This window comes from Enoplosus armatus, chromosome 13, assembly GCF_043641665.1.
Source record: "Enoplosus armatus isolate fEnoArm2 chromosome 13, fEnoArm2.hap1, whole genome shotgun sequence".
Taxonomy (NCBI): domain Eukaryota; kingdom Metazoa; phylum Chordata; class Actinopteri; order Centrarchiformes; family Enoplosidae; genus Enoplosus; species Enoplosus armatus.
In genome coordinates this window covers 7,701,272-7,836,394 of record NC_092192.1, presented here as the reverse complement: position 1 = coordinate 7,836,394, position 135,123 = coordinate 7,701,272, and the positions used below count along the sequence as shown (strand labels likewise).

Below are 135,123 nucleotides of genomic sequence, written 5' to 3'. Positions count from 1 at the left end.
AGAGAGAGAAACCTTTGCCTCGTGGAAAGAGTTCTGCTTCTCTCTCATCTATAAACATTCAGTCCCCTTTAAAGATAAACACAAGAGCTCACTTTGCTCTGCAGACTGCAGACTGCAGCACTGACTAAGTAGTTTCCCTTAACTTACTTCTAAATCCACCAATCAAGCTAACCAGGGTAAGATTACTTGGCCTGCATGGAGAAATGAATGGGTTAGTTGTATCGCTTGTTTTCTCTGATTAATCAGATACATGATTTATCATGCACAAACAACCACACCCTCTTGGCTGTTTACATGCATGTGTTATCTTGTAAGCTGTCAGTAACAAAAAGGAATGCAAATTTGACTAGGGTATAAAAAAAGATCATGATAAACATCACTTGGCCAGGGGTGCAACTAAAGAACACCACAAGTTTGCAGACACGTTCAATTCAATAGTTTCATACAGTGCAAAAATACCTTGTGAACATTTATATAAGGAATCCTCATAAGTAAAAGATGTATCTTCATTTAGACAAGTCAGATTGAGCCAATATAACTTTATACATATACTATACTTTCAGAGTTCTCCTTTAATCCATCTCCAATTAGAGAGCCTTTTATACAAAAGCTTGTTCCTTCTCTTTGGTAATAATGCTGACACTGTGTGTGCTGCTCCAGGGCTCCAGCTCTTTCTGCTGATATAGCTAACCATCATGTGAGGATTTACCGCTCAAGTTGTCATTTCTCATTCTCATCACTTTCTCTCCCACTTTATCTTTATCTGTCATTCAGCCACCTCCTGTCTTCTGCCCCACTGACCTTCTGTGCATCTTTCTTGCAATTAACCATGAATTTATATCACAATGATACTCACCAACAGACTGGTCTGTTTGCAAATCAAAAATACCTGATCTCTCTATTTTCTCTCTTTCATCTGTGCACCTCCTATCCTCATGGAGCTTCATACTGTTCATTCCTGATGTCTGGGCCCATACGGTACCAACCTGTTGTCTGTGACAGATGATTTGTAGAGTCTTGCTGGATGAGTGCTGGCTATATCTTGGTATAAGAGTACTTAACATACTGCAGAGCAGCATTCTAGCCATTCCTTCTCAGATATAAATTGAAGACATACACCATAAATCAGAAGACACATAGTATATAAGCAACACACAAAACTTTAATTTATAACAGTAAAGGTTCTTATAGGGTATAATATGGAGCTCTGTTAGAGGAGTGTTTGGTCGATGATGAAAGAGTCTGGAGATAATCTTCAGTTTAGCTTCATAACAACACTGGCAGTTTAGTGTATATTAAAGGGCCGACAGCTTTGTAACCGAGTTCCACTCTAATGGCTGCGGCGTAACTGAAGGAGCAATGCAAGCTATTTTGTTTTTTATGACCTCACGTTACAAAACATTACTCTGCCTGTAGTGCACAGCAGGAGGGAACCAATGAACGAAGTGTGAGTGTAGCGCCTCTCCAATAGGGAGTGTGTAATGTTGCTGTGTTCGTCTATCTGTTATTAAAGTTCAATGTTGACTCCCTTCAAATGTGACAAGACTTTTACAGATAGAGACACAATGCTTGCACATTATTTGGTACAACTAGGCGACACATTAGAACATTTGTCTTATTTTGATGGCCATCCAATTTCTTGTTGTTTTTACAAAATGCTTTGTTGTGCTTGAGTTTGTGTAGCCTGCAGATGTTTTTGAAACCTACTGCTTCAAAATGAGTTTTGTGATGAAAAAGTGGCCTTTAAAGCATCATTTCATTGCCCATCATGTTTGGTTCTCTTTTAGTCATACTTGAACCATGTAGAATGGAAATGTTACCAGGTCCTACATAGGCAGATTGAAAGAGCGATTTATGTGGAAAAATGACTCCAGATTCTTTCATTCAAAAATTGGCAGAGCTTTTATGGACTTAAGTCTGAAGGGGGTTGTGTTTTGTCTTTATTTATGGATGCACATGTGTGTGTATTCTTGTATTTCCTCAATGAAGACAAAATCTACACACAAGGATGAAAAGGTGCACAGTTTGTGTATACAGTACCCTCATGGTTTGTTTGCAAGTACTTTCATGTATATCACTGGAAGTCCCTTGATCCTCCTGATGTTTTGGTTGGCCTTGTGAAGGGATTAAGCTTTGATTAAGCTTTGCTTTGATTCTCATTAGAAGGGGATTTAGGAGGAGACAGTCACTGATGTTGAGACACCCACAGGATGACCTCAGAGTTGCTCAGCTCTCAGACGAGCAATAAATTCTTGTGAGGAAAATGAGCAGGTGGTCCTAAATAGAAAATGGCACTGAGAGGTTTGCTGTAGCTGTTGCTATGTAAACATGTGCAGAATCAGTACAATGTGCAAGAAATAAAGTTTTCCCAAATGGATAATGTGAAAGTGGATCTAACTAGGGGTCTGACTGGCAGAATATATTTATATAATATCTGTGGTGACCCAAACTGATTTCTCACCCATTGCCAACACAACACATTCAGCCGTGTTTTCAGTTGCTTTTGTTTAGCTTGTTAGCTTGTTTAGTAGCTGATTTAACTGGAGCTAGTTTCATGTTCACAGAGGAGTTATATTTTCAGTCCCAATAGTTATTAATATCTTAAAATTGTGTTGACAGATTTGTGGTGGAATGTAAGATCGTGGGTCAAGGAACAAGTAATTCACTTTTAAACACTTTTGTTATTTTCTCATGAACTAACTCGTATGACAAACAAACTGGCACATCTATCTCATGTGTGTCTATCACTGTTCTGATGCTAAGATTAAACATATCAAAATATTTCCTACTATTAAAAAACAGCAATGACACATTTATGCACGAAACACGAAAACAGTACAAAATGGCAAGTCCATTAATAATAATGCATTTACGTTTTGAAGTGTGGGCCAATTTGATCAGACTGTGACAGAATCCACACTGCCAAAGATACACAAGCAACAAATGACTTAAGTAAGCTGACGTTGGAAGAGAGTTACAAAGTCAGTCTGGCAGGAGACTCATTTTATGAGTCATGTAATGCAGAGAAAGAATCCCCTCTGAGGTCTTTTGTTTATTCTGAAGAGTCTAAATGGCCAAAGTGGCCATCATCCGGTCACCAAGAAGAGCTTGCTACAGTATCTATTGGTTTTCAGACACATGCAGCACATCTCTGCTCTCTCAAGTGAGTTTAAATAAAAGTGTATATAAAAACCAAACAGATGGCTCGTGTTTTAGAGGCATGTCTGCTCTCACCAAAACCTGGCTCTGGATGAGGTAAATTGAACTGAAAGTGCTGACAGATCGATTTTGATAAAGGAAATAGAATGAAAATAGATGGATTTGATAGAGAACAGATTTTGATATAAACTATGTAACAATAGAATTTCCTAAAAGAGACTTTGCTCGTTTAACCGATTTTATTTCAAATATCAGGATTACTTCTGATCTTTGTGTCTATAAATATAATAAATGACTAAAGCATGCTTCCTGAACTTTGTAATATAAATGGATACAAGTCAATTCAGAATTAGAAATAAAACAGGCACATATGTGTTTCTTTGATGAAAAAGCATGCTGTAACAGAATTTAAAAGGAAATGATGGTGTAAGGACTCGATACTCTCAACGCCATTTCTAAGCATGGAGGTGATAGACATTAATTGTTTACATTAACAATATTCACTCTCACAGTGGTTTGCCCGCTGCTGCTCTTTGTCAACATTACGCAAAAAAATATTGACGGTTGTCAGCCTTCAACAATACCTCCTTAAATTATGGATTAGATTGACCTCCCCTCCAGTGAGAATGGAGGAAATCCAAATCCAAAGAAATCCAGTTCTGGTCAGGGCTCTTAATTTGGGACATTTCGGCAAAGTTAGAAAGAGAGGGACAGGAAACAGGAAACCCCAGTTAAACTGAACCAATCACAACAAGCCAGCCAAAACAGTAGAATGTAAACAGACCAACTCCTCTTGTCTTTTTTCTGTCTCCCTGTCCATCAGTCAGTCTTTCCCTTTTCTCTTTCAGTGGACATTCTCCTTTATACTTCCTTTGCTTCTCTTCTCTTCTTCTCTTTTTAATGGCACAGCTGAAGCCCTCACATTCCCACACACTTTTCTTTACATACCCCCTCTCTACCCCGACAATGCCCTAACAAGTAGCTACGTGTTTCAGCGGGCACCATAGTGACTGTATGAAAAGTTCCACTCTGGTTGGCACTATAGGACAAACACTGCAAGATACAAGTGCCAGCTCTCTCTCCCTCTCTCTTTATTTCTCTTTCTCCCCCCCCCCCTTTGTGTCCTTCATCCTTCCCAGACATCTTTAACTGAGTGAAAAAGGCCTTTATTTCCCTAAACATCTCAGTCTGGACCTCATGAAGCAGACGGACAGGAGATACAATCGTCTGAGGGTCTAAGTATAGAGCAAAGAAAGCCATAATTCTATCAGGGAGACAGAGAGAGGTGGGTCCAGCATGTCTGCTGTTATTTGTATGGCTGGCTTTGGCAACACTATGAATCACCCAAACACTGACAGCTAGGACAGTATTCATCTCTTAACTTGAACAGTTAAAAGTAAATAAATAGTAAAACTCCTGCGTAATTGCTGTGTTGTTAGGAAATTACTTTTTTTTTAATGTTTTGATCAATTCCATTGCCATCTTACAGTGTCACTATGCTATTTGTTTTCTCTTCATATCCCTTCATATCCATTTCAGCAAGAGGTCAGAACATAAGGGCAGCCAGAAGCCTGAGACCATTTGGGATATGGATCGGTGTCTCCAACTAACAGGCAGCCAAAATCAAAACAGGTTTTTGACCAAATAAAACACAGTCATTTTATAAAAACATAAATACTCATGCCACGAAACTATTCATACTGTTCTGGGGTGGCGCTCCCTTCTACATCTTATAGTGTCAGCAGAGAATGACAGCAGATCCTCAAGCCCATAGATGAGTCTAGACCAAAATTTTATTTATTTATTAAGTTTTCACTGAGGCTTCAGAGGCAGTTATATGGATTGGTTCCACCTTAAAACTCCAAGATCAGACAGGCTGGCAGCAATTGCAGGTGGAAGAAGTTCAAGCACAAAAGCAAAACCAGATGCAGTATTACAAAGGACCAACACATAATTCATGTGTCATATATACTTTTTCTTTCTGAGAATGTAACACCACTGCTGCCATTCTCAAGGATTAAGAGTGTTTGTGGAGAGTTGGACTCCTGCTGTCCAGCTGTCAACAAGGGGCCTATGTAAACAGAAACAATATTAAACTACAAAGAATACAGTATCAACAGAGGAATAAGATATCACGAGATCAACCTTATAGGAAACAATGCTCTTATATTCATGTCACTTCAGCATTTAGCAGCTTAAGAGCCAGATATTTCCCTGAGGAGTTGGTAGAGACCAAAAACAGAGGTACAAGAAAATGAATATTTGAAGTGAATATTACATTCACCAGGTGGCCAGAAACATGACTCGAAATGAATAACAATGATGTGTAAATAAGTCACTGTTTGCTAATGTGTTCGCCATATCAACTTAAAAAGTGATATGTTCTGTTCACAACCTGTGGCCAAAAAAAAATCAGTTATTGCAGGTTTTAAAAAAATGAAGGTCCCAGTACAGAAAGAAATGTCTCCACGTGTTACTGATAAAGAGTAATAAACCATGCTTTTTGTGTAATTGTAATTCTAATTGTGTAATTTCCCCCCAGGGATTAAAAAAGTATTTCTGATTCTGATTCTGATTTTCATCATATTTAACTGACTTTATTTCTACAGGATGGATTTACACCAGAGGCAGAAAGTTGTGCAAAATAAGTCCACAAAACCTGATAAAAAGTGTGGTTTTCAAAGTCACAAACCACAATATGAACAGTTCATAAAAAGAAGTACGCTGAGAACACCAAAACCATCCGCTCACACACAGAGTTTACAGTAATCCACCCCTGTGTAAATGACAGGGATTGTATAATTATAGTTGTGTTAATATGACATAATTTTCGATCCATCCACAGATGTGCGGGGGTTTTCTACAGACCGCCCAGATGAAACCATGTCGCTAGCAAACATGAGCTCATCTCCTCTTTCAGATTTATGACTCAAACTTGGAGATTAAAAGCTGCTTCATGCGCATTCAAGAGTGAAGATTTCATGTTTTTCCTCCAAATCGGCACATTAAATTGAGATTTGCAGCGGGGAAACGCCATTAACCTATTTGGAGTAAAAAATAGATGAGGCTCACTGCATCATGAAGCCCGGATTGTGTCAGACGTGAAGAAGTGTATCAAGTTAACTTTAAAGTGCTTTCTCATCATGTTATAATCTGAAACAATTACAAAGAGCTATTTGGAAATGTTTTTGACCCATGTGTGCTACCTTTGGGTAAAGAGACACAGGTTTTTTATGAGTGAAACGGTGAAGCTCAATTTTTCCAAGTATCATTGAGTTGCCATTGCAGGCCCTGCCCTGAGGAACTGGCAGCCACCCAGCCAACAGAATTTCGTTAATATTGAAGGGCAGAGGTTTAACGTTACCTCATCGTAATGTTATTTCAGAGGCAATCCCACTCCACCAAGAAAAATATCTTGAAGGAAACACAGCACTTGAAATTTGAATTTTAATGTTGTCTTTTGTTTCTCTGGCAAAATTGCTCAAAGGTACCGACAGGCTCAATGTTGAAATCAGGTTGAAAGGGGGTTCATAATGATGAGAAATGACTGCAAATGTCAAACTGTGAGTCTTGTCAAAACTTGGCTAAGATAAAAGGATCGGATAAAGAGCAGTGTAACAGGTTAGGCATTAACTAAGGTTAACAAGTAATGGGGTCAGAAGTCAATGCAACTTTATCTTCTTTATCTTTTGGTGAAATGAAAACACCAAACAAACCTCACAAAGGGACGGAGACTGTAAAAGCTATTTGTTGTCCAAAAATAAAAAAAGACATTGGACATATTATAACAATTTACATGATAATACTTCCATATTTATACAACACAGTATGCACATCACGCTGGTGTGAACTTTCATTTTCAGACCAGCTAGACCCTTGGCAATAAATCTAGGTGAAGGAGAGCAGGATCTGTAGTCCAGATGCACCGACTCACTGTGCTGCTGACTGATGTGTGTTTCTCCCTCAAGTCATATTCACTTCAAAAGGTGATTTATTGTCAAAATACAGCACTTTACAATACCAACGGGAAGATGATATTCATGGGATCTCTTGAATTAATTTATCACTTGAATAAAGTGCTATCCATTAAGCAGATGAGAACAAAAGTGGATGGCAAGGTCTGGGACCAGGCTAGCAGAGGAGCAGTATTGCAAGACATCTCAGTGACAAAGCAGTAATATTACAATTCCTTGCATTTTCACATGCATGGACATAAACTGATTTTAAGATTGGTATTGGACCTGAAAGAGGCCTCCGTTCACCTGCTGGTTCAGGTGTTCATCTCTCCTCAGTGCAGCTACTGATGGCTCAGGTTTATAAATTCTGCTTTCTGTCATCACACTGCTCTGCCACACGGACACACTATCTCTTACCAAGCTAGAGCTTGCTCAGGATTGAAACATGATGATGATGATGATGTGACTGTGAACTGAAAGCAGAACTGAAAATTACTTTTTATGATATTTTTCCTTTAAAAAAATGAAACAAAGACACAAATTCCAATGTGGCTTCTGCAGTGCCTATACAGTATCAGTGTAAGTCTTAACTCTCATGCAAGGATACAACTCTCACAGAGAGAGAAACAACAAATGACTCAAACTTTGGCCCTTTGATCATCTTCATGTTTATCTTCATGTGCAGAGCAACTTGTGTAATTATATTCTAGGAGCCAACGGTAAAGGTCAGATCCAAAATTCTGGAGGGTTAAAATACAGAAGGTTTTTTGTCTTACAGCTTCATCTGGCTTACCACAGAGAACAATCCCTTGAATAAACCCACTGAACCCTGCTTGGGTTATTGAGAATAACTAAGCAATTGTATAGAATTTAAATTCAAGCGTGTTCTTTTGAAATGAGGAGTCGGTGCAAAAAGAAAAAAGGTGTGGACTTTACTTGGTTGCTTTAACTTAAGCCACTAAGAGGTTTCCATATGTAGCGGTAAGGTCATCAAATCAAGAGAAGTAAAAAAGTCATTTTTAGTCATTTTCAGTTTACTAAAAGCCACTGACATTGGTCCAATTACTGAAAATTAGAGTGTAGTTGTTATACCATCACATTTTTCATTCTCAATCATGAAGTTAAGCTGCCTAAACTATGAGAAAATAAGTCAAACAGGAATGTAAAAACAGTCCTCTGTGTTGTTTTGGCCATCGAAAGGCAGAGCATTTTCCACAGCTAAAACCAAACAATCAGAACAACAACTTGAGGTCCATAATGGGGTAGAAAAATGCTACAAATAGCCCAAAAATTAATGCTACCATTCTTTAACACAAGCCAAGTATCTTGGTCTGCGGTATTATATAGTACGTGAGCACATTGTTAGTTAAAATTAGACAACACAGCATGAAAATAGCTCTATTGAAGCCAGTGGCTGATGTTAGAAGCAACACAGTGGTGCGTGGATTTGAGTGATCAAATCCATCCAAAACTAAAATTTGAAGCCAATGTAGCTCCTCCTCCAAGTTAGAGGCCAAAAATCCTTAAATTGTATCCCTGACTTTATTTGTATATTCATTTATAAGCTTATGACCAAAATGCAAAACAGCTTACCACCACAGTTCACCAACAAGTAAACAACAAGTTGGTTGTTGGTAATTTAACTTACATGCACATAAACTAAAGTATATCTGGGGCAAATATATCCATGTCGGTTACCTCACCACCCTTACTGTTGTTTAATGGTTGAGTCAGGCCTGTATAGTGTCCCATCATAAACCTGACACAGCAGCTTGGTACAGTAGCTCCCATAAACAGAAGCCGACGAGCTGCCTGCCAAATGAGAACACTTGTTTGCTTGGCATATCCATGGTTTCCATGGCCAGGGGCTTAAAAGAGGCGTATGTGTGTGGGTGAGAGAGAGTGACTGCCTGTAAGAGAACATGTTTTTCTTCAAAATTCTGCACGTGTTTGTATTTACTCACATGAGCATGTCATGCATATATTTGGGCATGTGTGTTTGTGCATACATGCTCACGTGTGTGCATGCACTTTCAAACTTGTGTGGGCTTGTCTAAATGACTATCCCATTTGGCCTTCTGAGCTACATCAGGTCTCATTCCTCACATGCATCACGAGACCATTCGGGACGTGAATTCATTCACTGGCTCGTTACTCTGAAATCCCAATGACACAATACTTTCCGGCAGGTTCTGTTTGTTCATCAAAGTGGTTCCCTTTCTGGACAGAGACTACACTGGACCCATTGTGTTCTACACTGACATGAATGCTTACTTGACCATTTTATTCATTTGCGATTCTGGCTGGGTACTGACCATGAACAGTTATAATGGGTGGCAAAGCTTTGAAGCTGCTTGTAGAGACATTTAAAAAGCATGTTAGATTATAAAACAGTGTTTCTGAAAAAGCAAATTAATGTTTTTTTTCAGGATTAATTTCTAATTTACGGGCAATGGTTATATTAAGTACTTACAGGCATTTCCCAGTGCCTCTTAGCTGGGTGTGTCAGGGTGTTCACCTACTTCACTGACCAAGGAGCCTTTGTTGGGAGATAAGAGTTTTCATTGTCTGAGTGACCCTGAGAATTTGACTGAGACCAAGCCGGCTACTGTTCATTCCAAAAGTGAATAACGCCACATTAATTACAATGTTCACAGACCTTGACCCCCCTCCTTTATCTTCTTTCCAGCTGAGAAGAAACTAACAGCTACTATGTTCCAAGTGGAGGCTTGGGAGAGGTGTGGCCTGTTTTGATTGGTGGAGAAGTTTCCTATAGGGAAGACAGATGGCGTGAGGAAACTTTTTGCCACAACCTTGGCTCATGAAGTACACATTGTTGGAGGAGAGGTGTGCACAAAGAATCTGATGGTATCTGCTGACCAATTGAGGCACCTTGACCTCTGATGTCATTAACAGGCAGGGATTGTTGAGAGGCTGCCATGAAAACAAAACAAGGATGACCCTGAGAAGTATCATCGTGCTTTAAAAGCAGGAAGGTTAAGCAGTGCATCCACTATTGTTTCAAGAGCCTGAAAATATGTCGTTGGACATTTCTCCCTGTCATCTAGGCACTATTATAAATGCAGTATAATAGATTTAATCTTTCTAGGACCATCATACCAGAAATATTATGACGTGTCTGAGCAACAACCAGTTCATCAGGTTTCATTGCAGAGCCACAGCTCAGATACAGTTCACTTTGCCTTTCTCTTCTTCAAATCCATCATCTTCCACCATCTCATTCAAATGAGTGTTTTCCTTTTATACTTTTCCGTGCAAACTACGGCATACATGGTCATTATTATTATTATTATTATTATTATAAGTGACGTATAAATGAGCACTTTAAAGGTTGGTTGTGGTACAGCTACAAGCAATATTTAATATTCTCGCGAGATTTCGAGGGTTGCCCAGCGACGCGCCGCTGAACTTCACCTGTCGTACAGTGTCTGTTCTGTGTTTACTAAGTCGTGTAATATACTCTCCTTTCAGAATATCAAGATCCAAAAAGTTTATTGGTGATATGTTGGTGGAAATAGTCGAACAATGTGTGCGTGGTGTCTAGTCTTTGGGGCTAATCCATCAACGGTTATTTTAGCGCCGGTGACCGCACGCAGCACCCCTGAAGTACCATCCTCACAGCTTCCGTCTTTGGGCAAAACCCAGGTGATTCCAGGATGAAATGGCGGTTAGGTAGCCAGCTAAGAAGACACTCCTCTTCCCCCTGCCAACACATGCTAACACGGACCAACGCTAGACCGATCCGTCTAATGAACACAGAGACGCAATTGATGTCGGTCCTCTCACCCAACTAGCTAACGTTACCGGTAAGACATGTTGGAGTAACTGACCGTTACTGGGATTAGTAACTGAAATGTGACTACTGAATTTGAAATTCCTTGTGCTACTTTTTGCTGTAAACACTAATTATATGTTACTAACGTAAGTAGGTTAGCATGTTGCTGTCTAAATTAACTGGCAAACATTAGCTAACATTAATTGTCCCAATTGCATACTAGTTAATCCAAACCATGTTTTGAGTGTGATGTTCATGCTGACAAATGGGCCTACTTTTAAAATGGCAACATGTATATTAAAATCACTTCTACGTGTAGTGTTGTGTTTGTGGATTCCTTTAACACAGCAGGGAAAGCACAGGTGGAATTAATTACATTAATAAAGTCAGCAAGCCATTAAGGTAGGGCCCTTTTGCGCATGGTTCTCTGGCAGGGCTTACTGAGCGTCATTAACGTTATTGGATACACCTGTGCGTTTCTTGTTAAGGCAAAACGTCTATTAAAAAAGGTATTTTGTAAATGCACAAAATACGCAATGAAAATTAAGATGCTACTGACAGCTGACAAAAAGACTAGACTAGTGCTACAGCTCAGAAATTGAGAAATAAAGTTATAAGTATTTGACACGTTTGTGTAGCTCTGTATGAAGTTTTCAAATTGGAAATCGGCCGTAGTCCTCCAGAGTTGCAGTATGACTGATTATCACTGCACTGTAAAGTCTTCTTATTACAAAGGGACTTAACTGTCATGTACATTAAAATGCTACCAGTGTATTTTCACAAGTTTGAAAACCTGTGTTCTAGGTTCTTCCACATATACACAATATTATGTACACAACTGACAATATATACACAAGCTTGCAGCAAGTTACCACACATCAGCGGCATCTTATCTGTCAAAGTATTGCACTTTCTAGATGTGTACACTGTACTATTTATATTATGGAATTGAGACAGGATATGGCCTTTATCCACAAAGGCTAACAAAGTGACCAAGATTTTAATCTCTTCATAGTGTCTTTTAGTTAAAGAATAAAAACCTTTAAAAATTCCAAGATTTTACCTTAACATACATTTTTAACCCTACGATAAGAAAGGGGACCATACTATTTTCTTGTCTTATCCACTGAATGTGGTTAGTATTTTAATGCTCGGATTGTGTTCCACTCTCTCATCTGGCTGTCTGCCAGGCCTATACAGTAAAATCCTGAGCCTGAATGGAGGATAAAAGCTGCAGCTGTGGAAGCAGCAGGCAGTCAGACAAAAGTAAATGGAGTCATTCTCCAAATCAAGGGCAACTCATTGGACTGCTGCAGTTGTAGCCCAATTATTCCCAAGCCACATGTTCTCAAAGCCGGGGCGTCAGGCAGAGGGGGAAGCCCTCCTTCTTTCTCCTGCAGTCACCCCATAAAAACACAGGGGGAGAGAGGGAGGGTGGCAAGGAGAGAAAGTAGGGAAAGTCAGTGTTATTCCATATGACCTAAGTGTAAAGTCAATTTTAAATGTTGTGACTTTGGGTGAGGGTTGGCATATATTGTAGGATGGTAATTATGGAAAGACAGATGAGAGAGAGGTTGTATTAATGAAAGATAATAGTCCAAGTCTGCTGGTTTATGTTGTTTATTTTAGAATATTTTATTCCATGTAAGAATTTGACAACTGTTAACAAGAATTTCAAAACCTTAGTAACACACTCTTTTCATTAAGGACACTTATAAGGTAGGCTAAGTTCATGTAAAAGCATTGATGGATGATGTGATGTGGATTGTGCAAAAAGGTTGCCCACTTAGCATATTCTGTGTGTAATTGTAATGAATAGTAAGGTATTAAAAAGCACATTTGGAGAGACAGTGCAGAAGAAACCATCTCAATGAACCAGTGAAAGTGATTATGTTCAGTCTGCTATATTCATCTGGAGCTGCTATGCTCCAGAGAAGTCGAAGGATGTGGTTTGCACTACAGTGTATTGTGAGGAGTAATTAATGATGTGAGAGTGAGTAGTAGTTACAGGGCACCACACACAGAGTTAACAACCCTTAACCATTACACTTTGTTAAACCTCCCTCATCCTCTCCCCCTCTCTTCCCCAGTTGCCCCTTTTGCCCAAAAGTGACAGACACTTTCATCCATGAAACTGAAGGAATAAGGGATTTCTTGACTGTACAAATGTGATGAGTTGGTTATTTTAGTGATAACTAAGTGGCCTGTCATTGTTGTCTGACATGATAAAGAAAGCTGACCAAGAAAGTGATGCAGGAAACCTGTCTTTGCACCTTGGGCAAGACACTGAACCCCAAATTGTTAATGATGGTCAGGCCAGCACCGTGCATGGTATCCATCTCTTTGTCTGTGTGTGTGAGTGGGGCGAATGAGAGTCAAAAATTGTAAAGTACTTTGGATGAAAGCGCTTTCTAATTGTCAACAAAGAACTACCAACAATACAGCACACCTCTGTGTGATATACACACACAGATGTATTGTTCAGCCTACCTCTAAAGTACATATATATATATTTCCACATTAAGAAAGCACAAACGGAACGGACTATCTGCAAATTGACAGATGATAACTGTTTAAAAGTACTGTGTCTCTCAAAAACTTTAATCCATACACACATAACACAACTTAAAATGTTGGCAAAAAACAAATTAACCTTCTACATAGTCTGCATAATGGTTTGAACAAAAGAGTGTGTTGCTATAGTTGTTTCAGAGAGTCAGTCACAATCCATATTTGAGCTTGTGTAGTGGGCTTCGCCAAAGACTTAATTTATCCAAATGTATTGAGGACCATGCAATCATTCAGATCAGGAAAGCATAATGACAGCAGTGGTTCATGTTGCCACCCTGTGGTCAAAATAGGGAAGAAATATGTCTATCTGTCTATATCTTATCAATTGATTACTAGTACATGCCTATTTGACAAAGCAGAAATGAGAAAAATGTGTCTTTTAAAACATTCTTTAAAGTCCCACTGCTCGATTGGTGTACATTACCCTTTCTATTGCAGTTATTATGACCATATGATCTGCAATTTATTGTTCAAGTTCATCATTTGTCTTTGCAGCCTATGTGGTTAAGTGGACCTTACCATGATTTGACAGTTAGGGTGAAAACAATACTCTGCTGATTTAAAGTTAATAGCCATACTAAAATTAAGAGGAAGTTACCCAAGATAGATTGCTTATAGTGATTTCCTTTCCTGACAACTATGTGGTTATGGCCCCATCCTGTGGTCAGTAATGATCACTACATTACTTGCAACTCAAACTTGAGTAACTGCAAAAACAGTCGCTACCAGAGATTCCAAATACTTAAATTTTTAATTCCAATACTTCATATTGCCACACACAATTACAAAACAAATCACTGAATTTAAAGCATTAATAAAAAAGCTGTTTGAAACCTCATGCGTAAATGCTTAAACAAAGTAGGCCATTTTAAAATTGTAGTTCATGAATCAAAAAGAAAATAAGTATTCTGTTCACTGTCAATATTTGTCCCAGTATGGACAGGATTTTTACACACACTTGATGGACAGGGTGACAGACGTGAGGCAAAGATGCTGCATGAGGTGAAAGGGACATGTGTTCTAAACACAACAGGAAGTTAGTTATTGTAGATTGGCTCGCTGATTGGCCTGCCTATCAACACGGTTAGTTGTAGCAGCAGCAGCGACTGTGACACACACCTCAACTAAGGTGCTTTAAAACCCAAAGCAATGTAAACACATTTTGGCTATGTAGGAGGAAACCCCTTGAAAACCCCTGGTTTGGTAGGCAAAGTTAGGGTTTATGCCAAGGCCAGGTCATGAATAATGTTTTAGGAGAAAATTAATTTTGCATTGCATTTTGGTGTGGGTCGGGTCTGGTTTTCCTTGTATGCTTCATCACTCTTACATCTGAGTAGACAATTTCATCTTCAGCATTATCTGAAAGAAATGAGGAAAACAAATTAATATTGTGTGGTTAAGCTTCTGAGACTTGTCAAATCAGTCCATGTTTTCAACTATGCTACCACATAATGGTAATGTAACTTAGATAACACTGGGGAACACAATTTTTGTTGAGTTAGGTCTGACAGCTGTTTTTAACTAATTTTTGGGTGCAGAATCCAAAACTGATGTCAGTTTTTCTCTATCATGTCAAGTTTTTGAACTATAGGATCCCCGTTTTCTTAAAAAATGTGAAAAATACTGTACTTAACAGATATGTGTGTGATATTACTGACCTATTGGGAGCTGCACACACCTCTCACTGCACTGTCTCAATTGTGACTGCGCAAACAAGTTGCCACGTAGCTGTAGATGAGTCCAATCGTAATCAGCTGGCAAGTCTTACTACAGCTAATCAGTGGAATTTTGCTTATCTGGAGGGTAAGCTGTGGAGAAAAAACTTGACGTGCTAGAAAAAAACTGACTGCAATTTTGGAATCAGCATGCCGATTTTAGTTTTAATCAGCATAAATATCTAACTCAACAGAAATTTTCTTTCAAATTGTTCCCCAGTGTAATCATAATAGACACTTTGGATGCAAGCATTTCAGGTATTTCCATATTGATTTTCATGGTACACTTGAATGTAGTGCCAGAGCTACCTCAAAAAAATACTTTCAAATATCTATAAAACTACAGTAATACTATACGTTGTACATGTTTTACATACTAATTTGGCAAACGTTTGTATAGATATCAGTACAGTCCTCAGTGAGACAGAGTAGATGAAGACATGAGAATTAAGAGAACATATTTCTCACCTTCATTAGCAGTCATGGGTCTTGTTTTCTTATTTAAATATTTGATACCAAGAAACAGAGCCAAAAGGAGAAGTAGAGTAGCAACACTTGCTATCACAGCCACAGTCACAGTCACATGAGAAATGAAACCTATAAAATACAAACATCAACCTAATTTTAGATATCAAATCTAAATTAGATATTGAGGTGACTGGATATGAGATTATGCCATATGGCTACTCTACGTATGCATCAGGCTTTATGTATCTATAAAACCTGTCCCATACAGCTGGAAAATTTTTGTTTTGTTTTTTTTCCTTTTGATAAATCTATTAAAAAATTGTGAAATGGCAGTGAGATTATATTAATCAAATGAATTCGTTATTAATTAGTAATTAAAGTAGTATAGTAAATGAATAATAGTAAGTAAATAAATAAAAATAGAATTTAATTGTACCTTGAAATACACTGCCTTTACAGCTTGTAAGGCGGATAACTGTTTCTTCTCTGCTGACATTGTTTCGAACATTACACATGAAGTTTCCTGTCAGTTGACCGTGTAAGCTGATGGCAACATTTGAAACGCTGGGTTCATGTTGTTTATCTGTACTCCCAGCCAGTGACCGTGTGTCCGCTGTCGAGCTGCTCGGGGACTGACTGTGGCCTCTGGTCTGCATCAGTAAATGACTGTCCAAAGTCAAAATGAACTCTACTTCATCTCCCTCAGAGGAGCAGCTGATCTTCATCTCTTCTGGTGACAAACACGTCTGAGACACAGATGGCTTTGTAACAGGAGCTGGAAGACAAACAAACATATAATCACATGTGTGTGTATGTGTGTATATCTATCGATGTGTGATTTTGCTGCTTATCCTTTTAATTACTTTAATAATTTTAATGTATTTTGAATAATGTTGAGGTTGTTGAGGTGAGGTGTACCATGAAAATCTATCTATCGATAGATAGATTCTAGAAAAACATCTTGAGGCCTAAAACATTTAAAAGTTATTAAAACGTTTTCATCAGAAAGACAACTGAGCTGGTAAGAATTGGCAGATACCCGTAATTGTTGCAATGCTTGAGGGCTTTTTAATGATTCTAAAGATTTCAAATGAAAAGAACGTACAGAACTTACCACTTCCACTATATAATAATACAAGTGGTAAAAAATATTTAATATATTAAAGTGATTGGTTTGTAAAAAATCTGAAAATAATGAGAGATGCTGTCACAATTGTGACCTTCACAATGCCTGTTTTGTCTAACCAACTGTCCAAACCTCAACATTATTCAAAATACATAAAAATGATTAAAGTAATTAAAAGGAAAAGCAGCAAAATCACACATTTGTGTAGCTGGGACCATTAAATTATGATATGATATTTAAAAAATAATTTGATGAAGGGCCGTACAGAAAATTGCTGTTTAAGTAACCAGGTTTTAAGATTTGATATAGATGTGTTTTTTTCATTTTGTAATTAAATCTCATAACTAATAAGTCCCACATTTTAATAATATAGTTGTTAATGTTAGTCTTTTAACCCTTTTTTGGACATTTTTCATCTCCATTGGTATTGACCACAGTTTCTATTTTGGAGAAGCATTTCCACAACTTGTTACTTTTTTGAACATCCTACCTTGTATTTCTAGATGCATGTTGATTACATGCATACATTTACCATCAGGTCCATGTATTTGCAGCTGGTAATGTCCAGAATCTGTCTTTCGTGCATTATGCAGCTTGAACGTTCCATTGGTGAAGTATGCAGAGTGATTGATGTATGTCTCATGTACTTTCACTGCCTTATGTACTGTTAAAATCTTTACCCTGGATACCCCAATCTTTGTCAACTCTAATCTTTCTGTATTTTTTGGCAGGTGAAAAATCAATGGCTCCCCAAGTGCTCCAGAACACTTCTGAGCTCCGGTAGGTCCAGAAAAATTGCATCCCAAAGACCCTGATAGAAACAAGAACAACATAAAACTTCAAATATTTTTTAAACAATGCCACGTACCAATTAGCATTTCATTTCAGGAGGTAAAAGAAAAGCATACCTGACCATTGTAATGAAAATAAATATCATACATCCATACATACATTTTTTCCTGTGCTGTTGACTGGCAACAATTCAGAGTCATAGATTTAATGTGAATGTTTTTAACCTATTTCTAATATCAGTCAATGTTGTACATTTATCATGTAGTTAATAGCATAATTAGCATTAAATATTTGATGAGGGTTTCAGTCATTTGCAAATGAACAAAATACTAGAAAATGAATTATGAAATGTATAATGTGATATTGTAGCTGCTTTAAATGACCTAAAATATTGCATGAATGAGTTGTTTGGGTCAACACACCAATAATAACCACACAGTTATACTGAAGTGTACCTTTTGCCAGAGCCGTTGGCATCAGAGCTGTGATGATCATGTAGATGGAAATCATTTTTCTGTTATTACACAATCCAGTCATCTTTAAAACATGGTGAGGCAAAACAATCAACAAATTAAACGATGTTCCAGTTTCATGATTTTAAGTTTAAATTAAGAATACACTTTGATAAACATTATGCTTGGACAACGTGGATGCCATGTGTAGATTATCTGCATAATTAGAAGACAGTTTTAGTCATCAGAATTAATGTCTTAGAAATTCTAAAAATCATGCAATGAGTAATAAATTATTACCCATTTTCAACACACTTGAAACTCATCTAACTGGCTCGAAATCAAGCAAATTTCACTCACCGCTTTTACAGTAGGATGTCTTCTTTGTGGCTTATTGAATGGAGTGTGAATTTCGCACTGACATGGGGCTGTGTCTTTCTGGTCTTCTGTTGTGTAGAGAGAATTGAGGAAGAGGTTATTTATACTCAGCAAAGTACTACTGAAACATTTGGCTGCTTTTCCTTTTTGTAGTTACATGTACTCAGTTTAATGACAAAGTTACTGACCTTGTAGTATTCAGAAAAAGACTGCTAACACTTAAACCATTGAATAGAGTCTTCTTTTATTTTAGTTGCCAGGATGTCCCAATGTATTAAGTCCATTAGTAAAGACACACATCACGCAGGCTGGTGGATGTCAGAAAAGATGCCATACAGTGGACATGAAACACACAGTGGAGGACAAAGTGAAAATAAACTTGCCTTGCTTTGTGGAATAAAGAAGCAGAATGTAGGGAGAGGATGGGTATATTTAGTGTAGACAAGTCTGTAATTTGTAGTTGTTGGGGCAGAGTTTTAAATGAATGTGAAATGTAGCTTCTACATTTCATAAGTTTATCATTGACTGCAGACCAGGGATATTTACCTGTACAGGGTTTCCCCCAGAAAAGTTGTTAGGCCTGGTGGCAAGTATATAAGGGCCCGGCCTCCAGGTGCGGGAGACTCGAAAATAGGACTAAGTAATGTGTTGTTAGAAATCAGTAATTTATTCAACACACATTTAATCAACAACTATAACAGGGTCTTACAAAGAATTTGACAATATACAATATTAAAGAAAATAATATGAAAGTTCAAACTGATCACTTCAAGGCCTTGGGAAGAATCAGCACTGGACTGGACTGGAGTAAAAAAAAAACATTGGTTAAGTGTAAGCAAGCAAAGTAGTCTTGCTACCGTTCTGCTTGAAGTAACACTTACGTTATCGATATTCGGCTGTTCTTGTTCTAGTGGCGTTACCAGCTATGGGGTGCTCGACTCCACCGTTCACGTGTTAACCAACAGATGTCGCTTGTGAGCTTTCCGACCGTTATATCAATGTTTCCAACCAAGCTGCCCCGCTGTAACTATAGTTTAAAAATTATGCTCATTTTGCATATGTGCCCATGTCTTCTAATAAAACTGTAGTGTGCACTCCATGTGGGTGTTATGGCATCACACTACAATTCAGCTGCTCAGCGATACCGGGTTATAGTGTACATGAGTTATCACCAACATAATTTCTTTACCTCTATAAAGCCTACAGTACCTGAAGTGTACTCACAGTGGAAGATTAGTGACAGGGAAAGAAAAGAGGAGATTATCCTGCTGACTCTGAGTTGTCACTTCCCCATTTTGTAATCAAATCTCTGAATGGTTCCTCCACCCATGTGTAGAAATCTGTTATGTTTTTATTATTCATTCAACGAGATGGCAAGCATATTATTTTTGCAAAAGATAATACAAAGAAATAAGCACTTCCTGCCTCTTAACATGTAACTACATGATATTTATTTCCAAACCATTTACCTTACATTATTCACAATAGTTCGCATTACCAATACTAAAAGGAAGTAACACCTTAGACATGATAAACTTGTGTCTCGGGTTGTCAACACAACGGAAAAAGGTGTGGGCCACAACTTTTTCCGTTCTCAGTCTCTGCTTCAGTCACTGACACACCAGTATTTATATTTTTAATTACAAAGAACACCAAACGGTAGAAAACTGAAACAGTTACGGGCAACATTGTGTTTCCTTTCCATATTTGCTGTTGCAAATCAATAGGATATAAATATAATTTCAAAGGGACTGGGTTGGTTTGCAGGCCTGACTAAAAACTCGCATCATGTGGTAGTGTGTCAGTTAAAAACCACAGCTTTTTTCTTTTCAGTGTGGCTCAGGCATAGGGACTGTCTGTGTTTGACTGCAAAGAACGAATAAGAGGTAAAAAAGAACGGCAGAGAGATATGTGGTCATGGTGTGGTAAACTGATGTGTCTGGTAGGAGAATTAACACAGTTGAGACTAACAAATCAAGCTTTCACTTTAGCCATGGCTTGATTTATGTCTTTATGTATCATTAGGTCTAATTATCAATAATGTTTCATATAAAACTGCTCAGACTTCCTTGTCTGGCATAGCTCAGTTTACAGCACATAACAATCAGCAAAATTGCACAAGGTACAGTTAGCAGCACTATATGTACATGAAGCATGAAAAAACAATATGATTGTAGAAATTAATCACTAAAGCAATGGCCCTCTGATATGTGGCCCATGTTGACTGTAAGCGCATGTTCAGACTGAAAATAGTACTGCATTAGAAAAGGGGCTGTGTTGGTATGTGGCTACAGGCACCGTTTGATCTATGACTTATCACATGCCATAACACACACAGCGGTTTGTAATTATATGAGTTGAAATAGGCTGTTAATGTTTAAATAAAATGTATGCAAAGTATGATTGCGTTGCAGCAAAGGTTTAATCTTTTTTTTCTGTGTTGGCACCCCTGCTGCAAAGCAATTGTGTTACTGAAATTAATAATGGGGATGAATTATGAGTTGGGTGACTCTGACATGATGTGACATGATGGAAACAGTGCTGTGCACAAATCCAGTATGTATAAAATGGAAAGAAAATATTACAGATTAAGTGTGTATTGTTTCATGACCACAATGTAGTGACATGGAATTGGGGCTCCATCTTGTGGTAAAAAATGATCACTACATTGCTTGCAGCTTGTACTTCCTTCTGTTTGTAACTGCAAGAACAGTGTGTATCCTCCAAATTTCACTCACGAATTACACTTTTTATTGTTAGATTAGTAACCAATGACTAATTACAAGTTCATTATGAAGCAAAATACTACATGTTTTTGTCACTGCATGGAAACCTTAAAACAGTTAAGAAGTTAGTTAGTTACTTATTTTCATTCTGGTAGACCTTAGTTTGATAGTGTATATAAACCCCACCCCCCCAGAAGAAATCATCAGTATTATTAATGTATTAATTACTTATTTATTTGTATTTGAAAAATACACGTAAATAATACAAAGCACTTCGAAAAATGTCTCATAAATTGTCTACAGTGCCACACAATTACAAGGCAAATAACAGAAAATAAAATAACATAAAAGCATGGTTATTTTTGAGAAGCAAATGCATGAATGCTTCAAAAAGAACTTTAATATGGTTGCTCAAAAATCAAGAGAAAAGAAAACTATTGTTTACTGTGAAAATAGTGCATAGTGCCGTGTAGTAGGTCTGGTAACAAGTATCCTAATCACACAATTTTTTTTCACCTTTTTTCTTTTCAAGCCTCAAAGACAATGATTCCTGATCACATTTTATTTATCTCAAGGGTTCGATAAGATTTCCAGCAAGGTGTTCAAAATGGGTCAGGGTTAATTGTTAATCATTTATTGCCATTTAACAATATGTTAGGATAAAATTATCTTGCATTCTGATGTGAGTTGGGTCTGGTTTTCCTTGTAGTTTGTATCACTTTAACATCTGTGTAGATAATTTCTTCTGAGTTACCTGGAAAAATTCAAAACAGATGTGAAATGTGTGGTAACCTATCACAGACGACAACTTGTCGTCTGTTTAACCTTTTTTCAAGGAAGTCTTTATGAAATTATTTTCATTGTATTAAATGAATGTAATGCAATAGCTATCTGAAATGTGGAAAATCTTAAACTTAATGTCAGTATGGTCCTTATTGAGACCGTTGAAGACATGGAAGAACATCTTTTACTTACCCGCATTAACAGTCGTGGGTCTTGGTTTTTTATTATATATTATACCAAGATACAGAGCTACAAGGAGAGTGACAACACCAGCTATCACAGCCACTGTCACAACAGGAAAGGAAGGAGAGGAAACATCTAGAAAACACAAACAAATATCAAACCAAATTAGATGATGACGTTGACATGTCAATTTCAAAGCTACCAAGAAGTTTCTTATATATTTCTTGTCCATTATTTTGTTTTCCATCAGGTGTTCTACATGTATAAGATAAAAAATCTGAGACTAATACTTCTAAAAGCTAAGCAGCCAGAAAATAAATGAGTGAAGCTAATTGATTAATACTTGAAAATTTGGAATAAAGAATGTGAAATAGTTGTGAAGAGCTGATATTTACAACAGAAAGCAAGGGTCTTTTAAAAGCTGTACCTTTGCAGCTTTTTAGGTAAATAACTGTTTCATCTCTGCTGACATTGTTCCGAACATGACACGTCAAGTTTCCTGTCAGTTGACCATGTAAGCTGATAGTAACATTTGAAACACTGGGTTTGTCTTGTTCAGTCATGTTTGCTGTCCAGCTGCTCGGGGACTGACTGTGGCCTCTGGTCTGCATCAGTAAATGACCATCCAAAGTCAAAATGAACTCTACTTCATCTCCCTCAGATGAGCAGCTGATCTTCATCTGTTCTGGTGACAAACACATCTGAGACACAGCTGGCTTCGACACAGCAGCTGGAAAACAAACATGTAGTCACATATACAGTATACACAGTAGTCAATGCAAAGTGAAAACCACCAATTCTGAAAATTATGGAGCCTTTATCAATTCCAATTTCTAGTTCAACTGTAGAAAAAAACTTTTTCGCACAATTCAGACTTATGTATTCAAATATTTTCAATGCTCCATCAGAAAGAACACCGAGATAGTTTCAGTTATTAGATAATTCTCACTGCATGTTTTAGAGGGGTATCAATGTAACTGAGAATATGGAATGAAACAATGGTGACAACACATTTTCATCATCTGTTGTTTACGATATGTAATGGTAGCTTAACACACTGTAGGTCAGAGGTAGATGATGATGATGAAATAATGATGTATCATAAAATAATTAAACTTTAGCTGGTGCATCAGCTTGCCACTATCGCATGTTTTACATCAGACAGTTTAAGAAAATAAATCCAATCATGATTTTTCTTTCTGGTTACTTCTGGTAGTCCAGTGGCCTCACAAGACTCACATCAGCCTTGACCTTTGTTGCATGTACTTTCCCTCTCCCGCTGCATGTTTCCTGTTTCTCTCTCCTGTGCCGTCTAATAATCGATTAATCGCAAAATGCTCCCAAAAAAATTTAAATAATGAAATGTAAAGTTTGATCAAATATTTTTTTCCAAATGTAAATATAATAAATGTAAGAAATGTTAACAAATTAATTTTACATGTTATATTTACAATATTTAAACATGAAATTAAATGCACTGCATAAGCTATAAAAGATGAAATAATTAAAATAAATAATAATAGAAATAGTTTTTATTCCTGATTAGATTTTATATTTACTGCTGCAATTTGTAATACTGACAGAAGAGTCTCATCTTTAAGCTGCAGATATTTTTTAAGAGTGGATAGAAAATATATAGGCATAAATGCATTTAACAGTCTTTTTGATTAGCACTAATATTTAATAAGCTTCTTCATCCAAAACTGGTATTGAACACAAATTTTGTTTTGGAAAAGATATTTCTACAATTTTAACCTTTTTTTTTTTTTTTTTACCTACCTTGTATTTCTAGATGCACATTGAGTTTTTTCAGTAAAGTACCATTAGATCCAAATTCTTCCAACAGGTAATCTCCAGAATGTGTCTTCATTGCATTACCCAGTTTGATTGTTCCATTAGTGAAGAGTTCAGGCTGATTCGCATAATCCTCATGCAGAGTCACTATTTTATTTTTGACTATTTTGAAAATTAGATGTTCATTATCCTTTTTTAACTTAATCTCTGAATTTGCTGTGTTTGGCAGATGAAAAATCAACAGCTGTCCCACAGCTCCACAACGCTGCCGGATTCCTGTAGGTTCGGAGAAACTGTATTCAATAGACCCTAAAAAACAAACAAAAAACAATAAAATGTTTATGTTTTGTACTAAATTGATTTTACACCATACTGTTAACTGCAGTAACATACGTTTACACGTAAATGTACCTTTTGCCAGAGCTGTTGTTGCCAGGGCGGTGATAATCATGTAGCTGGAAATCATTGTTTTTCTGTTAGAACACATACATCAAATGTAATTTTAAATGGTATGTTTTATTTATATACTGTACAATTACTAAATTCAAGGATTGTTAGTTTGAAATTAAAGTCAATTTTGATATAAAAAAAAATCAACAATGTGAGTCATATCATAGTTTTTATATCTTTTATAAACTATAAAATCATGACAAAACTCACTAAAACTCAACTAAAACCAGCATATGTAGATTCAAATTCAAAACTGTCACTCACCGCATTCACAATGGTGCGGTGCCTTCTTTGTAGCTGTTGAACACTGACCTGTGAATTTTCTACTGACTGAAGGCTGGTTTATGCTCCTCTTGTCTTTTTGTTGTCTTGTTATAAGAATCAAGGAAGCGGTTACTGTGTTGTCACCCACAACTTGTCAGTGAACAGAGTATTCAGATTCACCTTCCTGTAACTATTTCTAAATGAACTTACCATAAAATAAATTTTTACTATGGGCCTTAACCTCTGCTCCTGGTGTATGTCTACAGAGGGGCCTAAACACCAACCAAAAGACTTTTTAAATGCTCTAATAAGTATGCTGTACCAGCTGTTATAACATACAATTCTGCAGGTCTGGTAATTATGGGCCATAGCCTTGGTTTGACGTTAGACGTGTTAAACATATAATTGAATTAAGCATTGAGGTCAGTATATTGAGAGGTGTTCCTAATTTCTTCCCCCCTCGTGTGTAAATAGTGAGGACAAAACATGAGGAACAGCTCTCAGTATAATGTAGTCCAGTCCAACACCACCTTTAACTATGACCTCATTAATAAACATGTAATTTAATTTATATATTTCAACAATGTCACCAAAACTCAACAGTATAAAATTTAAGGTAGAAGTTATGGCAGAGCTGTTATATTGAATTGCATTAGATTGCAGCTCTGTGAAACTGTGTTATAGTTTATGTGAGTTATAAGGTCAGCACCTTATTCCCTTTACCAAAAGTATAATTTGCACTTAATGGATGATTAGTTAAGGGCTGGGGATCATACACTTGACAAAATAACAGATTGTCATACTGATGTCTTGAACATTAACTATGTGACTTTCATGTAAGATTCATTTGAGAACCTCTATCAGTTTTTACATTCAGCAATATAGTAATTCATGTGTGTGGGACTGCCTTAATACACTGGCTTCCTCATCATTTTATTTTAAAAAAATGTTTTGTTTGTTAATACACAGAAGAATGAAAATATTTTCTGTAAAACAGCGTCAAGTCACAAACAAGTTTTCAAAAGCCATTTAGAAGTACTCCCCGTTGACATCAGTGCTCTCTCTTTTATAACTGCAGAGCACTTTAAGGTGAGGTGTGAGTTTCCATTTTAGCTGCAACTGCACAAAAAGCTATCAGCTGTAAATGCACCATCCTTTAGCTATAACTATACTGTATACATTTTAAGGGGTAATATTACCAGTATTATATTGCTAAAGGAAACAGCTTATAGCACCACTTCTAATATAAGTATTTAAATGCTGATCATTTGTTTATTAAGGCATGGATAAGGAACTACAATTGATGGGAGAAGAAGTTGCCCTCCATTTTAAAAACCAAATGGCTCCAACACCCACATGTGGTGTAGTATTTCTGCAAAGGACACATGAAGAAAAAACACGTCCTGATTCTCAGTGTGCTGTTTAGCCAAGCTTTTTATTTAAAAACCATATACTTCATGTTACTCAGAAACATATGCATCACAAAACTTGCTCACAGGCAAATCAGGTAATGCGAAATTAAACAATGTGTGAGACTGACAGTTAAAAACCACAGCTTTTTTTGCTTCTCTGTCACTTCCTCAGCCAGTGCCTCATTTGAAACTCTGAGATGCACCTCGTATCTGCTGTTAACACAGATGAACTAACAGGAGGTGTTGCATTCAACAATGCAATAAAGCAGACTAGCAACAACTTGATTTGTCAAAAGTTTTATTCGCTCATATAAATCAGTAAAGAACATTAGGTGCAAAAAGAAATCACCATTGATTGTTTTGCATTTGATACTGTTAATCAGAGGCAGCAACAACATGGTATCAGGCATTCATTAACAGCAGGAATAATGAGCAAAAGTTTTAGCGTACTTCTTTCAACATAGAGTTATTTAATTTTGAGAAAAACATTCCTATAAGTTAAACAACAAAGCAGTGTTGTATATTATATAACTGTACCCTTAACATTGGTGTTCAAATTGTGCAAGAGGAAGTGCTCTTTCATAGGAGGCATACAAAGAATGATAATTTTCTTCCAACACAATACATTTTATTGCAGCGGGGAAGCTAAGTAATTCAAATTTGAATTTTGACAGGAACTTCCTTTTGCATCCAAGTGGTGCCTTTTTCCTATATCTGGATAACCAAATCATCCAAATTTGTCTGTTGATAGTTGGTTGCAAAGGCATACCTGGACATGGCTCCTATATGGCTCTTAAACCATGTATATTTACTTGTTTAATGGATAATTGATTTAATAGATGGTAAGTGAACTCTATCCATTTCCGGTTGTGGACTGTAGTTCTAGCAAATGCACAATTTCACAAGCTTTTCTAAATTAACATACCCATGAACACATGCACACAAATATACACCTTTAGTAGACAAAGTACTATTCTTCAAACTTATCTCTTTCTCTAGCTTGCAACAATGGTGTTCCAGTTTTGGAGCCCATGATGATAAGAGTGGCTGACTGAACATCCAGTGCTGTGCAGAAAGACGTAGAGATTTGTTATAGTCATGTAGTTCACTTTTTTTTAGTATTTAAGTGTAGGTAAGAAGAGACGAGACTGACTATAATGGAGGTGGAGGTGAAGGACCTTTTGCATTACACTGTCACCAGTATCCCCACCATCAGCCCTGCCACTGGGCTAGACATTGGGAATGTGAATGGAATAGTGATTATTAATTTGGTTATTATTTATAGTGATAATGACTGTATATGTCAGCAGCAGCAGTAGTAGATGTAAAAGTAATGGTAACTCAAGTAGTGGTAGTGGTAATAATGGTGTATACCTATAAATCATAAGTGATTTTGGAGTACACACCGTAATAACTACATAATAATCCTGAAGTGTTACCTTTTGCCAGAGCTGCTGTTGTCAGAGTGGTGATGATCATGGAGATGTAAATCATTTTCTGTTGTAACACAATCAATTTATCTTTAAAACTAAATTTCAGATTTATCAGACATTTTAGGAACTAGATATTCATATCTGTGAAAAAAAAGTTTGCTAACTAATATCAGCATTAGTGGACTCAAATGTAAAACACTAACAGTCTTCACAATGGTTACAAGTTTCTTTCAGTGACTGGCCTGTGAATGTTCCCATGACAGTAGGCTGGTTTAATTCTGGTCTTGTTGTGTGGGTAGAATAGAGTAAGTGGTTAATTGTACTGAAGTACTGGTCTGCTGATAATGTTTTGAAAATTATAAACGTACTGAGCTTCTTGTAGTATTCAGATTAAGACTGCTGACAAACTATAACATCATAGTTTCTAAACCTTAAACCAGTGGACACTGGCAGAGGACACACCAGAGTACTTTGAAATCTTAACCACTTTAAAAAAACTCACACACACAACGATGACACTTTTGCCTCATTTGGTCATATTGTTGGAACAGGAAAAGATACTATTTCACTTTTGTATGACTGCAGTGGTATGCATGGAGTCGGCAGGATACAAGGGTCCACTTTTACTTTGACACAATATAGGAATATGTCTTCACAAAAGATTTGAGTCCGTTGTTAAAGACACACGTGTTTTAATATGATCACCACTATAGTCCCTCCACAGTTTCTTTTTAAAAAACCTACAATACAGTATGTTCACAGTTGATGATTAGTTTAGGACAAGGGGTCATACTATGCTAAAATGAAAAGATGATAATACAGATTAAGTGTGTATTGTTTCATTACCATAACGTAATGACATGTTAGGGATTGTGGCTCCATCTTGTGGTAAAAAATGATCACTACATTGCTTGTACTTCCTTCTCCCTGTTGCAATTACATTATGATGGAATAATCACTGATGAATCATAAAATACAGTACTTTGACCAGTGGAAGTGTATAACTGAAGTTATAGAATAAACAAACTTGCTTTTATCATATTTTGGATCAGCATGTTTAATAAAATCTAGTCAATATATTTCTTTCCTTGGGCTTTCTGGAAGAACTTGACTTGTGGTCCAGTACAAGTCTATACCTCTGTGTTTGTAGAGGTAGAGTTTCAACCATGGGATGATGTGGCTGTGACTTTTCCTAACATTATCAGTGACTGTTGATCGGGGAAATTAACCTGTAAACCCCCTGAACTGTTTTGTGACTTTAAGTAGATATTGTTTTTAACTCTATGATTATGTAAATTAACCTTTTTTGTAAATATAATGTGAACTTTAAATGTTGAATTTGGCCTTTGGACCTTTGGGTTCATGTAGTAGTTGTCATCTTAGCATCTTGGTAAACTTTAACAGTTTGGGTTTTGAAGTTTTCAGCACCATGTTCTCTTCACAGAAACTTAAAAAAAAACTACAGTATGAATTTTAATGGATGGGAATGGGGGATCACACAGTTGGAGACACAGATTATCCTCCTGTCTTTATAAACAACATAACATTATAAATGTGAGTACCTTTACACCAAGAGGAATGTGAACACCAAACAACCAAACAATTATGTGAACCTGTTGTAAAGGTTTTTATAGTTTTAGCACTGACCATGTTTTACCTATACATTCATTCAAGTAAGGCAGGACTTATGGACACACTGTGCTGAGATTAAAATTGGTGTTATTGTACACTCTTTGTTGGAAAAATGAGTCTCACTATGCTTGGGGTTCTTCACCATTTACTATTTATTGTTGTTTTATCATTCACTATGTTGTGGGGGCATCCTAAACCTGCAGGAGGATGAGACATGTTTCTGCAAAGGACACATGACATACTGTAACAACATACTGTTTAGTTAAAAGAAAAAAATCTTTCTCACAGACAACACAGGTAATGCAAAATTAAACCATGTGTGACACTGTGCTTTGTTAAATACACTGAGATCAATGTGAGACTTCTTCAGTAAGTGCCAAGTCACAAGCTAATTTTTAATAGCCATGTAGAAATAACCTCTGCTCACACCAGTTCTTTACTCTGAGGTTTGAGTTTCCATTTCAGCTGCAGATGCAACTACGGCCCAAAACTATAGTTTATTTGCCTTTTATTATATCTGAATACATTTTAAGGTGCACATAGTTCTAGTTTCTCTGAGAAATAGTATTTTAAGGACACTACTCACAAAAAGTTAGGGATATTCGACTTTCGGATGAAATTTATGGAAAATGTAAAAAGTTCATGCTACAATGATATTATATCATGACAGTAGGTCATTTAAGTAGAAGCATGCAATGGTAATTTCTTCATCTCAAACAATTTATTGAAACAAAAGCTAACAACAGTGGTGGGTATACCACAACAAAAAATGTCAATGTCTCAATAACTTGTCATGTGTCCTTGAGCATCAATTACAGCTTGACAACGACGTCTCATGCTGTTCACAAGTCGACTTATTGTCTGCTGAGGCATGGCATTCCACTCTTCTTGAAGGGCTGCCCTCAGGTCATTGAGGTTCTGGGGTGTGGGGTTACGACCCTCTACACGACGACTCAGCTGATCCCATAGCTTTTCTATGGGATTCAGGTCTGGAGAAAGTGCAGGCCATTCTATTTGAGGTACCCCAGCCTCCAGCAGCCGTTCCCTGATGATGCGACATCGATGAGCTGGGGTATTGTCGTCCATGAAGATGAAATCAGGCCTGTGTTGCTCATGCAGAAGCACAATGACTGGATTAATGATGTTATTCAGGTAGTATCGGCTTGTCACAGTACCATTTACAAGGTGTAGGGCAGGTCTGTATTGACAAGACAAACCTGCCCAGACTGCAACACCACCACCTCCAAAGGCTCATCTGGTGACAACAGTGGCTGATGCATAGCGTTCTCCTTGACGTCTCCAACAGCGTTGGCGGCCATCATTTCTGCTCAATGTGAATCGACTGTCATCAGAGAACAGCACTGAGGCCCACTGGTTCCTCGTCCAGCGCAAGTGCGACCTGGCCCATGCAAGACGATGACGCCTGTGCCTGGTGGTGGGGTCAGGTACCCTTGCAGGTCGTCTAGCACGCAGACCATGCTGATGTAAGCGGTTTCGAATGGTCTGACGTGACACTCTGGTGCCTCTCACCTCCCTTAAACGTGCCTGGAGTTGAGTGGCATTCACCATCCGGTTCCGCAGGGCACTGTTCACAATGAAGTGGTCATCAGCATGGGATGTGGCCGAAGGACGTCCACGTCTATGCCTTTCTGTGACTCTTCCAGTCTCTCTGTGTCTCTGTTGCAACCTGCTGATGACACTCTGTGACACTCTAAGCTCAGTGGCAACTTCCCTCTGAGAACATCCCGTTTGAAGCCTCGCAATGACCAGGTACTGCTGATTGATTGTTAGGTGTCGTCTTGGTCTCATGATGTCAAAATGTGAACAGCATGATGAAGAGGACTGTTTAAATACAAATGTCGTCGATTCATGGATCAGACACTTGTTGTGATTTTTGCGGTTAATCACCTTGTTAGAGAACAGCATCTTATGCAATAAGTACTGAAACATTGAACAGTTGGACATGTGCATTCAAAGGTTTAGAGAAGGTCAAACTAAGTTCACCTGTAAAGGTTATAGTTCATTTTAGGTGCATTCTGAAATTTCATCCGAAAGCCGAATATCCCTAACTTTTTGTGAGTAATGTATATATGTATACATACATACAGTGCATCCGGAAAGTATTCACGGCGCTTCACTTTTTCCACATTTTGTTATGTTACACCCTTATTCCAAAATGGATTAAATTAATTTTTTTCCTCAAAATTCTACACACAACACCCCATAATGACAATGTGAAAAAAGTTTTTTTGAAATTTTTGCAAATTTATTAAAAATAAAAAACTAAGAAATCACATGTACATAAGTATTCACAGCCTTTGCCATGAAGCTCAAAATTGAGCTCAGGTGCATCCTGTTTCCACTGATCATCCTTGAGATGTTTCTGCAGCTTAATTGGAGTCCACCTGTGGTAAATTCAGTTGATTGGACATGATTTGGAAAGGCACACACCTGTCTATATAAGGTCCCACAGTTGACAGTGCATGTCAGAGCACAAACCAAGCATGAAGTCAAAGGAATTGTCTGTAGACCTCCGAGACAGGATTGTCTCGAGGCACAAATCTGGGGAAGGTTACAGAAAAATTTCTGCTGCTTTGAAGGTCCCAATGAGCACAGTGGCCTCCATCATCCGTAAGTGGAAGAAGTTCGGAACCACCAGGACTCTTCCTAGAGCTGGCCGGCCATCTAAACTGAGTAATCGGGGGAGAAGGGCCTTAGTCAGGGAGGTGACCAAGAACCCGATGGTCACTCTGTCAGAGCTCCAGAGTTCCTCTGTGGAGAGAGGAGAACCTTCCAGAAGGACAACCATCTCTGCAGCAATCCACCAATCAGGCCTGTATGGTAGAGTGGCCAGACGGAAGCCACTCCTTAGTAAAAGGCACATAGCAGCCCGCCTGGAGTTTGCCAAAAGGCACCTGAAGGACTCTCAGACCATGAGAAACAAAATTCTCTGGTCTGATGAGACAAAGATTGAACTCTTTGGTGTGAATGCCAGGCGTCACGTTTGGAGGAAACCAGGCACCGCTCATCACCAGGCCAATACCATCCCTACAGTGAAGCATGGTGGTGGCAGCATCATGCTGTGGGGATGTTTTTCAGCGGCAGGAACTGGGAGACTAATCAGGATAGAGGGAAAGATGAATGCAGCAAAGTACAGAGACATCCTGGATGAAAACCTGCTCCAGAGCGCTCTTGACCTCAGACTGGGGCGACGGTTTATCTTTCAGCAGGACAACGACCCTAAGCACACAGCCAAGATATCAAAGGAGTGGCTTCAGGACAACTCTGTGAATGTCTTTGAGTGGCCCAGCCAGAGCCCAGACTTGAATCTGATTGAACATCTCTGGAGAGATCTGAAAATGGCTGTGCACCGACGCTTCCCATCCAACCTGATGGAGCTTGAGAGGTGCTGCAAAGAGGAATGGGTGAAACTGCCCAAAGATAGGTGTGCCAAGCTTGTGGCATCATATTCAAAAAGACTTGAGGCTGTAATTGCTGCCAAAGGTGCATCAACAAAGTATTGAGCAAAGGCTGTGAATACTTATGTACATGTGATTTCTCAGGTTTTTTATTTTTAATAAATTTGCAAAAATCTCAAACTTTTTTCACGTTGTCACTATGGGGTGTTGTGTGTAGAATTTTGAGGAAAAAAATGAATTTAATCCATTTTGGTATAAGGCTGCAACATAACAAAATGTGGAAAAAGTGAAGCGCTGTGAATACTTTCCGGATGCACTGTATATGTGTGTATATATATGTGTGTGTGTGTGTATATGTATACATGTATATATGTATGTATGTATATACGTATATATACATACATAATTTGTGTAAGCTTTTAGTCTTTACTTTGTTTGATTCAAACTATCAACTGCATTAGATTGATTCAAACTGTGGAGTTGTCAAAACAATTTCCTGTTGGCTGATATGTTTTTGTTTGAAGCCATAAAATGATCTACTGAGATTACTGGCACAGTACAAAGGGCATAGTCAACTTGTGCGTTCACGGACTGTAGGTAAGACAGCTTTGCAGGAAGACACCATAGAAGACAGTAGGAGAAGAGACAAGAGATTTCTGGTATTATGAATGATTATGATGAAACCACAGCCTTCCTGGGTCACTGGGGACGTTTCCAGCAGATGGTCTTCTTCTTGCTCTGTGCCACAACTATCCCCAATGGAACCGGCATTTTATCCATCATCTTTGTGGCTGACATTCCCAGTCACCACTGCATGGTTCCTGAGGTCAACCTGACCCAAGACTGGCTCAGTGTTATCATCCCAAGAAAGGTAAATCAATGCGCAACTGTCAAACTGTTTAATAGATTGGTTACTTACAGTGAAAGTTCACCAGTCTGACCAAGAAATCATTACAATATTGCAAAAGAATTTGCAAATGCATTTGTAGTTTGTTGAGTATTATCTCTTATGCTTACTGTTAACTTCTAAATCAGCTCTACATAAAAAGTGGTATGGCCACATACCTTTAAGTTTCTTTATACATCAAAGAGCCAATGTGAAAACCATGTCACATGTTGGGCTGTTGTCTACAGCTGTGTCATATTTACATTTTGTCCAACAGGTGGTGAATGGTAAACAGGAGCTGAGCAGGTGCAGCAGGTACAGGCTGGATGTGGTCAGAAATCTCTCCGCTCAGGGATTTATTCCTGGCAGGGACGTCAACCTCGCTGACCTGGAGCAGGAGGGCTGTGTGGACGGGTGGAGCAACAGCAGAGACATCTACCAATCCACCATAGTCTCTGAGGTGAGACTGTGTGTGTGGACATGAATTACATGTTACATACCATAACATACCATATAACGTGTTGTGGGGGCATAAATCTGTTTGCACTGGCAAATTGTAGGGGTTTGCCTTCCTCATGGGGACAAAAACGCAAGTTATATAAATCATTACATTTTAGGGGTGAACTTGGTTTAAGGTTAACTGCAAAGAGAGGTGGTCTAGGGTAAGGGTTGGGGTAAGTCTCCAGGAAATTAATGTAAGTCAATGTAAAACACGATTGTGTGTGTGGGTGTGCAATAGTTTTAATTAAGGATCATACCATGAGCACAGATCCCTCTCATCAATGTATTTAATTTTTCCCAATATTTCTTTGAGTTTTGAGAATTGTGACTGCTTTGTGCTTTTATTTTCCCTAAATGTCTCTAAATGCATGGCTATTCTAGTTTGACCTGGTGTGCAATGAACAGTGGAAGCAGCCGTTCACCTCTACAATTTACTTCCTAGGAGTTCTTGTTGGATCCTTCTTCTCAGGACAGCTCTCAGACAGGTACAAAGAACAAAAGCACATATAGCTATTGGTTACTATGTGAAAACATGCTTTTGAAATCTTGTTGCCAAAATGGTGATTTGTTTTCATCTAATTTGATCAAACGCCATGCCTAATAATATTCTGTTGGAATGATTTAATTCTGAAAAAGGGCAAAGAACAACCTTTTTTTCCCCTGAATTAGAAACATGTCTTTCACTGTCATTTAATTTAACAAAGTGCTCAAGAAGCATTGTGAGCCATCACACCCTTCCACTTACCATTTGGAGGTCTTAAGATTGTTTTTTGATGTTCCGTATTTATTCTGTTTTACGGTTATTTTTTAAAAATCTGTGTTAATAATGAGGAAGCAAATGCCTTTTACTTTAAGCATATTTGCACTTAAATACATAACATTTTAAATCTGATATGAACACAGACAGGTAGAAATATGTTCTAAAGAGATAATTTAGGTAACCTTTTAAGCAAAAATGGCAAATGTTTTCTGGTTCATGCTTCTCAAATATCAAATGTCTTGGGTTTTTTCCTTGCTCCTATTTAATTGTTGTTCTCAATACAGATATGGAAGGAAGCCTGTACTTTTTGCCACCATGGCAATTCAGATGTTTTTTACCTTTGCTCAAGTCTTCTCCCCTTCATGGATGGTGTTCTCCATCCTCTACTTCTTCAGTGGTTTGGGACAGATTGCCAACTACATGGCTGCTTTCGTGCTGGGTACATATAAACACCTCCTGCTGTAACTATTATTATATTGGCTCTACATTAAATTTATCAGATAAACCGTTGATACAGTCATGTCCTTTGAATCTGCAGGAACAGAGATCTTGACTGGCAATGTACGTGTTCTGTTCTCATCACTGGGTGTGTGTCTGTTTTATGCTGTTGGCTACATGATGCTGCCACTCTTTGCTTACTTATTAAGGGACTGGAGATCCCTCCTGTTGGCTATTTCTCTGCCTGGCCTGCTCTACATCCCTCTCTGGTGGTGGGTTGTACTCATCACATCACATTAAAAAAGATTCACATTTCTCATGGTGGAGTTTTATCTACAGTAGCATCTTGTTAAAGATAATCCTTTATTAATCCCTCAGTGGGTAAATTTGCATTGTTACAGCAGCATACAGGATAGTGCAATAGAAAAATGAAGATATAATCAGTCAGTCTTTATTTTTGTGAAACTGTCAAACTTTATTTGACTAATCTAAAAATAAAAATAAGACAGACTTAACACTACAGACCAGTCTAAAGTATCTTTGTGAAACCAGCCCCTGAATCTGTCTGTGTTGAATACTGAGGCAGGTTCATCCCCGAGTCTCCCCGCTGGTTGCTCTCTCAGGGAAGAGTGGAGGAGGCTGAGGCCATAGTGAGAAATGCTGCTAAGAAAAACAAAGTTGAGGCCCCACAGATCATCTTTCAAGATTACAGTGTAAGTTGGACTTAAAGCATGCAGGACCAAACAAAAAAGCACAAAAACTGTAGATGTTTTCGGAAGGACAACTTCACATTTTTTCACAAGGTACTGATATGTACATTGAAATAGGTTTTGCTTGCTGTAGGCATTCCTCCTGTTCATACTGGCAATTACAAGATCCCTTCCTAATGTGCTTTCAATGTAAGTGTTGGGGGACAAAATCCACAGTTCTTGTTCTGTGTAAAAATCACACTAAAGTTTATCTGAGGCTAATATGAGGCTTCAGCAGTCAGAGTTAGACAAATCCAGTTGTCATAAGTTAGTCTTGTTAGTACCTTAACTGCAGCAAGAAAACATGTTAGGAAGCGATCTTTCAATGGCCAGTATGAACAGGAGGAACTGATTACGCCAAGCAGAATCTGTTTAAATGTTCATATGGGCACCTGACTATTGTTTTACGACAGACTTTGAAAACATGCTAACCTATCCTCCTTTAACATTAGATTCCTTCATCCAAAGTTTTGTATCTTGCAGGTTGATAAGAAAAAGAGACTGTCTAAAAATGAGGAACCCCACACTGTCTTTGATCTGATAAGAACCAGCAACATCAGAGCTACAACAGCCATTCTCTGCATGGTGTGGTGAGTCTGAGAACTTATTACACTTTTACACACACTATTGTGTGTAGGACAGAATTAAGTACACGATGCTGTAAGGCCAAAACCATGTGGACATACTCGCACATTACACCCATATGTGGTTGCTGACCATCTCTTTCCTAAACCATGGGCCTTAATCTGCTGCTAAAACAGCCTCCACTCCTCTGGGAAGGCTTTCCACAAGATTTTGGAACCTGGCTGTAAGGATGTGCTCCTGTGTAGCCACAAGAGCATTAGTGAGGTTGGCCACTGACATCAGGTGAAACGGCCTGGCTCTCAGTCGGTGTCCCACTTCATTCCAAAGGTGTTTGATGTGGATGATAATTTTCACACCAAATTGGGAAGAATATTTCTTAATTCTTTATCGATTGGTCAGTCAACAGAAAATTAGAGATAGTAATCTGAATATTATTATTTGAAGATGTCACCTTGGGCTTTGTGAAATCGTGATGGGCATTTTTCACCTTTTGGACATTTTACAGACACGACTAATCGATTAATCAAGAAAATAATCAACTTGAATCGATAATGAAAATAATTGCTAGTTGCAACTTTAATCTTTCTCAAATGTCGTACTGAAAAGCACAAAGTTAACTTGATGACTAAAAGCCCATCCATATCACAATACATCCATCAATCTGTCCATCTTTCTACTGTAGCGGTCTCCAACTATAATGTATGTCATATAAAAGTAAAAAGTGGAAGAACTAAGCAGTGACATCAGTTGTTGTGTTTCAGAGGACTGAACTTATATACACATGGCTCTCAGTACCACATGGTTGTCAACCACTGATCTGCTGTATCTGACTTATGTCCCATCCTCAATATCTCTGCTGTCTGTATTTGTGTCTTGCTTAGGTTCACTCTCACCACTGGCTATTATGGTCTGTCCCTGAACACACTGCAACTCAGTGCTGACCCCTACATCAGCTGTTTCATCTCAGCAGCTGTAGAGGTGCCTGCATACATTTCCAGCTGGCTGGCCCTGCGATACTTGCCACGACGACCGTCATTTAGTTGTACAATGCTCATGGGAGGACTGTCCCTGTACTTCATCCAGCTAGTGCCTCAAAGTAAGTATTGAGAATGAGACACTCACAATTATAAGAGGCTGGGGCTAAATATATCTTCTGTCTGGCAGAGTTGGGAGAAACTCCTACAAATAAGACGCGCTAAAACTAGCTCCTACTGTAAGTCCGAGATAAGTCAGAGGCAGTCCAGAGCTGCTGCAGTTAATGAGACTCTTTGTGTTCGTGATTTAAAAAAAACAATAACAAACTTTTATTAAGATGGTGGTCGAATTAGTAAGGATTCAATCAGCTCACCAACAAATTGAAACAAAACACCAGAGATGATGGTTTGCACAACTTTCCACTACGGGGACACTGGACTAATGCAGTTTGCAGCACTGATTAAGTTGGAACATCTCAGCCAACAGTGTCAGAATTGTTCATCAAACCAAAGTTGCCTTTCAGACTGTACATTAAATAATAACCAAGTGCAATAAATAAATAAATCTGATTTCATTGCCATGGCGGGATTACCTGGAGGAATTGGTGCTATATGTAGAATTATCGCATCAAACCATGAAGATTTGCCCAACCAACTGTTAAAAATAACACTATATCTACAGGCTGATTGTATTTGATGCCAAAAAAAAAAGCCAATGCCAAATTTTGTCATATTTTGGAGAAAATAGGAGCCTTTGGAACAAACTGAGCCTGTGGAAAGACGGTAGAGTAGTGGATTATATGCAGTTGTGGTTTGAGAAGTTTCATTACATTCACCTTTTTCACCATGAAACCGTGTATCCAAGCTGACCACAGCTGCTGTCCTCTATAAGGCAGAAAGTTCCAAATCTTTCAGAACCACCTTGCAAGCCCACAGAGGTTGAGTGTATGATACTCAAAACATAGACTCATACAGTCTCATTTGAGCTTCCCATTGTACAAATCGCACTGTGACCTTGCTAACTTTTTTAATTCAAATGCACAAATCCTCCCACTCTATTTTTAAGATAAACTATTTTCCATCTCCTCCAGGTTTACCAGAGGTGTCCATTGCGCTGGATATGCTGGGTAAATTTGGCTTTGCCACCGGTACAGCCCTGATGTTTGTCTACACAGTAGAGCTTTACCCGACAGTGCTCAGGAACACAGCAACAGGGACGTGCTCCATGTTTTCCAGATTGGGCAGCTGCACGGCACCTTTTTTGTTGCAGCTGAGTGAGTAAACTGGTCTGACCCCCCCCCCCCCCCCACACACACACACACACACACAAACACAAGTTATACGTTATATTAACGTACACCGCCCTGTCCCCCCTGCGTTACATTAACGCACGCACCCCCTACTGGACAATACTGGACACTTTACCTGGACACTTTATTTTGGTCACTGCACTGTTTGTTATTTATCTTATCTTATTCTTTTACCTTTATATTTTTACATGCTTGTTGTCTGTCAGATTATATGTTATATGTTAAAAAAATGTAGCACCATCAGACCTCGGCAAATTCTTTGTAATGTAGGTTACTTGGCAATAAACAGTTTCTGATTCTGATTCTGATTAAACTTTAAACTCACTAGTTTTTGTTTTAACCTGCCTGGAACACTAATGAGGTGAGGTCTTTCCACGTTTGCACAGTTTCCTGACATACAGTATCATACATACAGTACAGGCACGCCAGAGAGGGTCGGGGCCTCTCTCCTATCCTAATTTTCCCTTCCCCTCCTACAGATGTGTACTTTAAGTACCTGCCTTATATTACACTCGGGACTCTGGCTGTTGTGTCTGCCTTTGCCACTCTCTTCATATCAGAGACTTTTGGACGAGCTCTACCTGAAACTATTCAACAGATGCTTAAGAGAGAAAGGTGAGATGCTAAGGGGATGAAGCTACTACTGCGAAGCAACAATCTTCTTAACGACTGACTAATGATGCATTTAAGTTTTAGTAAAACAATAACAGAATGTGTTATTTAAGCTGTGAAGTAATTACGTACTTTATAAATGTAGTTATTGTATTATCCTCATCATCCTTTTGAGTACAAGTGGATGTGATAATGGTCACAACAGTCATTGCCTGCGATTGTGATAATGAAGTTGATAGTAGTGAGGCTGTGAGGTTGCCCCGCAGTCTGCAGAACACTAAATCAAATAACATTTTGTTTGTCTTTTTCCTCTGTAACAGAGTGAAGTGTCCTTGCATCACTCGAAAAGAAACAGCAGAACCTGTGGTGGTTTTAGAAAGTCAACTGTGATTCATTAATATAAAACTGTTGTTTTTTTAAAATCTTTAAACAGAAACTAGCTGGTTGTTTTTCCTACTTAATACATTTGGTAACGTTACTCCTCTGTAAGATATCTGGATATGAAAATAAAGCACAAATAAGCGCACAAACCATTCAACACAAAGATCTCTACTGGTACATCCTATAATTATTATAATATAGAGGATCATTTTAACCAGAATTAAAGGTAAAAGACAAAATGGCAGCACACATTTCAGCACTTGACAATATCAATTTGTCATTTCAATGCAATATCCAGTTTCCTTTTTGCCTTTGAACATTTAATTATGGCCTGATTATCCTGAGTACTAAAAAATGATAATACTTTATTTGCCATTTTCACTTTTAATTCTGGGATAAATCCTCCATACTATAATCTCTAATCTATAACCTAACAACAACAACAATAAAAAACAGGTTATCCTGACACTTTGGCTTGCTTACACTTAGCAGGTATTCAAATTGCAACAAGATAATGTAAAAAGGCACTGATAGTTTGTTAACCATTAACAGATTTTTAATTTCTAAATTATTAAATTTTTTTTCTTGATGTTTTATTATTGTATTTATTCTCAGGATTGGATGTATTGTAGACATTTGCTGATTTCTTACTATTTTGCTTGTTCTATTTTAAGGAAGGCAGTAGAAGAATTGTTTGGTTGTTTTTCTCCTGGAGCAGAGAGGCATGAACTCTTTCTTCTTTGGTTGTTTGCCAATTGAGAAATAAAACCACACGAGAAAGCAAATGCCTTCATGGACAATTTAAAATGTTTTTGCCTGAGCACAATATATCCTCAGGGGAATCAGATGACCTTTTGATTTCTAGTTTGATTGATTTTGATTATGGAAATATATCCAATACAGTTGGTGCCCTTGTCTTACCTGGCACAGGGCGGTGGCAGGCAGGCGGGCGGGGAGGCATGTCCCAGCAAAAATTTAACTCCTCGTACACTGTAAGAAGCAAAACATGGTGTAGCGTTTGCGATATAGGAAGACGGTGGATAGACCAGTAGTCCTAAAGAAGAGGATCCTTTGACTATGAAGGATTATGCCGACTCCATCGCTTTCCTGGGTCAGTGGGGACGTTTTCAGCAAGTCGTCTTCTTCCTGCTCTGTGCCAGCATCATGCCCAATGGATTTGGTGCTTTCACGCTCGTCTTCCTGGCTGACATACCGAGTCACCAGTGCGCTGTTCCTGACGTCAACCTGACCGAAGACTGGCGTAAAACCATCATCCCAATAAAGGTGAGACTCCCGAAAGATGGGAGGCTTTACAATAACATCATGTTGGCACAATTGAATTAACTTTATAGACAAATGCAGAGCCAAACCGACAAATGAATGACTGCTGTCGTCATTCAGAAATCAGTTGTATGAGTTTCCTTAGAATAATTAAATGTATTAAAATCCTACACAACGTATTTGTTGCTGCGGTGATATTTGCATGTAGTTCATAAGCTGAAATACTAAAGGCTATCTAAATAATGTGAGTAAGGGTTAATGTAGGGAAAAAAGGAAGCCAAATCAAGAGTTCCGAGCAAAATGTGCCTAAGAAAGACCACGCTCACCGAAATATTCTTCTTCACATGCAGAACATGGTCTGCTCAATACAGTGAGACTTGTGAAGCCTATGTTTAGCTCCTGGTCTGTATAGGTCATTACAGTTTGGAGGAGTGCCTACAGCGTTGTTGTATAAAATCGATATAGCAGCCAGTGAGGTGGTGCATTTCAGGATAATGGTTCGTATAATAGCCGCTGTAGATTTGCAGAACGTGAGCATATTAAAACATGGTCAGGTACAAATGAAATCACAAGGTCCACAAAGGATTTGAAAGGTGTTTTTTTTTTTTGTCTTATTACTACAGTTTTGCCAGAATAGATATTTTGATGATCAAATTTGTAGTTTATGTATTTATCCTGCATCTGTTGAATAGAGTAGACACCTCACACAGAGGCCGATGAAAGTGTTATACACAGTTTGGCACCATACACTGAAAAAGAAATGTTACTAACAACACTAATAATGTTTATGTCATGACTGTGAGGTGGTAAATGGGAAACAGGAGCTGAGCAGGTGCAGCAGGTACAGGCTGGATGTAGTCAGAAATCTCTCCGCTCAGGGATTCATTCCTGGCAGAGACGTCAACCTCACTGACCTGCAGCAGGAGGGCTGTGTGGACGGGTGGAGCTACAGCAGAGACATCTATCAGTCCACCATAGTCTCTGAGGTGAGAGTGTGTGTATGTGTGTCCAAGACTGAATGAGCTTGCTGTCGTCTTCTCAGTCTCCCTCCACTCCCTCAGTCCTTATTCCCAATCTCCCTAGTCTCTGTATGTGCGCCACATCAGCCCCCTTCCTGCCTGTGTCTGTGTTTTATTTGCCTTTCTGCAGTGTGTTTATTTAAGATGGGGCTTTTTCCCGGCAGCCCTTGTATGTGTCTCAAACTATTGTTCAGTACTTAGTGAAATGTAAAGTGGGGTCACTGATTTTCTAGCATCCTCAAATGCCGTAATCCTGCCAGTGCACCACACACAGCACTGTGAACACCTACAGTCAGTCAGCACACCTGGTCAATGCTTGCTCATTGTCCTATCTATGAAAAGAATCCCATCACAAGCAAATGTAAGCATTGTTATAGCTTTATGTTTAACAGTTTGTTCTTATCTATTTTACTTTTTACATTATGGACTACCTAACTCGGGATATTATTTGATATCATGCGTGTGCTGCCTTCACATTGCAAGGCTAGTTATTGGCTAACAGTGTGCCAATGTCTTTAAGGCCAACTTGCTGTGTAGGGATTTAGTTCTAGCACAACAAAGGACACACACCCTTTTGACAATTTGTTTTTTTTGCTGCAGCTTGTCTTTTTAATCTATTCTGCTTTTCCTGCCTGGCCAGTCAGGCTTTTTTGTGTCCATTATTGTTTCTGTTTCGGGCACGTGATTTGTGCGTGCTTGGGCTTGAGAAAACGCTTTGGAATGTGGTCCTGGTTTCTCTGTTGTCAGTTTAGGTGTTTACATCCACTATATCAGACATGCAAGACAACACAAAAGCTCCGCAGATGTTTCCAGGATTTGTAAACAACACAAAATATATTAAATGATGCCAGCCTCATCATTGAAACATGATCAGACCAGACCAGGTACACCTGAAGAGAAATGGCGTTTGAATTTGAACAGCGGAGAGTGCATAACAAATGCATTAAATCAGTAAATAATCATAATTTCCTCGTTAATGTATTTCATTGTTTAATTGTTATTGTATGGCTATTCCAGTTTGACCTGGTGTGCAGCGAGCAGTGGAAGCAGCCGCTCACCTCCACAGTTTTCTTCGTGGGAGTACTTTTTGGATCCTTCTTCTCAGGACAGCTCTCAGACAAGTAGTGAAAACACCAGCTCCATGTGATATATACAGTACATCGAATATATGCAGTGCTTTTAAAGCTATATTTAGGTTTTTAAATACCCTATATACTGTACAGTAGTTACTGACGCTGCACTTATCCCTAAAATAGTCAAAACTGGAATGGCTATTATTCTTTTGAGGAGATGTTGGCATTAAATTACACAGTCATTGTGTTGCCTTTGGTGTTGTCTAACCCATTCCTTGCCAGATTATATAACAGACCTATTCCATTGTGAGCTTATGTAGCGCTACATAATGTGGTGTTATTATGGAATGTTACATTAAGTGGTGTTGTGTTGCATCTTTGTTAGTGCTATATAATATAATACCCAGTGGTGGGAAGTAACTTAATACATTAACTCAAATACTTGAGGTTTGTATTATACTTAAATATTTCCAAGTTGTGTTACTTTATAGACTTAAGTTATACGTCAAATTTTGAATGCAGGACTTGTACCTTTAATTTTACATTGTGATATATACATATATATATATATATACACATATATATATATACTTTGTATGCCTTAGACTACTGTATGACATTTGGTGGACATTTTTACCCAAATAATAAAAAAACGTGCATTCCATATGTTTGTGTTGAGCAGTATGGACTTTGGTAAAGATTTTTTCAAATTTTTACTTGGTTTATTCAACTTCTCTCTATAGATTTGGAAGGAAACCTGTTCTTTTTGCCACCATGGCAGTTCAGACGGTTTTTACCTTTATTCAAGTCTTCTCTACCTCGTGGACTATGTTCACCATCCTCCTCTTCATCAATGGTTTGGGACAGATGTCCAACTTTGTAGCTGCTTTAGTGCTGGGTACATATGAACATCACATTCTGTAAATACTGTCACAATAGTTTTACACATTTGTCAGATTTGGAATAAATGTTGATAAACATATGTCCATAAACAATACTGTACATATCTACTTGCCTTTCACTTGTTCACACACATCCCTCTCTTTTTATTTCTGTATCTCTGTGTGCAGGAGCTGAGACCTTGACTGGCAAAGTGCGAGTCCTTTACTCATCCATGGGCACATGTTTAGGTTTTGCTGCTGGCTACATGATGCTGCCTCTGATGGCTTACCTTTTAAGGGACTGGAAATCTCTCCTGCTGGCTTTGTCTGTGCCTGGCCTGGCCTACATCCCCCTCTGGTGGTGGGTTGCACTCACTACAGGAAAAGTTACCATGAATTACACTAAATGTCATGGGGTTTTTTTTTTTTTTGTTGTCTCCTACCAGGGGAGAGTTTAGTTTATTTGTCGTGATGAAAAATCAAAAAGCTAACCACCAAAGACTAAATCCTTGGCTGTGTTAAGAATGGTAGACTGACTTGCAGACTTGATAAATAATTGGCCAACACTATGTTTTCCTAAAGAAATTACTGACTGCATGGCCCTGTAATCTGCATCCACATCTAAGACATATTAAGACTTGATTATATGATTTAAGATTGTCATTCTGTAGAAGGACACATTGTGATCATTATTATCTTGTTCCCAAGAGAAGTATTATAACTTATATTCACCTTCTTTATTGCTTTAATGAGGCAGGTTCATCCCAGAGTCTCCTCGGTGGCTACTCGCTCAGGGAAGAGTGGAGGAGGCCGAGGCCATAGTGAGAAAGGCTGCTAAGTGGAACAAAGTTCAGGCTCCAGGGGTCATATTTCAAGATTACAGTGTAAGTTTGATTTAAATCATGCAGGATTAAACACAGGAGCTCAAGCCCCTCAAAGACACACAGTGGGCAATGAGTCTGGAATAATATGAAAAATAATTCAATAAGACCTAAATATAAAGTTAACACTGAGAAAAATATATCGATTAAGGAGATTATTCCTGTATTTTGTCTATGAAGATTGATTGTCAACCCTGTAATTTGACCTCAGATGAGAGAACATCAGAATATTTTGGACACATTTTTATTTATGTCTGAAAATCACTTGTTTGTTGGTATTTTCATTTTTCAAAAACATTCCTTGTATATCAGGCTGCTGAGAGAAAAAACATAACAGAGGGTGAGACTTACGTTTTTGTGTCTTGCAGATTAATAAGACAAAGACACACTCTAAAGAACACCACAATGTCTTCGACCTGCTGAGGAACAGCAACATCAGAATCACAACGCTCATTCTCTGCTTGGTGTCGTGAGTAAACACAGTTAATCATCATCGCACTAGAACTTAACACTAAAACAATTACATGAAGATGCTTATCTGACTCTCTTCTCACACGGTTCTGTTTAGTTTCTTGACACACACAATGACGCATATTTAGTATGTCCTCAGTTAAAAATTTAAACACAAATGCATACATATGATACATTTTTGTATGCCCATGGAACAAGGAAACAAGAAGTGGCTGATGAATTTTAATTGATTCTGAAAAGATATCACATGCACACAGTGATTCTCTCACTCCTAAGCTATCGCCTCACAAACTCTTGCTATACAAAAGTCAATTCACACGCTTCATAAACAAACACCTGAAACACCTCACTATCACCAAAGATATAATTTTTTGCACAATGGAAAGCTTTAGGCTGTACATGTACTTGTGTGTTACATTTAAACACTTGTGCATGGGATGGCTCCTCCTCTGAGCCAGTTTCATGGACACCACCTCCAGGAAAAGTGATTGCATTGTCACATTCAGACGCAGTAAAATTCGATCAGCCTTTCTGCGAGAGCAGTAAACCTACCTATATGACTCTTTTTTTGATAGGAGTGAAGGTCCAATGGTCATGATTTGCCACGGCAGTATGTGTCATTAAATGCTATTTCTATGCAGACTCCTATGTAGACATCTCTGCTGTGTGTCTGTATCTTTGCTCAGGTTCACTATGACTATTGGATACTATAGCCTGTCCTTCAACACATCCCACCTCCATGTTGACCCCTACATCAGTTGTTTCATCTCGGCAGCTATAGAGATTCCAGCATATATTTCCAGCTGGCTGGCTCTGCGATACCTTCCACGACGACTGTCTGTCATTGGTACTTTACTCATTGGAGCAGTGTCACTGTACCTCATTCAACTGGTACCTCAAAGTAAGCAGGAAAAAATGAATGAATTAATGAAATTCAGAGAAATCATATTCAATTTTCAAAGAACCAAAACAAGTATGAAAATGAAGCTATTCCCCAAGCATCTTGGTTTGAACTGTTACATTAGGAATGAACTAATCACATAAACTCATAGTGATGTGATCTTTTCTTAATGGTGAGCAACAGGAATTAATGATACCCTAACCCATTAATGCATTAAATCAACATGAGTCAAGCATTAGATATGTTTTGTAACCTCATCATAAAGTTTTACAAGAGGAGATAGTTAGCTGCATGTAAAAATCATGTTAATTCATGTATGCATGTTAATCAAGTGTTGCAGACTTGACAGAGAGCAGACAGAGTTTGTATGCGTTTCTATTCTGTTATATTTAAGAGCAAACTATTTCCTTATCCTTTAGGCCTCACAAATCTTGCTGTTGCACTGGAGATGCTGGGTAAGTTTGGTATTACCACTGGTTCCTCCCTGATGTTTGCCTACTCTGCAGAGCTTTACCCAACAGTGCTCAGGAACACAGCAACAGGGATATGCACCACAGTTTCCAGACTGGGAAGCTGCATTACACCATTTTTGTTGAAGCTGAGTGAGTAAACTGGGTTAAAGATAATTATTACCATTAGTTGCCACTCACACCAATACGCTGACATACCCACCAAGCTCAATCTGGGCCGTTAAATCTTATTTCACCAAGTTTGGAAGCCACGCACACACTCTTAAATTCACACATACTGTAAATGCACACACACACAGACCCCAGATTTTTCTTCCATCTAAACTTGCCCCTCTCCTTTTTTAGGTGTGTACTTCAAGTACCTTCCTTATATTACTCTGGGGACTCTGGCTGTTGTGTCTGCCTTTGCTGCTCTCTTCCTACCAGAGAGTTTTGGACGACCTCTACCTGAAACTATTCAACAGATGCATAAGAGAGAAAGGTGAGCTGCTTAAGAAATACACATTTTTTATGAAGCTTCTCCTGAGCCAAACTCGTTAATATGAATTAAGTTATAATAGATGGTAGATCACACAGTATAAAGGGCCTGAGTTTGAATCACACACCTGGTCCTGTCACTATAGTGAGTGCAGCTGCTTGTGGTGATGATAATGAGGTTGATAGCAGCAAAGAAATATTTTTTTCTCTTCCTTACTACAGCAAATTACAGTTTTGTTTGTTTGTCTTTTCTCCTTATAACAGGATAAAGTGTCCATGCATCACTGGAAGAGAAACCCAGATACCTGTGGGACTCCTGGACAGTCCGCTATGATTATCTAGTACTTTACTGATGTAGGTGATATGTTGATATTGCTATTGAGTATAAGTACTACTGTTTACTTTTCTTAATATTTGAGTTTTTGTTTTATTAAAGTTAGTAATAAAACCCTAACCCTAACCCTAACTGAACTTGTAGTTTTTACTACATTTTAAAACACAACCAGTCTCTAACACACCAGAATGTGAAATTGAAAGTGGAAAAGAAAACACCTTAAACCCAAAATTAAAGCAACACCTGAACAAATGAAGAAAAACACTACTGATCACAATCGGGGTTCTCTTTCCTTATTCTTGTTATTTTGTTCCCAAGTTATACATGTGGTGTTTGAAGTGATGTTTTTTTGTCTTGCTCTTTTTTTTGTCTCATTTACACATTTGCATATGCACATATGTGTTATCTTAAATGGTGAAGATGAACACAGAATATTCAATAAAAGTTGTTCATTAAAGTTTTAAGGGCAAATCTCACATCCCAAATAACCATGTTGTATTGTAAAATGTAGTATCTTTTAATCACATTCATGCATGCATATCAAGGCTAAAAGTATGTTATCCTCAATGAAAAAGAACACCCACAAAATGCTCACTCAAGCAGAAATTGCAAGGTTCATGTTTGTTGCTGAAGCCCAACACAAGTGACCGGTTTTTGCATCCAGGAACTGTAGCTTTTTATTACCTTTGTAATCTATCACCTGACATGGTAAAAAAACAAAAAAAAACAATAGCAATTTGGCTTTGAGTCAAGTTATTTTCTGGCATTTGTCTGGACAGAGACACGTGTCTCTATTATAACTAGCATGAGGGTGATTTCTTTACTGTTAATACATTTTTGCAGCTGCAGTGTGGCTATAATATTGGAGATTAGTGTTTATATTCCTAGTTCACGGTAGTAAACAGCCAAGTGGCCTAACAAGAATTGCCAATGAGTAATAGAACACTGTAACCTTCCCTTTTAACTTGTTTTACATGCATGTTTTATCTCATACAGGGCGTGACTAACAGGCGGGGGGGGGCGGGGGCGTCAGGCTAGTCTGTTTTCTCTTCTGTAGTAGAGAAAGTAGATAAGACTGTGGAGGGCACAGTTAGGATTGTGAGACTATGAATGATTATGATGACACTACAGCGTTCCTGGGTCAGTGGGGAAGTTTCCAGCAGATCGTCTTCTTCCTGCTCTGTGCCAGCATCTTTCCCAACGGATTTGGTGCTTTCTCTGTCGTCTTCGTGACCGACATTCCCAGTCACCGTTGCCTGGTTCCTGAGGTAAACCTGTCCCAAGACTGGCGAAATGCCATCATCCCGAAAGAGGTAATTAAGTTTTTGCACACAGCTCCTACAAAAAGGTAGAGTGTAGCAGTTTTGCCATCTTGTTTTCTCTGTTTGAGAGTTGCACTCATTTTCAATTCCAAAAGAGAGCCAAGCAGAAAAAGAAATCACAATCTTACTCTAATGTTCCCAAAGGTATTTTGTTTATTTTATGTGTACAGTATTGCAAAGGATACATATTTTGTATTTGTAGGCTAATTCTAAAATTGATCAAAATTAAACAGACCTTTTTCATAAAACAATAAATGTTAAAGAGACATTTTTCTATTCATTTTTAATTAATTTTTATTAGGATTATTAAGATACTGTTTTACCTCAGCATCAAACATTCTGCACTGATGTGGGCTCACTACAGTTAGAACTAAATCTATGTGAGTTCAGACCTCAAGCATATAATACACTCAGATTTATAATAAAAGCATAATTATGATTTCTGTAATATGCCTGGTCATGATCCAACAGCTCAACTGAAGAAATCTCAAGGTTTGCAAAGATGTGAAAGTTGGTTTGTGATATTATTATTATTGGTTATTATATTACATTATTTTAATGAAATTTGTAGCTCTGGAGTTCATGTATTTTATTCTGCATCTGCTGTATAAAGTCAACTGCTCACACAGAGGCTGATAAAGCCATTTGGCTACTTTCCAGGGTTATATTTGAAGGTATAGACCGTTGTCAACAGGTTATTGTTGCGTCACAGTTTCAACACATATCCCTACACAGTATGGCACCATATGCAAGTTTAAGTTCACAGAAAAACAAAAGTTAGTAAAGTTTGTGTTGTCATGACTGTGAGGTGGTGAATGGGAAACAGGAGCTGAGCAGGTGCAGCAGGTACAGGCTGGATGTGGTCAGAAATCTCTCCGCTCAGGGATTCATTCCTGGCAGAGACGTCAACCTCACTGACCTGCAGCAGGAGGGCTGTGTGGACGGGTGGAGCTACAGCAGAGACATCTACCAATCCACCATAGTCTCTGAGGTCAGTGTGTGTATGTGTGTCCAGCTGTAGTACAGAGGTAGCATCAGTTATACAAGTAGTTGTAGAAACAGCATTATTGCAGTACTGGTAGTTGTTTAATTTTATTCAACCCTTTTTATACAAGGCTGTTTCAATACTATAATTAGTCCTTAAACGTGAGGGGAACTCATTTAGAATTATCACATTAAAAGTGAAAATAGCTATGAATCATTTCTTGCTTAAACAAAAACATCCTCCCAGTTTGCACTGCTTAAAAGATACGTACCCTGAAGCACATATTCCTCAACATTCACTCCTCATCCCACCATACTGTATTCAGCTGTTTCTGCCAAAAAGAAACGCATTCAAACAGCAGGAAAACAATGTTACCAAGTGGCTGCTGAACATAAACATCAAGCAGCAAAAGATCCACAGATTTTATCTCAGAAGTTAAGACCAACCAGGCTCAATGCTAAATGAATATTAGACTTATATTTATGAGGTGGCCAGAAACACAGAAAGTCCAAATGAATTCTAATCTTGCTGGATGTGTAAGTACAGTAGGCAGACATGTTAACCATCACCCACCATCAACTCAATAAACAGGTACTGTATTTATAAAGAGTGTGGCTTTGACCTGCTCTATATGTAAAGTGTCATGAAATAACGTTTGGCATGATTTGGCACTATAAATAAAATAAAAAAAATTGAATTGAGTTATGGGATGGTAGCCTTGTTTTTCTGCCCTCCCCAGTGGCCAGGAATTAATTACTGCGACTTTAAATCAATTCATGATGGTCTCATCGACATGGACTCCCTCTGGTCCATGTATTTAATTGTTCAATTGTTCATGCATGGATATTCCAGTTTGACCTGGTGTGCAGTGAGCAGTGGAAGCAGCCGTTCACCTCCACAGTTTATTTCCTGGGAGTTCTTTTTGGATCCTTCTTCTCAGGACAGCTCTCAGACAGGTAGTGAAGACACTACCTTTTTTATCTTGATTAACTTGTTAGTCTTTAATTATAGTTCTTTAAGTGAACAGTGTAGAATATTATTTTTAAAATGTATTTTCTTAAAAACGTTTAAATTCTTTCTGTAGATGTCCTGCTCTACTCAAAATTTAAGCAACCTTTCCTGTAAACTTTCATTTTCTAAAATCTTCATTGTATGTAACAGGCCTTTTCCTCAGTATTGCGTTACACTGTTTTGTAGTGTGTTTTGTTATGTGATGCTGCATTGCATATTGTTAGGTACACAGTAGATGAAAAGCTAAAAAATAATCTTATTTTTTATTTGTTATTTCATTGTTTGGCTTCTCACTCTAGGTTTGGAAGAAAGCCTGTTCTCTTTGTAACCATGGCAGTTCAGACCATTTTTACCTTTGCTGAAATCTTTTCACCTTCTTGGACGGTGTTCTCAATCCTCCTCTTCATCAGTGGTTTGGGACAGATTTCCAACTACCAATCAGCTTTTGTGCTGGGTAAATGTGAACATTTCATGCTCGAGTAACAATAAATAATACTTTATACAGTAGTCATTGATTTTGCCTATCAACTACTACTCCTATCACTTTATTATCAGTCTTTATCACTATAAATGATTGATGGCTTATTGACTGCACTTTCTCTCATTTTGCGCAGGCACTGAGATCTTGACTGGCAATGTGCGGGTCCTGTTCTCTTCAATGGGTGTATGTCTGAGCTTTGCCTTCGGCTACATGATGCTGCCTCTCTTTGCTTACTTTTTAAGAGACTGGAAATCTCTCCTGTTGGCTTTGTCTGTGCCTGGCCTGCTCTATCTCCCCCTCTGGTGGTAGGTTGTATTCATAAAAAGGGAAATGTATTCATGGTGAGTTTACCTAACCGTGCCACATAAATGTCATGATTTTGCTCTTGTCAGGAGACTAGAGAAATATTATAAGTGTATTCACCTTCCTTGTTATTTTGTCTTTTAAGCCCCTCTGATCCAACCTGAACATTTCGGTTTCTGTGCTGTATACTGAGGCAGGTTAATCCCAGAGTCTCCTCGCTGGTTGCTCTCTCAGGGACGAGTGGAGGAGGCAGAGGCCATAGTGAGAAATGCTGCTAAGAAGAACAAAGTTGAGGCTCCACAGGTCATCTTTGACGATTACAGTGCACATGTAAGTCTGCTTTGACTTAAATAACGTAGGGCTACACAGAGAAGTCAATACGTGTGCTTGAAGACACTCATTGTTTGTACAATTCACCTTGAGATATTTCATTCTGGACCAAAGTGGTGGACCGACAGACTGACAGACTAAAGCACAACAAACTGCTGGTGAGACTGAGGTTTTGTGTCTTGCAGGCTGATGAGACAAAGACACACCCTAAGGAACATCACAATGTCTTAAGTCTGCTGAGGGGAAGTAACATCAGAAACACAACTTTCATTCTGTGCCTGCTGTGGTGAGTATCCAGTCTGAGCATGTCGGTCATCGAACACAAACAATTTGACTTTCTGATCTTTTCAGACACTTGTTTTAGTTTGTATCCTAGAAAATCCAATTATTAAAATGTCCATTGAGACTCACTAACTAATCACTGCTTTTGCTCTTACTCATATCTTGCATGCTAAGCTGTTCTGTCTTGATGGCAGTGAAGTGTGAATAGAAGATGGTCTTGGATTGCTAAGTGTTATTAAATGACATTTCTATGCAGGTTTCCATTCAAACATCTATGCTGTCTGTCTTGCCAGGTTCACTCTGAGTACTGGCTACTTTGGCCTGTCCCTGAACACATCCAGACTTCATGCTAACCCCTATATCAGCTGCTTCATCTCAGCAGCTGTAGAGGTACCAGCATACATTTCCAGCTGGCTGGCACTGCAATACCTTCCACGTCGACTGTCTGTCATCTGTATCTTGCTCCTGGGAGGAGTGTCACTGTACTTCATTCAACTGGTGCCTCAAAGTAAGCAGTATGACAATATGGTTCAGATTTGGTGTGTTATGCCAGCTAATAATGTAGCCTCGAGCTGCTAGCCTCAAGCAGAGCTGAGGAGCGGCCTGCAGAGGTCTGGTAAGCTCACTTCTTTCTGACTCCACACACAGATTTTTTTCCTTTTTAAACTTTATACAACTTTTTTCACATATGCAGTAGTACTCCTCAAAATCCCTGTACACAGATGTATGTTCCCCTTTAAGACAGCTTCTAAATTTTAAGAATTGTTAAGCATAGGAGGCGACACTGGTGGTCTCGAGAAAAAAAACAAACAATGCAAATGTATTTATTTTTTTCCATCCCTGCCCCTCAGACAGCCTGAGTCCAGCCACTGGGAGGAGGACTTAAATAAAGCAAAGGGGTTTCTTCAGCAGAAGAGAAAATGGCTGCTTGAAGTGAAGGCAGGGTTAAAAATCTCCATTCTGTTCTTAGACAAAACATTTCTCACCTTTCAGGTTTATCAAATCTATCTGTTGCTCTGGAAATGCTAGGTAAATTTGGTATTACCACCGGTATGGCCTTGATGTATGTCTACACAGCAGAGCTTTACCCAACAGTGCTCAGGAGCACGGCGACAGGGACATGCACTACTGTTTCCAGAGTGGGCAGCTGCATTGCACCTTTTTTGTTACAGCTGAGTGAGTAAACTGGTCTTGAATAGCATCTGATTTCACCCTTATGTAGATCAGATGCTCTGTACACACTGATGAATTCACATACTTTAAATGCTTACAGTGAACAAAGGACCCAGGACTCTAACTCATAGTAATTTCCCCTTCTCCTTATACAGGTGTGTACTTTAAGTACCTGCCTTATATTACACTGGGGACTCTGGCTGTTGTGTCTGTCTTTGCCACTCTCTTGCTTCCAGAGAGTTTTGGACGACATCTACCTGAAACGATTCAACAGATGCAGAACAGAGAAAGGTGGGTGCCTTAAGGGATGCATACATCTTAACCTCCTCTATCGATATTATTATTATTATTATTATTATTATTATTATTATTATATTATAATAAAATAATAATAATATACAAATGATTAGAAATTATTAGTTGATGTATTTAAAGCCCCTATGTGTGGATTTGAAACTTTCTGACTTCACTGTCACAAAAAACAAAACAAACATTTAAACTTTTCACTCAAATTCAATTACGGTCAATATCAGCCACCAAAAAGTAAATAATTATTCAGTTGTCACAATTTAGGTTTATCTTAAGACAGTTACTATACACAGTATGTGTTTATCACTGCCATTACAAAGATCCTGCCCCACATGTAAACACATAGGTCAATTGTGGATTTTAAGTTTTAAGTAATTCATATGTTGACATACTGTAGTATTGAGACCACTGTTGAAAGATTAATAAAATTACCTAAATGTCATAAGATTTTGAGAAAAAAGGTGAACTGTAACACCCAAAATGCTGTATTTATATATGAGTGTGTTCTGTTTGTGTGTTAGTCCTCATATGGACTAGCGTCCTGTCCTGGATCTGTCTCTGGATTTTGCCCAGTTTATATTAGGATAGTGGTATTTCTTTGCATAAAGAGCTACAGTCACCATAACTCAACAAACTACCCAGTTATTGTACTTAAACCACCTATTTGCTACTGGAAAACATATCAAATATATCGCCTTTAGTGTGTGCTAAGGTTTTTCCCCAGACAGACCTACCTGAAAACTGGGTGTTCACTCAAGAAAATAACAAAAAGATGTCGCAGATTATTCTTTTAATATAACCTCCAAAACCAATCATCATCATCATCACGACTGTGAGATGATGTGACAATGGTGGCATCAGTCATGACGATGACAATGCAGTCAGAAAGTATTCAAACATTGCAGCTTTTTCAGTTTTCCTCTATGCTGAGCACTAAACCAAGTTATATTTTGTTTGTTTGTCTTTTGTCCCAACAGCATAAAGTGTCCGTTCATCACTAGAAAAGAACTTTCAAAACCTGTGGTGCTTTTCGAAAGTCAGCTCTGATTGTCTAAAACATTACTCACATGAGTCACTATTCAAAATTTCAATGAGAAAATTTCATCATCTGTGGATATAATGCCATCAGAATCAGAAATACTTTATTGATCCCCGGGGGGAAATTGTACAACATGTACATCACATGACCTTTTTGTAAGAAGGGAAATTAAAAGAATTGAAGCTTGACTTGTACATATGTACTTGAACATATGACCATTTTGGAGTAAATTGTGCTTGCACTCTGTTTATGTTATCTCTAATCACAAAGATGTATATAAAATATTGACTAGAAACTGAATTCTGAAATATGCAGGTGTTAATTGTGAAGCTAATGGTGCAGTTGTATCATAAAACCCTAAACGTGGCTACTGGTCCTGATTGAATTGGTGTCAGAATATTAGAAACTTTGTTTTATGTATATGTACCATTCATTTTTCAAAAATTACACTATTTTGATCTTTTACAACACTGAACAGCAGTATTATGTCAGCATGGTGGCAATTGTAACGTGTATATATATATAGTACGTATAATGCATCAAGAATTGTTGCGCTTTTCATTTCGCAGTATTTTGAGGCTGTCGAAGAGGAAACATTATTCCAGTTTTGTGGAGATATTTTAAGGCACCAGTATATTGTTTGAATAACTGTCATGTTCCTTGGTCCTATTGAAGTCACATCATTTCACAAATCCAGTGACAACTTGGACAGAGACATGATGTTTGTCCACTTGTTCGCCTCAAGCCGGATGTCAGTGCTGCTCCTTGTTCAAGGGACCACCGGAGACTTCCTTTCCTTCTCCTTTTCTTCACTGTGTGTGAGTGTATAAGGTGTCTTCTGACAACATCTAGAGTAAAAAAAACACAGTGATACAGTGAAGGTTATGATTCACAGAACACAGACCAACAACAGTGCTGTCAAGGCCTGTTTTTAAACTTAATGTAGGCGAACCACCAGCTGGGCCCAAAAGAGGAGGGATAACATTTTTTGTTATCATGTATCAGATGCCTTGTCTACTTTTAAATATCTATTGAAGTGGCACCCACTACACATACTTATTTTATGCTCACCCTTCACTACACACCTCACAAAGTTTTTTTGTCCAGCATAGGTTGTGGAAACTGGGCTAGTGGGGGAATGCTAAACAGCTTAGCATAACAGCTAGCATGGCTCTGTCCGAAGGCAACAGATCCACCTAAAATACGCCTACCAGCACCTCTTAAACCCACCCTTATTAACACTGTACATCTTGTTTGTTTAATCTGTGCGAAAAACAAAGTGTACAGACATAAGAACGGTATCGACCTTCTCATCAAACTCCCAGCAAGACAGCGATAAAGCGTGTTTCCCAAAATGTCAAACGATTCCTTCATGTTCAGTCGGGGTTGTTATAGTGTGTTGTTTGTTTGCCTTTATCTGGTTCTGTGTCATTGTGGCTGTGGTGGGTATATATTTCAATATTTCATAATAGCCAAAAGAAAGGGCTCTGGTGGGTGAAAGCCTGATGAGGCAGCGTTTGGACTCTGATATTAGGCTGCCAGCCCAGAAGTTACTTATTGAGCAACTTCAACTTATCATCTTTTTCGGGTGAGTTGAGCTGGACTATAAAACAGTCAAAGGGCAAATGTTTTCGTGATTAAGTGTGTGTTCATAATACGTTAATCATTTTAAAATGGGCACTTGAGCAACAAATTAGTTATTTATTTATTATGTCCTATATATTATTATTTATTTATTTAAGGATTCAATAATTATTTTACTAAGGAAAAAACTAGGAATGAAAAAACAGGACATTGTTATTAACTAAAACAGTAATAATTACATGTAAAACTAACAAAAGTAAAATTTTAAAAATCCACATTATAATTATTAAACCCTCTCAAACTTAGACAAACTTACTCAACAAACTAAGCTCAAATCAACATACAGTGTAAATTGAGATCTGTACAAAAATATAAACTTATGACCAATCCAACAAAGTTTGACAATCTACAGTTACGCTAGGAAACTTCCTGACAGGTAGGTGCAGTCTTACCCGGGGAACTGCTGCATGTGAGTGATGGTGTCGGGCAGAGGCATTCCATAGCTCTCGGGCAGCAGGAGACTCAGCAACCCAGACAGCAGTGTAAGGGTTCCCATGAGGATGTAAGGCAGTGCAATGGAATAGCTTCCTGTGGCAACACATCAAGGGAAGAGACTGTGAAAAACAACCCTGGTCACAATGGTACCGTAGAGCAGTTAAAAACAAAAAGACAAAAGGTGGAGAGAGTAGTTTGAGGTGGCTGCATCAGTAGTTTAAATCTAATCCACTAAATCGTCAAAGGAACTTCTAAATTTTAACTGAAAGCTTTGGGGATTTTCAGCACACTGGTCTATTCGATCTGAGTGCTAATCAAGCCTGCTTTTATGTTTTTGTTCTAGTGAGTTTTGTTCTTGTTCTTTTGTTTCTTTAGAGGCACCAGCTTGTTAGCCCCTTGTTTCTAACAGAGTTTAGTGCAAGTCAGCAGGGAGAGAAACAGCCTTTCAGTAATTCCATTCACTTCCATGCATTGGAACATTTAAGTAGCGACAAATCAGATAAAAACCCCTTTCGACCGAAACGTTCCAGGTACTATGGAACCAGAGGAACTAAAAAGTGTATTTTGCGCGTTCCTATTTGCGTTTCCACCACAGCTGAAGAATTGTGGGCAAATTAGACGACATGGTCAATATAATATAGTGAAAAAATATTCATTTTGCATTTGTCTTTAATTTCAGTATCATATTTAAACTCTAAATTGATTCAGATTATGGTATTATAATTCTGGACCCCTCATGAACTTTGTTTGTACACTTAGGATACTTGCCTAAATACTACCAAGCTCGCACAGTGATCAACAGACAGCTCATTAAGATGAGGGGCGGGACATGAACTTACTGTACTTCAAGCAGACGTAAGAACATCCTTACTTAGGTAAATGAAGTATGGGGCAATGATGCTGCCTATCCTGGAGGCCATGGAGCAGGTGCCCACAGCCGTATTCCTCAGTACGGTTGGGTAGAGTTCTGCCGTGTACGCGTACACGATAGCAAATGCTGTCGTCACTGCAAACTTCCCCATCATCTCGAGTGTTATGGCTAGATAAATCAGGTCTAGAAGGAATAAAGCATTAGATTGTTAGAGGCTACACGTGAGTTAAATACGCCGAACATTCAAACAAACGTTCAAACAAATTCTGCTTGGTGGAGAGAAATGAGAATGTTTCATGTGAAAGGGTATCTACATGTATGTATCTGCTTACATGTGAGCATATAATGATCGAGCATAAACGAAAAAACGAGAGAACAGCAAAAATCAAGGCTATGTTAATCTAGTGTTTCCCATTGGAGTGTCATACCTGCTGGTATGAGCTGTATGAAGAGGAGAAACAGTCCTCCCATGAAGAGGGTTGAGAAAAGACTCAGTCGTCTGGAACACCAGCGAAACATAACCCATGACAAAGTGTAGGCTGGCATCTCTACCACGGCCGACAGGAAACAGTTGAAGTACGCGTTGCCGTGAAGGTTTGCCGTGTTCAGGGAAAGGGCAAAGTATGCGATGGTCACGGTGTTCCTGTGGGGATAATTGTTCACCATAAATATCAAATATCACTACAAGATGTTTATAATCTTTATAATTTAGTGTTGCTCTGTGGTATGACACAACAGTGTAGTCAGAAACAATGAAATGAGCGTCAACAACTAGTTTTATCAGTGATTCTTTTTTAATTATTGTTTTGGCCTTTCTGCTTTACTCAATAGGACAGTAGAGAGAGACATGAAAGGCAGGGGCTGGATTCAGACCTGCGCTGTGCACTCCAGGTGAGCTACCGAGGTGCCCCTTATCAGTGTCTCTAGTCTAGAGACACTGAAAATCTATCGTACTGTAAATGTATGCGTACATATAAAATTTATGTGAATAAAAAGAAGTAGAGGAATAGAGGGACACCTTGTTGACACTTTTGCTGAAGTAGCTTAATGGTGTGGGTAAAAAATATGTGGTGATGTTCGTTTTTGGGCGCAGCAGGCAGCTACTCTAAGAAACCCCACTGTACACTACCTGCTCAGCACTAAACGCTAGACAAAGTTAGAGACCAGCTGGTGAATATAGTGGAGCATTTGGCAGCTTAAGAGCCAGATATTTCCCTCAGCAATTAGTTTTGCTGGACAGCTAAACAGGGCTAAAAGGAGAGTGAACATTGGACATCAGGTGGACACTAACATGACTAAATAAACGTACGTTACTACAAATCTGCTGGATGTGTGAATAGGTAAGTGCTAACAACTTCCAGCCATATCAGCTTAGAAGGTGATAATATGGATATAATGATAATATGAAATGTAATAGCATATATAAATAACAGTTGCTTTCTGGAAACACTGAAACTATTTTGTTTTTAAAAACCTCACAGTTGAAGGTGGCGCAAACTGGTCAACAAAGACGGCTTCAAGTGTCCCAGTGACAGGTTGAGAAGAACAACAACAAAACAAGTCCAACCTCTTCTATGGGGGCTGTGGTGAAAATCCAAAAAAGCCTTCTCTTCTGATGCAGTTTTTGTTTCTGATACAACAGTATTGAATCATGAACAAGTAAGAAATGTAACAAAAAACGCTTTGGGATATTTTTAAGAACTGGTGCAGAGAATATAAGGAAACTACCAATCAGGGATATCTGGGTGCAGAAGTTATTCGCAGAAGAGGTGGAAATCTGACTGTGAGAGAGATTTATAAAGCAGTTAAATATACTAAATGAATTAAAACCTTGAGCTGTAATGACAGATGTTAGATCAGAAAAACATCCTTGATTTTTTTCACTGAATAAAGTTAGTAAATCCATCAACTGTAGAAAAAATAACATGCAACTTAGAGCTTATCTACTCTACTCTTGTTTTCTCTAAAAGACGAAATGGAACTGTTTCGAAATCAAACAAAAATCAAAACTGCATCTGTTTTCAGACTCAGCAAGGAAGTGAGAACAGGGATTATACCGGCATACTGTGCAGTTACATAAAATCTGATTTTGATCTTAGTTGCAGGCTTCACAGCACCTGACAGGTCATTATTTGTTGTTAGTGAAATGGACTGACATGCGGTCGAAGGTGATGCATGAACAGGCTGAAACTGTGTGCGCATGTATTGTGTGTTTTTTAACAGCGTGTGTACAGTATATGTCTGCATGTCTGTGTGTGCTTAGGTGTGTGTATTTGTGCGTGCAGGGTCACTGTGCTGAATGTGGAGGTCAGATGGGACAGCAGGGACTCACCAGACCAGCCACAGCGTGACAGAGATCCAGCGGATGTTTCGAGAACGAAGCAGGTCACAGATGTTGTGGGGCTTCCTGTCCTCAGATTGAAGTTCTTTCTGTGGGGCAGCAGAGCACGTGGAACAACAAACACTCAGCAAGCAGAGCCATCAGTCTGGAAATCATTTCATTAGAGAGAAGCTTGTGAATGCGTGGCCACTTGCTGAGCGAGCACATGCATGTGCAAGTGGTACCCAAACACCGGGATCAGGATTAATGGAGGCAAAAGTTCAATGTGCAATGAAAATTTGAGGGGGCAGAAATACCTGTAATAATTAAGAATAGAGCAAGACCGATCAATCGGTGAGTTAGCTTATTGCAGAGATATCAGTGTCAGTGTTTATGTTGGCAATTTGAATCGCATGAAGATTGTTTATGTTAAGGGCCGTTTATGTTTTGTTCCTTCTTCCCGTTCACATTTTGTTTCAGTCAGTGCTGCTACTGTTAGCACAGCTGCCATATTATGATTGAAATGCATTAATGTGACTGCTTTCACACGCATGTTAACCTGCGCAACCAAGAATTCAACATTCAACAGGACTGATGTGACATGCAGAAGGAAAACAACATCATCTCCTTCAGTCCGCTGCCAGTTTCCAGCGGTGAGCAAGAGGCAAAACAAAGGCAAATTCCGATGTTTGTTTGGCTCTATGTATATCAAGAATGTAAAAATGTTCCTATATAACAATATGGCAACATTTAGGACATGCATAGATAAACACAGAACTGGGCTGTTGAGTGAATTGTAAAGCATGATTTATATATCTCTGCAAGTTATGTTTCTTTTATCATTCAAAGTGATATTGATTTAACACAGAGAGGGTTCATTGTCTGTTTCTCAAGTGGAAAGTGCAGGACAACATGCGTCTACACAGAGGAAAGGTCATGAACGTGGTAGTTTTGTTTCCAGAAGGAAGTTCACAGGTAAGAAGGTCATGTGTCAGAGAGGCCAGCTGGGTGGAAGAATGAAATGCAAAGAAAGATGCATTTTTACAGTTACTTTAAAACAATCTGCTCTCATGCTCAATGCATAGCTGCTTTATAATTTTGACAGACAACTGTGACTCGATCGATTTATATTATAAAATGAAAAATATCTTGATTTTGAGCAAATATTCAATACTCAATAGCCCCACACAACATATGTGATTACAAATAATCACATAATTTAAGTTGCAGGTAAACATACATAAAACCTGTCCCAATCTAGTGTACAGCAATATAATTGCCCTTAGAAGAAACAAGAGCTTGGTGTTTGTACATAAATGAGTCCACCAAAGTGAAATTCACTTTGTAATACAGGGAGATTTCCTTTAATCATAAAATAAAAAAATAAAAAAGTTTGTAAGTTGGATATTTAGGTAAATTACTCCAGCATCAGACAGGAACCTGTTGGATGAATCTTGACTCCGCAAAGTCTCTGTCAGCTGCAATCAGATTGCACAGAACAGTAAATGATTGCATGACACTGGGCAGTGAACCCTAAAAAGTTTATGCTCATTCCCACTCCCCATCTGAGAAGTAAATGAGCCAAGAGAAATTTAATTTACAAGACAACCAGAATCAGCAGGGAGACGGGTGTAAAGTCATTAATGGCTTAGGTATTAATATTATAGGGTTACATATTGGGTCCTCTTTCGAAGAAAAAGCCAAATTCATTGTCATTCCCCTCTCATCCCCTTGAAATGAAAGAACAACAAGTGTCAATATTTCCTATTCTCAGTAATGTAGTGATAACTCTTCCTCAGCCTAATTAAACATAGTTACATTATCAACACTACATTACCCAGCATCTGTATTAAGACTTTTTGACATATTTTGTATAGTTAGTTACAGTTAGAGTCAAAGATTCCCATTCCCAGGCATTCCCATGACTGTCAGAGCATCACTATCAGAATCAGAAGTACTTTATTGATCCCCGGGGGGAAATTATACAAATTATTCACTGATGTAGGTCTTTGGAGCTTTGTCTGTAAACCAAGGATGATTTTCATCGAGCAGGTGAGCTGCAAGATCTGAACAGCCAAAAATCGTCTCCAAGCAGTTGCAGTCGAACCCAGTTTTAAGAGAAGGCAAGTAACTTTAAAGCTGAAGTCACATTCACAAGAAATGCTGACAAAGAGAGACACATTCGAGACGACCTCCCAAAATATGCTAAAAGAATAATAAGTCATGATTTTCTGTAATGTAAAATACAAATAACTTAATGATAAACTAAACTCTGAGTAACAGTCACCCAGGTGCCCAGCAAGTTTTTCAGTGCAATCTCACCTGTAAAGGACCAAAGATGACGGGCGGAGGCTCGATTTTGTTCCTCTTAGCAGCATCTCTCATTATGGCCTCGGCCTCATTCACTCTTCGCTGAGAGAGGAGCCACCGAGGAGACTCTGGGATGTACCTGCCTCATTACACAACAGAGGGGACAGAGAGAGAGAGATAGACGGAGGGTCAACACTGCCTCTATAAAAGTAAATACTACCTAACACCAGCTGTAAAGCCTTTATTAAGTTGCTATAGGCCGGTGCTGTGTAGGGGTGGGAATCACCAGAGGCCCCACGATACGATAGTATTGCGATAACATGCGATATATTGTGATTTACTACCATTTTTCAACAGCAAATTATGTCCCCAAAAAGAAAACTTTAGAAAACATGTTTTATCTAATTAGATAAAGTTTTCAGTCTGTTCATCTCACTTCAATCATTTATATAGCAGCAAAATGGGATTGTCAAGCAGAGAGACTGACCAACACTGTCATGAAAACCTGTCATGTTGCACCTGACAAACTGTTTGTATTACAGTCTACATCGTCCAACTTAAAGGGGACCTATCATGCTCATTTCCAGTTCTATGTTTTCATTTTGTGATTCCGCTTTGCATGATTCACAGTTCAAAAAAGTCCTTATTCATCTTATACTGGCCCTTCATGCAGCCCCTTCGTTCACCCTCTGTCTGAAACAAGCCGTTTGAGCTCCTGTCTCTTTAAGGCCCCCCTCCCTAAAAGCCCACTTTCTTCTGATTGGCCGGCCGAATTCTTTAGTCTTTAGAAGAATTTCCAAAGGCAAACTGTAAACCTAACGTTACTAAGCAACACTGACATAAACATAAACATCTCGTCTGTGCCTGGAGCAGAGATACCATATAAGGACATCCTTGCCTATCTGACATCAGATAGACAAATGTTGCAGATCATTACTTGTAATCATAACACTGGGGAACAATTTGAAAAAAAATTTCTGTTGAGTTAGATTTTTATTCTGATTAAAACTAAAATTGGCATGCTGATTACAAAATTGCAGTAAGTTTTTTTCTAGCACGTCAAGTTTTTTCTCCACAGTTTACCCTCCAGATAAGCAAAATTCCACTGATTAGCTGTAGTAAGACTTGCCAGCTGATTACGATTGGACTCATCTACAGCTATGTGGCAACTTGTTTGTGCAGTCACAATTGAGACAGTGCGGTGAGAGGTGTGTGCAGCTCCCAATAGGTCAGTACTATCACACAGATATCTGTTAAGTACAGTATTTTTCATATTTTTTAAGAAAACGGGGATCCTCTAGTTCAAAAACTTGACGTGATAGAGAAAAACTGAGATCAGTTTTGGATTCCGCACCCAGAAATTAGTTAAAAACAGCTGTCAGACCTAACTCAACAAAAATTGTGTTCCCCAGTGTAATCAATGCAACTAATTATTATTTTTATTATTGATTAATTTGCCGAGTCTTGTATTCATTTAGTTTATAAATTGTACAAAAAAGTTTCTGGAATCCAAAGGTACGTTTTCATATTATTTGTTTTGTCTGGCCAATAACCCCCAAAAAATATTCACTTTATGATAAAAGAAGACTGTGAAAACCAGCAAATATTCACATATGAGAAGCTGGGACCATTACATTTTTGGCATTTTTGTTTAAAATGTGACTTAAACAATGAGTTCTTGAAATAGATGGCGATTAATTGATTAACTGATTCTGTCTATCAACTAATATTACTGTTCAACTATTCATTTCTGCTCTAAAATAATGCAAACAATCTGCCTAGATAGCTTTTTTTGCAAGACTAATGCCGATTGATTGGTTGACAGCCAAGGTGGCAAATTTTCATCTGTTATCTGTGGTCAGATGTTGAAAGGCACTGATAAAAATCTGATAAAATCACATATGACAAGATATGAGAACGATCAGCACACTGGAACAGCCTGAATATATCTACTGAAAGCACTCTGATACCTGTCAGCATTGCAGAAAAATAATTTCTCGACCACAGACAAACACACACCCACCTACCACCAGAGAGGCACACAGAGGAAGCCAGGCAGGGTGAGGCCTAGGAGAAGCATCCTCCAGTCTCTGATGAAGAAAGCAAACAGCGGCAGCAGCATGTAGCCTGCGCCAAAGAAAAGACTCACACCCGCTGTGGAGAAAATAGTCCGAACACGTGGGCCTAATATCTCTGTTCCTAAGCACAGGAGAAATTGAGGGATTCAAAACACAAGGAATTAATTACAAAGTCTTTGCAGTATTTGCATTATCATGAAGAAGTTAGAGACTAATATGTCTGAAGTACCTAGCACAAACGCGGCCACATAATTGGAGATTTGTCCCATCCCGACAACAAAGAACACGGCGCAGAACACGGCCCAGGATGGAGAGAAGACCTGGATGAGCGTGAACACTGTCTGGACTGCCATGGTAACAAACAACACTATTTTTCTTCCATACCTGAAAATGATACAGAGCACAGGTAAATGACCTAGTACTGTGTAGATGACAAGGTCATACTGTACAGTATGGTTCACTCTCACTGCTCTCATTAAACTCATTTCCAGCAGCGGACAGCTATTTACATCTAATACACCCACTGTGCGCTACCTGCCCAGCACCAAACAGCAGACAAAGTTAGTTAGAAAGTTAAACATCGAGCAGCTGAAGAGCCAGATATTTTTCTCCGGAGTTAGTTGAGACATACCCAGAGCTAAAAGGAAAGTGAGTGTTGAACTTATATTATCAGGTGGATAGAAACATGACGCCAATGGGATGATAATGTCTGCTGAAGGTATAAGTAGGTGATTCTTTGTTAGGACATTAGCCATAGCCTGTAGCAGCTAATGTAGCCTCTAGCTGCTAGTCTCATGCAGATGAGGAGCGGGCTACAGAGTTCTGGTAAGCTCTTTTTAACTCCACACGCCCAAAACCCTCAAACTTGTAGTCTCCAGACCCAACCGACTTGATATTGACTTCACTTGAGGCAATTCATCAGATTTCACGCAGCTCTCTTTGGAGCAGCTAAAGGCTTTGTGCACCTTTTTTCACATAACTTGAGATGTGAGCAGGCCCACAACATGAGTGTCGTCCTGGAAATCCTGGAACATTTTATGCAGCTGCTTGATTTTTACGGACACATCACATGTTGCATCTCTTTCTCCACAGTCACAGTCGGACTAAAGGTGTGAAGTTTGACTTCCACCGAAAACAATGCCAGGACAAAAGTTCTTATTGCAAAGTCTTTTTCAGCAATCCACATTCCTGTTGCTGGAGTGTTGTACCTAATTTAAGTTGAAACGCAAAATCTTAACATTAAAATCATTCAAAGATCTATGCATCATCAGTGTGAAAGACTTGTTGCCATGTTGAGATCTGAAAGAGGACTTGGAGTTGAAGGTTAGAGAGGACATGCTGAACTCAGGCACCTGTGCAGATTAGTTTACCACATGCATGGACTTTTGTTTTGGCAGACAAGCGACATGTACAAAAACCAAAGTTCATCTTTCGTCCATAACCTGTCAGAGAGCTGTCCCGAAATGAAGGAGCCAGTGAGAACTCCACAGAAGAAGAGAGAAGAAGTCAGCGGGTTCTTCCACCTGTCATCACACACCAGGTCCCACTGCAAACACACACACACACATGCACACATGCAGTGCCAAGGTCACAGTACATCAAGTGCACAAGAAGTGTTGTGTTACAACCTTATATGGAAAAAAGAACAATCATTTAGGGTTGCAATAAATAATCATAACAATTATCATAGTTATAACAAAATAGACTTCTTCGTTCACTTTCATTGAGCCTGTTCTCAATTTAACGGCGACTCGATTCTATGGTCATTTTTAAGGCTTAATTTCATTTTCACTGGGTATTGAAAGTTGTCTTCATTATTATGTTCAAACACGTATCTAATGAGGGTGGACAAAATATTAGAAACACCTGTGTTTACACGTTTCCAATGGGTAATATCTGCAAGTATTGAGGCATTTCTATATATGGAAAGGATCTCTAAATCTTTTGTGAAATGCAGTCTAGGATATTCACAGTGAGTAATGAAAACTCAGCGATCTCACTGAAATTATATCTGACGGCTATTTGACACATTTACATAAGTATATTATGAAGTATATGTGTTTTAGTGACTTTATACAGAGTAACTTCCTGTAGAAGTCATTCTCCTTCACCGTGGAGGCAGCTGCAGCCTCCTTTGATCGTGTTTACATCGATCCAAATAAAAAAAAACTAATAGCTAGATAATTCAGGAACAGCGCAGGTACACAAACCTCAGATATGATGGTAGAAGTGTACACGCTCCGGTCGTACTCCCACCCGTCCAAGCAGCCTTCTGTTGCCACATTAGACAGGTTGACATCAACGCCGGGCAGCAAGCCTCTCTCCGAGAAACTCAGTATATCTTCAAGTTTGTACCTGGAGCACCTGCTGGGCACCAACGCGCCGCTGCGGCTCTCCTGCTCCAGCGGGATGCTGCTGTCCTTCCATGCGGCGGTGAGGTTGGCGTGCGCGGGGATGCGGCAGCGGTGGGGCGGCGTGTCGGCGAGGAACACGATGGACAGGCCGGTGAAACCGTTAGGGATGATGCTCAGACAGAGGAGGAAAAACACCTGCTGCTGGAAGCGTCCCCATTCCCCGAGGAAGGCGGTTGCAGCTTCATAGTCGGTCATGTTGTCTGTGGTTGCTAGACGCTCCTGGCGCACAATGTGGGCCAGCGTTAAAAGCAGACACGGATGAGGGACTTTGGAGTGTGCATTTCAAAAGCAGTGGTTTTGTTTCAGCCACAAAGCTACCCACCCTAACTGAACCGATCTGTACAGGCGCAACCCGTGATCCAAATGTAGGCTGAACCAAAACACATGCAGTAGTAAAGTCTTCTATCACTTCCCAATAATAAACACTGTAATAAAATGCCACACGATAGTGTCATAAATACTTTTTATGCTGTTAAAGGTTTGTTTACATCAGTACTACAATAAAACAGGCCCAAATTCGAGCAGCTGAGAGACACATGTAATGTCCATGTATGTAGAAATATTATATATATAATATATAACATTTGTTTTTGTTTCAACATAAACAATACAGCTATCAGCTTCAGAACTTACAATCACATGTTGTTGACTCTTATATATATATATATATATATATATATATAATTAAATAAGCTAAACAAGTGTGATGTTACATTTATTTATCCTTCCTTATTATAATTCCATGATGGCAACTTGGAATATAACTTAAAGTTTTCCCACCTTCATCCCATCATCAGTTTCTTCAAGTGTGTTTTCCATTAGCGACCCCTTTACATCTTGTGTGGAATTCCAAATAATTAAAAGTGAATATGAATTAGATCCAATTTGGTTGATTAGCCTATTATGAACTGGTATGAGATCATTTGTCTACAGTAGCCGGTTAGCTTAGCTTAGCTTAGCTTAGCAAAAGACTGGAAACAGCAAGCCTAGCTCTGTCTAACACTAATAAAATCCACCTACCAGCACCTCAAAAGCTCACTAATTAACATGTTATACCTAGTTTGTTAAACAAACAGTACTATGTTTTTGACTATTTCTTGGCTTCGAGCAGTTGCCAGGCAACCAGCAGAGACTCCCTTGCTCTGACAAATTGCCCAACACATAAGCCCTCATAAAACAGCGAATTGTAATTTTAACACGAGTCATGGGTCATAACATGTTAATCAGTGAACTCCACCACCACCACCACCACCACACATACACCAAACTGAAACAATGCCAGACAGAAACCCTTCGTATTTACATAATGTATGTGCTCTTCTTACATGTCACATGCAGGGAAGTCACTTTCCTTCACAGTCATTAAAGCTGTGGCCCTTCCCAGTCAGACTACTAAAACCTGGTGTTAATGGCAAATATTTTACATGCTGTGACCGCCCAAGTTAATGATTATACATGCTGCAGGATGTGCGGTGCCCTGCATTGTAAAGGAAATTAAACAAGCAGATATAAGGGCATTTTAATCTGTATCTACCGTCAGTGATATTAGATAATAAAAGAATAAAAGAACAACTTCAATAGACAGATAGTAGTAAATACACCATCTTTAGAATCAGAAATACTTTATTGATCCCCGGGGGGAAATTATACAGTACTGGTGCTCCCATTCAAGAGTAGAAAGTAGCATCAATTTAGAAATAACAGTATGTACAAAAATATAAAAAATAAGAAATGGAAAATAAAAAATATACACATTTACAATATTTAAGTGAAAAATAAAAGTAAAAAATATATACAATAACAATGTATGTATTGCTCTGTTGCGTATGTGTGTGTGTATATATATATATATATATATATATATATATATATGGCGCTCTATTGTATTCTATCTGTCTATTGTACATTGGGGAGGAATGAGTCTCCCACTGAATGTGCTCTTGTGCCTGACCAGTACATCATGGAGAGGATGTGAGACATTGACCCCTTCTTGAGCAAGACACTTTTTTTGTGCTAGAGGGAAACTGCTGTTTGTCAGGATTTTCACGTGATTTTTGTAACTTGGTTAGAATAAATCATTTAAGCTCATTATCCACTTAGGAGAAACCCGGTGTGGATACAGTCGCTAAGTTACTCCGATATCAAACCTACAGTAGCATGTGAGCATCTTCAGTATTGGTTTTACATGGTTTTCATCAGTAGACTTTTGATTAGCTGTTCCTGAGAGCCATTTGGTGTCCTCACAGATAAAAGACTCCACATGATCTCTAATCTCGTCATGCATTAATGTCCTTAATTACCATTGTGTGGGGGGAAACAAGAATAAACATTTGCATCCTTTAACTCAGTTGAAATATTCCTGATTATCTTCCTGAATGGTGCTTCATGCAAGTACTGATTAAACTGATCAATAGGGTCATTCAGTGGCCTGAGGATGTAGCACAGTAGATCAACATCTATAGTGAATATCAGTATACACAATAAGTATGCAATGAACATATTCATGTAACAGACTAAAATAGATTACTGTAAAAATAAGGGTGTTTTTTTTAAATAAGCCATTTTAGTAGTTTATTCTAAATGTAGTTAAATGAACATATTTATTATACAGTTCAAAGCCTACATACTGGATTGCTGCCATTTCTGCAGAACTGTACGTAAGGGCATGCTTGCCTCTACAGTGTGGCTTAAAAATAGTCCAATGGGAGTCTTAATGCTACTTAGCAACATTTAGAGTACAGGCACGTGCACGTCTTTGGGGGTATTTAAAAGTGTGGAATGCTGTTTAGAGAAAATACAACCTTGTGTTGTGGGGGCTGGGTGGATAGATTGGCCACTCTGAAGCTTTTGATCATTTTTCTTTCAGTTAGTCCAATCAAATCAGTGAGTGAGAGGCCTCTCATTCATTAATCTCAGATCAATGACTCCCCTCTCTGCTCATAAACTGAGAGACAGTGTATCCAGCAGTCCTAAGTCACCCTGAGATGAAGACGTTATCCCCTTGAAAGGAGGTTAAATACTCTTTCAGGACTGGAAACCGAAGTTTTTCAATTGTGACTCTGTCCCACCGAGGGACCAGCTCACTCTGCCCCACAGAGAGCTCAACCCAACCACTAAGCCGAGGACTTTAAGAGGGATACCACGTCTCATACTCTGAAGAATTTCAGAGGATTTTTTTCTCCCTCAAGAGCAGGGAGGTGTTTTTTTTAATAAAGAATGGGAGACTATGATGAAGACACTGCATTCCTTGGTCAGACTGGTCCTTTTTTCTGGACCACATTCTTCCTCCTGAACACAGTTTTTGTCTCAACTGGATTCAATGGACTTTACATTGTCTTTGTCGGGGCAGCTCCGAAACACCACTGTCTCGTTCCAGACGTTAACTTGACTGAGGAGTGGAGAAATGCCATCATTCCCTTCACGATAGTGGATGGTGCGGAGGTGCAGAACCAGTGCAGCAGATATAAGCTGGACGTGGTGAGAAATCTCTCCGCTGAAGGATATATTCCTGGAAGGGATGTCAACCTTACTAACCTGGAGCAGGAGGGATGTTTGGATGGATGGAACTACAGCAAAGAGATCTACCAATCCAACATAGTCACTGAGGTCAGTATGAAAGTGCATGTGTGTGTTTTCTGAGTTGTTACTTATGTGAAATTTCAAATCTGAAACTTTTCAGTTTTCCTTTTTCTTCGTCTTTTGGTTTGAAATATCTGTGTAATTCACGTTTTTTTCACAGTGGGACCTTGTTTGTGACAACCAGTGGAAAGTTCCCTTTGCATCCTCGACTCTCTTTGTGGGATACCTCGTCGGGTCCCTGATCTCAGGCCAGCTTTCTGACAGGTATTTCATCCTTATTTATCCGTGGAATTCCTCTAAGCGCACCCATGTCATAGTCCAATATGAACCGTAAATATGATTATGTATAGCAAGCAACAGCTTTTGTCATTTACTACATACTGTAGGTGTGTTATTTTTGTCTAAGGGGATTTTATCATTCATGAAATGTTGGTGAAAGTTTGGAAAATGGTTATAAAAGTAGAAAATTATGGATTAGATAAGTGAGGATTTCACTGTAGTGAATATTACTGGCGGCTTGGACCTAATAAACTGTGATTTTAATGACAACAGCTCCATCTACTGTTGAAATTGAAGAGCCGCCCACTTTGAAGTCCTCACAAGTCTTGCAGTGACGGGTTCCCAAATATTAAAACAACTTTGTCTTTATTAAATGGTCTGAGATGACAGAAAGACATTCAGCCAAGAGTAGTGTACCGAGAAGGAGTCTACAAGTTGCCTCTGAGGGAAAATTAGTGTAATAATAATGATGGTGAATGGTGTCATCATGTGTACTCAGTTGACAGAAGTTGCCAAGAAGAGTTTCAAATTATTACCATAAGTCCACACAATGATGTCCTTAGTGTTACTGTAACATCTCTTTGTTATGGTTATTTATTTAAATTTTAAATTAAAATGCTCCTTAATTCTAAAATTACAAGTTATAACATTGTGTTTTATTTCAACATTGGGGTACTAGTTGTGTTTCCTGCCCACAGAAAACCACATTAAAGTTAGCTCGATCTAAGAGACAGCTTGTCAGAGGTAGTACATTAAGTGGGTGCTGTAGTTTTCTGCCACAGAGTTGTTGTTCCTGTGTTGTGTACCTTTTCATTGCAGAAAAGCAGGGGGCTCAGAACAGCTGCAGCTGTGAAAACTGTGAGGGGGGGGGCGGGGGATGGGGGGGGGGGGCGCTTTGAGGTTTTAGAGCTTTTTGATCATCGAGTCACACTGACGAGTTCAAAGACTAAAGTAAATCTGTTGAAGAGTATACCTGTATGTAGCTGTATGCAGTTCAGGACAAGACGTTAATATAAACAGTCCTCATGTTGCTCATTTAAACTCATATCTCCTAATGTTCCCTTTTTGAGGTCAAGCAACAAACCAGTCTGTAGTGTTTAGGTTCTGGAGGTGTGATACTGTGGCCGTCTGAAGAGACTTGATTGAGAGAGAAGGGAAGAATGAAAAGAATACATGTCAGCCAAAACATTTAAAACAATCCAAAGCACACACAGTGAGGGTTATTGTATAGATCTGCAATGGGTTTATGATTAGCAAAAGGACATTGTCGAGCCTTCATGTAATTACTGGATCATTTTCTGCTATTTAACTTACCTAGAGTATAACAAAAAATGTATAAACTGTAGTTCACAAACCTTGAAAATATGTCTTGGATTGCAGTAAGTCACAGTGGCTCCTGATCAAAAGTCATGTGGCATGATATCAGCATATTGGTTGGCTGTTGCATTGACCTAGTTGCAAAAAAGTTTGAATTCAATGCAACTAAGTTGCACGCGGCTTCCCACTCCAGGGAGGTACCGAATTCAATTTAGAAACATACAGCCAAGTTTCACAGGAAAAAGTTATTGCTTTGGCTCTGTACTCCAACACATCGGATATGAAACAATGACGATAAAGTGCTGACTCTCAACTTGAATTTGAGTGTGTTTAAATGTACAGTAATCGCCCTATTGCTTTTCAAGAATTATCCGCTAGGGGCGCACTGTTTTGGTCAGAGTAGAAGACACGCCGCATCACTGAGACAGACCAAACAGCAGATGGTATCAATGCGCCATCTGCTGTTTGGTACAACGTTGTTTCTACCCTGTTCTCTACCTGCCCGCTACACCCTCATTAGCCAAAATGTCATTATCAAAAAGAAGAAAAGTGGATACAGAGTGTAGAATTTTCCAAGAAAAATGGACCACGTCTTATTTATTTACGGAGATACACGGGAAACCTTTGTGCTTGGTGTGTTTGCAACAAGTGTCGGTACTTAAGGAATATAATATTCGGCGCCACTATGAGACTCTTCACGGCGAAAAATACAACAGCTTATAAATTTTCAGCATGCATTGTATGTGTATGTATGTTTCATGTATGAAGTTTACACAAGTTGAAGTTTACAGGACAGGTGAATACTTTCTTCCTTACACATTTAATAGCACTCTCTTTAGTTTGTAAGGTGTAGGCAGGGATTCAATTTAGATTTTATATGCACATGCGTAAATGGTTTAAAAAGTCCTTTCTTTATAAGTCTCATTTAATCTTAAAGTGCATTACTATATTTTTCAATACCAATTGCTTGTTAAAGTTTTGTGCCTTTGTACAATCAATGGGATCAGTTGCAATGCATACAGAAATCTGAGGTGTTTCATGAAATGTTTTGTAAAAGAATAGTTCATTAAATATCAAGTTTTTCCTAATGTTCTTGTACTTCTTTACACTAAAACAAAGGAAAGACATGACATTTTTGTTATTTCTAGCTGAGTATGCTACAATTTTAATGGTCTGGCCCACTTGACATCTTCCTAGGCCGTATGCGGCCCGCGATGTGAAATGAGTTTGACACCCCTGCTTTAAACACAGTTGTATTTAAGTCAGGTGCCCAGTGAAGAACATTCTTTGGTTTGGCCATAAAAAAACTCATTGTCTTCAAATTAGGGGTTTTAGCATAAAAAGGGACAAAGCAACCACAAACATGTCTCATATTTTCTAAACGCATTGTGTCTGTGAATCACTGTCAATGATATACAATTCTTTTCCATTCAGGTTTGGCAGGAAGAAGGTAGTTTTCATCTCTCTTGCGGCCCAGTGTGTCTCGGTCCTGCTTCAGTCCTTCTCTCGTTCATGGAAGATGTTCTGCATCATGTTCCTCTTTGTTGGAGCCTCCCAGATTTCCATCTATATTTCTGCCTTTGTACTAGGTATGAACTCTAAAATACTCCTCAACCTAATCCTAATAGATAATTTGATTATTTCAGTATGATTACTGTCCACTGGTATATCTTTTTTTAATCTCTTGCTGATAACTCTAAACATTAACATTTTATTTTATCTTGGACAGGAACGGAGGTGTTAAGTAAAACTATGCGAGTGGTCTTCACAACTCTCGGGGCCTTTCTTTTCTATTGTCTCGGGTACATGACACTACCCTGGATTGCATATGGCATCAGAGAATGGAGGACTCTTCTTGCGGTTCTGTCCGCAACTGCTGTTGTCTACATCCCACTGTGGTGGTATGTTTCCCACGATACTTTCAGATTTTTAAACGAATATCTTGTGCATGAATATAATGTTCCCATAGTCTGCTTTTATGGTTTAACAGATATGATTATAAATTGCTTGTGCAGGTTCATTCCAGAGTCTCCTCGGTGGCTGATCACTCAAGGAAGAGTGGAGGAGGCTGAGGCCATAGTGAGAGATGCTGCAAGGAAGAACAAAGTTGAGGCACCATCGATCATTTTTAAAGAGTCTGAGGTGTGTTTCTTTTCTAGATAATATCTTTGTGACATTTTAATTATAAAGTCCCTTATACTTTACTAAAAATAGTGTCTTCATATCTGATTATGGGAATGGAAATGTCCTCAGCTTTATGTAATATACAAAGTTATGTCTAAAAATAAAAAAATGAATCCCTTATAAAGACTGCATCAATTGGTCCTTGGCTGAAATCTAAATTGAATCTGCAACATATTTGACATACTCTGTGTGCAATCCTGGAAAACTTAACCACATGAATTATCTTGTTTTCACTGGTTTTAGCTACAGGGATTATCTCCCAGCAGGACTTACACCATGCTCGATATTCTGAAATCCAAGAACATCAGATGCATCACACTGATGTGTCTCCTTTTGTGGTGAGTGGTGGTTGTTTTTTTTTCCTCATTCTGACAATAAATGAAGGTTATCATTCACACTTTGTACACCTTTGTTTATTTAATGATGATATCTGTCCACATGAATATAAATGAACCAAGTAACAACAACACATGTACAATGTAAGTGTTCATCCCATGACATTTAATCGATAATATGCCATTCATTCTAGTTTTTGTTTTTCTTTTCAGGATGGCAATAAACATTGGGTATTTTGGATTATCCCTGAACACCTCCAACCTGAGTGGCGACCCCTTCATGAATTGCTTTTTATCAGCGACTACTGAGGTCCCTGCCTACGTCGTTTCTACTTGGCTGCTGAGGAAATGTCCAAGGAGAGCGCTTCTCTCATCGTTCCTCGTCATTGGAGGAGGAGTTCTTCTTCTCATCCAGTGCATCCCTGATTGTAAGACTTCTTTTGTTGTTATGAAAAATTTCAGTCTGACAACCTGTCTAACACACACACACACACACACACACACACACACACAGCGATTTACGCTATAAAAGTTTTCACTTCAGCTAAAAAGTTAATGGCCGAGAAACCCTCACCACAGCCATGGGGGTGATGAGTGTCTTAATTTACATGGCAGCATGACATTTATAGGGTGAGTTCACCTAAATTACAAAACAACAACAACATCTCTTCCCAGAAACAGTGTCCCTGTTACTCTGGATATTCCAAAGGACACTGTTTATATAGGGACTATTTCTTCACTGTAGAAAGTTTAAAACAAAAATGTTCCAAAAAGTGTTCAAAGTAAAGTCTGTGGATTATCCAGATTAATGGGGACACTGCTTTTATAAAGGCATGTTCCTGTTGATTATTTACAATGTTATAAGTTCTCCAAATGAAATCTCCATTGTATTGGAGGTGGAGGCACAAATCACAGACATCTCAGCCAAAACATCTCCATGACTTAATATTACTAGAGGTAGGTGTGAAAATAAATACATATTATACAGCTGTTCATTTAATTTGCAGCAATGTGTTTTCAGTTGAAAAGCTGCTCTATTTGTACTAAAGCTAAAAAAATACATTCTACATCCGTGTGACCCTTGTCCAGTCATAAATCTCATTCTGTCCTCCTTTTTTTTTCCTCGGTCTTGTCATTTTTTTCTTAAGAGGAGATAATGTTCGACCTATGGCGTAATGTATAGCTTGTCACAAGGTGCCTGGAAAGGCTGGTTCCAAGAAGAGGGTTTTATCACATATGTAAATTACTGGCGCTGATTGTGCAATTCAGATCCATACATTGAGGATATGGTACATGGTGTCAGCCAAAGCACTTTCACAGAAACGTGGAAACATAATGAATACATAAGTAGTATGCCCCTTCCAAGAAGAGTGAAGCAATATCTGTTTCTCCCTCTAGGCAACTAAAGGAATTTCAGAAATGTACTTTTCCTGTTATCATCTTTTTCCACACTGGCAATGATTGAATTTTCTACACTAAACCACCAAGTACGTGCAGTTTGCTGTATGGCAGTAATATATAACATCAGATGGTACTTCCGAAGCTATACATTAAACAAACCCACGTGAGCTTAGCGACATGACCCTTCCACCATCACCCAAACAACCCCCCAAAGGGATATAATAAACTAGTTACATGATGTTTTTGAGTAATAAGGGAGGAAACATTTATGCTCCTGTATGTTCTATAATGTCCTGTTATATTTTTCAAGATGATAAAGAAGCCATACTCTACTGTAAATGATTGCATCCTCCAATCAATTAATTTGTCTGAAATGCATTAAAGAAGGTTCAGTTGAAGTACTAAAGATTAGGTCACAGAAGAGAGGACATTGTTCAGGCACTCTTAGGCAGAGTAAGAAGAAAAGTTCTATTTTTAAAAAGTTCTATTTATTTCATCCGGCATGTTGGTTAAAACGCCTACTGGTTTCAACCTCACAGGGTCATCATCAAGGCAGAAAGGCCTTCATATATCTTTCTCTGCCTGAATGTTTTATGTTCTGTGACCTGGATCCTTGGACTTACTACATGTGATTGAGCACCTGGCCTGTTCTTCTATCTTCTATCTTCTCTCTATCCTCCTCAGCCCTTCAGTATGTTGCTCTGGCACTGGAAATGACTGGGAAGTTTGGCTTCACCATGGCTTTCAGCATCGTGTACATCTACACCGCTGAGATTTACCCCACCGTACTCAGGAACGTCGGCATGGGAATGTGCTCCTCTGCTGCACGCATTGGCAGTATCACAGCTCCTTATGTCATCTATTTAGGTATGTAGATGTTGAGTGCAGTATCTCACAAAGATGCAGCATAGTCACTGCGCTGTACGGTATGTTTCTATATATTCAAGGAAAAGTTTGTCATTTTCTAATGTAGAATTTTGCTCCTTTGTTATTTACAGGTACTTATAATAAGGTTCTGCCTTATATTCTCATGGGAAGTCTCACAATTGCCTCCTCTGTGGTGAACTTCTTCCTCCCGGAGACCCTCAATAGAGACCTTCCAGAAACAATGGATCAGATGCAAGAATGTCAGGGGTATGTGCATTTCACTCAGGTCACTGTAGTTCACACGTTTCTCCGGTAACCATTACAACATAATTTACAACGCACTTGATTAGATGAGATAAACGCACTGACTCAGTCAAATACTGCACAATTAACTTTGAAGTTACAGTGGTTTTAGTGCTCGTTCTTGAAAGAAAAAAGGTCCAGATTGGTTGACTTACTGATATGACAATGCATATCTTATTCTATCACGCTGACTCCATAGTAGGCTATGGTTACCTTAAAAAAAAATACAGAGTTCAAAAAGAAATGTGCCTAGTTTTAATCAGTCAGTCAAAATAAAAACTTATAGTAAAATGAAAGAAAAGAGAAGTGGAAATTATAAATATGTCAACTGCCGTTTATGTATTTGTGTTAGCTGTTTTGCTCATTTTCTATTTTTAACATGGTGTTTCCTTTGATTACAGGTTGTGCAATGGACCCAAAAAGAAGAAATATGTAGAAAATGGAGGGGGGTGCCACCCACCCATACAACATGAGGCCAAACCTGATTTGCAAACTCTTAATCCGTAGTTTTTCTCAACGGCCTTGCTTTGCTTTTAAGACAGACAGATAAGCAGAAAGAAAGAACATTTCTCTTGCTTGAAAGTAATGATCTGAAATCTGAAAATAAAATCCAAAACATGCACGGCCAAGAACTGTTGGTTTTTTATTATTTTTTAAAAACTCTTTATTTTTTTACTCAGTTGATGCCTGCTAATTCAAGATTTTTTTTTTTAGAAATGTTGTTTTTGAAAAATGTTTAGATCACAAGTTTTGTATGAAATTGAAATATCTGTCTGATTGGTCTCTAATTTTTGCCATACAACACATGCAATTAAAATATGAAGATATGAATCCTTCTAATGCACAGTGTGAGTTGTTTTCATCTTTTTTACCAACAAAAAAAAACCAGATCCTGAATTACTGTGGTTCTCTCTGTGTAATCGTTGTTGCTGCGAGTGAAAAGAGGCCACAGCCAGCAGCCGGTTAGCTTAGCCTAGCATAAACACTGGAAACAGGTGGAAACAAGTAGCATGACTCCATCCAAAAGTAACAAAAACAGATTAATTACAGATCAATCATGTGCCTGAACATACATTTTAATTTGTGATGCACAAATATCTACCTCAAAGAGTGTATACGCACAGCTATGAGTTTTGAAATTGTACACGTAAAGTTTTCAAATTGAGATATTATTAATATATCCACATGTGTTGTATCTACTGTAAAACACACAAACTAACACTGTTACCTTAAGCTGTGCCATTAAAATAGTATCCTACAGTATGTCGTGTTCCCATGGCAACGGCTATAAACCACAACTACAAAACCAGATATTAACAGAAGTTTACAAAATGAAGGCATCTATATAAATTTGTAATGTAATGTATTCAAGCCTGTTTAATTTGTTCCATGTCAAAACTGTATTAAGAACTGAATAAACTCCTCATGGGCTGCTGTCCAACAGGACTTTGGTCTTCTGTGATAGTTTATGGAGGACCACACATGAACACACATGAGCACCGAAGCAAAAGGGTCATAACTTCTTTATCTCTAAACCAGGTGACTGCACAACAACACAACAGTGACAGAAAGTCACTGTCCTTTACATAGAAATCACCACAGGCTGTTATACGCAACCTAGAAAGTCGGGGAAGGTCTCATTTTTGACGTGATGTTACACTCTGTTACACATTGGTAATAAAAAGCAGAGCTAATGTATGTTAAGTGAACGCCAGCCGATGATATGAACAGTGTTGCTGACTATTGTCATGAATGTTTTTCACAGGTAACTCCTGTAATCAATGTGTTGCACCAGTCTGGACCTGAGGGTGATTCTGTGTCTTAAACATGTGCATAAACTCAAGTGGTGTTAAACCTTTTTTTTTTAACAGCACTGTATGTAACTGTGTAACTTCCCAGGTCAGGCGAAGCTGTCACATAAAACATGAGCTCAGTTTTATGGTTCACATGGCTTCAAATACATTTCATAGAGCAGCAGAGCACTCTCTCTTGTGCCTATCAGTATTGACGCCTTTAAAATATCAAGGAGGTGATGGACAGCTTAAAAATTAGAGACTATGACAGCATCACATCTTTTCTTGGGTCTTGGGGACCCTTTCAGCTCAGGATTTTTTTTGCACTGGCCATCAGCATCCTCCCGAATGGGTTTGTTGGCACAAATATAGTATTTGTAGGTGATACCCCACCTCATGAGTGCTACATCCCTGAAAACTACAGCATCAGTGAGCTGTGGAGAAATGTGACGATCCCGTTGGAAACAGTCGATGGCATTGCAAAGCGCAGCTCTTGCTCAAGGCTTAACTTGGAAATTGTCAGAAACTACTCTCAAAAAAAAATCCTCCCAAATGTGGACGTGAACGTGAGTGAAATTCCTTTGGAGAGTTGTCTGCATGGGTGGACATACAGCAAGGAAATCTACCTGTCAACCATTGTCACAGAGGTGAGCGATAAGTCATCAATCAACTTTCGAGTCCAATCTAAATTAACTATATGGCTGCAAAGTGGCAGCACTCATAGTGCAGAAATTGCACTAAGCAGGGCCAAAGTCCAAACTTTCATTCATTACCCATACACACTTGCTCCTATTAATTTTCATGAAGTTAAACAGCATTATCATAAAGCTAAGACATTTCTCAAGTTTTAATGGTGCAATCCAATCTAGTAAATCACTAGTTTGAAACAAGATAATGGTTGTAAAGAATTTAGGACGGGCAAAGTAGCAAATAGTGCACTCATTTGAAATGTTTGTTTACTATTTATAATACTGATGCCATTACTACTACAAATTGCCAATAGCTGCTGTAACTACTACTACCAGTACTGTAAATGCATATTAGCACTATGTGAGTTAAAGCTACTAATACTCATGCTGTTACTACTTCTAGGAGCAATACTGCCATCTGTGTGATTACTACGACTGCTGCTAATCATGCTGCTGCTACTACTGGCACAATAGTATCACTTGTGTGACTACTGTGTTATTGTTGCCACTATTACTAGCACTACTAATAACGTTTCTGCTACTAGTAATAAGATTGATAGTACTATCAGTGTGACTACTGCTGCTGCTACTTCCAGTATTAGACTGTGGATATACTGTTGTATAATATTGGTGAATAAAAGAGTGAGAACATGTGTTGATTTTGCAGTGGGACTTGGTGTGTGAGAATGCATACAAAACTCCGCTGGCCACCTCCATCCATTACGTTGGTGTGCTTGTGGGAGCGTTTGCCTCAGGCCAGATGTCAGACAGGTCTGTACTGTACACAAACATTGTTTGACTTGTTTTTTTTTAATTCTAGATTTGCAGTTAGGGATAAAGAAAATTCATGTTACTTAATTACTGTTTTTCTTCCACAGGTATGGAAGGAGGCCAGCACTCTTTCTCATGATGCTCCTTCAGACTGTGGCAATCACAGCGCAGATATTTTCCCCGAGCTGGGAGGTCTTCACCCTAATTTTCTTCTTCGTGGGTGCGGGGGGATACTCCAACTATATCATTGCATTTGTGCTTGGTATGTTTTCCAGTAAGGATTTTGAACATGCAATAATTGATACCGCTTGATGTGTTTAGGTATGTCATAATGGCCGGTCTGACCTGGTAGGTAAAACAGAACAAAATAATTCACTTACTCACATTTTGGCTCAAAACTTATTGGGGGCTCAAGTGAAACTAATTATATCTGTATAGTGTACAAATGTGTACAAGTATGTCATATGTGTATTGCCGGCTTTCAAAACACAGATACATGTAGATTAAATGTATGTTTAAAGACAATGTTCAGTTCCTATGAAAGAAGGTCTTGGGGAGCTTACACTAGCGCTTGTCTTTCACAGTGGCATCCTGGGTGTGCCTCCTGTCTCATAAATTCGGCATCAACACGTTTATAGAGCGTAATCTGGACGGCTTTACGCATAATAGTTCAATATGATTTATATGGTTTAGTTGCATATGAATGCCTCTGCCATGAAAAGTATATTTTGCACCCTAAAACTTGAGTCTCAGCTTTATTTTGATAAGTTCTCCTTTAACGTATTACACCTACAGGTACAGAAATCCTAAGCCCAAAAGCCAGAGTGGTCTTCTGCTCTCTTGGGGTTTTTATGGGCTCAGCTTTGGGGTACATGGTAACCCCAGCTGCGGCTTACCTCCTCCGTGATTGGCGGATGCTGCTGATTCCCATGGCCGCCTGTAGCCTGATCTACATCCCTCTATGGTGGTAAGAATACTCATATGTTCTATTTCAGCTTGCCCTCTTATATTGCTTGGTTTAAATGTAAATTCCCTGTTCTTCACTTGCATGTCACATATGGCTGGAAATATGACCACCAGTGCAAACTAATATACAGTAATACTAATAAGACAGTAAGAAGATATCTGTACTAAGATAAGATACTGCTCAGTTTCAGCAAACAAGTACCATTAGAGTGGCAGTCAGAAAAGTAACACACACTGAGTCATGCAAAGATGATATGGTTGGTTTGGCCAACATCTTTACTCCCTGCAATACGATATTGTTGTGTACCTGTGATTCTCTCCAGGTTAGTCCCAGAGTCTCCTCGCTGGCTGCTCTATCGGGGAAGAGTGGAGGAGGCTGAGGCCATACTGAGAGACGCTGCCAAGAGGAATAACATAGAGGCTCCACAGGCCATTTTTACACAAGCTGAGGTAAGTTTATCAGCTGGTTTTTATTCTTAACATGTGATGTTGTTAATTTCTTCTTCATTCCCCAGATGTAGGCGATGGTCCGATGATGGAAGGAAACTCCGCTGATACTGACTTTTCACATAATATTCTTTATTTGCATAAAAGATCAGGATCAACAGGCATGCGCATCTTAACCTGGACAGCAAATCAGTACTGCTGCCTCGAACACTGTCGAACATGCATGGGGTCCTACTACAACACACGAGTCTGTAAACTTCCGTTCCCTATCTAGGGCTCAGAAAAGAGACCTCTCAGAATGATGTTTCACGTACCTTAACCTCTCAGAGATAACCTTTCACATACCAAGGAAGACCTCGTCTAAACAACAATACATCTTATCTTTTATGGGGCCCCAACGTCTGCTAGTTGTTTACCTGGAACATTGCATACGTGGCAACTTTGTACTACATAGCATTTTCAGATAAAGACTACTTTTATGATTAGTATCAAATAATACACATCAGTGATAAACATGAAGTGCACATGCCTCAGAGGTCCTAAAATGTTTCAGGATTGGACCATTCAGGTTTAATTGTTGCAACCATTTCTTGTTGTTTCTCCCAGATCGAAGATGCACAAGCTATGAAAGACAAGAAATACAACATTTCAGTTATCCTGAGCAGCTGCAATGTGTTCTCTGTTACATTACTGAGTTCACTTCTGTGGTACGTCTACGATTTCCTCACAACCTCATGCCCAAATTAAAATCAAAAAGTGTTGTTGTTATACAAGATAATTACAACAGTTGCACCCAGAATTGTTTGGCTTTTGGTTTAGCTTTTGATGTTTCCCATCCTATGCATTCAACTTGTTGTTTTGACTGTCTCTGCAGGATCATCATCACCATTAGTTACTACGCTTTAATCCTCAACACTTCAAACCTGCACGGCGACCCTTACTTAAACTGCTTCTTGTCTGCTGTGACAGAAGTACCAGCTTACATTATTGCCTTGCTGCTGCTCCAGTACTGCTCCAGACACCTCTGCCAATCTTCTACACTCTTCCTTGGAGGCGTTATGATCCTCTGTGTTAACCTCATTCCAATAGGTAATGCTCAAATGCTTTAGCTCCTGAAGAATATGTTGTTGATTAAGGGACATATAGTTAACATATAGATACCATCATGATGGATTTATTTTGTCACCAAAAATGTAACAAGAGTTTACGGTAGCAGCTCCGTGAGGCTGTACTTAGGCAAACGCTAACGTCACCATACAAACATGTTGTGGACTGACTGACCAACTGACTTGCCATCCATAGAGTCACGCCACTAGCATAGCTAAAAATGTATTAGGCACATTCATTAAGTTTCACATGGGGGAAGTAAAAGAAAACTCCTTTAATGGACTTAAGATATTTTGCATGTAACTCATTTGACTTTTTTGTTGTGTTTGCTGTTATTATTTTTTTTATTTCCTCAGATTTACCAGGTGTGTCTGTGTTTCTTGAGATGTTGGGGAAGTTCGGCATAACGTCTTCATTTTGTGTGGTGTATGCCGTCTCATCAGAGCTCTTCCCCACTGTTATCAGAAATACAGCAATGGGTTGTTGTTCCATGGCTGCTCGCATTGGAACCATCGTCTCCCCCTTTATCATTTATCTGGGTAAGTATATTTAGTTTTCTATTTTGAGCATATAGCCAGTGACAGGGCAATTTCTCTGACCCAAATAGAAGCTGTTGTAATAGATAATTTGATTATTTTATGCAGTGTAGAGCTGCAGCAATTAGTCAATTAGCAAATTGGTCAGTTTAGTTTAGTTAGTCAGACAAAATTAGCGAGAGAAAATGAATGCCGTTTTTTCACTGTTTTTTAACTAATCGTTTAATCGAGAAAATAATCAGCAGATTCATCAATAATTCAATAATTGTTAGTTGCAGCCCTATTGCAGTAAGAGGTTCCTGGGTAGATCTCTTGTCTTGACGTCAAGATTTAGTTAGATGCTAGATGTGTTTATTCTTGTCGAGGGAATAGCTTCATTTCTGTCAACAATCATTGTACAGGAAGCTTAGGAACTGTGTTTTTTTTTTATCTAAATTGCACCTACAGTACAGGTATTTAATTTATGGTTTCTCTGCCCTTCTCATGGTATTTTTTTTTTCCAGGACAATATTTCAAGGCACTACCATATATATTGATGGGAGGTTTAGCCATTTCTGGTGCCGTCTTGTGTCTCCTGCTGCCAGAAACATATGGGAAGGCTTTGCCAGAGACCATATCACAAATGCAGCAGATATGCAGGTGAGTTGATACGCATTCTGTATGTTTACTGGCCACAGTGTTCTGCACAGATGTAGCCACTGCAGAGGTACCAACTGTTGTTGAAAGATCTGTTTACAAGTTACTTCAGTGACGTGTCAAGTCAAATTTAGTGTTACAGTCACTGGAGAGACCCAAGCGCAGGACACGGACAAGTGGATTGTTTTAGGAATGAAGGCGTTTTATTGCAATGAGGTGGCTGGTGAGAGGGAGATGGCTGGAAATGGGGATCAAGCATGTGCAGGGGGAAAAGAGAGTTGCTGGGCTGGTGGAGTGGCGGGCTGGCAGGCAAGTGACAGACAGGCTGGAGATGATCCTGACCACAGAGAAGACAGGTTAGTGCACGAGGAAAAGACTAGACAATAGGTTGCTGCAAAATGTACTGAATGGCCTGAAGCGTGACTACCACTGGGGTTGAGACAACAATCTGGGGATGAGTGGATGAAAGGCCGGGTTACGTATACTGCAGGCTGATGAGTTGATGAGAGGCAGGTGAGCAGATTGCAGGCAGGTGTGTGAGAGGAGCAGAGCCGGGAAGCCGGAGAAGGAGGACCACGCCCACGCCAGCCAACAGACACGCATGTAAACACAACATAGACAGACAGAGGGGCACTGGGAACATCGGGAAGGGAAAACACAAGGAAACACTGGGAAATCTACTGGGGTACGGTCACAGCTGTAACATTTAGTTAAGTTGATTAGTTCAGGAGAAGCTCTGTGTTCCACTGTCAGTGGGAGAAACTAATGAAATTCAAAAATTAAAATACATATCTCAGTGCAGATATTTTTAATGATTGACACAGCTTGGTTTAACTTTACGGAATAGTGTATCTCTTGTGAGGCCGTTTGTGAACTGTTTCATAAAAGTGCTGCACAAACAATTAATAATTGATTCTTTTGTTGCTCTTACACATGCAACGTGCCGAGCTCTTTGTGTTGTTAGAAAAACATAATTGACCCCTGACCTGACACTGTCGCTAAATGTCATTTTAATGTTCAAACAGGGGAAGAGGAAAAAAGGAAAAGGAAGCTGAAAATGGAGAGAGCACAGCTGATTATCAGAGTAAAGAATCCAAGTTATAGTTAGTTATGATTTATGTGTGTTTTTGTTTTGTTCCTTTTTTTGAATGTCAAACGTCATGAAACAACAGTGATGGTCACAGACTGTAACTAGACTACAGGTGATACATTTTATTGTTTTTTCTCCAAAGCATTTTACTGACCTATTTGCTCATTAAGATGTTTTGTTTTATGTGAAGTTCTGTTTTAAGTTAACAGTATGCTGAATAAACACATTTATTTTCCTTGTGATTTGCTTAACACTGGGGAGCCTCATTTGTAACCATTTTATTCTCACACAAGTTTTCCAAAGTATCCATCGTTTCACAGCTTTCAGTGTAACACAGGTAAGAAAAACAAAGAACAAAATCAAGGTAAAATATATTATAATATAAAGATAGCTGGATGAAATAATAATGCTTTCATCAGTGCTCAATGACAATGAACAAACATACTTGATGAAGCCACAGGTGTTTTAGCAGAAGTTGTTATATTGCAGCAAGTTTTAGATATATATGTAATTTTTTGACATTTTGGGTAACATATGAGGAAAAACAATATCTCTGTCCTGTCTGTATGATAAATATAAAGCCACAACCAACAGCCGGTTAGCTTAGCTTAGCATAAAGACTGGATACGGGTGGAAAAAGCTAGCATGGCAATGTCCAAAGAACAAATCTACCACCACCTCCAGAGCTCACTAATTAACACGTTATATACCTTGTCTGTTTAACAATTACATACAGTACATTCAATACAATTTACCTCATGTAAACTGGGAGAAATATCTCTCTGGGTCAAAGTTGTGTGGGAGATTATTACATTATGTTACATTTTGTGATGCAGTCATGCATCTCTGAAGTTCAAGAGCAAAGATTCAGTGTGGAAACATGTTCAGAAGATTATGACGAGAGAAAAGGGGACACCTTTTGGAATAATGTGTGGATTTCTGTTAAAAAATGTTCAATCAGTCCAAGGCAGAGTACACAATTTGCATAAACTCTGATGTATTTCAAGCCTGTTTAGTTATTTTCTGTCAAAACTGTATTAAGAACTAAATACAACTCCTCACTGATTGTAGTCCAACAGGACTTTGCTCCTCTGCGATAGTTTATGGAGAACCACGAATGAACACTGAGGCAAAAGAGTCATAACTACTTTATCTCTAAACCATGTCTGGAAATGACAGTAACAGGCTTCATTAATGTTTTACCTCTGCTTGAAAATGATTAACTCCTTTGTCAAGGATTCCTCAAAAGACATCTCATTGCATTACACCATCTATGATGAATATAATTCTCTGATTAGAACTGCGTGTAACTGTGTAACCTCCCACGTCAGGTGACTCTGGCATATAAGACCTGAACTCAGTTATACGGCTCACATGGCATCAAATGCATTTCATAGAGCAGTAGAGCACACTCTATCTTGTGCCTATCAGAAGTGTCTGCTCGTCTTTTTCCTTTTCTTTTTTAAATATCAAGGATGAGATAATGGGCAACTTAAAAATTAGAGACTATGACAGCATCACATCTTTTCTTGGGTATTGGGGACCCTTCCAACTAAGGATTTTTTTTGCACTGGCCATCAGCATCCTCCCGAATGGGTTTATTGGCATCTATATAGTATTTGTAGGTGATACCCCACCTCACGAGTGCTACATCCCTGAAAACTACAGCATCAGTGAGCTGTGGAGAAATGTGACGATCCCGTTGGAAACAGTCGATGGCATTGCAAAGCGCAGCTCTTGCTCAAGGCTTAACCTGGAAATTGTCAGGAACTACTCTCAAAATAAAATCCTCCCAAATGTGGACGTGAACGTTAGTGAAATTCCTTTGGAGAGTTGTCTGGATGGGTGGACATACAGCAAGGAAATCTACCAGTCAACCATTGTCACAGAGGTGAGTGATAAGTCATCAGTCAACTTCCAATCAAACATGTTTTCAAGGTTTCCACAAAAAATTGTGTTTAGAAGCCTTTTTGTGACTATGTCCCATACTCCTACTAATAATTATTCAATAAATGTGCAATAAGGTAACCCCAAAGAGTCAAACATAGTAATGAAAAGTCTCAGGCAAAAGATTTTTAGAGAGTCCAAACTGTCATAACATAATGACCAGTAACACTGAGTACAAGAGCCTGTTGAAATAGAAGAGATTAGTGATGAAAGTTAAATGATTCGATATTATGGTTACTCCAGCTGTTCAAACTCAGCCTAGTAATAAGTGTTTAATAAGTGGAGATTTAAATGTCACTAAATTAAAAAAAATTCACCACACAAGCTAGTTCTTACCTGGAGATTAGTATTTACTAAATATTTACACCCAGTAACTGCCAGGTGTAGCTGTTGCGGAGTTGATGGATCCAAACTGGGAATATTTTAAATTACGTTTCACAAAAATAACACAATATACCTCAAATTACAAAATGTTATGACAATAACGTTTAGCTGAACGACCAAATAACCTCGGCTAGGTTAGCATAATTAGAACTCTAATGCTAATGCTGTTACTACTATGAGCAATAATTAGATCTGTGTGATTACTACAACTGCTGCTGATCATGCTGCTGCTGCTATTGGCACAAAGGTATTAACTGTGATATTGTTGCCACTATTACTAGCACTACCGATAACATTACTGCTACTACTAATAAGACTGATAGTACTATTAGTGTTACTACTGCTACTGTTATATAATAATAAACAAAATAATTATAGCTTCTAAAAAACGTGATTTAGGTGTCACTTAATAAATAGTGATTTAACAGCTAAAAGTGAATGTTTGCCTTATGTTCATGAGAGGAACTTGTTTTGTCTTGCTGTTAGAGGACAGAGCAGACACTGTTATCTCTGTGGGAGCTTGAGCGAGTGTGTGCAGCAACTAGTCAAAACCAGGCATGACAAAAGAGACATGTTATTCTTACAACTGACGCACAAAGGGAGTGTTTTGTATTTTATTTAAAGATGGAAATTGTTGTAAGACAGAGAGTCAAAGACTGCATAATTTGCTGTGAGATTTTCCTGTGGTAGTCTCCCTCAGTGTACACGGTTTAAAAGCCTTGTAGTCACAGAGACATGACTCTTATTAAAGATCCACATGAGACAGACGTTTTCACAATGTCAGTAGCTATGAATAAAAGAGTGAGAACATGTGTTGATTTTGCAGTGGGACTTGGTGTGTGAGAATGCATACAAAACTCCGCTGACCACCTCCATCCATTACGTTGGTGTGTTAGTGGGAGCGTTTGTCTCGGGCCAGATGTCAGACAGGTCTGTACTGTACACAACATTGTCTGAAACAGTCCAGTTTTGCTGTTAGGGATTAAAGAAAAGTCATATAACTTACTCAACTACAAACTGTTTTTCTTCCACAGGTATGGAAGGAGGCCAGCACTCTTTCTCATGATGCTCCTTCAGACTGTGGCAATCACAGCGCAGATATTCTCCCAGAGCTGGGAGGTCTTCACCCTAATTTTCTTCTTTGCGGGTGCAGGGGGATTCTCCAACTATATCATTGCATTTGTGCTGGGTATGTTTTCCGTTAAGGTTTTCGAACATGCAATAATTGATACCGCTTGATGTGTTTAGGTATGTCGTTATGGCCTGTCCGACCTGGTAGGTAAAACAGAACAAAATAATTCTTCTTGGTTCAAAACTTATTGGGGGTCCAAGTGAAAAAAAAAAATCAATAGTGTACAAATGTGTACAAGTATTTCAAATGTGTAATGCAGGCTGTCAAAAATGTACATTTAAAGACAATGTTCAGTGCCTATGAAAGTAGGTCTCGGAGGTAAAAGGGCTTAGATTATGCATGTTTATAGAACATAATCTGGACGGCATTACACTTTCCCCAAAATGTTGTTTGCTGATGCAAAATAGTTGCATATAATCATAATTTTTAAGATATTTGGTTGCATATAAATGCCTCCGCAATGAAAAGTATATTCTCTTCCTCTTGGTCGCTGATCCCACACGAAATTTGCCTGAACAGAACTGACTGGCAATTAAGCACCTAGAAACTTGAGTCTCAGCTTCATTTTGATAAGTTCTCCTTTAATTTATTACACCTACAGGTACAGAAATCCTAAACCCAAAAGCCAGAGTGGTCTTCTGCTCTCTTGGGGTTTTTATGAGCTCGGCTTTGGGGTACATGGCAATGCCAGCTGTGGCTTACTTCCTCCGTGATTGGCGGATGCTGCTGATTCCCATGGCCGCCTGTAGCCTGATCTACATCCCTCTATGGTGGTAAGAATACTCATATGTTGTATTTCAGCTTGTCCTCTTACACAGCAACCTTTATATTGATTGGTAGGGTCCTTCAGTAAGATTGTTTGTAACTCAGAGGTATTTAAGTGCATTTTCTCTGTTCTTCACTTGCTTGTCACAGGTGGAAATACTGGACTAACTGCTCAGTTTCAACAAACCAATCCCATTAGAGTGGCAATCAAAAAAGTAACACCCCTCAGAGAGCTGCAGGGCTGTAATTCTCAAGACGGTGATGGTGACTCAGTCAGGGTAAAGATTTAGTTTGGTTCAGATGTGGTGAGGGCTGCAATTCATTCAGAGATGTCTTACATTCCCAATTCACCATAAAACAGTAAGTAATCAACCAAAAAAAATGAGGTGGTTAGTTTTTGGTTATTGTGATGTATATGTATAACAAATATTAATATTGTAAGTAGGAGCTTCACGAAGGTATCACACCAAAATAAATAAAAACAATCTCGGAGGCTTCTCATAGAAAAGCTTATGGATACCAGACAGGCATTTGCCAAAGCAGCCAGTTAATCAACATCATTGAAGCCTTCTCTCTTGTAAAAAACAAAGCATACTGTTTTAACACATTTACAATATAGGATAAATCTCACCTTTGTGGGGCTTGTCCAAGTTTTTTTTTTCCAATGTGGAATGGGCTTATTGCTGCCCCTAGTGGCTGGTGGGAAGAACAACTACGACTGCTACAGTTTCTCACCAGTTGCAGTGGGTGTGTCATGATATGGTTGGTTTGGCCAATGCACGTCTTTACCACCTCCAATACTCACCTGCGTTCCTCACACAGTGGATGAGAGAGTCCCAAACCGGGCTAATACTTTGGTAGAGCAGAGTTATATAATTAGATAACATGATAGCTTCCTCCATATTGTTTTCTGGTCCTTTAAAGGTAAACATTGTGGTTTGATTTGATCCACAGTTTGTTGCTATAAATGCTGGTGTGACCAGGCCCCTTAGGGTTATGGTTAAGGACCACAGAGTGGTTTGGTGCATTTTGTCCTGCATCTCTGAGTTTATCTGCTGATATTGTTGTGTACCTGTGATTCTCTCCAGGTTAGTCCCAGAGTCTCCTCGCTGGCTGCTCTATCGGGGAAGAGTGGAGGAGGCTGAGGCCATACTGAGAGACGCTGCCAAGAGGAATAACATAGAGGCTCCACAGGCCATTTTTACACAAGCTGAGGTAAGTTTATCAGCTGGTTTTTATTCTTAATATGTGATAAACATGAACTGCACATGCCTCAGAGGTCCTAAGACGTTTATTGATTTGAAATAAAACAAAACCATTTGTCCAACCAAGCGTCTTTCCATTTCTTGAGCTATTGTTGTCATGCTTCCCTGTGATGGACAGCTGTTTCAGGCAGTGATATGACTGGCCGACAGTATATCTATTAATCATCACATCCTCCAGTGTATTTTCCACCTCACCCAGTCCTTTTGCACTTTTCACTGCTGCACCTACATGAACCAAAGTAGCAGGTGACCACACAATCCGTGCGCCCACGACCTACCTCTTGTTATTGCACACTGCACTTATTAAAATAGGGCTCCTGTTTCATTTACACAGATTCAGGATTGGACCTTTCAAGTTTAATTGTTGAAACTATTTCTTGTTTTTCCCAGATCGAAGATGCACAAGCTATGAAAGACAAGAAATACAACATCTCAGTTATCCTGACCAGCTGCAATGTGTTCTCTGTTACGTTATTGTGTTCATTTCTGTGGTACGTCTACAATTTCCTCACAACATGAATCCTTTAAGCATCAAAACCAAAAGACGATTAAATCAGTAATGGTCACACTTTACACCTTCCTTCCCAGCTCATGCCCATATTAAAATCAAAAAGTGTTGTTGTTATACAAGATAATTACAACAGTTGCACCCAGAATTGTTTGGCTTTTGGTTTAGCTTTTGATGTTTCCCATCCTATGTATTCAACTCGTTGTTTTGACTGTCTCTGCAGGATCATCATCACCATTAGTTACTACGCTTTAATCCTCAACACTTCAAACCTGCACGGCGACCCTTACTTAAACTGCTTCTTGTCTGCTGTGATAGAAGTACCAGCTTACATTATTGCCTTGCTGCTGCTCCAGTACTGCTCCAGACACCTCTGCCAATCTTCTACACTCCTCCTTGGAGGCGTTATGATCCTCTGTGTTAACCTCATTCCAATAGGTAATGCTCAAATGCTTTAGCTCCTGAAGAATATGTTGTTGATTTAGAGACATTTATACTGTTGACAGTAGTCAACAGTGGTAGACAAGGATAGATAACATCATGATGGACTTATTGTGTCACCAAAAATGTAACAAGACCAAGAGTCTACAGCCACAGTAGCAGCTCCATGAGGCTATACTTAGGCAAAGTAGTGCTTTGAGCTAAATGAATAAACTCATTACATGTTTTTGTTTATTATTTTTTTTATGATTCACAATTCCGCCTTCATTGCCTTTTTATTGTTGCAACACTATGCATTGTGAGGGTTTTCTTAAGCAATGGACAGTGTGATTAAAGGGCTCAAAAAGTCAGTGACAAAGCCCTCAAACACTTTGCTGATTTCACAGTGGGGCAGCCCTGAGCCCTCACTGACTTAGAGGGAGTCAGGGGAGGGACATTTGAACTACGCAAAAGTACAGCTGAGGCTGATGGGAATGTCATTAGTTTTGCAGGTATTTGGTCTGATGATGGCGCTAGAAGATCACCAAAGTTCTTACAATTCATCCTGTCGGGGAAATGAATGTGTCTACCAAATTTTGTGTCAATCCATCTAGTGGATGCTGAGACATTTCACTCAAAACCACAAACGTGAACCTCATGGTGACACTAGATAAAAAGTCAGGGGATCACCAAACTCAGTAGGATTCATCCTCTGGGGACCATGAATGTACAAAACATCATGGCAATCCATCGAATAATTGTGATATATTTTAGTCTTCATCAAAGTGGTGGACAGACATTGCCATCCATAGAGTCACACCACTGGCATATCTAAAAATGTATCAGGCAAATTCATACATTTTCACATGGGGAAGTTAAAAAAAAACTCCTTTAATGGATATTTTGCATGAAACTCATTTGACTTTTTTGTTGTGTTTGCTGTTATCATTTTTTTTATTTCCTCAGATTTACCAGGTGTGTCTGTGTTTCTTGAGATGTTGGGGAAGTTCGGCATAACGTCTTCATTTTGTGTGGTGTATGCCGTCTCATCAGAGCTCTTCCCCACTGTTATCAGAAATACAGCAATGGGTTGTTGTTCCATGGCTGCTCGCATTGGAACCATCGTCTCCCCCTTTATCATTTATCTGGGTAAGTATATTTAGTTTTCTATTTTGAGCATATAGCCAGTGACAGGGCAATTTCTCTGACCCTGCAGTGTAGAGCTGCAACGATAAGTCGATTAAGCGATTAGCCGAGCAACAGAAAATGAATCTGCAACTATTTTCACCAGTTAATCGTCATTTTTCAAGCACAAAATGCTAAACATTACACTGGTTCCAGCTTCTCAAATGTCTTTGTCATATATGACAGTAAATTGAATATCTTAAGGTTTTAGACAGTCAGACAAAACAAGCAAACTGAGGCCTTACTGTGGCCAATTATTGTGCAGGAAACATAGTAACTATGTTTTTATCAAAATTGCCCCTACAATTCTCATGGTATGTTTTGCCTCTTTTTTTGCAGGACAATACTTCAAGGCACTACCATACATATTGATGGGAGGTTTAGCCATTTCTGGTGCCGTCTTGTGTCTCTTTCTGCCAGAAACATATGGGAAGGCCTTGCCAGAGACCATACCACAAATGCAGCAGATGTGCAGGTGAGTTGACACACTGAACATTGTGTATAGTTACTAGCCACAGTGTTCTGCACACAGCTTTACATTTCAGTAGTCCAAAGTAGTCTACGTAAGCAGTAAATGTGGAGGTCTTCTGGCTGACTTCCTAACCTTAGCACTTGCCTTCAGATAGGAAGCAGTATCTCATGGCGTCCAATGTATTAAAACCCAACAAAATTTCAGAACTTGTTAAGATAAATCCTTCTGTTGCAAATCTTATTTTTGTACGTCCAGTGTACAACTCACCTCATAGCCTCAAGCACTGAAAGTAGGCTATAGTTTTTGGTCCTTTTTCAGAAAAACATATTGACACTATATGGCCAAAATTAAGTGATCTTTTTTTTTATTTTTACATTTTATGTCTGATCATTATTAGGTCAGGAGGAGCTCTTTATACCACTGTCACTGGGAGAAATGAATGAAATAGTTTTAATGATTGACACAGCTTGGTTTAACTTTAATGAACAGAGGACTACAACATCAATTGGTTATGATTTACCTTTTTCATTTGTATGTTTTTATGGTAGTGTATCTCTTGTTTTATAAAAGTGTTACATACACAATTAATCATTTATTATTTTGTTGTTCTTACTATTATGAAGAAACATATAGTTGACCCCTGACCTTTGATGTCACTGCTGTTACACTGTCGCTAAATGTCCTTTCAATGTTCAAACAGGGGAAGAGGAAAAAAGGAAAAGGAAGCTGAAAATGGAGAGAGCCCGACTGATTATCAGAGTAAAGAATCCAAGTTATAGTTAGTTATGATTTTTGTTTGTTTGTGTTTTTGTTTCGTTCTTTTTTTAATGTTAAACGTCATGAAACACCAGTGATGGTCACAGGCTGTAACTAGACTACAAGTGATACATTTTTAGACCCTTTTTACTCACCTCTTTCCTCATTAAGATGTTCTGTTTTATGTATTTGTGTTTGAAATGTTTTTAATTTTTAATTTTAATTTTAAGCACTGAGACTCTCAGCATGATTTTATATGTCTTGTGTTGTCTTTATATTTTTAAATTGAGGGATTTGATGGTTTCATCGTTAAAGCACGTGCATTTTTTCCAAAAATAATAAATTAGTACATGAGAAAAATCCATCTGAACAAGATTGACAACACAGGTTGTAGGCCTTAGATGTTGAAAAACTAAAGGAAGACAAGGTAACCATTTACACTTTGATGCTGTCTATTTATTTATTATATAATTAGCATTTAGGAACGTTACCTTCCATAACTACAAATCATCTGATATACATACTGTATATATAGTGTTGTACAGGTGATTGTGTTTGCTGGGTCCGAGAATGTGGACATGATGGATGTTGGAGGCCTTTCTTGGCCTGAATGACTATGTACTCCATGTTTCCATGTTCATGCCAGTTGCACTGTCAGCTCACTTATTTTAATCACCTGTCCTACACGCTGTAGGCTCTATGTTCACTTTACTGATACCAGACCACGTGCTGTTGTGCAGCTTTCTTTAATTTCTATAAAAGATGTTTCTATGAAAATACAGTAGAAACGTTTTTAACCCTTTAAGACCGAGTGTGTCGTAGGAGACACGTTTGCGCATGCGCACTTTGGATTACCATAATTACGTCACACTAATGTGTTCCCAGTTTGATGAGAGCATGTTGTGTGTTTCTTCTCTCAGCTGCACTCCTGCATGTTATGTTTTGTTTACGTGGAAAGTCCACAGTCATTTCACTCTCAATTCAAATCTGACGGCAATGTGTGTGCATTGTTTCTAGTTCTTACTCCCTGTAATTTTGTAAATGCACTGCAGAGCTGTAAAAGTAAAGGAGCTGTTGGTAAACTGACCTCAGCCCTGCTGGCACGCAGCAGCTGTCAATGGGAGTTTACTGCTGCAACGTTGCTCATTTTGCTTGAGGGGTTGACTAAAATAAAAGTGAAACTACAGACTGTACTTGCACACTAGCACAGCCGTTGGCGTCGTTGTTCAATTTATCCAACGTTTTCCCACATTTGTAGATGGATTTTTGTCAGAGAATAACCTCCATATGGAATAATATGATAGCTGAGGGATTCAAGGTGAGTTTTATTTTCTTCATTTAGGCTCCAAATTGAGACACGTCCTGTGGCAGGAAAGATGGGAGATGGTTGATGATGTTTTCGTAAAGAAATAGCCTCGTGAAATGTGACTTGAAAGGCAATACAACACTTCTTTCACCTACACTCATGTTTTATGGTAGTATTTCTGTACATTTGTTGATATTTTATCTATTTTGAAAAGAATCTAGCAAAATGAGCAAAATGAAAGTGACAGTGCGGAAACGACGATATAATTAGCAGCAAGAGTTAATCATCCCTTGTCTTTTTCTTCTGTTTCTCTTTTTAGCTTACTCTTTAATGCTTTATTTATTTCAATATGATGTATATTTTACACTATCAAGGTTAGTGTACACGTGGTTATGATCGCATATATTGATTTATAAAATAGCAGTTGCATATTTTATACACATGTCTGAGTGATTAAGATCTGAATGGTAACGTGGGTTTTCATGTTGAATTATTAATACTCAGAAACAGGCAAATATTTGCCAAATAGACGCTGAACTGAATGGATTTCGTGCTCCATTGACAGATCATAACGATTATAGAACAATGCAAATGTAGCCCAGTACTGTGTCATTAATTTGATGGTACGATACACCAGTCTTCAACTGATTGAATGTTTTTAAATGGCTGCTCCCAGACCAGTTGGTAATGCGTATCTGCACGGTTGGTCGCAGTTTATATAAATGGTGTATCATGAGGAGCCGCTAGATTTTCTAGGCTTTATCTTTTATGGATTTATGAACAAATCTGTTAAAGATTAGACCAGTGTTTTTCACTTGTGTCAAGGATCTGAGTACTTTAGTACTAAAGTATCAAAATAAAAGTACTCATAATGCAGAGAAATGGTGAGTGTTACACTGTTTTATATTATATTCTCTAGCATTTTACAAATCATATATTCTGTATGTACAATCTTAATCTGTAACTAAAACATTCAGATAAATGTAGTGCAGTAAAAAGTACAATATTTGCCTCTACAAGTAGAATTTCTGCCACTTTATACTTCTACTCCACTACAATTCAGAGGCAAATATCGTACTTTATACTCCACTCCATTTATTTGATAACTTTATTTACTTTGCGTATATGATAATACAAAATATAATCAATAAATAAATGATTATGCATTATTATAGGTTAAGATAAGATAAAACTTTATTGATCCCTCAGGGGAAATTCATAAGCTACCCAGTAACTTTACCAGCTGCAACATTAAAGGGATGCTTACTCATAAATACATCAATAACTATAATCCAATAATTATATTTGACTGTGGCATTGTTTCTTTTATCTGAGTAAAGGATTTAAGTGCTGTCTGTACCACCTACTGTTGCGCTCATAAGTTTACATACCCTGGCAGAATTTGTAAAATGTGTACCATTCTTTAATGAAAACATGAATGATCAGGCAAAATACATTTTTTATTTTAAATGGGATTCAAAAATAAAAAAATTAAGCATAAAAATAGAAGAAATACTGAGATGGTCCCTGTTCAAAAGTTTGCATACCCATAGTTCTTAATACTGTGTATTTCCCCCTTTAGCATCAATGACAGCTTGTAGTCTTTTGTGACAGTTGTGGATGAGGCCCTTTATTTTCTCAGATGGTAAAACTGCCCATTCTTCTTGGCAAAAAGTTTCCAGGTCCTGTAAATTCTTGGGCTGTCTTGCATGAACTGCACGTTTGAGATCTCCCCAAAGTGGCTCAATGATATTGAGGTCAGGAGACTGTGATGGCCACTCCAGAACCTTCACTTTTTTCTGCTGTAGCCAGAGACAGGTCGACTTGGCCTTGTGTTTTGGATCCTTGTCATGTTGGAAAGTCCGTCCCATGCGCAGCTTCTGGGCTGATGAGTGCAAATTGTCCTCCAGTATTTTCTGATAACATGTTGCATTCATCTTGCCATCAATTTTGACCAAATTCCCTGTGCCGCTGTAGCTCACCCCCCCCCCCCCCCCCCAAAACATCAGAGATCCACCTCCATGCTTCACAGTAGGGATGGTGTACTTTTCATCATAGGCATTGTTGACGCCCCTCCAAACATAACGTTTATGGTTGTGACCATAAAGTTCAATCTTAGTCTCATCACTCCAAATGATTTATATTGTAAGCGGGCTGTTTTGTGGCACTGGCGTAGTAATGGCTTTCTTCTGGCAACTCGACTGTGCAGCCCATTTCACTTCAAGTGTCTCCTTATTGTGCATCTTGAATCAGCCACACCACTTTTCTGTAGAGAAGTCTGTATGTCAGCTGAAGTTATTCGTGGGTTTTTCTTTGCATCCCGATCAATTTTCCTGGCAGTTGTGGCTGACATTTTTGTTGGTCTACCTGACCCCTAACCCCTTATTTTCCTTTTTTTTTATCAGAGTTTGAACACTACTGATTGGCATTCTCAAATGTTTGGGTATCTTTTTATATCCTTTTCCTGTTTTATAAAGTTGAACTCCCTTCTCTCGCAGGTCCTTTGACAGTTCTTTTGCTTTCCCCATGGCTCAGAATCCAGCAAAATCAGCACTAGAAGAAATGTGCAGGGGTCTGTCAAGAGCCCAGAGGCTCACTGACTTTTTATACACAGACACTAATTACATGCAAACAGGTGACAGGTGTGGACAGTTACCCTTACTAGCCATTTAAACCTGTTTGTGTCAACTTGTGTGGATATTATCAGGCCAAAACTTCAAGGGTATGTGAACTTTTGATCAGGGCTGTTTGGGTGATTCAACTTGTCATTATGATTTAAAAAGAGCAAATACAATTACTTCGTCTGACCACTAACCCTGAATGAAAGAAAAAAATTTCCATGATTAAACATATTTTCTGAAAAAATGGACAATATTTCACAAATTTTGCCAGGGTATGTAAACTTATGAGCACAACTGTATCTATCCCTTGCACAGGCTAAACTGAGGTTGGCGTCAACGTCAAAACATCAGGTTTCATAAATGAACACTAGATGTCACCATTGGTCAAGATTTAGATAAACACTGTGTCATAAATGACCACTTGATGGCTCCAAAGCCTTTAATATAACTACCATGAACTTGACATACTTTCCTGGTGTGTATGTTCTGTTAATGGCATGTGAAAAGGGAAGTATTGTGGTTTCGATGTTAATGACTCATTGGGTACTTGGCTTGTTTTTTATTTACTCACCTTGAAACTTAACTGGCCCGCTGATCTGATCACACATATTTTTGGAATGTGATTGTGTGAAGACCACGACAGTTCAGCATAGACATAGTATCATCTCAAAGCACTAACTCTCTATTACAACCACCCTGGAGTCCTGCGGTAAAAACAGGAAACGAATCTTCTAAACCGGGGCAGTGATATTTGATCTACTTTGAACCCAACCGGCCAGGGGCGTTTACATAACAGCATTGCAGTAACCTTTGAGCTGCAAAAGACTGTATCACAGTGGTAAAATATATCACAGACTTAGATTAACTTCCCCATACAATCACCTGGCAAATCTTTTGCACGAACAGGCCTCCAAAAGACAAAGGCAAAGATACTTATGTGGCATAAAAGCTTCAACCCTAGTTGTCTTTTGTGTGTGTGTGTGTGTGTGTGTGTGCCACACTGAATGCTTGAACCATAGGTATGCTTTTGTCTCGTTTTATCTGTTTTGCTATCAGCTGCCTCTACTATCAGTTATCATCAGTTACTGGACAAGCTCTAACAACGCAGAGTCAAATAGATAAAACACAGCTGTGCATAAGCAGAAGAGACAAACACTGTCTTGAAAGTCACCACAGTTTCCACACAGTTCATTGTTGAGCTGGAAGTGATCTTTCCTTTGCAGCTTTGGTCAGACTAAAGAGTATGTGACATTAAAGAGGACTGAATAATTCATGTTATTAGTGTACAACAGGACAGTTGAGTAATTACTTGCACCACACTTTCTTAGCACAAAAAACTACAAAAATTGATCCTTGTGATTTTTGTGATTTTTTGAACCCTATGAGGTTGAGGTTGAGGTTGTGGTTCATGTCCGTTTGCACTGCTAAGGTATCGAACTTTTTTATGTGATGTGGCACCTTAACTCAGAGTCACCCCATGAATGGCAGATGCGAAGGCCATGAGCTGACATTCCTGGAGGGTCACAAATTCAAAGCTTCAACGTCTGATTCCTTCTTGTCCAAGTAACAAACCCCTGACTGTCTGAGGGCACAAAAGTTCAGAATGGATGGTATTCCCCTTGAAGTGCCAAGACAAACCTGTCCCTTTTTTGTGTGAGAAGCTTAACCACAATAAAACATATTATCTGATCATTCCTGGTAAAAATGGTAAATACCAAGATTTCTGTGCATAAACAAAACAAAAACAAAACAGTACTGTTGTGATATGTCTTCTTGTCCTAAATGATAAGAGAAGCACCATAAAATTATCTGAAATCCTGAATAATCCAGCCCCTTTCGGGTAAATATCCTGGTTTAAGATGTCAAATGTTTTTTAGTATGTCTGATAACTAAATAAATATTTATTCTGTGATTGGCAACTTAACTAACACATCTAAACTGTGGTGATGCAGTGAACCCCACCCACCTGGCTCTCTAAAACAAACAACAGCTGCAAATATGACAAAATGTGACAGACAGGGAGGAAACTGTTGTCTGTCAGCTCCGGTATTTTCATTCACACAACAAGCTGCTCATCACGTAGAAACTGGCTGAATTAGTTCCCTGAAGAAGAAAAACACAATGACACTTTCAGAAGATTTTTTTGTAAATGCCATGTTTCCAGTGGCTTCTTACAAAGCTGCTCCTGTAAAGGGCAGTGCCAAAACACTCCAGTGCAGCTCAGCCAGGATGACATTTATACAGGGAGGGGTTGTGGAATCCAGAATTGGATTTCCCAACTCTAGGCAGGTTTCTTTGAAATGCCCCAGCATCCACTGTGAGCAGCACCACCTCCTGGTCAGATGACGGAACTGGCAATGGCAATGCCTTCTTTCAAGTCACGTGATTTATAAGAAATCGTGCCTTCAGCGTATAGCAAGTCACATTGTAGCCGAGAACCGCAGAAACTGTAAAGCTCCTGACTCAGCAGTTTCTTGTTTTTTTATTTTGTTTTATTGCATCATGCGTCGGTGCAGCATTGCTCGTCTTATCAGAAGAGTGCAGCGTTAAGAATTGGTTGTGAGTGGGATATGTAGTACATGAGTTGACTTCTCAGCCTTGAAATTTCATCCTGCATGCGTGACCCCCACTCAGAGGTGGGGATTTTGGCTTAAATCCAAATCAATAGTGTGATCATGTTAGGGGATATTTCTAAAGTCAGATGCCTTTATTGGGCCTCTGTTTATCACAACTAAATTTAGAGCTGGTCACCCAGAGTTTCTTATGTCATAGTTTTGCAGTCAGGCTAAAAATAGAACATTTTGATAGCTATAAAGTACAGTAATGCAGCCGTGCTTTTTGCTCGACCACAATGCATTTTTAAATTCTCCATCTTGGTGTGGAATGCCTTCTTTTTCAACTTGTAGTGAAATCCTGAATAACTGGAGGGTGTTGCACGACAACTCGCTTGTGGCAGGCAGAGTAATGTTAATGCTGTTGAATCAGCAACTAGCAAGTGAGGTGAAAGGAGGTCATTTTAGCAGCCCACAGGTGGAGAGGACAAACAATAAAGATATACAGTAAGAAATAACTGAAGGGGGGCAGTTCCCAGCTATACCCCTGGCAAGTAGCCTGAGGTTGAGATTAGCAGCCACCATAAAACCATCTAAGGCGCAAAGAACCACAGGAGTGCATGCTTTTCTAAAACAAGTAAATAAAAAATCTATGGTATGTTTGTGAAGTCTTGCAGCCCGCATGTTTAGCCTCACCGTTCTTAGTTTTCTTCCTGTTTTCTGCTTTCATTGTTGTTGTCATGACTTTGCATTTCATAGTGCCAACCCATATCGCTTGTGGCCACACCCACAGCAGATGGCATGGCACCACAAAGAAATTTCCATTGACAAGTGATTTCAGGTAAATGAGGGATTTAGTCTTGTACACAGGCTCACAGACAGTCACTGTTTCATCTCATGATGTTATTTTAATGTGAAAAACATATTAATGTAATAAATATAGCAGGATAGCATGTCTCTTGACTCAGTCCTGATACCAGAAGACTTGTTGTCATAATGTCATGCAGACCTTAACACATGACTCACTTTAAACAAAGTTGAGGAGGAGTTGAGGCATTTCCTGGGAAATGCCTCAACTCCTCATGGACACACCACATTGGTGGAAATGGCTGAGGTTCAGTCCTTGAGTGGTGTTTACAGTTCTGCCAGCTGTGCCAGGGATCTGCTTACTCAGATAACCTTTAGTATTTACTGTAAATACACTTTGACACATATACATACATTATATACATACACTCTGACATATATATTGCCTGTGGTCATGGGGGTCAGTTGAAGGATTGTATGATGTTCTAGGAGTACAGGAGGGTCAGAAATTCCTATTGATCAACCAAGACAGTTTACACCTTAGCCGCAACATCTGCTCATAATTTCCACAGAACCTGTATCAATCACCTTAATTCATTTACTTGTTTGGTCTTGCTGCTCTCTGGCTTTGGCTAGTAATTGTGACTCTAGTTCGTCGTGAGCGATGGAAGAAGTCGTGTAACATTTTTTATAGAGCAACAAAGTCTGAAGGGGGAAGCGGTCGGGGTGGATGGATGGCTGAACAAAACATCAGACTTGAAGACGGGAGACATGTTTGTTTCCTGGTTTCTAACTCTATAAAAAGGCTCAGCAAGACTCACGATTTATGACAAACATTTCAGCAGACCTCCGTTGTTTAAGTCAGAAGAACACAGAAAACACCAATGGCATGGCTAGGTCTGTTGGAACTTACAAGAGAAAAGGAAGAAAGAAAAAAGAAGAAGAAGATGAGAGTTTGCTAGAGTCTGCTGATTTACTGGAAAGACCGGAAACCTCTCTCTCTCTCTCTCTCTCTCTCTCTCTCTCTCTCTCTCTCTCTCTCTCTCTCTCTCTCTCTCTCTCTCTCTCTTACACACAAACACACACAAGCCAAGCGAAGTGATCTAACCAATATGCAACTCTGTTCAACAAGGCAGCCAGAAACATGGCTTTGGTCTTTCCAGAAAGTCAGCTGACTTACTCTTACGCTCTCTCTCTCTCTCTTTCTCTCTCTCTCTCTCTCTCTCTCTCTCTCTCTCTCTCTCTCTCTCTCTGCCTCTATCGCTCTCACCCACGCCTACAATACACTCCCTCTCCCACTCATCCACACACAGATGCACTCTCACACCAGTGGATTTTGGTATTAGTAAAATCGGTAGTGTCAATGTTATTTGATTACATTGAAATAAGAACATTTGCATGACTTAGGTCTCTGGCCATTTGTCTAAGTGTGTTTCCATCAGTGGCGGTGTAGTACTCAGTATTCAGATCCTTTACTGATGTAAAAATAATAATACTCCATTATAAGTAAAAGTCCTGCATTAAAAATGTTATTCAAGTAAAACATCTGTAGCAATGTATCATGTTTTATGAGCTCATCATGTGTTTTTGTGTGCAAAATCTTGATCTGAAAAGTAACTGTGGCTGTCAAATAAATGTAGAGAAGTTTAAAGTGTAGTATTTCTTTGTAGTGGAGTAGAAGTATAAATTTGCACAAATGGAAATACTCAAGTATAGTGAAAGTACCTCAAATTTGTACTTAAGTCCAGTGCTTGAGTAAATGTACTTATACCTTTCCCTGTATATTTAGTTTCCTGAAATAAATAGCAGGTTAACTTGTCAACATGCATGTTTAGTCGTGCTTAACAATTTCTGATCATTTGTGTCAAATAAACACAATGCTGTCTAATCCTGCTCTGGCCGTCCATGCGTGGGGGCACATGTTCATAATTGTCATGAGATGCAACCTAGTTGCGGCCTGTTTAACAAAGTAACGCAAATCATTGCCTGTCGACTGTACGTTGAAATTTTTATTGTTTCTTGGCGGAGGGAAAACAAACTTTGCAACGGTGAATCATTTTTTCTGTTTCTTCGTTGTCCCAGGCAAAATATCCTCTGAATGACTTGAAATGTATTGATAGGATGTTTGTGCACACAGGCGGGCACTTTCATATATGCGTGTACATGTGTACAGTACTCTCCCACCCATGAAAAATAGGGCTCCCTGATACATACAAGGGCAGTTTATCGGCCCTTCTATGTGTTTATCAGATTTGTATCTTGGAGCTAATCCATTTAACACTTAATATAGTTTTGAGCTGTATTGTGGAAGCAATGGGAGGCCAGTGAAATGATGCTAAAATTGGGGTAATGTGTTCTCGTGGTTCCATTTTGGAGTGCTGAATATAGACAGCGACAATAATCCAGACGGGATGAAATGAAGGCATAAATAACTGACTTTAGAGATGCTTCTCAACTGATAAAAACAGCACCGAAAAAAACTTGTACTGGTACTTGGTTGTCAAAGCTGTGATTGGAATCAAAAAGTACTCCCAAATTTCTGGTAGATGGTTTGGTGTTGGTTGGCATGAAGCCACGTTTTCCATATTTTTTTTATCATTGTGAAAAAAAGCGCTCCACAGGAAACAACCTGTCAACTGATTCCACTTCAACCAAGTATACATGAGCATTAGAAACCTTTAAATAAGCCCACTTGACCCATCCATCCAAAGTAATTTGAACATCTAAACAATATAAACGTTAACTGCATTACCCCTGAATCTATTACAGTTGTGTTTTTACATCGTAGAGCAACTTTTTGGTTCAGTGTGCAGGTTGACCCGGATTTCCAACAGGTACCTGCATGTTTGTTTTACAGTGGGATGAAGGATATGGCCTGGCAGTGCAACTGAGCAGTCAAACTAATTGCGAAGACATGTTGATCATCGAAAGAATTACGTTTTAGAGGAGAAGAGTTTTAAGGTTCATATTTGTTTGACCCCTTTGGTTTCTTGTAAATCTGTTTCCTGCAGAGCGCTTGTGTCCACAAGCTCTCTGCCACCTCTTTTGATTTTGTAACAACTGAAGAAAGCTCTGGCGTTTCCCGTAAATCAGCAGACTAATAACCACTATTTGTTTCATTCTCTCTCATACGCACACGCACACATTCCCTTTCTCACTCTCCCTCCTTCCCTATCTCTGTCAGACACACACCCACAAATACTCACCCAAACACGAGCATATCCACAAACATGCATAAATTTAATCAAACCAAAGTGCTCTTTCTCCTTCTTCTCATCTTCAAGTCCTCACATGCAACCAAATACCAGAGTGTGATCCGACAGTCTCAATTATTAATTTATAGACAGATGACTAATCTATTATTGGTATCAGTGTGTGCGTTGTTATGTTGAATCATGGTTACACCTTGATGTTTATTGATCTCGATGCTTACGTGCCACTCTAGTTAAACAATTAAACAATGTTAAAACTTTACCCCTAAATATGTTTCAGAGCAATAACAAAAGTCTGAATTTAACAAACCCCTTTTTTAGTGACAGAGGCCAAAATCATAGCATGGATTACTGAGATAAGCTCGCCAAATGGCCGCATTCTGCTTCCTGCCATTGTTCTCAGCTATCTCAGAATGAGTTGACGGACTTTTCTCCTGTACTGCTCCAGCATGAATATAGCCCAGAGGTGCAGTAGGCCAGTCAATAAGAGCTCAGTTATTGTTAGCACGTCCGCTGTAGTAAATTCTGTTAATTCAGTCACACGTGATATATAAATCATGAAAGTCATTAAAAAACGCAGTTTGAAAATGGGAGTTGAACCACTGACCTTGAATTCTTTTATTCCCCAAAGCATTTTTTTCACTTGGCAAGTGTCTTCGAGATGATATCACAACTCCAACAACTTGGGAGTTTTGATAGTTTTGTGATGTGTGTGATTATGAGTGTACAGCAGTGAGCCACTGTTGTCTTCCAGCATGAGTCACAATGAAACTTTTACATAACTGCTGCAAATTATTTTTGATGTGGTGGTTTTTAGTTATGCTGACTTTGATTATTAGTTGAGTCATTAAATCAGTAAAGACAGTGTGAGCGGGCAGTCTCTCCCTCTCCTCTTACAGTTTTTTTTACAATTGGTGACACACATTTGTCTATTCTAAGTTCACAAAACTCTTCACACAGTTGCAGCTCAGCACAACAGTTCATACACATCTCAGAATCAACTCTTGAGAACACTGACAACAGTAACATTTAAAACAATTACCTAAAAACACAAGCATTACACAATGTATTACAACACAGAGTTTTGCTGGTGGTTGAGTTTGAGTGAGAAAACAGTTCATGAATTTTGAAAGATGTGGTCATTGAATGCATTTTGCGTCACAGCAATGAAAGAGAGAAATTTATTTATTTCATTATATTAACTAAGCAATTACTGAGGAAGATGACATTCTCATTTTGTTTTTAATTTATTTATCCAGGGAAAGCTTTAAAGCAAGGAGGAAATGCAAATTTGCACACACACACACACACACGAGCAATTTGTCCCTTAACCTCCTAAGACCCAAGCTCTATCTTAATTTCTCTTTGCTATTTGGGCTTATTGGGACCTGATAAGTATAAAAATGAAGCATCATCTGTTGACATGATGTGGTTCTGCATAAGGGGACAATTTTGAATTTCCATATAAGCAGAATTAAGTATTATGGTATAACCCCAAATGTGATGTCCACGCATGTGGATGCCAGGTCTTAGGAGGTTAAGAGACCTTCCACTTCTTCCTCTACACTTTTACACAAACCATTTTATTGAATCAGAATCAGAATCAGAAATCAGAATCAGAAACTGTTTATTGCCAAGTAACATACATTACAAGGAATTGGCCGTGGTCTGAAGGTGCTATTGTTTTGACAACAAATATGTAGAATATAAAAGGTAAAATAAGAATAAAAATAAAAATAAGAATAAGATAAGATAAATAACAAACAGTGCAGTGACAAAAATAAGTAAAGTGTCCAGATAAGTGTCCGGTAGGTGGTGTGTGCGTTAATGTAATGCAGGGGGGGACAGGGGTGATGTACGTTAATATAACGTATAACTTGTGTTTGTGTTCGGGGGGGGGGGTCAATGTAAGTTTGTCAGGTTGACAGGTTGACTGCAGAGGGGTTGATACAAAGATGTGGATCAACCTGCAGGAACTAGCATGACATGACAGGCCACTAAATTATGTGAACGGATCAGATGTTTAGTTGGGATCATTAGCCTTGGCATTTTAATTACTCCGCAACCATTATGTGATGCAGTAACGCTGATCAGGTGACCCTTTGCAGCAGACATTAGAGCATAACACTGACATTAAACCTGAAAATCCACCTCCGCGGTTCATTGTCTGGTGTAACTGTGTGTACTATGTTTGGCTTGTCTTTCCATCTTGAGGGAACATATTAAATACTAGTTCAACCTGGAGCACTGCCGCTTTGTTTGTGTCATGAACGGAATAGTAGTACACCCATGTTTGTTTCGACTTAGTCTTTGTATTTTATTTCGTTTTTATGTGGGATGCACTTGTATTGGTGCTTATTATTAAATGAGAGCAGTGGTGGAAGAAGTATTCAGACCAGTTACTCGGTAAAAGTCGCAGTGCCTCAATTTGAAAATACTCCATTACAAGTAAAATATTACTTTAGTAAAAGTACAGAGGTATTTTCAGCAAAATGCACATAATGTGTGAAAAGTGAAAGTGCTAATTATGGCCCTTGTGAGGGATATATTACCACATGTGGTTATTACTGCTAATGCATTAAGATATAAGCAGCCTTTAAATGTCGTAGCTGGTTGAAAGGGAGCTAATTTAAACTACTTCATAAACTTTGGGTAGTTTATAACAATGTATCATCATTTATAACGTGATCATGTGTTTTATATGTAAAATCCGAATCTGCAAAGTAAATGTAATTGATTAAAAAAGTGCAAGATTTGCCTCATATGTAGTGGCGTAGAAGGTAGGGAATATTTAAGTGCAGGTATCTTTAAATTGTACTGACATATAATTATAATTATAATATAATAATAGTTGCACTCCACCACTGTAATGCACTGGTAGCATTCAAAAGCTTGCCTGTATCTAACTAGAGGATGCAGTTTCATTTTTCTCCAATATCATACAGACACCTGGATAAGTATCTAAACTTTCATATTCAAATCCCTGCACTTCACACACACAATTCTGTGGCATGAATATGCTGCTCAAAGGTAGAAAAAAAACAAGCAGCGTTGGTGCAGCTACAGCGGTTAAGTTGGACTTCCTCATTGGTGACACTAACCAATTCTCAGACTGAAAGAAGCTCTTGTGAGGCTTGATTATGTGAATTCAAATTTGCCTCCTTTTATGCACTAAAACCTTGCACACAGTTTGGTGTAAGTATTGTTTAACAAAATAAAAATTGTAAACGTCCACTCATTGGACACACTCATTTGAATCACATAGATGTGAATGAATTGAATGATGTGAAGTGAATTTGAAGAGAACAGTCAGTCCTCACATGCCTTAAATATGCATTCATCACATCCTGAAATAACCAGCCCACTCAGGAGAAATGTTTAACTGACAGTCTGTGTCTTTGATGAAGGGACTGGATTGGTAGCGATGTCTGTTTCTCAGTACTGGATGATTTAATTTCCTGTCAAAGAGTCAATCAAAGGGCAAACTTCAGTTTGAGAAACGCTAGCAGGAGAGTGTTTTGAGCTTTACATTAAATCTGCACTTCAATACAGCACTTCACCTACTGTTCAACTATTGTCGATATGATTATGTACAACTCAAAATCAGACTTAACGTGACTCTTCTCTCCTGCTTTTCTACTTTTGCTGGGACTGAGCGTAGCATCGTAGCCCTACAACCCATTTCAAATTTAACCCCTGTCATTTTTTTCTTTGTGATTGTTTTTCTTTTCATGGTTGCAAATTTTTAATTGAACAAACCTTTTTTCACTAGGTTAAAAAAAAACTAGGTTTTACAGTATTCTAATAACATTTTTCAACCCGAAACACAGATAGCTCCAGGAAGGGAAATATATTGCAAAAAACTGTGGGGTAGCAGTGGGGTGGGGGAAAAAAACGTTGGTGTGAGCCTCCTAGTTGTGAATCCGAGTCGGAGATATTGGGGATTTCTGATGACTACGATATCTCCCACTTGGTGGAAAGAACTACAAAAGTGTCTGACCCTAAACTTGTGGCTAAACCCATCGGTGGCAGCTAAATCTCAGCACTTTAAAAAGGCGCTATACAACTTTTGTATCTGCTTTGATTTGCTAACCAACTGCTACAAATACGTAACACAATAAACGCTAATTTAGGGTGTTTATATGGTTTGACTACAATGCTAGCAATGGGGACAGCTATCTTGGAATAATGTGTGAAAGTCTCAATAACAGAAGGTTTTCCTGTGGTTTTTCTTTTGCTGACATTGCATGAATGCAGCATCACACACAAAGATATAAAAGAGTAAAACAAAAAGCCAGAGACAAGCCATTTTAAACAAGCAGACCAAATGTCTGTTCAATCCAAGTTTGGAGCAATTTATTAAAACTCTGAAGGGTGTCGTCGTTACGTTTGGTCCATTGGTCTCAATAATATCATAACATGGGTGCCACCAAATAGTCCCCTTGAAAATGTGAGCAGTCCTGACTAAATTGCAGTGAGGTGAAGCATCAGCAATTGCTAATGTTCAGAAAATGAAGAACATAAAATACACTTAAAACCACTGTTTTACATACACTACAAATTCATGGAGAGACTTATTTTAAAGGTATGCCAGAGCTGTTCTTGAGCAGGTTGTGTTCCCAGTAAACTGGCATCCGTTGTAAGTATGCCAAGACAAACACACTCAGATATGTTTGAAAAGGAAAGCTACTGACAGAAAGATATGTAAACACATGCAGTACTCCCAAACTGAAAAACATACAACAATATTTCACAATAAAGACATTGGCGAGTTATCTAACATACACACATTCCTTCCAACTCACTGACTACACTTCATAGACCATGAAGCCAACCTCTGCGTACTTCTGTTATATAGCTTTCATGAACTTGACGTAATTACTTATCAAACCCCCTCAAAGTTATGTTTCTTTCATTCGTTTGTTAAATTTTCACAACCAACCTTTGCTAGAAGGTCACCCAAATATGCCAAAAACTCACGGTGGGATCTGGTTGGGACTATATCTGTAGGGATCCTTTGCTTCGTCATCTTATCTGCCAACATTAAAATGATATTTTGCTACTCTGAAAGAGCTGGAAACATTTATAGGCATATAGTAATCACTATCCACCAAACTCAGCTCCTAAGTTTGAAGTGACAGATAGGGGCTGAATGACTCACATCTCTCTGCTGAAAAAGCTGAGATATCTTGAATTTAAGTCCCTAATACTGTATTTCAAGCTCCTCTTACTTTTACTCTTCCCATAATGCAACAATACCATATGTTTTTACCCGAGTTTGTAACTCAGGGATTATGTTAAGAATTTGTCTCCAAGTCGAAGCCAAGAAATACTATGGTATTTTTTTCAGACTTGACAAATCACCTACTGAGTTGCAGAGGACATACTCAGTGTGTAGCACTCCCTGTGCAAATCTGCACCACCATCCACCAATCGCAGGACTTTAACACTCCAGAGTCCCATCTGTGCCTTAGTTTAAGCAACGAAAGCACTGCGGCCAGGTAAAGATTGTGGTTTTGGTTAAATTTTGATAAACACGTTGTGTCACTGCAGACTTTTTCTGTGTCAAACCAGACCACGATTTTTCCCTAACCTTATCCAAGTGCCTAAAGATAACCAGAAAAGAGTTTAATAATGCAACAGGCACTACGAGTGGATATTGGAACGCAAGATCGCAAGCTTTTTTACAAAATAAATGAAATATGTTTTACTGATTTTTACTGATACATTCAGTATCATTTTTATAAATTAACTAATAAACAACATTTCCTCATTATGATAAAAGAAATGTAATCCAGTCGACATTATGTTTCCTTCAAAATGTATTTGCTGTTGCAAATTAGTTATATATATATATATATATATATATATATATATATATATATAAACATAATTTGACTAATTAACTGACTGTTGGAGTGCCCTTTAACATATAAACATTTTGGACATGACAACAATAAAATAAAGTAAAAAACATTACTATAATTTACAAAACTAAAACATTTGACTTGTCTCCAAAGACACGTTTGTCATCGATTGTAAATAAAACAAAACAAACACTAGATAAGCTTCCTAAGCTGCCTTCAGCCAAGCGATGTAACGTTAACTACAACAACAACTGAACAACATTTTTAAAGCCCGGCCGCTTGCTCACTGGCGGTATAGTACTTTCCCCCGGTCTGCCATATGCAGGTTCACCCGTAGCTGCTGGTGCTGGGGGTGCTGCAGTTAAGATTATTGTAGACATTAGATCCTGACCGATCCTGTCAGTGTGTCTGGAGATTTAAGTGTTTACAGACTCATGCTCTGTAGCAGTGTTTTGCTATTATTGCCTTTGTGATGCAGAACGTTGCAAAGTAAACTGGCCACTCATTTTTCATTTAGTCTACGTTTGTGTCTATGTTTTTTTCTTCTTCTAACTTTTCATACATTTTTCTGGGGAAAGACGGCCATTTTTGGTGTGAGGACATGACTGACACACACTCACACACATTGACTGACGTGGCAGTCTTTGCTGCTCATGTCACATTAAGAACCACTAGTAGATTTGCAGGAAGGAATTTTGCTGCTCAATCAAACTCAAAGGACATGGTAGCATAGCTTGTGTGAAATCATCTAAAACTCAGGATTGCCTTTACTGTAAATCTTCTCATAATATAACATAGCACATTGTGCCATTTTGGATAAAGAGCATGGGATTTTGACACAAGATTGCAGTATGGATGCTGTGCAATTAAAGTATCAACCACAGTGTTAACTTCTGAGTGACATTATTCATTGTCACGAGAGTGAGAAACCTAGGGAAATACCAAGCCGCCTCGATTTTACCCTGCTGTGGTGTGTGTGTGTGTGTGTGTGTATGTGTGTGTCATCAGTGGAAGTAACCTTGCATATACATTTTTGTCTTCACAACTACAAAAAACAACTCTTGATCTTCCTGATCTTCAGTCTAAACTGACTCAGTGTAGTGTCATTCAAATGAGCACATGACAAGTGAAATGTTTACACTCTCCAGATGGAAAGCACCAGAGATATCTCTGTCTGTCTCCCATGTTAAACACGCACACACATGCTATCCCCTCCCTCCTGTCTCCCGCCATATCCTCCCTCGTGGTTTAGGTTATCGCCGCCATCTCATTTATGCGAGGGGCAGGGAGGAACGGGTGTGCATTGTGGGTTTGATATGTCAACTCAAGAGCCACACCTTTTCCTGAGGTACAGTCAGGGCACGTTAGGTACTCCTGTCATGGCAAACCCCATATTCTTTACAACTTCCAATAGAAAGGATGAGGATGGCTATATTGTAAGTCTTATTGCTCTGTGCCATAGAGCTCCATTGTTGGTCAATTAGAAACACATCAATAGCCACACTGCTGCACTGGTGTCATGTTTCTTCATTACCATAAACACAGGCGCTGTCATTTATTTTACTTTAAGTCAAACCCACATACACCGTCCTGCTGCTGTAAATACTCATCAGGGCATTAAATGTGTGTTAATCTGTGTTTGAAAATAGTCTCCAACAAATGTGCTATTTACACCTGTTTGAGTAACTTTTGTTAAAAACTACAGTGCCCAGCTGTTATTATTTAACCTCCTTTAAAAGTGATAGTACATATTTGTGACCATATATATATATATATATGTTTGTACAGATTTTCAGTAGGAACGAATGGACTTGGGGCTGATAGACAGGATCGGGACGTTGGACAGTATTGTGAGACAGACTAACACAATGTTGAAAAAATATAGAGTAACGCCAGTGTTTAACAAATACAAGGTAAAAAACGAAATTTCCCATACCATAGTATCTAATAATATAATAACTGTACATCCACATACAGTAGCAGGAATAATATAGATGGATGATTTTCGAGGTGTTGCAGCTTAAATACACACATGGTATGAATACGCACAGCCAAACTTTCAAAGATATCAAACATTTGGGGTAAAATGCAACCCTGTCTTGTAGAATTTAGTCTTTATAAACTGATTTGTTTGCCCAGATTTTCTTTATTTGAAATAAAGTTTTTGATGCAGCCAAGAACAAGTTGAATTAAACTTGAACTTAAATTGCTGTTGTCCAGATGTGTCTTGTGTGCATCAGTGAAGGATGGAAAAATGGGAAACTTGGTCAGCATCCAAAACCCATTGATTTAATCTATACAAAAACCTGGATTTATACACGTTTTCATACATCTTTATTAGACGACTGGCTAAATTCCTGTAGTTCAGGTACCTGTAAAATTTAATTAGGCAGTGAGCATCGTCCTTGACATACAATCAGGCAGGTTAGGTTGGTTGAAGCAGCATAAAAAAATATTTGGAGCAGAGAGTAGTTATACTGTACTGTTTTGCTGCCCTTTGTTTAAGTTTATACCATGACCAGCACCTGTTCACTTCACCTGCTGAGTTTACAATACAGACGCTTCGCCTGTTGTTAGTTTGTATATATACAAATATATATATATATTATATATGTATATATAATAGTTATAATATAATTGTTTGTATTTTTACCTTTATTTTCAGGTATCTTGATTTTAAAGGGAAGTACAAATGTATTTTGTTTTTATTTTAATTTTGCCAACATTTACATGCAGTCTTATTCAGATAGCTCAATTTTGGGCAACATGAGAGTCTCTTTTAACATTCACTTGTTTGGTTTTCTTAAGTCACTAATGAACTTTGATACATAATTGTACAAATCATCATGGCCTAACTGTTGCATTATCACTTTCTGCCTGCACTTGGATCAAATTGTGAGATAAGTAGGCTGTCATATTGACCCCAACCACCGCTAACACACACTGCGCCACAAGCAAATAGATAAAAAAAATGCCAGAAAATCTGCTAATCAAAGCAATTAATCAGTTGATCAGTTCAAAGAAATCCTAATAGTAGATTTTATAGTATAGCCGAAGATTTAAAGAAATGTGCTTTTGGAAAATCTCTCGTAACTTAGATGGAGGTGTTTATGAAGAACTTATAATATATATAAAATATATGAGTTACGTTCCCAAATGACGACATGTGTACTCACCAATACTAAGGTACAGCAATATTTTTTGCGGTAGGAAAAGGGGTAGAAATCTTGGAAAAATTAGGGACTTGTCAATCATTTATGGAGAACTCGCTACTCACGGGGGACTTAACTAGCTAAATGCTAGTTCACTGCATAGACTATTTAGCCTACTAGCTTATGTTCTTTGGATTGGCTATAGTGTAGGTGCTGTTCCTTACAGTAATCAGCGAAGTATGATTAAAACAAATGCTTTTGCCCTTTGCTCACGGCAGTTATTAGTGACAGTAGCCCCAACAGAAAATCTGGTGTCCATCTGACAAAAACTGCTGTAGAGATAAAGTTGTTAAAGAGGAGAATTACTGTCTAATTAAAGAGTAAGACATGATATTACAGCCTGCATAATTTGGACTTTTTTTGTCAGAATTGTGAATTAAATGGTTGTATTGCACAGGTAGATCATACAAAAGTCTGGTGTCATGTATTAATTGCCTTTCTTTCTTTTCTTTACAGTGCCATTATTCCATCTTTGACCTCTGACTGCTTGTTGTGAGATAATAGAGTTTATGTTGGCATTAAGTGAGTGCCATTATTTTCTTTTTGTGGTTACTACTGGTGGTATTTTCAATTACAACATTCGCTCGCAGACATGTGGCACTTCCACTTCCCAAGTCCTTGATTTGTTTATTTCCACTGAATTTGTTTTCTTCATTGTAACTAAAAATGAAGAAATAAATAACTGAAACAAACAGTGCTTCTTTTGTTTAGTTGCTACCAAATAAACATATCTTAAATCTTGATTGAAGATTTTAAATGCACCATCCTTAGGGATTAGGTGACTGAGATGTTTACCACAAATTGAATATTTACCACGTGATAAGCAGATATGTGTTTAATCATACAATGTTTGTTCTCTTTTCTGATAGGATAACAATTTGCAAAGTATCGAAAGTATTCCTGGTGCCCTCCACCTCTACGTCCGCAACAGACAGAGGAAGGAAGAGGACAGCGTGATGGCCGTCTGTCTGTAAAGGAACTATGTCTGAAACTGAGATGGAGACAGACTGTTGGAATTGTGCAAATATACATTCAGCAACAAAATATGGACATACAGTAAAAATGAGGTCTGAAGTCAGTATTTACACAGTTTCACATCTGGTTTTTAATGTTTCGTCCAGTCTACAGTTTACCAACCTCAGGACATAAGCTCATAAACTGTCAATAAAAGGAAAGGGGTTATTCCTGTACAGTTGTCTTATCAAATGCTTTAGTACAGTAGCATCAACCTGACCTCAGTTTTATTAATAATTAATTAGTTATTTATCCAGCTAGTTAGCTCGGTCAAAGTATTTTAAAGTTTATCTATGTACATGCAAGTGCGAACATCAAAACAAAGCGAACCATGAACATCTGCAGTGTTTTTATAAGAAGATGTTAGAAGTTATGGTTTTATGATACGCACTAGATCTCAAAGGTTCTTTCATTTAATAAAGTGTATCGTGTGCTCATCCATATGATCTAATACAACTTTACAATTCTGTAGTAACGCTACTTCTTTGTGTTTGTTATTGTTTCGCACCTGATATGTTTTATAATGGAAGTCTGCTCCCTTCTTATGTCTGTGAGTGATTAAGAATAAAAATGTATAATTAAGATACAAGTTAGATGATCTCTTTTGACTAATTTATCTTTGAGTGAGAAGCCATGTTTACCTTCCTACCAACAAATGAAAAAAAAACAAGTCTTGCAATTTTGTGTGTGTGTGTGTGCGCGCGCATCTATCAGTTTATCAAACTGGTCGGACAGTCTTTTATACGTCATAGCAGGTCGTTAACGGCAGCAACAGCTGCAGGTCATTTATTCAGGCGTTCAACCACAAGAGACTGTGGGGACATGCAGGCTACTAAATGCACTGGTAGTTGATACTCACATTAAAGCATACTTCAAACTCCTGCTTCAATAAACATCAAGAAAGGTGCTTTATAAATCCACAATATGCCTTTGAAATGGTCAAGTCCCCTTTTTGTTTGACATCCAAACAGTTGTATTAAAGTAACAACCCACCACAAGATGTTTAAAATAAACAACAGATATACAGTTAAAGCTTAATGATGTGTGCAGTGGAGTAAGAGAGTTGTAATGATGTACAGCGTAAAAATATAACATTTTTACATGAACATTTTGAAATGTTATTTTTAGACAGTATATTTAAATGTGACTAGTCTTAGACCAATGAACAGCCTAAAGAATTCAGTATTTCGATTTGTGCTCCTTGGAGCGAACCCATTTCACTGCTCAGAAAGTTTCACTACCCACCTGTCCTGCAAGATAGGACTAGCCAAATTCAGCATGTTAGAGGAGGAATTAAAATTGGCTAGTTTAGAGTGTTTAACGTTGGGAAATAAAATTCACCAAAAATATAATTGGACTTAATTTAAAGGTGCTGTAAAGAAATAACAGTTATATTTACAATGAGTGTTATTCACCAAAATGGATTGCGTGTATCCGTGAGGACTAAAAAACATTCTGAATGCATTTCCTTATTCATAAAACATTTGCAATGCTGATTTTTTAAGTATTTTAAATCCAGCATTGTTTACATCCATGTTTACATTTTAACAGTCTTCTTCTTCAGTGCTTTTACGGGCACATTGCTTAATTTCTTGGCGCATTGGCAAACGTGTACGCGCATGCATCCCAGTGTGTGTGCACAAATCTAAATAATTAAAAACATTGACAGATTACGGGTGGGAGATGGGATCTATAGAGGGGTCTATTATTTACTATATTATTGGAGTATTATGACTGATGCATTGATAGGTAAGCAACACTGTACTGTTGTAGTTGGTCAAGTTGGAGCAAATTGAACTAATCTGTATCTACTCTCTATTCTCTATCTAATCTTAATTTGTACAATAACTAGTAATTATAGCTGTCTAATAGCTGGTGTAATTTCCCCTCTGGGATGAATAATGTTTTAGAATCAGAAATACTTTATTGATCCCCGGGGAGAAATTAAAAAAGCAAAAGGAACAATATTGGAGTAGAAGTAGCATAAAACGGAAATACTCAAGCAAAGTAAAAGTAAAACTTGTACTTACGTGCAGTGCAAAATACACAATGCCATGTCATATTTACCACCGCAACATGACAGAAATATTATCAGCTGTCTTCAATATAAGCAGTTCATCTTTATCGAAATGTATACGTCTTTTTGCACCAACATTCAATAATCACGCTGATGAAAAATGGGACCTGTTTGTCCACTGGCTATAACCTCGGTAGATCAGAAGTACAAAGCAGCAGTTTATGTTTGGAACAAAGGGTTGCAGTTGCAATAACAGACACCCTGGTGTTCGCAACTTACTTGGCTGGCAACATAGAGTGTTAAATCCCTATAATCAAGTTGTCATTGAGAGCATCAATTTAATGCCCTGGCTTGCCTTGTGCCAAGTCCTTTGTAAAATCCTTAATCTGAAAATTTAACAGGAAACATGTGGCATCACTTGTCCCATGTGACCTGCCATGATATATACTCCCAGGTTAAAGGTCACATACACAACAATTCATCTAGGCTTTGAATTTGTTTCTTTGTTTGGAAAGCATAATCAGCAATCATCACCTGCTTATTATCACATTTTCTTTTTTTTCTACTTGACTTGGCTCTGGCTTAGTCATCAGCGAACACCTGGACTAACTTGAAAATTAGAATCTCATGGCTGTTCAGTGTGTCCTGCCAACGCAGTGGTTTATTATGAAGGAGAATGGCAGCAGTCCAAAATTATATCTCAAATCCATCAACATCCGGGCTTGAATCCTCACACCTCTTTGTGAGTGCTTTTTTATTATGATTTAGGCTGATTGTGAGGCTAAAGTATGTTCTGCAATGACAATATTTCCTCAAAACGTGTGTGGATTGTAGGGGAACCCCAGGTAGGGAAGGAAAGATAGTTGATGCAACTACTTACTATATATCTAATAATAAAAGGAGTAGAAGAACTCTTATTCTCTGTCATTTCAAGGACAACGCACATTAATCAACATTTCTGAAAATGGGCCGGTGTTAGCCAGCTGGCTACTTGGATGTCCTTTGTTAGCCTATTTCTTGAAAATGTGTCTTTCGGTGAATAACTTCTTAAGACATGTTTGCAGGGAATGGTTACTCTCCTTCATTAGTCTCTAACTAGTCTCTATCGCCATTAATTTTACCTAATATTAATAATTCAAATTAAAATCACTCCAATGAGGGTAAAAAAACAGCAGTTTTGTGCTTTTTAAGACTATGTTTTAGAATTTTTAATTTAATGATTATTAAAATACTCATGTACAGTATATTACGGTGATTTAGACCAAGCTAATTTGACTGTTTCCATTGAGACCCTCAATTTGCCACTGGAGGGATATTAGTTGGTCAGAACAGGGGTCAATTTACATATCGGTGCTGCCAAGGCTGATTTTGGTTCAGTGCCTTACTCAAGGACACCTCAGCAGGGGTTATCCATGCCAATATGACAATTAATGACAATTCTGGCTAAAGTCATTGATTTCATTATAGCAGAGCACTTAAAGTCATCCATCTCTGTACACAAAAACTTAAAGCCCTTAGTGTCAATAATAATCATATTCATAAACATTTAGATTTTTTATTTTATAAAAACACACAAACCAAAACAACTATATACAGAAAACATGTACAACTGCCTTAAGCAAAAAAACAAACGTAAGATATTGAAGTGGAGCTTTCACCGGAAGTTGAGAGGTCAAATGATTCTTATTCTTATTCTAAAATTCATTTTTAACATAACGGAAAACATTAGATGTGATAATTATTTGACACTGTACATTAACTACCTGTCACATGTTGGCTACCACGTATGTATTCATGGCTGAGTATGATCACATTTCATATTGTATGTACACACGTCCTGCAGATTTCTGTTATCTTATCGTCACAAAAAACTGAGCACCATAATGCCTTGAACCAGCCAAAAACATAGTAAATGAACAGCATGTGAGTTCTTCTAACACAGGAGTGCATTTCAAAACTTCACAGAAAGGTTGAGAGAGATGAGGAAAGCTCGCCGACTGCTGCCAAGCGTCAGACACGCGGCATGCAATGGTGTTTTAGCTTAAAGTGTGGACACCATCCATCACGGCTTGGGGGGATGATGATGGGTGATTGAACTGACAGGAGGGCTCAGATGGGAATAGTAGGTAGGCAGGAATAGTTCTATAAAAGTCCAAAGTGTCAAAGCATTGTCTTTTCCTGTCCTGAATCCCTCAAAGCATGGGGGGGATCTGTTGACAAAAGCTGTTCCAGAGGTCGTCTGTGGAATTTCTGAGGTCTGAGCCCAAAGTTGTGTAATGCGGCAGGTCGTCTAGTTCGTCGACTGCAAAACAAAACAGAGGAAATATACGGTAAGTATGGTGAAGAAGAACATGTATTAAGAGATGTGGGCTCACCTGAAACACTAAACATTTCTTAAAGGGGCAGTCTGAAAGTCTGAGAAAATAACCCTGATGATGTCATAGTGATGTCATCTCAGATTGGGTTATGAGGGACAGAGAGGGTCTAACAAACTATGCTATTAAGTTGCATTATGGGAAATGTAGCATCCAGTGTTTTTGCAGGTTGACCCTTGAAAAGGGACAAGTGAGGATATCTCTGCACTGCTGCATCAATTTTGACCCTTCTTTTGTACAGTAGTACACTTACTACTAGTACACTTACTACATGCATAGACAGAAGTGTTTAATAATGTTTAAGAAATATATTCATACTGCTTTGCATGCTAATTTCAGCTATGGCTACATGTCCTTACCAAATCCCTTTCCAATACCTAACCATATGTGCTTCCTTTTGTATGCTGAGTGAATGGCGTTGACTAACAAGTGTGTGTTTACCTGCACAAAGCCTTGTAGAAACACACATTTACATCTAGATTTTACATTTAAATCCTTAAATTGCCAACATGGAGTGCAATGTTCAAACAACAGATAATCATCATTTAGATGTCATAAGTTGCACATGAATTTAGAGACAGTTGAACCGTCAACCAGCAACATTTACCTGAGGAAGATTCACTCCACTGGCTTCCTGGACTGGTGCATACTTCATTGCTCAGGAACCCCTTGCCGTCTAAACTGCTTGATATCCAGTGTGAGTCTCTCTCCAGTTGCTGGCAAATCTGCAAGAGCAACACTGGACTGAGTATGGCTATAATATTTTGCACAACTGGAGTTTTCCCCACACCAAGCAGTCTTTAACAATCAATCTTATTGTTTGGGGTATTATTACACAAGCCAAACAGGCAGATTAAGACAAACACGGGTATTCCTGTCAATGAAAAATGCATGCTAGTAAGAATAGGCCCCGAAGGCCATGCTTACCTGGATAATGTCGTCGGTATAGTCGTAATCTGGAAGATCACAGCAGAGACAGAGGGAGAGAACAAGGGAGGGGACATGAGTACAGCACTCTAATATCGATCTGTTTGAATTTACTCAACTGCACTTTGGTTAATTCTAAACCCTTTATTAGCAAGAAAGCAAGTAAGCAATAAGTGTTGTTGTCTTACCGGGGCTGTGTTCAGGTGAAACTTCAAATTTGTAGCAGAAGTTGTTTGGCAAGCTATCAGGCCAGATCTCAACTGACAAAGCGCAGTCAGGAACTTCAGAAGGAGGCACAAATGTGAAATCTGCAAAGATGGAAAACAATAGCATTAAATACACTTCACAGTTTTGACTGACAGGAAATTACACTGTTCAAGTTCAAGTTTATTCTTCAACTATACATATATTTCTCCTCACCTTGCTGCTCTGTGTGCACTGTGCTGTCAACTGTGTTCTCCTGAGTGGACAAAGTGTCTTCCGGCATTGACTCCTCCATGGGAGACTGAGTATCACTGTAGTCCATGTCTTCCTCCGTCTTGATCATTGAGCCCTGCAGAGGCAGATAGAAAGTCAGACAGTGAGACTCAGTTTACAGATTCCCATGAGAAAAAGGCAAAGCCACATGCAGTCGTATGTCTAGCTACTGCACCCATGCCATTAAAATAAGATTATTTTATAATGCCATTACATTATCTGGGTCAGTGTGAGGGTGGTGGCATTTTAATAGGCCTCTGACTATGTAGCAGGTGTCACAGCATAAACAACAAATACTGCTAGAGTCAACATAAAAGTAAAATATAAATTTACCTTCTTCCTCGGCTTTGTTTCCTTTGCTTTGCTTCGTTTATCTGTGCAGATGAAAGAGAAACATTTTGATCACATGCTGTCTTAAACAACTCGAAGTGTGATAGCAGAACAAACTGACTAAACTGACAAACACCGAAAAAAAAAGATCAGCGACAGGAGGATGCTGCACACCAGTGTTAATTCATATTTTAAAAAAATGCTTGCTCGCTTCCTGTCAGTTGTCTCACCTCTAGATTTTGGGGTGGAGGGCAACATCCTGAAGACTCGCATGGCTTGGTGGCCTTTGTTGACGCTCTTGTCTTTCACCTCCTCGATGTCAGGCAGTGAGTTCATTGCACAGCGGAAGTTGGCTTTCCATGTCTTCGGGTCACAGGCCTGACCTTCGACGTATTTCCCTGCAGAATGCATTTTGTTTAGTTTCACACCTTTTTAATCCAAAAAAGAGAAGGATTTTCTGCCTTATTATCTGCAGAGTTTGCATGTGTATTCTCGCTTGCTCACCCGTGTGGATGGCCCATTGCTTGAACAGACATGCATCCTTGTCCAGTTCCCAGCCGTGCCGAGCGGCATGCTTCCAGGGAATTGAGAACATCGTCTTATCCTGGAAAATGCAACAGGAGATACTGAGTTGGAAGGAGGGCAGCTGCACATTCAACATAGAATGAATTCAAATATGAACACTCATTTTCAAATATTGCAAGAGGCTGCCATTCAAACTGAACATCTAGCTCGTAGGCAGTGAACAGTTTTCACAGGCCTTAAATTCTGCAAAAATATTATTTGCATAGCACAGTAGAAAAAACACACACACACACACTGATCAAGCTTTTGTTAATCGTTTTAAGTAGCGATAGGATATCTGTGAGACAGAAACAATACAACTTGGGTTACAACTAACTCTTGGTGTTCACCCTTTTTTGGAGTGTTTGGTTTGGCTGCTATAGTTGCCAAATGTTTTTTTTTTTCTTCTTTTTTTTTATCAAAATCCATCCCAACTAGTGCTTCAAACAAGCTACTCTGAGAGTAGAAGCAAATATTGTGTGATCACTACACATAAAAAAAAGACATGTGCAGCCTTGCAGATAACACTTCCCTCTCTATCTATCCAGGAGACACTCCGAACCTACAACAAACACATTTCACAGTGTCTATTTCTGTACTCAGTTCAACACACTCAACACTTTTCAGTAAATACCATTTACATGAACACTTGTTGCAGGAAGAAATGAGCTTCTCACCTTGTCCACCCAAGTCAGACCCGAAATGGAGCGCGAATCGATCATCTGCTCCAGCCATGGCCTCATCCTCATCCTTGACACGGGCATGTTTGCCTAAAATATGCAGGAACAGAGGAGTACACCGTCTTTAGATAAACGAGGAATGATGTGCATGATAAACAGTAGTGGGAGCAAATGGACTCCCGCATCTGCCTCGGTTGAAATTTACTGCTGCCTGCTGGCTGCGCAAGACGGTGAGATGAGTTCACGGCCGGGGCACGCACCAGAACAAGGGGGCGTTTACACGTAGGAGTCAGCGTTACTTACTTTGGCCAATAGACCAAAAATCATTTCCTGACTGGATTTTTATGGCTTTTGCATATAAAAAAAGGTGTCCAAATGCACGTGGACTCGTTTTGCAGCCCAAACTGTTTTTTGAAAAGTCTCTGCAACTTGATTTTATCCAAGCAGGAGGATTTGTGGACCCCTGTGAGGGGGGGAGCACACACCTCCTCCTGCACTGCCGCCTGCATACCATACAAAGTCACTTCACCGCGTGTGGCGTCAACTACAGTCCTATAGGACGCATGGTCTGCAAGAATTACACATATTTTACATCCGAAAACTTAAAAGCATCGCTACATTCGTCATTTAGAGATGTTACTAACAACTTTATCTTCTTATACATATATTCAAGATATCTATTCTCAAGAAAAATAAAGCAGCTTCCGACAATAAAAATATTTAAATATGAGCCATCCCAAGTAGAAGTGATATATTGATATCACATTACTTACAGACTTTGCTTGTTCTATGATCCTTAAAAGGAAAAATGCACAAGAATAGTCCGATTGGATTAAGTTAGTTGAAGCTTCACTTCGTTTTGGTGTTATCCACTTGGAGAGCTGTCTTGATCAAAAGTGGGTACTGCCTGCCTCACAACAGACAGCGCGCAATTTATATTGCGAAGTGGGTTTTCCCCGGCGGGGCAAGGAGGCATGGCCACTATAAAAAATGTCCACCCCAAAAAACAAATGCAAATCATGTCGACTAAGAATTCTGTTTTTCAAAGAGGAGTTGAGACATTTTCCTCTATAATTATCACCTAACAGGTTTTTTACCATTGCATGTTCCTGCATATCAGGGTTTCTTTTTAAATGACGTGTGTAAGTCGTGAATAGAGGTAGAAAAACAGATCACTGCAGTTAACACTCAAATAATTATTCATAAATAAGCAAAATAAACATCTTTCAACCAAAGTGACTTGTACTGTACACAATTGGTCTCATCCCTGCATATTTGCATATCATTTCCCTCATGTGTAAGTTCCAAATGTGATTTGAAGACGCCACATATTCAAATATATAAATTAAGTTAGTTTAAGGTGGATATTTTTTACAGCGTTTTGGCGCATGCGCTGCTGCATCCTCCGTTCAGCAGTGGATCTGTTTCCGAGAAATCAGATGTTGAAGGCAAGGAGGAAGTTAATAACAACACGGGTTGATTAAGGTGGCTTCTTGCACGTAGACTGCACCGACCCTCTTACCGTCTGTCCCGCTCATGTTTTTTCATGTTTTAGCACGGGACAGTTCTGCAGACTTTACAAATGACCTGCTTAGCAAACGTTTCAATATTGGCAGATGTTGTGATATTTGCGTGTGACATTTTACTCAAAGAAGAATTAAAAACTAAAGTATGACAGGCTATGGTTTTATTATTATATGTTTCATCATATACACTACATAGTTATAACTATAGCATCATTAATTGTAATAATTTAAAAGTCCAGCTGTTGCAGTGATATGACCTGTAATATATGTAGTTTGGAGATGTACCTTATTAAAATGAGAATATGCACATAAATCATCATAATAAAAGAGCATAATTGCTACTTTAAACTGTGCACACACACACGCACGCACCTTGGCGCATTCAACCTCCAGATATCAAAACTGACCCCACAACATGGGATGGTAAATATGTGCTTGGGACCAGCCCTTTAGAATAAACAGCAATCGAGCTGAGAAGTCTGGCATTTACAAGAAATGATGTAATAATTTCAGTCACCAGTAGGGGCAGTGCGGTACAGGCTTTCTCGTGGACTGCTTGAATGTGGGCCATCCAGTGCGCTGCTGTGAAGAGATGATGACATAGCGGCAGAAGGAGCTTAGTAAACGATACCCGGAAGCAGCAGCTGTGTGGGGTCCATAAGAGCGCTACACGCGCTATATCATTCATATCTGTGACAATAATTCATAAAGAAATAAAACGCGTGCACAAAACTGCAAGGGAGTGAATGAGAATGACAGGACATGATATATATTCAAAGGTTTTAGGTTTTGTCAGTTTTTGCAGCTTTACAACACCTAATAACTCCGGGAGCTCGTGTTATATAACAGCACGGGTGCCCTCATAGCCGGCGTGCTCCATGGAGGTATTGGGAAACCCCACGCACACCAGCGTTGTCGCAGCTACCGGTGTTGTCCATTTAGGGGCTTCCCGCGTGGCTTGTTGGCGCGCTCGCGTGTGATGTGAGGCCCGAGCGCGCGCTCGTCTGGGAGGGAATGGCAGGGATTTTTCCTGCGGACTTTTCACCGGCAGTCAGTCAACGGGATTTCCCGATGAAGGCAGAAATCTGGATGTGTAGGGGAAAATCATCCCGATTTTCCGACGTATTGTTGTTTTGTTTGAACTCTCAGAGCTGTGAAACAAACTCCCTGTTGATGAATGACAGCAGTGTGGAGAGAAAGATGTGAATTATAGGAAGTCACTGGAGTGGATGAGGCAAAACACATGCAACTGTGTGGGGATTATTCTCTCTTTAGCTGTGTTTTCAGATCAGGATTAATACAAATTATTTAAAAAGGCACTCACTTTAAAAGTGGTTTCCAACCTGTGGGGAGGGACCCCCCACATTTGAGGGGTCACAAGATGATTAATCGGAAAGGAGAGAATTAAAAACATCTCTTCTACACAAAAATGTGTTAATTCTTCAGGAACTTTCTCTAATAATTCATGTTTCCCCGCTCAGTACTAAACAGTTTTAGCCCTCCTGGTCTTTGAGAATATCTAAAAACAATATGACACGTCACACTTAGACATCACCTTGTTTTAAGAGTTCATGAGCCAAAAAGGTTGGGAGCCACTGCATTTTAGAGCTATGCAGTCGTAGCATGTCGTTGATTTGAAACACATCTGTTATTTTTATTCATTTATTTAAAATGTATGTCTTGTACTGTCCTCCAGAAATATAACTCTACAATGACACCAACCTGCTCACCATTTACCAAGTTTAAACCTACTTTATTTGCAACCTAATCCTGTGTTTTCACACCTACAATGACAAATTTCTGTGCATTTATTTGCACACTGTGCATACAGTGATGGTAATTCTGATTATTTAGGCCACCTGCAAGGGTAAGACAGTAATTTGAGGCTTTGGGAGGAAGCAAGCAGCTTGAGCATTCAATCTCCCCCTGGACCATCTGCTTTGAGAGCTCACTGACACTGGATCAAGTCAAAGCCCTCGTTAGTTAACCTGCAATTGCACTGCGACCTCATGCATGGTAGGAGGGTGGGGGAGTGAGAGGTAGCAAACAGCAGGGCAGAATGTTCACTTTCTTTCAGATAAGATATTTTACCCCCCTTTGGTCTGAATTTTAGGGGAATTTATTTAATCTTTGTCTTTGGGCAGTGTTGACATCTATTGTTGACCTGTCATTGGTTCCTAAGAATCACCTGCCAATGCACCTGCAATGACTCAATGACACACACAGTCAATTGTTAAAGTTTAAAGGTAAGGCTATATTTTACGGGTTTGTAAGACCTGGAAGAAACAGTGTAATTTGGTTCTAATTTAAAGCTCTGCACTGATTAATAACCTCTCTAGGTTATGCTATTGGAATTAATTAATTGACCACTGTCTCTATTTTCCCTCTAATTAGTAGCACATACATACTGTAGCTCAAAACATAGTTATTTCCAGAAAACTTATTGGACATTATTTAAAAATGATGGGCCCACAAAATAAAGCATTACTGGTATATTTGAGTCAAATATCAAGGCCCTTTTTTGTCTTATGATTTTAAATTCCATAAGCATTTCCTGAACTTTCTTCCTAAAGTTTCTGTTTCTTATGATTTGGGTGGAGTCAGTTGACAGAGGAGGTGAAGGAGGGATAAACAAAGGAGGTGGAAAGAGTGCTAAAAATATATTATATTATTGCAACAGCTTAAAATTTACACGACATGAAAAAACATTTCAACTTTCCATGAATGACATAGACATCCCTCAGGCCAAACAGACACTAATTACATCATCACTGCAGGTTTCACTCCAACAGGCATGCTGGTGCAGAGTTTGTCCAAGTGATTTTTAAAGTTTAGCACCCCCTTCAGCCCAAATAAGTGTACTGTGAGTCTGTGAGTGTCGCAATTCTGTGACACACTGCAAGTTCATCGAGGGCAGACTAGTTTTGAATGAGATGCATGCAAACATACTGAAACGGTAACTCAGTTTCCATGTTTCCCCTCAGTCCACAAGGTTTCAGTGCGATCATGAGATTTGAAATGTAGTTTATTTTAGTGTTTTTACCCTGAATCATGCTTTAGTTTTCTACACTACACCAAGTGTGTGACCTGTAGGTTGTTTTATGAAAGACTAAAACCAAACAAGACTGCAACGGGGAGGCAAGGAGAAAATGGTTAAGATCTGAAAGAAGCAAGGAAAGGAAGAGGAAGAGGAAGTGGTGGGAAAGTTTTGGCCTCTGTCTTGTTCCTCCACCTGTTTTTATCTCCCCACTTTCACCGTTTGATATTGCCTGCCACCGGTGCCCCCTTCTGTGTAACTTTTCTTAGCCTTAGACTTGTCGGTTACTCTCTGTAACCTCCTCCTGTGATAAAACACAGAATGCTCATCACATAATTACATTGTGTGAAGGTATCACATTCAATTTATGCATTACAAGGAATTCTGATCTAGATCTCTGAGTCGCCACTCTGCCTGGAAACATGGTTACTGATTAATCGCTGTGTTGAACAAGGGGACGGCAGTAAAACATGTACAGAGGGTCACTGGGTCAAAGTGATGTCATGCTCCTGATGGCTGTTTCTTATCTTTAGTGCTGTAAAACATTATTGAAACATATGGTAAGATGAGGAAACCAGAGGAAGACAGACTTTTTTTTGTCTTGCAGATGAAAGTATGATGTATTCCCATAATTTATAGTCATGCCAACATCTTAATCTTAATCTCTTGCCTTCAACAGGTCTTCACACAGGTATTTTTTGCAGGTTATTTGTCCTCTCAACACTAGTGGAAATCTGATTTATCCACTTAACAATTCCACTTATCCACACATCTTAAAAGACCTCTTACTGTCCCACTTATATGTTTTATTTGTTTACTTAGATTTCCTTTACTTTCCATCAATATTGTAATATTTGACAATTCCACTCATCCCAACTTCTTAAAAGACCTCTGACTAACCCACTTATAAGATTTATTTGTTTGCTTAGATTTTTCCTTTGCTTTGTGTCAGTTTTCAGCTCAAACTTGGTTATTTATAACCATGCTAGCAGTGTGGCTCTAGGGATGACAATGTCTGTCTGTTGGTCTGACCAAAATATCTCAACAACTGTCTAGTGGATTGTCATGAAAGTTTGTACAGAGTTTTGTTCATGGCACCCGGAGGATGAATCCTAATAACTTTGGCGATCCCCTGATTTTTCCTCTTGCGCCACCATGAGGCTGACATTTATGGTTTCCAGTAAAATGTCTTTGCTGCTGTTGGATGGATTGACATGAAATTCGATACAGACCTTCATGTCCCCCCTCAGGATGAATTGAAATAACTTTGGTGATCCTCTGACTTTTCATCTGAGGCTATCATCAAGTCAATTTCAATGTGTCCAATACTTTGGTTTATGTCCAAATACTTGCAAAACTAATGAGGTGTTCGGTGCTAATTATCAAATGTCAGCATGCTAAAAAACTAAACTACATAAACATTATACCTGCTTAGCATCAGCATGTTAGCATTGTCATTGTGAATTCATTGTCCATGTTAGCATGCTGACATTATCCTTTGCCTCAAAGCACCACTGAGCCTGAATACAGCCTCACAGAGCTGTTAACGGCTGTTGTTATTTATTTTGCAGTATGCCAGGCCAGGCTTAGCCGGTTTCCATTTTTGGAAAGTGGAAGTAATAATCATGCAGGTATTATGCCGCTGCCTTACGAAAGTCAGAATAAACTTTTAAATGAGGCCTTGTAGATCTAATATGAGTGAAGATTCAGCGACTGGGTTGCTTAGTTGTTAGCCTCAAATCTGTTCAGAAACAGGTGAAATAAGTGAAAGTTTACATAACCTTAATGGCAACCCACCGCCAGCGCCTTGCATTGTGGGACACAGTAGGTGAGGTAGACTGGTCTGATGCATACTGGAGATACTGGAATCAGTACCTACTGCTAGTATAGTAGGCGGTTTGTTCAAAACACTCATTTATACATCAAAAAATGCCCATAAATCAAACTAAATATCTAGGATATTTCTTTTACATGCTCATAAAATATAAAGTTTTTACTCGACAAGGACTATAAACCATGTTTTATGTAGGAAACTGATTAATTGACCTTGAAATATAAGGAATCCTTAATTTATTACCATCCTGTCAGAGAAGGGACATGCAAAAGCTAATATCTGTTATTTATTCCTTTTGACCCCTGACCTTAATCCCAACCTCCAATATGTGGTAACATGACAATGTTTTATATAACACTGAGCAGGTTTTTTTTCCCTCTTGTGCGTACATCGATCACATTGCAAAATGTGCATTGTAAATAAACTGAGCAGTCAGTGCCCTCGCCTAAACCGCATGCACTCTCCTGACGTCCTGCTAGCAGATCACAGCCAACTCGGTAAAGATTTACGAACTACATTGAGATGAAAGGGCAGTTTGTAATTTGATTATATCCCCTCCTTATATGTCTGTATGAACCATCTCTCCTTCTCCATTGATGAACAGCTTGACTATTTGTCTCAGTACACCGGATCGCTCTCCGCCCTGTCTTGTGTGTTTTCTCTGCAGTGGGGTCAGAGAAGAAAAAGAAGAAGAACAGGTCAGTGGCGGGTGGCACTGCTGCAAGTGACAGATTAGAGGTCCGGACTGACAAGTGACCCATTTAATAAGGTCAGTCACATGACAGCAGCACAATAAGACAGTAAGTGTGTGTTCACAGGCTGAGTCTGTGAATTAATAAGTAGGATAAATATGTTTTATTGCACGCTTTAATTATTAAATATTCATGTAAATCTTCCTGTTGTTACAGTCAAAATGAGGCACGTGGCATTAAAGGTGCCACAGTATTCAGAACTCACAATTAAAATGGCCTAAGCATAGTTACTGGATGACATTTTGTTTCATTCATTTCAGAGAGAAGGGCCAAATAAAAGTCAGAGGGGCCGGTTGAGACCAAAATCATTTGTGATACATTCACATATCAGTTTGATGGCGCTTGATATAAGTACAGATGTAAAGACGAACTTTACTTAAATAAAAGTAGCAATGCTGCTCTGTAGTCCTACATTCAAGATTTCACCTAAGTAAAAGTACAAAAGTGTTAACAGCAAAATGTACTTAAAGTATTAAAGTAAAAGTACTTGGTATGTTACAATATGTATATATCATATTATTGGATTATTATTTCTGATGCTTTAACACAGCAGCATTTTACTGTTACAGCTGGTGCACATTTTAACTGCTTTATATACTGTTGGATATTTTAATCTATAGCACAGTATCATATTTTATAAATCCATCATGTGTTTTGTTTGTAGTCAGATAAATGTAGTGGAGTAAAAAGTACAGTATTTCCCTCTGAAATGAAGCGAAAAATTGAAATGCTCACGTAAAGTACTCCAAAATTAGGTACAGTACTTGAGTAAATGTACTATTATTTACTTTTCACCACTGCATAACGGGAGGGAAAATGTAATCACATTAAATGTAACCACCAACAGTGATCCCCCTAATGAACAAATGGCCAAAATAAACTGTATCTTTATTTTTTATTTATTTCTTCATGTAATTCTGATCATCTCTCTGTGTAATCCATGCTGTCACTCACCCACTGCCTCTGTCACTTTGTCAGCCCTTCTCAAGGTTACTTTAGTTCATTGGGAGTGTCTTCTTGTACCACGTGATCCTGATGCAAAGTTACTCTGTGTCAAAGCTGTGCTCAGCTGCAGGGACGTTTGGGCTGCATGGTGTGATGTACCACGGACTAAAAATACACACACTGCTTCTTTTTGAATTAAACAGTGTTCATGACGTTTAAAAAATACATGAACGTACGTAGATACAGGCTGTACTTACAAGCATTTACTCATATTTACTCATTTTACATTAATAAAAAAAGAGAGGGAATGTAATGTAATTCAAAGCACCATCATAGAACATTTTCATGGTTTCAAAATTCATGGTTATTTCACAACAAATATGAGAAATACAATGAATACTTGCTTAATCCGTTTGCATCCAGAATAGACATTTCATCCCCAGTAACCTTGGCGTCGATCGCATCTTCCGTCCGACCTATAAGCCCTTTCATTTCAGCAGGGGTGTCTGCCATTGCGCAGCAGCCAACTAGGTGAAGGTGGACTGTCCACCAGGAGGAAGGATGCTTCAATAGGCCGTCGGGGTTTGTTTCCTCAGTCAACATCAAAAAAAAAAACCTGCTGGACATCGACATCTCCTGCCCAGCTCCCCCACCGTGGTCTATCTCAGATATATTGTCGCCCCCCCTCCTTAATCTCCCAGATTGTCGGCGACTTGCTGCAGTCGATGCTGCAGTCCTGAGCCGCTCCTGCACCGGGACAGCTGACTCAATGAGAAAGACATGCTCGCATTCGTTTTGGTCTCTGGGTCGCTCTGGATTATATTAGGTGAGTTTTGAACACCTGTTCGTATTTTTTCATTCATTTTGGTGATTTAGCATCGCCGGGCTGTGGGCTAATAGGCGATGCACCTGTCTCGCAGGGGCTGAGGCGCAGTGTGTGTCATTCACTGCCGGCTTTCTCATTCATGGAGGGCTGTGGTATTTCTATTGTTTCACTGAACCGTCTCCGTCGAGGGTTTAATCACAGTGTATATATTGCTGCAGTTGGCGCTTTGCCTGCTCGGTAATGACGCCGGTGACATCTTTAATTTTTCTCAGACTACACGTGTATGAGCCCAACCTCAATGCCAACGTGTTAACATCTCAGTTCAGCAGGCTGTACAGCTTCAACCGCAAGGGCTTGGATTTCAGCTCCGGGTTGTTCAGAGGGATGCTCCCAGGCTTTGCTTTACCTTTAATCAGGTACGGTGGGGTGGACACGCTTCCATGCGGCTGAATGCATGTGGGTCATTCTGCAGATCAGGGATTTCATTTTCCGTGTCGAGGTGTGTGTGTGTGTGTGTGTGTGTGTGTGTTTTACGTTGAAAATCCAACCATTAAAGAAAGGGCTGTTCTCATTATAAGCCAAACGAGATAAAACGTGTGCATTTGAGGCCGGCCAGCTGCTAAGGTCGTGTGACATTGTGCGTAGAAACCGGACACACGTCATTTAAAAAAAAAAAAACCCTATTAGCGAACATCTTATAACAGCCTGTCTTTCACGAGCTCCTGGTGTAGCTCGTGCGTCTACCTGAAGGCTGTACAAGCATCCATCTCCCAGACTTTTATTAGAAATGGCCTAAAACACGTTAGTTTGCCAGGAAGCCGGTTGTGAGACTCAGCATTTTTTTTTTGTCTGTGATGTCCTCCGCCATGCCTCAGTGATGGAGGGAGGGAGGATGAGGAAGGATGAGGAAGGATGACGCGCTACAAACGGCCGCAGCTGATTGGTCGGAGCTGTCCGGGAGATAGGGGTGCTGAAATCCTGCGGCCTACCGGCAAACTAGCGAGCAGAGCATGCTCCGTTTTTACCGACCTCACCACCCCCACCCACCCCGGTTCACAGAGCCGTTTTAGAGGCATCGAAACGATTCAGAGACCTAACCCTAACCCTTTAATGTTTAAAAAAAAAAAAAGATATAATCCCTTTCAAACTGTGTTTTCCTGTTGTTTTACAGACAAGATTAGAGGCGTTATACGGCACAATAGCGGAGGGTTGTTGCTTATGCAATGTGTCGTGAAAGAAACCGTGTAAATGCTCAGTGAAGGTTTTCTTTTCAATGGATCGTGGTGGTAGATTACATGTTACAAGCTAAGTTTTAATGGCAAATAGGCATAGGTGTAATTGTTTATTCCTCCGCCAACGAGTGTAGGTCCACAGCAGCAGCTGCACTGCATGGTTGCTAAGTGACGAACAACCAGTCACAGTTGGGATTTTGGTTTGGTGCATTAATATTAAAGCCTGCTGTTACAAGGTTGCTGGTGTTGCATATTTAATAACTAACTCAGCCAATCAGAATTGACGCCCAAAATTGTTTAAAAGAGACTGAATTGTTCGGCAGTAAAATATACACTACGGCTGAAGCCGAAGGGAGCCCCTTAGGGAGATTCATGACACCTATAACCTGTCATTACATCCCAACAGCCTGCTGCTCTGCTATATAAATAATTCATTTTAATCACCATCTAGTGCAGCCCCACACAGCGTGTAAACCTATTCTTTTTCTCTCCTCAATATTTAATTGGATGGTGGTGGCTTTGCCCCACCCTTTGGTAGAAAATAACCAATGATGTTTTAGTTTGAAGGAATCGTAACTCCTCTTCTTAACATAACACGATGCCCATGCCCATTAGTGGATTAATGACTTGTAACTATATGGCTCTTAAGTATGATGTGTTGCCATCAAACTACTTTTTGGATGGTACTCTGTCTTAACTGAACAGGAGTTGTAACAAGAGGGAGGGTGGGAGTCAGAGGGGTTGTGGAAATGTTGAAAACCTTCAAATTAAAGACACACTGCATGGCTGCACAATATGACAGGATAAATGTCGAGTGTTAAGTCTTGCCTGCTGTGTAATAAATGCCTGCCATTGTGCACTTGCACTGAGAATTAGGAGTTATGAGGCAAATATAGTTGTGTGCACATTCCTCCACAGTTTTTTATTTGGACTTTGGCAACAATCATAATGTCAAGGTGGTGATCTTAAGATCTACATATACAGTGCTCTGAAGTCTCAATCCTGGTGTAATCAGTATTATCAGCCAGCCTGGTTTCTCTCAGATCCACATGGCAGTTTTCCCTCTGAGTGGCTTTTTGCTGTTTCAGCATTCAGTGCATCCACTTCCACATATTGTGGGATGCTGGGCAGTAATGGCTCAGCCTAAAGTGCTGAACCAGGTCCGTCTGCCCATCACTTGCTCAAGTTGTTCTCGTACAGATCAATCTTCAGCGTAATGTACAGTGCTGTTTTTTGTTTTTAGTCCTGCTCCTTTCAGATAATAACCTCCACTATTAGTGTTTAGGACACTGATACAATAGGCCCTCATGGAAATGAGACGACCCTTTAAGAAGCCTTGTTTAATCCTGAAATATCAGTGTTTGATTTCAGAATTTCGTCAAAAGGAAAGCTTTTGCTTTATTCCTCAAAAATGTACAATGGAAGAAGCAGTGACGAAATTAATATATTTAATTACATCATGTGGTCCATTAGGGGTCCTCACCCCCCTAGGTTGAGATCCACAGGCCTATAGCTTCACTCTTACTTTGATAGTCAAATCTGGGGAGCATCCTCATTTAGTGTTGCTGTGTGTAATTTGTTTAAATTTGCAAATATCAACAGCACAAGCAGAAGTGTGCATTTGCATATGTGTGCTTGCACTTCATGTAGATTGTGTGTCACTATGCCAGCGTGCGTGAGTGTCGTTTAGTGAAGGAGGAGATGAGCGCTGCATGTTTAGGTAGGGGGAGGGTGTCAGAGAGAGAGAGAAAGAGAGAGAGAGAGAGAGAGAGAGAGAGAGTGGTGTAGGGAGGGGTGGGTGGGTGTGGTGAGAGAGCGCAGCGTCTGTCGAGCTGAGGGTGGTGTGATACGGAGGCCAGCCAGGCCCAAACTAGGCCAAAACGCATCTCGCTGCCTTCCTCTTGCTTGCCTCAGCTTAATCTGGCCGGTGGCAATGGGAAGGTAATCACTAGTTTGCACAGGGTGATGTGATATCCGCCTGAGGCCCTTTGACACACACACACACATACACACACACACACACACACACACACACACACACACATATACACAAACACACATCACACCTCACCGGCTGCCTGGCTGCCTCCGACGCCTTTGTAAGTGCTGCTGCCTAGACCACAGCTGCTTTAACCCTTCTGCAATGCAATTACAGTTTAGATCTTATGCACTTCTTTTAGCTTTTGCTTGCTCTGTATGTCTCTTTTTATTTTCTCCAGTGCTGCACTTTTGATTTTATATATATTTTATATAGCAGTCCTTCCTGCTCAATTCATCCCCTGCACTCATTTCTTCTGCAGCTTGTATCATTGTCTGATTTTATTTTATGAATGATGATTGCAATTACCTGTTGTGCTGCATCTCAGTTCAGGAAGGGGAGATGGCTGTCTTGTGTGCACAGGATGTTATGGTGTCTGAACAAATTATCCCTCAGTGACAGCAACAGGAAGAAGTTGTGGTTTGACTCCTGGAAGGTGGTCCAAGCAGAGGAATGGCAGACAGCGAGAAGGACGAGTGGTTATAAGAGAGTGAGGGAGAGAGTAGGTGCTGTGCGAGGATTATTAAGCATTGGTGGCTTGCAATAGCAGAAAGAAAGACACAGTTGCATTGATGCGAGTGAAGTTATAAAACAGAAAAATAACGTTTAAAGAATGAGAGAAAGCCGAGTAGGATGTCTTAAAATAGAGTGCGGTAGTGAGGTTACTACTGGTCATCCGTCTCTGTGCTAATAGGCTGTAATCTCCCCACGCTGGACTCTAATCATTGGTGACGGCCCTCGGATGGGCTGATGGGGCGGGACTTAAGGACGAAGGGTTGCTTTTCCTCCACTTTAAGCCTCAGAGGTCACAGGAAGTCTAGCTTTCCCATTCACAGGCCCTCTTCCCTGCATAGCATACTGTACTCACGCTGCACCAAAATCTTTGCAAAGTGGAATCCTGAGAGAGGAAGGGAAAGAGTCCTTGTGTACATGCGACACACAATTATAGATGAGGAGCAGCTGCATTAAACAAGCCTTAGTGCAGCAGAGATTCATAGCTGAAAATCAATGTTTTTTTTATAGGTTTTACTCATGTTA

At 38.9% G+C, this 135,123-nt stretch overlaps 10 protein-coding genes and 1 long non-coding RNA gene across 12 annotated transcripts; 7 read left to right on the top strand and 4 right to left on the bottom strand.

Moving 5' to 3' along the window:
• Nucleotides 1-14,743: 14,743 nt before the first annotated feature.
• Nucleotides 14,744-18,093, bottom strand: LOC139295429 (uncharacterized). The gene is made up of 5 exons (XM_070917621.1): nt 18,039-18,093; nt 17,282-17,602; nt 16,102-16,440; nt 15,666-15,794; nt 14,744-14,841 (listed from the first exon to the last, which is right to left on the bottom strand). The coding sequence occupies exons 1-5, from the start codon at nt 18,091-18,093 to the stop codon at nt 14,744-14,746; spliced, it is 942 nt and encodes a 313-aa protein (XP_070773722.1).
• A 3,585-nt stretch (nt 18,094-21,678) lies between these two features.
• On the bottom strand, nt 21,679-24,365 carry LOC139294784 (uncharacterized). The gene is made up of 5 exons (XM_070916704.1): nt 24,311-24,365; nt 23,885-24,208; nt 22,533-22,835; nt 22,115-22,240; nt 21,679-21,893 (listed from the first exon to the last, which is right to left on the bottom strand). Exons 1-5 carry the CDS (start codon nt 24,363-24,365, stop codon nt 21,805-21,807), a joined length of 897 nt encoding a protein of 298 aa, XP_070772805.1. The 3' UTR covers nt 21,679-21,804.
• Nucleotides 24,366-33,173: 8,808 nt separating this feature from the next.
• On the top strand, nt 33,174-39,714 carry LOC139294964 (organic cation/carnitine transporter 2-like). The gene is made up of 11 exons (XM_070916990.1): nt 33,174-33,380; nt 33,673-33,855; nt 34,278-34,381; nt 34,941-35,095; nt 35,195-35,366; nt 35,681-35,807; nt 36,327-36,433; nt 37,310-37,524; nt 38,494-38,676; nt 39,192-39,327; nt 39,645-39,714. Exons 1-11 carry the CDS (start codon nt 33,174-33,176, stop codon nt 39,712-39,714), a joined length of 1,659 nt encoding a protein of 552 aa, XP_070773091.1.
• A 1,018-nt stretch (nt 39,715-40,732) lies between these two features.
• On the top strand, nt 40,733-47,951 carry LOC139294862 (organic cation/carnitine transporter 2-like). The gene is made up of 11 exons (XM_070916829.1): nt 40,733-40,989; nt 41,790-41,972; nt 43,023-43,126; nt 43,822-43,976; nt 44,149-44,320; nt 44,717-44,843; nt 45,209-45,309; nt 45,998-46,212; nt 46,632-46,814; nt 47,028-47,163; nt 47,424-47,951. The coding sequence occupies exons 1-11, from the start codon at nt 40,783-40,785 to the stop codon at nt 47,491-47,493; spliced, it is 1,653 nt and encodes a 550-aa protein (XP_070772930.1). The 5' UTR covers nt 40,733-40,782; the 3' UTR covers nt 47,494-47,951.
• Nucleotides 47,952-48,599: 648 nt separating this feature from the next.
• LOC139294998 (organic cation/carnitine transporter 2-like) lies at nt 48,600-54,736 on the top strand. The gene is made up of 11 exons (XM_070917041.1): nt 48,600-48,806; nt 49,624-49,806; nt 50,653-50,756; nt 51,111-51,265; nt 51,426-51,597; nt 51,793-51,925; nt 52,111-52,211; nt 52,501-52,715; nt 53,201-53,383; nt 53,536-53,671; nt 54,667-54,736. Exons 1-11 carry the CDS (start codon nt 48,600-48,602, stop codon nt 54,734-54,736), a joined length of 1,659 nt encoding a protein of 552 aa, XP_070773142.1.
• Nucleotides 54,737-55,497: 761 nt separating this feature from the next.
• LOC139295015 (organic cation/carnitine transporter 2-like) lies at nt 55,498-66,995 on the bottom strand. Its single transcript, XM_070917066.1, has 10 exons — nt 66,597-66,995; nt 65,829-65,932; nt 64,616-64,770; nt 64,336-64,507; nt 62,321-62,447; nt 60,011-60,108; nt 58,107-58,321; nt 57,679-57,861; nt 56,765-56,900; nt 55,498-55,576 (listed from the first exon to the last, which is right to left on the bottom strand). Exons 1-10 carry the CDS (start codon nt 66,993-66,995, stop codon nt 55,498-55,500), a joined length of 1,668 nt encoding a protein of 555 aa, XP_070773167.1.
• A 3,021-nt stretch (nt 66,996-70,016) lies between these two features.
• Nucleotides 70,017-77,572, top strand: slc22a5 (solute carrier family 22 member 5). The gene is made up of 10 exons (XM_070917101.1): nt 70,017-70,406; nt 70,540-70,643; nt 73,410-73,564; nt 73,705-73,876; nt 73,991-74,117; nt 74,409-74,497; nt 74,708-74,922; nt 76,580-76,762; nt 76,894-77,029; nt 77,467-77,572. Exons 1-10 carry the CDS (start codon nt 70,017-70,019, stop codon nt 77,570-77,572), a joined length of 1,677 nt encoding a protein of 558 aa, XP_070773202.1.
• A 1,525-nt stretch (nt 77,573-79,097) lies between these two features.
• LOC139295062 (solute carrier family 22 member 4-like) lies at nt 79,098-85,114 on the top strand. Its single transcript, XM_070917141.1, has 10 exons — nt 79,098-79,505; nt 80,215-80,318; nt 80,426-80,580; nt 81,114-81,285; nt 81,608-81,734; nt 82,338-82,438; nt 82,606-82,820; nt 83,195-83,377; nt 83,878-84,013; nt 85,036-85,114. Exons 1-10 carry the CDS (start codon nt 79,098-79,100, stop codon nt 85,112-85,114), a joined length of 1,680 nt encoding a protein of 559 aa, XP_070773242.1.
• A 1,469-nt stretch (nt 85,115-86,583) lies between these two features.
• Nucleotides 86,584-93,957, top strand: LOC139295055 (solute carrier family 22 member 4-like). Its single transcript, XM_070917131.1, has 10 exons — nt 86,584-86,991; nt 88,258-88,361; nt 88,466-88,620; nt 89,165-89,336; nt 90,417-90,543; nt 90,984-91,084; nt 91,325-91,539; nt 92,488-92,670; nt 93,046-93,181; nt 93,879-93,957. The coding sequence occupies exons 1-10, from the start codon at nt 86,584-86,586 to the stop codon at nt 93,955-93,957; spliced, it is 1,680 nt and encodes a 559-aa protein (XP_070773232.1).
• Nucleotides 93,958-95,122: 1,165 nt separating this feature from the next.
• Nucleotides 95,123-115,114, top strand: LOC139295750 (uncharacterized). Its single transcript, XR_011598427.1, has 2 exons — nt 95,123-95,252; nt 114,381-115,114. It is a non-coding gene; the product is annotated as an uncharacterized lncRNA (long non-coding RNA).
• Nucleotides 115,115-118,117: 3,003 nt separating this feature from the next.
• Nucleotides 118,118-122,795, bottom strand: irf1b (interferon regulatory factor 1b). 2 transcript variants are annotated; one of them, XM_070916763.1, is made up of 10 exons: nt 122,669-122,795; nt 121,893-121,985; nt 121,156-121,255; nt 120,882-121,049; nt 120,655-120,695; nt 120,265-120,397; nt 120,033-120,152; nt 119,845-119,873; nt 119,525-119,642; nt 118,118-118,844 (listed from the first exon to the last, which is right to left on the bottom strand). In XM_070916763.1, the coding sequence occupies exons 2-10, from the start codon at nt 121,977-121,979 to the stop codon at nt 118,735-118,737; spliced, it is 906 nt and encodes a 301-aa protein (XP_070772864.1). In that variant the 5' UTR covers nt 121,980-121,985; nt 122,669-122,795; the 3' UTR covers nt 118,118-118,734. The 2 variants fall into 2 exon arrangements, with proteins under 2 accessions (XP_070772864.1, XP_070772866.1); XM_070916765.1 differs by lacking the exon at nt 119,525-119,642.
• Between the last annotated feature and the right edge of the window lie 12,328 nt (nt 122,796-135,123).

Bases quoted from the DNA above. Each gene is read 5' to 3' on its own strand.
- LOC139295429 (XM_070917621.1), bottom strand. From the start codon at position 18,093: ATGATTTCCATCTACATGATCATCACAGCTCTGATGCCAACGGCTCTG. The intron at 16,441-17,281 runs GTAGGATGTTCA...TTTGTCTTCCAG, and splicing joins CATGCATCTAGAAATACAAG to CTCCTGTTACAAAGCCATCT. The intron at 15,795-16,101 runs GTACAATTAAAT...TGTATTTTATAG, and splicing joins TAAAGGCAGTGTATTTCAAG to GTTTCATTTCTCATGTGACT.
- LOC139294784 (XM_070916704.1), bottom strand. From the start codon at position 24,365: ATGATTTCCAGCTACATGATTATCACCGCCCTGGCAACAACAGCTCTG. The intron at 22,241-22,532 runs GTACAGCTTTTA...TGTGTTTTCTAG, and splicing joins TTACCTAAAAAGCTGCAAAG to ATGTTTCCTCTCCTTCCTTT. The intron at 21,894-22,114 runs GTAAGTAAAAGA...GAATTTTTCCAG, and splicing joins ACCCACGACTGTTAATGCGG to GTAACTCAGAAGAAATTATC.
- LOC139294964 (XM_070916990.1), top strand. From the start codon at position 33,174: ATGAATGATTATGATGAAACCACAGCCTTCCTGGGTCACTGGGGACGT. The intron at 35,808-36,326 runs GTAAGTTGGACT...TGTATCTTGCAG, and splicing joins TCATCTTTCAAGATTACAGT to GTTGATAAGAAAAAGAGACT. The intron at 38,677-39,191 runs GTGAGTAAACTG...CCCCTCCTACAG, and splicing joins ACCTTTTTTGTTGCAGCTGA to ATGTGTACTTTAAGTACCTG.
- LOC139294862 (XM_070916829.1), top strand. From the start codon at position 40,783: ATGAAGGATTATGCCGACTCCATCGCTTTCCTGGGTCAGTGGGGACGT. The intron at 46,213-46,631 runs GTAAGCAGGAAA...CTTATCCTTTAG, and splicing joins CATTCAACTGGTACCTCAAA to GCCTCACAAATCTTGCTGTT. The intron at 47,164-47,423 runs GTGAGCTGCTTA...TCCTTATAACAG, and splicing joins CAGATGCATAAGAGAGAAAG to GATAAAGTGTCCATGCATCA.
- LOC139294998 (XM_070917041.1), top strand. From the start codon at position 48,600: ATGAATGATTATGATGACACTACAGCGTTCCTGGGTCAGTGGGGAAGT. The intron at 50,757-51,110 runs GTAGTGAAGACA...TTCTCACTCTAG, and splicing joins TCAGGACAGCTCTCAGACAG to GTTTGGAAGAAAGCCTGTTC. The intron at 51,598-51,792 runs GTAGGTTGTATT...ATACTGAGGCAG, and splicing joins CTCTATCTCCCCCTCTGGTG to GTTAATCCCAGAGTCTCCTC.
- LOC139295015 (XM_070917066.1), bottom strand. From the start codon at position 66,995: ATGACCGACTATGAAGCTGCAACCGCCTTCCTCGGGGAATGGGGACGC. The intron at 65,933-66,596 runs GTTTGTGTACCT...GTGTGTTTGCAG, and splicing joins CTTCTACCATCATATCTGAG to TGGGACCTGGTGTGTGATGA. The intron at 64,771-65,828 runs GTTATGGACGAA...TATCATTTTCAG, and splicing joins TCGGGACAGCTCTCTGACAG to GTATGGAAGAAAAATAGTGT.
- slc22a5 (XM_070917101.1), top strand. From the start codon at position 70,017: ATGGGAGACTATGATGAAGACACTGCATTCCTTGGTCAGACTGGTCCT. The intron at 70,644-73,409 runs GTATTTCATCCT...TTTTCCATTCAG, and splicing joins TCAGGCCAGCTTTCTGACAG to GTTTGGCAGGAAGAAGGTAG. The intron at 76,763-76,893 runs GTATGTAGATGT...TGTTATTTACAG, and splicing joins TCCTTATGTCATCTATTTAG to GTACTTATAATAAGGTTCTG.
- LOC139295062 (XM_070917141.1), top strand. From the start codon at position 79,098: ATGGACAGCTTAAAAATTAGAGACTATGACAGCATCACATCTTTTCTT. The intron at 80,319-80,425 runs GTCTGTACTGTA...TTTCTTCCACAG, and splicing joins TCAGGCCAGATGTCAGACAG to GTATGGAAGGAGGCCAGCAC. The intron at 81,735-82,337 runs GTAAGTTTATCA...TGTTTCTCCCAG, and splicing joins CCATTTTTACACAAGCTGAG to ATCGAAGATGCACAAGCTAT.
- LOC139295055 (XM_070917131.1), top strand. From the start codon at position 86,584: ATGGGCAACTTAAAAATTAGAGACTATGACAGCATCACATCTTTTCTT. The intron at 89,337-90,416 runs GTAAGAATACTC...GATTCTCTCCAG, and splicing joins ATCTACATCCCTCTATGGTG to GTTAGTCCCAGAGTCTCCTC. The intron at 90,544-90,983 runs GTAAGTTTATCA...TGTTTTTCCCAG, and splicing joins CCATTTTTACACAAGCTGAG to ATCGAAGATGCACAAGCTAT.
- irf1b (XM_070916763.1), bottom strand. From the start codon at position 121,979: ATGCCCGTGTCAAGGATGAGGATGAGGCCATGGCTGGAGCAGATGATC. The intron at 120,696-120,881 runs GTGAGACAACTG...TCATCTGCACAG, and splicing joins CTCCACCCCAAAATCTAGAG to ATAAACGAAGCAAAGCAAAG. The intron at 119,643-119,844 runs GTAAGCATGGCC...TTGCTCTTGCAG, and splicing joins ATACCGACGACATTATCCAG to ATTTGCCAGCAACTGGAGAG.